The 143,653-nt window shown below is 37.8% G+C and overlaps 10 protein-coding genes across 15 annotated transcripts in view; all 10 read right to left on the bottom strand.

Annotated features, from left to right (window-relative positions):
* Positions 1-42,166, bottom strand: part of arrdc1b (arrestin domain containing 1b) — a 42,818-nt gene extending 652 nt beyond the window's left edge. Inside the window, exons 1-8 of the mRNA XM_060890248.1 lie at positions 41,890-42,166; positions 17,521-17,631; positions 11,980-12,030; positions 7,330-7,484; positions 5,852-6,034; positions 5,579-5,755; positions 4,512-4,992; positions 1-3,591 (exon numbers count right to left, since the gene is read on the bottom strand). The exon at positions 1-3,591 is cut by the window's left edge and continues 652 nt beyond it. Of these exons, the coding sequence (XP_060746231.1) occupies positions 3,524-3,591; positions 4,512-4,992; positions 5,579-5,755; positions 5,852-6,034; positions 7,330-7,484; positions 11,980-12,030; positions 17,521-17,631; positions 41,890-42,007 (1,344 nt within the window). The 5' untranslated portion in view covers positions 42,008-42,166 and the 3' untranslated portion in view covers positions 1-3,523. The remainder of the gene's footprint in view (positions 3,592-4,511; positions 4,993-5,578; positions 5,756-5,851; positions 6,035-7,329; positions 7,485-11,979; positions 12,031-17,520; positions 17,632-41,889) is intronic.
* Positions 42,167-45,617: 3,451 nt separating this feature from the next.
* On the bottom strand, positions 45,618-46,795 carry LOC132860366 (glutamine synthetase). The gene is made up of 3 exons (XM_060891554.1): positions 46,624-46,795; positions 45,902-46,054; positions 45,618-45,808 (listed from the first exon to the last, which is right to left on the bottom strand). Exons 1-3 carry the CDS (start codon positions 46,793-46,795, stop codon positions 45,618-45,620), a joined length of 516 nt encoding a protein of 171 aa, XP_060747537.1.
* A 5,190-nt stretch (positions 46,796-51,985) lies between these two features.
* LOC132859734 (glutamine synthetase-like) lies at positions 51,986-57,149 on the bottom strand. The gene is made up of 7 exons (XM_060890624.1): positions 57,100-57,149; positions 56,457-56,636; positions 53,882-54,040; positions 53,642-53,788; positions 53,342-53,469; positions 52,477-52,676; positions 51,986-52,382 (listed from the first exon to the last, which is right to left on the bottom strand). Exons 2-7 carry the CDS (start codon positions 56,626-56,628, stop codon positions 52,076-52,078), a joined length of 1,113 nt encoding a protein of 370 aa, XP_060746607.1. The 5' UTR covers positions 56,629-56,636; positions 57,100-57,149; the 3' UTR covers positions 51,986-52,075.
* A 13,958-nt stretch (positions 57,150-71,107) lies between these two features.
* LOC132859781 (glutamine synthetase-like) lies at positions 71,108-74,000 on the bottom strand. The gene is made up of 6 exons (XM_060890725.1): positions 73,823-74,000; positions 73,150-73,311; positions 72,864-73,010; positions 72,491-72,618; positions 71,537-71,736; positions 71,108-71,441 (listed from the first exon to the last, which is right to left on the bottom strand). Exons 1-6 carry the CDS (start codon positions 73,992-73,994, stop codon positions 71,108-71,110), a joined length of 1,143 nt encoding a protein of 380 aa, XP_060746708.1. The 5' UTR covers positions 73,995-74,000.
* Positions 74,001-79,465: 5,465 nt separating this feature from the next.
* Positions 79,466-92,939, bottom strand: mamdc4 (MAM domain containing 4). 2 transcript variants are annotated; one of them, XM_060891223.1, is made up of 29 exons: positions 92,833-92,939; positions 92,224-92,310; positions 91,953-92,117; positions 91,351-91,476; positions 90,721-90,954; positions 90,489-90,614; positions 89,083-89,238; positions 88,886-88,986; positions 88,515-88,670; positions 88,281-88,371; positions 87,932-88,045; positions 87,683-87,775; positions 86,075-86,212; positions 85,780-85,922; positions 84,783-84,891; positions 84,341-84,445; positions 83,843-83,974; positions 83,619-83,746; positions 83,037-83,250; positions 82,811-82,948; positions 82,611-82,735; positions 82,302-82,392; positions 82,063-82,212; positions 81,798-81,923; positions 81,525-81,649; positions 81,281-81,383; positions 80,544-80,728; positions 80,232-80,264; positions 79,466-80,145 (listed from the first exon to the last, which is right to left on the bottom strand). In XM_060891223.1, the coding sequence occupies exons 1-29, from the start codon at positions 92,882-92,884 to the stop codon at positions 80,125-80,127; spliced, it is 3,567 nt and encodes a 1,188-aa protein (XP_060747206.1). In that variant the 5' UTR covers positions 92,885-92,939; the 3' UTR covers positions 79,466-80,124. The 2 variants fall into 2 exon arrangements, with proteins under 2 accessions (XP_060747206.1, XP_060747207.1); XM_060891224.1 differs by lacking the exons at positions 79,466-80,145; positions 80,232-80,264; positions 80,544-80,728 and adding an exon at positions 80,744-81,169.
* A 1,521-nt stretch (positions 92,940-94,460) lies between these two features.
* On the bottom strand, positions 94,461-96,109 carry phpt1 (phosphohistidine phosphatase 1). The gene is made up of 3 exons (XM_060890745.1): positions 95,887-96,109; positions 95,331-95,458; positions 94,461-95,220 (listed from the first exon to the last, which is right to left on the bottom strand). Exons 1-3 carry the CDS (start codon positions 96,029-96,031, stop codon positions 95,128-95,130), a joined length of 366 nt encoding a protein of 121 aa, XP_060746728.1. The 5' UTR covers positions 96,032-96,109; the 3' UTR covers positions 94,461-95,127.
* Positions 96,110-97,213: 1,104 nt separating this feature from the next.
* On the bottom strand, positions 97,214-102,937 carry noc4l (nucleolar complex associated 4 homolog). The gene is made up of 15 exons (XM_060890650.1): positions 102,716-102,937; positions 102,510-102,630; positions 101,107-101,213; positions 100,895-101,002; positions 100,555-100,704; positions 100,101-100,203; positions 99,956-99,990; positions 99,799-99,849; positions 99,592-99,703; positions 99,227-99,287; positions 99,010-99,120; positions 98,753-98,916; positions 98,573-98,655; positions 98,078-98,191; positions 97,214-97,989 (listed from the first exon to the last, which is right to left on the bottom strand). Exons 1-15 carry the CDS (start codon positions 102,863-102,865, stop codon positions 97,873-97,875), a joined length of 1,587 nt encoding a protein of 528 aa, XP_060746633.1. The 5' UTR covers positions 102,866-102,937; the 3' UTR covers positions 97,214-97,872.
* A 2,292-nt stretch (positions 102,938-105,229) lies between these two features.
* On the bottom strand, positions 105,230-109,286 carry pus1 (pseudouridine synthase 1). Its single transcript, XM_060890735.1, has 6 exons — positions 109,056-109,286; positions 108,774-108,970; positions 107,166-107,303; positions 106,551-106,653; positions 105,781-106,466; positions 105,230-105,337 (listed from the first exon to the last, which is right to left on the bottom strand). Exons 1-6 carry the CDS (start codon positions 109,123-109,125, stop codon positions 105,305-105,307), a joined length of 1,227 nt encoding a protein of 408 aa, XP_060746718.1. The 5' UTR covers positions 109,126-109,286; the 3' UTR covers positions 105,230-105,304.
* A 1,838-nt stretch (positions 109,287-111,124) lies between these two features.
* On the bottom strand, positions 111,125-113,487 carry LOC132859910 (uncharacterized). Its single transcript, XM_060890883.1, has 3 exons — positions 113,404-113,487; positions 112,570-113,211; positions 111,125-112,437 (listed from the first exon to the last, which is right to left on the bottom strand). The coding sequence occupies exons 2-3, from the start codon at positions 112,849-112,851 to the stop codon at positions 111,784-111,786; spliced, it is 936 nt and encodes a 311-aa protein (XP_060746866.1). The 5' UTR covers positions 112,852-113,211; positions 113,404-113,487; the 3' UTR covers positions 111,125-111,783.
* A 1,165-nt stretch (positions 113,488-114,652) lies between these two features.
* ulk1b (unc-51 like autophagy activating kinase 1) lies at positions 114,653-139,864 on the bottom strand. 5 transcript variants are annotated; one of them, XM_060890210.1, is made up of 28 exons: positions 139,407-139,864; positions 139,227-139,320; positions 138,540-138,632; positions 138,415-138,456; positions 133,307-133,339; positions 132,895-132,931; positions 129,972-130,145; positions 129,335-129,408; positions 129,149-129,250; positions 128,255-128,313; positions 128,062-128,144; positions 127,919-127,969; positions 127,676-127,764; positions 126,477-126,639; positions 126,254-126,314; positions 126,008-126,097; positions 123,886-124,020; positions 123,540-123,679; positions 122,401-122,645; positions 121,547-121,710; positions 121,357-121,472; positions 120,701-120,826; positions 120,289-120,476; positions 119,620-119,798; positions 119,051-119,169; positions 118,738-118,895; positions 117,292-117,427; positions 114,653-117,184 (listed from the first exon to the last, which is right to left on the bottom strand). In XM_060890210.1, the coding sequence occupies exons 2-28, from the start codon at positions 139,314-139,316 to the stop codon at positions 117,129-117,131; spliced, it is 3,003 nt and encodes a 1,000-aa protein (XP_060746193.1). In that variant the 5' UTR covers positions 139,317-139,320; positions 139,407-139,864; the 3' UTR covers positions 114,653-117,128. The 5 variants fall into 5 exon arrangements, with proteins under 5 accessions (XP_060746193.1, XP_060746190.1, XP_060746192.1 ...); XM_060890207.1 differs by having other exon boundaries at positions 139,227-139,864; XM_060890209.1 differs by having other exon boundaries at positions 119,620-119,795; positions 139,227-139,864.
* Positions 139,865-143,653: the final 3,789 nt, after the last annotated feature.

Here is a 143,653-nt window from a genome sequence, read left to right as displayed (position 1 = left end):
TTCACAGAAGTTCCACTACATTAAGTGTAACAATAAACAGATAAAAACATGAAAGTTCTAACAAAAATGATAACTGTTGGGAAAATTGCGAACATTTAGGAGGAATAAAATTTCAAAACTTCACAGTGTCCTGTCCTGGAAAATAACTCCACTTCTGCTCATTATCATAAACATGATGAATGGAGCTAACTAACCCACTGAAGAGCTAACTCTTAGTGCTGGTCCCAAGCACGGATATAATGGGAAAGTTGTGCCAGGAAGAGCATACAGCATGAAAGCTGTGCGAAATCAAATATACAGGGAACAGCTAAAAGAACAACTGCGGACCAGATGATCTACTGTCGTGACCATGAACAGGAAACAGCTAAAAGAACAACATTTTCCTATAACCGCACACCCCCAGCATGTTCGATTTATTACCGTAACGACGGATACGTACATATTTCTGCACACTTTTGACACAGTTACTATCCCAAGGTTTAAGGCATGTGTTGTAGACTGACTGACGTGCACCTTCGATCCAAATGATAGAACTTGTAGAGTTTATAGACGATTTGTAATATAGATAATATCAATTTGGATGACATTGTGTCTAGTTTGCTACATCAAGCCATACAGAGACCAAACGGAAACGGAAGAACTGTCAGATGTCCTAACATAGTGAAGTTTACGGAGCACCGTTTTGATCCTAATCAGTTTCGCTACAATTCGAAAATCTTTACTTTTACACGACTTTTATGTTAGAGATGTGTAAGTTTTCAAATCAAACTTAAAATGAAGTGTCCAATACTTACAAAAGAAGAGAATAGACTGGTCTCTAGAATTGAGTTCATGTAAAATATTCTTTATAACAATTAAACTTTTCCCATATATTATCTTTGTCCCAGTTACCAACCCTTGTATTTTATATCCTTATTCAAATCATAATCTTTTATTTATTTGTTTGTTTATGAAATATTTATTAATTATTTAAATATTATTATTATTATTACAATCTGAGGAGAGGCTGCATTGTAACACAGTGATTTGCTTAGAAAGACGACCAACCAACAACGTCTCGTTAAAATGTCAATTTTCTTCCTTCTCACAGTAGTGAAAATTATACACAGAGAAAACAAATGAGAAAAGTGGACAGTTTTTCATGCAGTCTCTTTTGTTTCATCCTAAAATATAACAGAGTAGAAATGAATAACACTCTTGAATATTTGAATATGTTGAAAAAAAAAAAACACCAGAAGGAGGTTTTGCTATAATGAGAGAAAATAACAGTAAAGTAAATGTACAACTGATTTTACATACATGATTTAAACACAAACACACACACACACATAGAAAATCAGAATCAAATCCTATTTAAAAAAGTGCCATTTTGTGCTTCAACTTTTGGAAAAAAATAAACATACAAAAAAAAAAACAGTTTAAGGGTCTGAAGAACTGATACATATTTTAAAATACTGGAGAATCACCATTTTACACAGCAGTCACAGGATAAGGCCTCTGGGAATTTATGTTGAATCTTCATCAATTGTGGAGTCATTGAAAAAAAACAAAAAAAAACAACCACATACAAAAAAATTCTGTGTTCACAAACATTGGCGTTTCATTCCAGCTATAGAAACATCTTCTGTTTTGTTCCCGAGACTCTCACAAAATTTTTAAAACACATGCAGGAACTCACGATGCACCTGATCTACAAAATGCCGATAGAATTTTATATATATATATATATATATATATATATATATATATATATATATATATATATATATATATATATATATATTATAGAGAATATATGTATATATATATATTTTTTTAATTACATTGATAATATTATCAAGTCATTGTAAAGAATTTATATTTTAGTTCCAGAAATATTTTTATTCCATTTAAATAAAGGAAGTTTAAAAAAATTCATGACGGACTACATAAACATTTCTTGATAATGGAATAACATCGAATGGCTTCGTAAAATCTTCAAGAGGGAAAATATGCTTGTTGTCGATACGCAGCAGAGGTGCCAACATTTCTAACAGGACAATCAGAAGAGACAGCTCTGTTTTTAAACTCACCTGTAAGCAACTGGTTCCTGGTTTGAACCTTGAATTCATAAGTCAGAGTAGATAAAGTCAGCGTGAATCAAAGATATTCTCTTCCAGTAGGAAATACACATCTTTCGTGTCCTTTCCCCTTCAGCGTACCTGTTTTGATTTGTGTTTGTTTTCACCTAAAAATAAATGTGTAAATGCTACGCTTTTGCTAGTAACCGAATCAATACATTCAGGAAACTGATTGAGGAAAACTTTTTCAAAAAATCTGCAAAATTTTTAAATTACAGCTAAAATAATCCAAAGGACAATAATAACATTCATTCATTCATTCATTCAGTCATTCATTCATTTTCTACCGCTTATCCGAACTATTCTCGGGTCACGGGGAGCCTGTGCCTATCTCAGGCGTCATCGGGCATCAAGGCAGGATACACCCTGGACGGAGTGCCAACCCATCACAGGGCACACACACACACTCTCATTCACTCATGCAATCACACACTACGGACAATTTTCCAGAGATGCCAATCAACCTACCATGCATGTCTTTGGACTGGGGGAGGAAACCGGAGTACCCGGAGGAAACCCCCGAGGCACGGGGAGAACATGCAAACTCCACACACACAAGGTGGTGGACGTTCTGTTAGACATCGTGTCTATGCTTTCTGTTGTAATGTGGAATTGATGTAGACATAACATGATTAAAAATTAATTTATATTCATATCTGGGACTAGTGTTTGAACTAGTTTATGATGAAAGTAATAAATAAAATTACTTTTAGTGAGTGCTGTTGCTATGGTAATGGTAAAACAATAGATGTTGGCACCTCTGACGCAGGTTTTTAACGTAATAACAGTTGCTTCTCCTTCCTCTTGCTGAACGCCTTCAATACCAATACTACTACTACTACTAATAATAATCTACTTTATATTTATATACATTAGGAAAAGAAATTCAGTGACTGCACAAATTTCAGACTCGGATCAGTATGCAAGCTTTAAAAAAAAAAAAAAAAAAAAAGTTTTTTTATGTACGTTTTTCGAAACTGTGCTGATCAAAATCTAACGAGTCCTCCTGAGGAGGGCCTGAGGAAATGTTCACAGATCAACATCAGATTGACCACAGGGCTTTCAAAAACTTGCTCTGATGTCACATAGCCTGTCTTTTGGGACAAGCATCACAGAAGGCCAGCCTTGGCTAACCAATGCACGTCCTTTGTATTGTATAACGTTTGTCACCGCATCACAGATGCAGGTTTAGAGTTCAGGAGTGTGTCCATGATTAGGCACTGATCCAGAAACCCTTTCTCCAAACCAAGGAGTGAGAAATATCGTTTCTATAAATCGTGTGGAAAAAATGGACAAGATACCTTTAAATACGTTTGGTCATATTTGGGGAGGACGGCAATGCCTGGAGTGTCCAGCAGGGGGAAGGTGCAGATTAACTGACAGGCATTTTACAGTGTTGTCATCTACGTCATGCTGGTGTTGAAGCTGGAGTTGGTACTGCTACAGCTTTCCTCATATGTAGGAGGTGGTTCTGAGTATCACAGGGAAGATAAAAGTAAATACGTTTATAAAAGTCAGAAATGTTTACTAGCTGGAAGTAGAACGTTAAAACTTGTATTTCTTGTTATTGCTCATTTATTTGGACGATTGGAGAAATGGCTTCAGGATTAGACGAATCAATACGAACTACTCAGGAGACTGCCTTTCACTGATGTGCATGATTCTCCTAAGTGCAATCTGAGCAGTAGATTTAGCAGAAGCGGTTTGGTAATGTCGTTTGTGAGATGTTACTCGGGCTGACTCAAGCAGGAACAATAAACTCAAGCAGTAACTGTCTAATTTGTTCAGATCGTCATTAGCCTGAGATGCATGACATCATAAAGCAAGAGTCATGAAACCAACAAATATCAATATATACATTAGTAAATAATCCGTCTGTTTTTGTTTGGTTATTTCAATTATTTTCATATCTGGGATGCAATTTGCATTAAAAATAAATCGCTAAAACGAACTTTTAGTAAAGGCTGTTGCTATAGTAACGGTTTAACCTTTAATTTCGGTGGGTTTTAAATGTAACAAGGTGCTTCTCCATCCATCGTCTAGTCGAACGCTTTCAAAACCAACGAGCCGAAACGGTTAAAGTTTTTTTTTTGTCTATATTTGTCGGTTTAGTATATTTATTTATTCATTTATGTTTATAACTTCCATGTATGTGGTTAACTAAACAATAAAAAATAGAAAGTTTAAAATGTAAATTTATATAAACATTAAGCCCGATTTATCCCTATTGAGTAGGTGAGTTCCTAAAAAAAAAATGACAAAGTTAATTAAAACACCATCTCATTGTGTAAAATGTAAAACAAACCACCTGCAAATAAAGGCTACTGTTTGATGCACAGTTGTGTTTTCCCTGTGTAAATCAGATCAGCAGGTCGTGGTGTTGTCACTCACCATGCGGATATTCCCAGCTGCTATAATCTGGAGGCAGAATGAGAGGGCAGGTTGTGGGCACAGGTGTGGCATTTCCGTCAGTGAAAAAGGGAATGGTGGCCCCTGTGGAGACACAGAAAAGCGGCGCCGAGCTTTCGGCTGACTGGCCTGGCTGACCCTGAGGAAGAGCTTGGGCCGGAGCGTGACTAAAGGCACCAGGCGACATGGCGATGGCCTGGCCCGAGTAGTCCTGCTGGGAGTGACTCTTGGTAGGAATTTCCTCGCTGCTTAGAGCTCCTGCACCCTGCACCTCGTCCTCGTCGTCCTCAGCCGGAGGCGCGCTCGGTACCACCGGTCCAGGGCTGACGTTCGGTACGGCGGCCATCGCAGCTCCGTGCTGAAGGGGGTTTGGCTGAGGCGGTCTCGTAGGGGTCAGGTTCACGGCGATGTTTCCGATGTAGATCGGCAGCGTCACCACCGTCTCAGGAGACTTTAGGGAAACCTTTCAGAATAAAAGAACGATAAAATAACAATTAAGTTATAGCTCGGTCAGAATATGAGGCAGGCAGGAAGTGTGAATTTTGGAAAAACATTTATGTTCTGCAGTTTGAACATTATATTGGACTTTTCCAAATAGATTCAAGCCATGTTTGTATGTGCTTTCCTGAGCAGTTAAATGATTTCAAAGCCTTCGAAAAAAATATAATACTTAATGCAATAGAGTACTTTATAGCTATACTGGTTTGAGCATGAAACCATTCCTGAAGTGACTTTCAAGTTGTCAGGTTGTGTAAATTCACAAATCTATTTGCATATCCACATTTATTTGCACTTTTAGGTCAGCAACTCCCAAACTGCATAGTCATCAAAGGTACACATGCAAAACCGGATTGTTTGCTCTTTCGAAAGACGAAATTATCGACAGATCCTGTGGCTCTTTACAGAAAGACAAGAAATGGCAAGATGGCTAAAAGAAACAATAAAATGAGTTCAATTTCAAGTGAAATGTATTTATAGTTTATTCTACTCATACAATTCAGATGGCCCAGTGTCTCTTAAAGCGAGGTGTGAGGAAGAGTTGAACTTACCTGGACAAAGTACTCGACATCTATGAGGCTGCAGCCAGCGAGGGCAGACTGAGGGAGAGGAGGAACGATGATCTGCTCTTTCCACTCTGCATGTTTCCCCGCTTTGACCCCTGCCCCCTCTACCTCCGCTATGGTCCTCAAATCGAACAACGGCCTTTTCATCTTATAGGTCACTTTCTGTATAGGACAAAGCCAGTCAGATAGGACAAGAAGCTGCACAATGATGTAAAGGCCATCTTCGATACAACATCCTTAAGACAAAACGATATCTACCTGTATGAGACTAGCCAGGATGTAGCCTGTGTCTTTGCCTGATTTGTTGTGGATCTCGGTGGAGAGTTTGATGATTTGGCCTGGAGTGTATCCTCTCAGGTCGCTGTGAGCCTTCAGCATGAGGGTTCCCGTCTTCACCAGGAAGTACGTGAACTTCTTAGTTGTGACAGCGCAGCTGGGTTGCTGGCAGAAGACAGCATCAGAAAATAGGACTGTGACTCAAAATAAACATTCCTTGCGTCTTTGACAGTGTATAATTATTAAGTACAGGCTTCCATAAATATTCACTCCCTTTGAACGTTTCCATATTTTTAGTCTAGTGATTGTTTGGTTGCTTCAAGCTTCTCCGCAGGTTTGTACTGGTCATGACATACTACCGATAGTACTGTTAAAATGAAGATTGTTCGCTGCAAACTCACAAGAGAATAAACAATGGTGAGCCATCAGTGGAACATGACAGAAAAGCGACAATAGTGTTTAGCATGTTAGTGAAACGTATGAAGCACGGAATGTGTCGCTGTAGTTCATAATAATCAATCACAGGCTTTGTTGCAAACCATGTTTAAGAACAAATTTTGGCCATCTGCCTTATGCATAAAACAGACAGTTCCGCTAGGATTATTTATTTATTTATTTATTGCTTCATTTTGTTGCAGCTTTAGAGATTAAAAATTTGTGATGCAACTTGCTGAGTTTTTTTTTCTGCCTTTTTTACTTGAATTGGTGAAATTGGAAGCACATTGGAAGGATTCTTCTTCCAAGCTCCTACCAGTGAAGACATATATAATTACTTCTTACAATAACTGTACTGTACAAAGTGAGCTTTGGCTGTAAGAGTGTTGTGAAAACTTCTCAGAATATAGTGGTGATTTAATGGAACGATCCCATTAATGAGCAAAGACTTTTCATGATGTTCGTTCGCTCTACCAGCCGAGCGTTATCTCGGCATGGAAAATTTAGGATCGCTAGTTTCGGTTGTTAGCCTCATCGTTACACTTAAAAAAGAAATAAATAAATAGATGCGATGACGCTTTACACCTTTACTGGATGCTCGAAGTTTGCTTTAAATAACCAATGCCTGATTGATATGTCCTGAGAATGTTCCTGGTTCCTCATGATGTTTTGTTCCGGTATTCCAACACGTGGTGTATTTATATTGAAATCACATGAATTGTTGAATGACTTCTAATGTCAAAGGATTAGAACTAATTTAGACGATTAACACCAACGGGGGTTAATAGTTTTGCAAGCCAGGCACAATGTAGTAAATGTTGTAAATTCAACAGAATGCTATAGCATGATGATTATAGCAGAATAAAAGTTAAAGGGTGTGAATACTTATGCAAGCCACTCTATAATTTAAGAACCAGACGTGCGTCGTGTAAAAAAAAAAAGCTTCTTATCTGTATGTATAGATCAAAGAGGTGACAGCTGTGCACACTAATTATAACAAGAAGACTTATGTTAAGACTTCTCACCTCTATATCAGGCAACTCATTGAGGTTCAAGACATTGAGTAGGTAAAAGGGTTTCTGAGACTTGTAGTCCTTAGAGAAGCGTGGCGTGTCTATTACAGCCCTGATTCTGTAAACGACCTTCCCGAACGGACCCTCGAATGAAGTCGGAGCGTGTGCTAAGAAGGATACAGTTAATTAATTGGGACATAATTTGAAAAAAAAACAAACAAACAAACAAACACAAAATCAAATAAAACAAATTAACATTCTGACTTTCTCCCATAAAAGATATGTGTATAAAGTAATCCCATATGAATATAGTCACTTAATACAGACATCTGCTGCATGGGTCTATTTACTGGTTTACTGAATTAAAAGAGATGGTGGATGTAGAAGCCTAGGCTCAGACTAGGACTAATTAGCCAGAGCTCTATATAGCACTGTCACTGGATGAGATCTGTGTGATTTAAAAGCTTTTTCCTCTATCATGGCAGGACAGTGACTAGCAGGGGCTCATTTAGTAGGGCTAATAATGGAAGCGGATGACAGAGACAGACAAGAAGACGAAAAGCAAAAAAAGCACACTAAGAGACACTGAACGGTGAGACACACCATACTTAATCCTGGATTTCTTTCTTTCTTTCTTTCTTTTTTGCAGAGAAATTAAAGAAGGGTACAATGATGAAATGCCTTTTGTGCTAATACGAACAACAATAAAGGAAAGAAAGAAAGAAAGAAAGAAAGAAAGAAAGACAATGTTCACATGGCTTGCTATCTAGATTATATTTATTATTATCATTTATAGGACTGGCAAAATCTTTGTTGAAATTTTCAATACATACCAAATATATCGAATGTAATTACATTCAAAGATTGAAAATATTGGAAATCTTTCCAAAATTAAGTTAGCACTTGTAGCAAATGCCTCAAAATACACAAGTTGTTTTAAGTTACTTTTCATTACATTTTAGATATGGGAGAGGGGGGAGGGGGGAGAGAGAGAGAGAGAGAGAGAGAGAGGGAGAGAGAGAGAGAGAGCTGTGCTGACAAGGAAGAAAAAAGAGGAAGCGAGAGAACCATGCAGAAAAGTGAGAAAGAGATAAAGAGAGAGAGAGAGAGAGAGAGAGAGAGAGAGAGAGAGAGAGAGAGAAGACTGTGCTGACAAGAAAGAAAGAAAGAAAGAAAGAAAGAAAGAAAGAAAGAAAGAAAGAAAGAAAGAAAGAAAACTGTGCAGAAAAGATAGTGAGAAAGAGATAAACAGAGAGTGAGAGAGATAGATAGAGATAGAGAGAAAGAGAGACAGAGAGAGAGAGAGAGAGAGAGAGAGAGAGAGAGAGAGAAAGAGAGAGAGCAGTGTTGCCAAGAAAGAAAGAAAGAAAGAAAGAAAGAAAGAAAGAAAGAAAGAAAGAAAGAAAGAGAAAGAAAGAGAACTGTGCAGAAAAGTGAGAGTGAGAAAGAGAGAGAGATAGATAGAGAGAGAGGGAGAGAGACAAAAATGAACCATATGATCTTCACTTCAATTATGTCGTGTCCCCTTTTACCCACTGATCAACTCTAATGACTAAAGACCTACTAGCTTAAATCAATACAATTTATTCAATACACTTGAGCTTAGCAAAGGAAAGAAAGAGAAGCATATAGATACTTATAGCCATGGCATTTATCCTTTTCCTCCAAAATGCCCCGATGCCCAAAGCAAACCCTATAGAAAGATCTATTGTTGGAGTTGTAACCTAAGTGCTGATAATGAGCTAGACACAGAGTGGCCCGTCAGCCAGAATCACCATCAAGCCTTCACTGTGGCCAAACATCGCGCTCTGATACAGTCTGAATGTTTAGGGTTAGCTTTATCAGACTTCCAGAGGTCACGCAAGAATAGAACAAGCGTTAGAACAAGCGATAGAACGTTTCCAATGCCGTGTCCATCGTTAGAATAATCTTCTCATTTCTGCATTATTGTATAGAAATGCTTGAAATGTCCTTTTCGATTAATCGGGAAAATTCTACATTGCAGTTCACACTCGTTCGTCCGTCCTACTGGAACATATTCGCCCCTCTGAGATATATGGTACGGTCCACAAGTCATAACAGAAAGCTGCTTCGTCTACAGTACATTTCCTGAAGATCCTGAGAAGAAGAAAAGCAAGTCCTTTTCATTCTTCTTTCTTTCTGCATATTCAGTGATGTCGACTGATGAGGTCACTTTGAAAAGACGATCCTGTTATTAATCCTGTTATTCATTTATAAAGTAAATTATTCGTTTCAAAAATGCCTGAAGAAATGAGGAAGTAAATCATTAAAATGTTCTTAATGCCCTTAGTGTTACATATTTAAGACCAAAATATTGGCATTTAAATGGTTACATTTTAATTGATTTGTTTTTTAATAAGATGCATTAATTAATTTTAAAAAAAAAACGTATTAAAAATTGATTAATTAATAAAAAAACGTATTGCTTCATGAGTTGCTTTCAGGTATCGCAGTAACGCAAACAACAATGAAATCGAAAACATTGATTATTCTAAAAGAGCGATTTATCAGAGGCTTCAAGTTCAAGATTTGGCTCACACATTAGTCCATACTAATTTCTCCTAAAACCTTTCTGAATTTGTCACAATTATATCAACACTCTGACAGCAGAGGGCAGAAAATGACATCAACAAAAACTTTATCATCTTCCAGCGATGTAGAAGCTCAGATTTATTGTTATTGCCCTGCTCTGATACACCCAAAGGGCTTGGTATTTGTATTAAAGCACAGGAAGTGACTTACCATTAATAACACAGGGTGTGTTTAAAATCTGCCTATAATTCCAAAAATACAAATGACTATCTACAGAGCAAAGGTACCTGGACTAAATTAGATCATAGGTGAGGTTAGATTTACTGGAATGCCGAAACGTAATTTTTGGAAAGCACATAGAAAGACTATAGATAGACTATTACGTCAACAGCAAAGCACTTAATCAACTTCCGTCTGACGAACAAACGTGTTAGCAAACACGTAGAGTCTAGAGGTTGAAGGAAGAAATATGATAAAAAAAAAAACAAACAAAAAAACATTATTAGATGTTATTAGTAGTAATATTTGCTAAAGTCTTAGAACAAATGGATTTTGTAGGTGAAAAAAATATATATATATATATTTTGAAACTGGTCCAAAATGTTTTTTTTTTTTGTATTTGCTTTGGACTGCTGTCAGTCATTTTTATAGACACGCCCACAAAGTCAAACACGATAATGATTTGATAATGATCTCATATTGTTTTCTGTAAAAATGACTAAGAAAGTATTTAAGCAGTACTAATACTTGAGTATAAATAGCATAAAAAATTCTTTAAATTAAAATTCCAAGCTTTAGTTATTTGAAACCAATATCTAAGAATATCCAATCCAATATCCTTTTTTTTACATGCTCATATTAGTCCAAAGTGCTATTTTGATAATCTTTTATATATTATAATGTTGTGTAATGTTTTGTTCCCATGACTGTTGTAATTTAATGCTCTCAAAAGCATGTGTCATAAAGGTCATAAAGGTTTAACCCGTACGATATCCATCAAAGGACAGAACAAACTCAAGAAGAACAAGTTTCTTCGTATCTATCACTACTGTCTTTATACCTAAACTTTCTCGTTTGGACTCATTTGTCTTCATTGTACCTAAGGAAGGTTTTGTTTATCCAGGAAATAATGCTCGATATGAAGTTGGCTATGGAAAGCTCTTTAGTGTTTGTATAGTAATGTCAATGATTTAATGTTTATTAAATTATGTAATGTTAAGGGCGGGGAGCATGATGTTTCAAAAATGCTTCAGAAAACTGAGTCAGGCCGACTAACAAAACAACCCAGTGTAACAAAACCAGGACGTGAAAAAAAAACCAGAAGAGGGCCGAGTATAGATCCCTGTGGAACCCCATACGGAATATCATGTAATTTAGTAGCATAATCTAGGCAGAATGATAAGATTTTTTAATCTTTGATGCAGTGTTGTCTCTAATAAGAAGAAAAAATCAGCAGACGTGTTTGTCCCCTACATCTTCATCATTTCATTAGCATTCAGGAACAAACATTCTGAACTAATGTGATAACTGGTGCATTCACTAGACTCCCACTAAAATGGTGAAATTCAGAATTCTAAATTATTAAAATAATTGGCTAAACTGCCAAACATCCCCTGCTATACAAAAAGGATTATAGTGACAAACTGCCATCTTGGCTGCCAGAACGAGTAATCAAAAACAGGAAGAAGTTTTCCAGGATACTGTTTGAGGATAAGAGATGCAACCTTCCTTTCCTTCCTAGACTCAAAGCATACATCTGAGCTTACACCTGGACTACGCTATGCCACTTAATGTTTTAAACACCCATTCTCAAGAGACCACTAGTACTCTTGAGCTTCCTAATATACTCCAACTTATTAAACAGGATGTAAGCAGCAAGGAAAGCAAAGGAATTGGATGTTTCCCTACTAGCAGGCCATTAATAAATAACCTTAGACAGGCTGATGCTGTAAACTGTCAGTCATCTTTACCCAGATTTACAAATCATGTGAACATCCACTAGCATCATATGCTCTAAGGGCTAATTAACACAAACAGGTCTATCAGTCTAAATCAGTTATAGCATAATTAGCAGAATTATTAGCAGAACAGTGTGACTCTTGAGCTTACTTGGTATAAGAAACTGAAAAGGGAAGCAGTGCTCTCCGGCTGGAAGGGTTCCTGCAAAACAAGAGAAGAAGTGCGGTTTAAACGGAATTATATTTTTCTTTTCTTTTTTTTTCCCCCAAAATGTTTCTATTAAAGAACTATTTAAAAGTGAGGCCAGTCCAAACGGCATAATCTGGGGTTTAGGAATTAAATAAACATACAAACAGGGAAATCGGTTCAATTATAAAATACACAGAGAATCAAATTGATTACATTTCTAATTATTTTTTATTATTATTTATTTATTTATATTTTTTTTCTCACTTGACAGAGTGAGCTGGAACATAATCAATGATGTGGTCCTAAAGTGGTGTTACTGTTACCATGACGACTGTGATATTTATTTTTTTTTTCCAAAAATACTTTTGTTCAAATTATAATTTCCGTAACTTATAAATATGTTTTTTTTTTTATTTAATTAAAGAATTGTGTACTTCTGTATCAGTTTATAGTCACACTGAATAATGTGGAACAGCCGCAAAGTAAGTTCATGTTACCGCTTATGCTACAGCAGTTCATCAACTCACCAGCATCTCTTTTTTCTTTCTTGAAGTTAATGATGTTATAAATAAATGACCCCAAAACCCCCTTAGCACTCAGAAGTAAGAATTCAACAGTACTTAATAAAAGTTCTTAATAAAAGTTCTTTTATATCATAATCCAACCAAAAATGCTTGATTTTACAGCAGCTTTTTTACATTTGTGATGTTTTTGTGCTTTTTTTTTTTGCGGAAAACTACTTGAATTGGCAAACTGCATGCACAGGATTCTTCTTTAAAACTCCTACCAGTGAAACCACATACTGTATAATGACATTCCATGTCACATGACACATTGTTGCCCAAATCAGCGGAAAATCTGTAGTTGTATTGACAAACTGCAAGCTCTTCCAAATATTGGAGCAGTGGTGGTTCACATGGGTAAGGCTCTTAATGGGATTGTGGTCGGATAGGGGTTCATGCCCAAGCACTACCAAGCTGCCACCCTTAGGCCCTTAAACAAGGTCCTTAAAGCTCATTGCTCCAGAGTCACTATATCATGGCTGACACTGTGACACTGTGACCCCAATCTCCAAAGTAATGTATATTTGACCAAATAAAGGCTTCTATTCTATACAGAGAACTGACTTGATTTTGCATTAATTTCTGCAATCAGAAAAGAGAAAAATACAGGAGGAAATGTCAGTCTGGTTAGAATGCTTAAATCTAATTGGTCATTTTATAATTAATCATTATTTTCAAAACTACAATCCTGCTCACTACTTTTTATGTATGGAACACATGCGTGTGTGTGTGTGTGTGTGTGTGTAGTTCATGCCATGTACCATACTAACATGCTCTTGACTTCAACAGGAAGTTCAGGTCAAGAGATAAGACAATGACTAATCAAGTGAAAAGTGACTAACTCCTATATCTAGCCCTGCCATGTTACTATCTTTCTAAAACTTGTTAAAACCATGTTAAAACTTTCTAAAAGCTTTCTGTTTCTAAGAAGCAACATGTACTGTACGTGATGTGTTTTATGTGTATGAAAACCCAGCTGTGCAGAGCGGCTCAGGATTTAAAAACGATCACTGCGGCTTAAGAATTACGGCATAATTCTCTTATTGTTTACATGAAGCTGCCTCATAGACAGGAAGAGGTCTGTTAGAGGAAATGATGAGAAGGAGCAGCTCTGAAAGCACAGTTGCTGCAATCTGCTGGCTCTTAAAACCCCGGAGCAAAGTAGAAGAATATGTTTTAAATATTTGTTAGTATGAAAAAGACAGACATTGTTGTTTCTATCAGTCTGTCAGCTGTGTCTGTTTAGGTTATCTCAAAATCGGGGGAATTTAAACTATTAAAAGACAGCAATGTGTACTCCAAGCATTTAAACAATCAGATAAGAGAGATAAGATCTAAATGAGACAAACAGAGTATCGGAGAATCCTCCAGAATGCCGTCGGTGTGCTTCGTAAGCAATGTTTCAGTTTTCTTGCCATGAAAATACGGCATTCTGGATTGGTGTTTGTATACAAAAATTCACCAATGCATATGTTCATCATATCATACAATCTTCACTCTCATTGGTAGTCGCTGTATCAAGTCACCCCAAATTTTTCGTAAGTCACCAGCTCTCATTAAAAACGAATGATCTACAGTCCAAACAAATCATTACCCAGGGTTCGGAGTAGAAAGTGACAAAGCGATCGGTGTCTGTTCATTTTCTATGTAAATAAAATAATAGAATATAAATAATAATTTAAAAAAAATCATTTCTTTATACTGATTGAAAGGTCAATAATTTGCCATATGAGGAACACTGTTCTTGTTCGTCAAATCCCACCAGCAAAATTTATGACATCAATTGATAATGAGTTATAATGAGTGATAATGAGGTAACCACTTTAATAATAGCACCTTCTCCAGTTTAACCAGTCCAGCTCAAATAAAGCTCTAACTGTAACACTCCCTACAAATCGTTTTTCCAATACTTCCGCTGAAGCACTGGAAAATCCAGTTCAGTGGGCTGTTAAGATCTTTGTCAAAACAAACCTATTAGGTAATGCTTTTCATATGACAGGTCGTGCCTGTCCAGGATCTATCAGAAGTTTATTATGTTCTAATGACAGCATATAACAAAGGGTTTTTGTTTCTTCTAGCATACCATAGCATCATTTCCTCTCTTTTAAAGGTAATAAGACGAATTACGTGAAGCGTCCTTCATACAAATCCCTGTGTACTGTACGAGGGTGTTAATGAAAACACTGAAAAACTACATGCGGATAATAGAGCTGCTTTAATAGAAACTCAATCATCACTCAATTCTAATCAGAATTATGAGTTCAACACCAGTGATATATAACAATTTATTACCACAGACATTCTGGCATCTCCTACAGTATCTAATTATCAAGTATTAAATTCCACTACTAGAACATTAGAATATGAATTTTTTATGTACTGCTCTTAAACCCATGTTATGGTCATTCTAAACCTTGGTTTTAACCCCCCGTAGAGGAACATTTTACGTTTGTAATTTAGAAGCCGGTTTAGCATCACATTTTACCCGTGTTTTGGAAGTCCTGCATGTACGGTGTAAAATAATGTGGTGTAAGAACGTTACAACTAAAAGCTAAGCAACAGACTAATCTGAGTAAACATGTCCCTCATACTGTATGACATGAAAATCAGGACGTAGCAACACTTACAGTAAAACAAAGGGCTCGGTAGTCAGTGCCATATGGCGTTGAACTACAGATCAGAAGGTTGTGAGTTCAAACCCCAAGTCTACCAAGCTACCACTGCTTGATAAGATACAGTAAGAGCATCTGCCAAATTCTACAAAAGATCATCCACTCAAGACACTTAATTATCTTTGACTTTATTGTAGTATTGTAGTCATCCAGAATGGTCACTCAGGTTGGGTTTCTTTTTGAATCTGGTTTTCTTTGCTGTCTCCTTAGGGATGGAAATCTACACCGAGTTCTCTGTAAGGCTGCTTTGTGACAATGTCTATTATTAAAAGCGCTATAGAAATCAAACTGAATATAACTCTTGTGAAGTAAAGCGTAATTCAGGATGTAAAACTCCAAGATTTAAAATGTTTTGCATTGATGATTCAGTCCACAGAACATACAGGTTTCCTGTTTGATGATACATACAGTCAAGCAAAAAAAAAATTAAAAATAAACACGTACAACACTCTTTCATCCTCTAACCTCCCACAGGTTACTGTCAAGGTGTCAAAGAAGCAATGAGTCATTTGTTTCACAGACAGGAAGAGTCAAAACTTTTGCTTTTAGGTATATCGACAGGCAGGAAGTAATACTACAGGTTTTTTCCAGACATGAGTGCTCAAACACTTCAAACCACATCACTGAATGTCATTTCTTCCAAGACGTGGCTTTCACTCTCATATCTTTTCTTTACGAAGCTATACTATATGTATACGTTTTAGATTCTTTTCATCAAATGAGATCTTTGCTTTCGATGTCACTTACAGTCATACAGAGGGATTAATCGTTTTTTTTCCAAGATATCACTGGAACAGGCAGTTTTGCTAATACCTGGCAACCCTGCACATAAAGTTTTAATTTGCCAGGTTTAATTTTATTTTCACAAATTTAAAGTTTTTAACTCATTTTAAAACAGAAAATTAAAGCTACAATTTCAGGCAATACTTTTATTTATTTATTTATTTATTTATTTAGGAAAATAACCAGACTACTTTCTCAATATAAATATAAAGAAGCTTTGTGCAAAAGTTTGTACCCCTTGTGATATAATTGACCAAATAATTCTCAGTTAGTCTCAGTCTGTCTGAAAAAAAAAAAATGTTTAAAAAAGCAAACTAAATCATTTCAATTTCTAGACCTGGTTTAACAGCAATTTTAATGTTACTTTTCATCCTTAGCACCTCTTCGCACAGCAAACGTACACTTGCTTCTAGGCAGTTGATGGATGCTTCCAACACCTGAGTCTTTTAAAAGCCAAGATCAACTGATTAAACAGGTGGAATTAGATGTGTCTCCTGCTGAATTGGAATGAAATCCTGTACCCACACAGGTCCTTTGGGGATAAGATTAGCAACCCCTGATCTACAGTAGCTTCTTGGATTTTATTCTGCCTCACTTGTAAGTTGCTTTGGATATTTAAGAAAAAAAATTGCCTCCCAAATCAAAAAGTGTAAATGTATTTATACACCTTTAGAAATATATTTACGGAGAAAAATGGTGATGTAGAAATGGAAAATAATTAAAAACCATACGCATTTATGTACATTTATGTATATACATTATTTTTCAGTTATATTTTCATCTTGTCATATTTTATATAGTTTCTTTTTATATAGTTTATACGTTTTCATTTATCTACCTACTTTTGGTTATATTTCTTATCCCAACAGATGCAAAAAGCATTTCACTGCATTTCGTACTCAGTATGTATGTGACAAATAAAATTTGATTTGATTTGATTTGATTTGTTCGATACTTATTTTACCCGCTGTATGTATCATGCGGTAATACACTTGAGGAGAGGGAAATATAATCAATTCAATTCAAATTTATTTGTATAGCTCTTTTAACAATGGACATTGTCTCAAAGCAACTTAACAGGAACATAAGAAACATTGCAAAAAGTACTAAAAGGTTAACATTGTAGAAAGATTTATAAAATATTCAAGATTAATATTGTACTTATATTTGAATGTGTTTGTGTTTATCCCCAGTGAACAAGCCTGAGGTGACTCTGGTAATGAAAAACTCCCTTAGATGGAAGAGGAAGAAACCGTGAGAGGAACCAGACTCAAAAGTGAACCTCATCCTCATTTGGGTGACACTGGAGGGTGTGATTATAAACTGTTATAACACCGGAGATTGTTATTGTGAATAATGTCCTTTCTACAGTCATATACAGTCTGATAATTGTGTATTGATTAGGAGGATTTTGTCCTTAGACACAACATGGAGTTGGTAACTTCTAAACTTCTTTTCGATAAAACATGAGACAGTCTCCTTACCTTTGTCAGCCACAGAGAGCATGCTGCTCACATACTGCTCCTCCACCATCCATGAGTTGTCGTTCATCTTGCTGGAGATGCCACAGGAGCCCACACAGTTCACCTTGATGGCTAAAGAGAAGAGATGAGAAAATGAATCACGGTCACTAATCAAGCTAGAATCAAACAGTCAAAATCCTCAATGACACTTCAGTAAACGTAACTATAAATGGATACAAATGACAAACGGATCATAAAAATGTAATCGTTCAGCAAATTGCTGTGATTTAAGATGAATAAAACATAGAGTGAGAAAATAGCGCAATAATTAACCACCTCACTCATTCATTTTCTACCGCTTATCTGAACTACCTCGGGTCACGGGGAGCCTGTGCCTATCTCAGGCGTCATCGGGCATCAAGGCAGGATACACCCTGGACGGAGTGACAACCCATCGCAGGGCACACACACAAACTCTCATTCACTCACGCAATCACACACTACGGACAATTTTCCAGAGATGCCAATCAACCTACCATGCATGTCTTTGGACCGGGGGAGGAAACCGGAGTACCCGGAGGAAACCCCCGAGGCACGGGGAGAACATGCAAACTCCACACACACAAGGTGGAGGCGGGAATCGAACCTACAACCCAGGAGGTGTGAGGCGAACGTGCTAACCACTAAGCCACCATGCCCCCTAATCAACCACCTGTTGGGTTTAATTTATTGTGTTCTTACTCAGAAGGATCATTCACAAAACAGAAGCCATTGAGACCATTAGATCTATTTGATTTCTATGTAATAAACTTGACAATGTTCTTCAAATCCAACTATATTTCAACACCAGTTGTTCAAACTGAGAATCATGAGAATGAAATAAAGTATCACGCCCTGTGAAACCTTTTGCATGGTGAAATTTACTATGTTATAGAATTCTGAACACTACTTTCCAAAAAAATTAAATATATTTCTCTGTTTTATGTATCGCACCCACAAGATGTAGCATTTTATATCCGGGTTACAACCAATGACAACAAGAAAACTGAAATTTTTTGCTATGGAACATAGCTATAAAACAACATGTGTAATAAAATGATACTTAGCTAGAGAGGTTTTAGATTTCTTAGGACAGGATGATTACTGATCATCTGATTAATGTTTACTGGAATTCAGCCACTGTGACGTCTGATGGATTTTCCCAGACTGCCACACAAATACGCATATGCAAAATGATGCCATGGTAGTGAAAGATAACAGTGTGCCACATTCCTCCACGCTTGCTGATTCACAATGTGGTTTGCAAATGCTGGTTTTTAATTCTGAAGCAACGTAGCTCATTCAGTCAATAGTAAAAAAAAATATATATTTAATTATCCGGTAAATAAAGTAGGTAGAGTCCAGTTTACCCAAGGATTTTAAACAGGTTAAAGTAAACAAACTAAAAAGAAAAGCAAAAAGAATGAAGAGAGAGGGAAAAGGGAGTTCTGCTTACTGGCCGTACTATGTGTATGATGTCAAGCCTAATCACCTCATGGTTGTGGCACAAAGTCATTGCTCTCTTTCTCTCTGTCTAGCAAGCCTGAAGTACCCTCCTTCCCCATCCTCTCCCCCAACATTCCCAGAGCATCATGTTTCGCATCCACACACACAAAGAAGCACTGAAATACCCAGAGGAGAAAAAAAAACAAACAGATAGCTTCCACATATACAGGTGCTTTTCATTCTGCTTTCTAATTGAAATCCAAGCTCTTTTAGTTTAAACTCCACAAGACTATTGTGGCTAAAACGTGTGGAAAAAAGGAGAAGATGCATTCCACCAGATCGGTTTAAACAAAGAGAACCGATCATTTCCGACGACACGAATTCAATCCGGCATCCGTCATACGGATGTGGAATTTTAAGACTTGTGGTGAGTCTAGACATTGGCAACGCACACAAACACCAGTGGCAGATGGCAGAGCTTGCTGGCACAGAGGCTTCTCCAGGTCCGCTCTGCAGGAATAATTGCAGGATGCTCTAAAGAAGAAAAGTCACTCCGGGGTCCTCAGAGTTTCATACTGCTTGGGGTATATAAAACACTACATTAACAGTTGGACCATCTGTGGCTTGCCATCTGAGCCAGTAGGAAAAGATAAAACTGAAACAACTGGAGGTATTACCTCGGTCCATCTTTTAGATTGGATGATCAGTCGTTAACATTTTGTCTAGAAAGAAACTGTTTGCAAAGGATGCTCTAATCTTGGATCACATGGAGAGATTGGGGACATTTATAAAGACACACGAGTTAGACAGACACACAGATTAATAAATTAATGTCTCCTGTTGATATAAGAACATTTGAGAGACAAACAAACACATTTTTGCATATGTATGTTTAGTCATCTGTTTGTCTTTTATTAGTATTTATGTTCATTGTATGTTTGTGTGTATTTGTATGTTTCTTTGTTTATTCATGTGTCGTTGTCGTTATCTGTCGTTTTTTTGTTCTCCCTTGTTTGTCATCCTGTGTCTTTTGTTGTCTGTTTACTCTTCAGTTTGTTATATCCGTTTCTGTTTTGTGTATGTTTATTTGTTTCTTGGTCTGTTTATTTGTCTCTGTGTGCGTTTGTTTGTTAGCTTGTGTTCTTAACTTCTAATATTTGATCATTTTGTTTTGTCTGTCTGTCTTTTTTAGTTTGACTGTTTATCTCTTTGTTGTTGTTATTTGTCTGTCTGTCTGATTGTCTGTCCCTTTGCTTAATGCATGGGGTTTTTAATAAGCAAAATAAATCTGTCCGTTTTCATGGCGAAAATAAGCCAAGTTTCAAGTTAGGGGAAAAAAATAATTTTTAGTAAAATCTTATTTTAAAGTAAACTTTTTAAACAGATAATTTTGACATAAACGGAACAAACTAATTAACTGAAGTATTACTTATTTTACCTTCAATGAATTTCAGCTGAAAAACGTCATTCTGGGAAATGATAGGAGGGAGGATAGCAGTACACCATGACCGTGTGACTATAATCAGTCCTTTCGTTCAGATAAGCAAAAATAGAGTCATGTCTTTAGGGAGGGGGGTATAAACAGAAACTGGGGTATTCCTGTTGTCTGTTACATTGCAACTCTTTAATACAGAAACAATGAATAACTCACTAATGTAACACAAATTCGACTGCAATCTAATACTTAAGATGAAGCCTCTAACACACACTGTTCTGACTGTATTATTAGATTGAGGACTGGAATACTTCTAACCTATCTAACCGAAGGTTTGATATGAACAAGACTGACATGAGATCAAGTGCATACAAAACTGAAGACATTCCACTCTATTCTGAACTCCCACCAGTTTCCTTGAAATATTCCCTTCTCAGGCCTCGACTTTACGGTCCATTGTGTTTCTGTCTGTGTAGAAAACACAACTTTTACACAACACATTGTACTTCACAAATAACATTCTTGCCCATGTCTTAAGTCTATTTTCCAACAAAACCACCACTAAAACTGACCAAATTTCTAGAAACATCCAACAAATTTCCTGAACCATACCACCAAGATAAATTTATTTTCCTATTGAAATTCCTGATAAGTTTTATTCCTCTTCTACCGAAACAATTTGCTAATTTTGCTCATTTTTTTCATTATTAAAAAGATTGACATGTCATATTTATAATAACCTTTAATGATGCGTAACATCCGTTAAACACGTTTTACGGGAAAAAAAAAGGGTTTCCTCCTCATTTTGTCTCGGGGAGTTTTTCCTTGCCACCATCACTTCTGACTTTCTCATTAGTGATAAATATACAATTAAATAGAACATTTTATCAATTATATTCTACATTTTTTTTATTCTTGCAAAGGTCTTTTATGACAATTGTTAAAAATACCAAACAAATAAAATCCAATTGATTATTTCCTGTTATTACTTATGTTATAGCATCTACAAACAAACATTTCTCTCCGTCTAGACATTTATAAGACAAAAAAATGCAGCTTGTAATGTTAGAGAGAAACTGCTAAATAAATGTTATATTGTGATATTGTGATATCACGATACATTTTATATTGATATGACATCTTTTTTTTTTACAAATATCAGATAATGTTTGTTTTTTTGTTTTGTAATAAAAATGACAAACTCTGAAGGCAGCCGATTCGTTGTTTTCTGCTGTTTTGAATTTTTTTTTTTTTTTACAAATTTTCTTCTTTTGTTTTAGTTTGCTTTTGCACACATTAAAAGAAAATCTAATCAAACAAATGATTTAAAGCTTTATTTTTAAATGAAAACTGTAAATGTCAAACACATCACAATCACAATAAACGCCGATTGTTTATTTAAATCTTTCTGAGTTCATTTGTGTCCTAGACATGTATATTTATACTGTGGTATACATTTTGTAATGCATATTATCTTGCTTATATGTATAACAATCTATTGCCCAAGGCATGTTGTTATTTATAAAACTAACCAACACTGTCCCACCATTTAACAGTTTACTGTATGAGTTATTTGGTAGGCAATAAAAGCTAACTACAACCCAAGGAAAGAAAATCCTAAACAAAAGGAAGGCAGTTGGAATCTCCCTGGCAACTGGCAGGCATCCTGCAGCCAATCAGACATCTGTTGTAAAGCCATTTAGACAGAATTTGACCCCTGTGACTACAGCGCCATTCAACAATGAGTCAGCATGCAGGCGAGGCCAGATCTGATGGCTCTGGTGTGGAACGATACTAATATCTCCTTGTTCACAGACTAGCTGAGGGAAGTTTCATCCATACAGAGTGAAACTGGAGCTACAGTCTAAGTATAATAAGGGTGGATCCAAAATCCAAAGGCAACATAGGTTGGCTTTGTCCTCCAGCCAACACAGAGAAGGAAGAGGTCAAGTAAAACAATAGGAAAATTGTTCACCCTAAGGACAGTATTTCAGCTGAAGTGGTGGAAGAAGGAGAAGGAGGAGGAATCCTACCCCCCCCCTCTCATGTTCTTACATTAACAGAAGACATTAAAGCGTATCATTACCCACGTGCAGTGACGGAATACAAGATTTGTTTCCAAGCCATATCTTTTGTAAGCTGAAAAACCTGATACAGTAAAAAAGAACTTCCCTCCATTTGACTCCATAAACTACTAATTTAACACATGGGGTGATACATTTTTTCTCTCATTACTACAAACAGAAGAATGAAAACGACACAAGCTTGGAGCCACGTTAAAGGGACAAGTAAAAGAAAAGGAAAGGTGATGAAGTAATGAAGCATGTAAATAAAACAATATAGGATCCCAATAACCTATGTATAGGTGACGTGCAATAAGTCTTTGTTCTTTAAAGGTGGAGTCTCCGTTGTTTGAAAGCCAATGTTGACATTTGAAATCACCAAAACAAACACGCCCTAACCCAAATGGGTCCCACCCCTGTTTTGATAGCTCCGCCCACACTTACACCAGACAAGTATAACCCAAGTATAATCCAGACAAGTATTATGGCGGAACCTGCTGGGGCAGCTGACCGAGTGGATATTTTTATCAATAAATGAACTCAATGAGTAATACTATGGTAATACAAATGTGTTTTTGTAGTACTGTGTGTTGTACCGTGAAAGGTTTATTTCCATTTCATGCGGAAGACGCTCAGTTCTCTCCAGCGCTGGAAAGCTGATCCTATATTAACACGGGTCCTACTTCTTGCCTTATCATAAGCCTTTCTTCGCTTTCTTTTTTTTTGTTTTTATCCTCCATGTCAATGTTAAAACCGCTTTCTGCTAATGTCACACATGCGCACTGAACACTCTCTCCGCCCATATTGACAAGACACGCCCCTTTCTGCTCATTGGCTACAGGTTAGTTTTGTTTTTGTTTTGTTTGGCGGCCCAACGCAGTTTTCTGAAGCATTTCTCAAACAATGGAGACCCCACCTTTAAGTTTAGTCAAATTTAAGTCTTTAGAATAGGACAATGGTTCAAACTCAAAAAGAAAAGATCATCTTTGGCCACAAGTCTATGCTAATTGCAAAACGTAAAAAGTCACCTAGCAACCAAGGCAATTTCATTAACATCACAATCAGAATGTTGTACATGTAAGTCATGAATTATACAAGAGTTCGAGATCCAGCTCAATGATTTGGCATTTCAAATTTGCCTATATTACCTATAACTCTGGGATATTTCTCTCCAATAGTCTGTGTTGGCCATAAAATTCCACTTCCTAGTTAAAAACATCTATTACAATACAGTAGTAACATCATCTGCAGACATTGAACATTTTGTCTTGAAAACTCATCAGATGAAGATGAAAATAGGTGAAAAGGAAGAAGAGATGCAAACTTTACCAAAAGCTCCTTTAACAGTAACGTACATAAATCATTATCAACTAGACAGCTGACCAACTATAAATTGTATGTACTGTAGCTAATTTGGGATCTATTTCTGCTAGCGGATCAAAGACAAACAGAACGTTTTGGCCATACATTGTCCACACTGAACTGATATACAAAAGCATTATCGCATTCTCAATACTCAATAGAAGTATTGCTCTTGCTCATGTGATATTGATTAAATATAATCCTTGCACCTTCTAAGTATGACTTATGTTGCGTTATTACATTAGCCTGAATACAATGTCTTACACTTTCCAATATCTACACTATGAGTGTCATCAAACTGTACTGAAACAAGCAAACAAATACGGATCAATTGTACTTTGTATCAGACCAGACTTGTGGATCCTGGATGAAGAAGTAAAAACTATTACTTTTAGCTTATTGTGGGGTTTATGGTCAGCTATTCCAAGAAATTCCAATAATCTGTTTACAATGGTTTACCCTCAGAGCAGGTTCAGATCCACTGAAACACTTAACAGATTGTATCACACCAACTACAGACTTTCAAATGAAATGGAGAAGGAAGTGTCCCATGAGGGACTTCTCTGCTTTTGTCTCTTAAACTACTTATTCCAGTGAGCTAACACTGACCTAGCAAATGTTTTCTTTGTGTGCACCACAAACGATAATTGCCATTATCTGAAGTATCTAAGCTGCCTGAAAAATCTGTTTGTTTTTTTATTTTTTTAAGGTCACAGTCAGAAACAATTAGTAAAATTAAGTTCACAGGTCTACACTGTCCCTATCTTTTAACCACAAAACCTCAGATCGTTTGCTAGAATCATTTTGAGGAATCATTCGAGGCTTGACATCACCAATGTTTGTAAGAAGATTATAACAGAACAGTATAAATCTGTAGAATTAGTTTTTTAAGATTCATCATATCTGGTATTTCAAGGAAACATGGCATGAACATACCAGGGCAAAAACGCTCTTATCGTAGCATCAGTAAGATCTTGTGATATACTTATAATGCACTGTTGAACCCTAAAAGTTTCATTGCTGAGATCTTGATAGTTAGAATTAACCTTGCTCCACTGGCATGCCAACATTGATCACAATGCTACCAAGAAGTGCTGTGTACTGCAGCCAGTAATTAGTGGGAAGAAGAAAAAAAATAAAAAAAAATCACAGAAGCTCAGGGTTCTGATTACAGAAGCTGTGTGTGTGTGTCATGTATGTGTGTGCATGTGTGTATGTGATAGTTAGTCCTGATTTTCACATGGCCATCAAACTCAAACAGAAGTAAAGAACTGAGTTCAAACATTTGATTGAATAAACACAGTCTCAGAGCAAAATGATCAATCCAAATATAATAAACACTGAAAAAAGCTCCAAAGTTGGATAAAACAGCCAACTTCCAACTGCCAATGAGGCATGAGGCTGGTGTTGTTAAAAAGCTAATAAGCCCTAATAATATAACATATAATTTGGGTTAGTCACTGTGATCCATCTATTGGTAACTTCTTAATCTCGATGAAAGAACATAATCATGTGTCCACCACAGATTATATATATTTTAAATCTGTGGGTTGCAGAGATTGGGAAATGCCTAATTAATACAATACTACAGGAACTGGATATTTCCATTGTGCACATTTTTGTCACATTTTTACGCTGTGTCATGATGCATTCTTAAACCAACACAAGTTGCAGCCACAATTATTTATATTCTTCCACTGTGACCATATACAGTAAGAACATGTAATTAATGACTCTGAGTCATGTTTGCTGGAACAGTCATACAACCATCAGTAGAACCATCAGTCTACTAATCAAATACCAAGAGAAAGTAACTAGTAAACTGCAACATTTCTCAGGGATGTCATCAGTGAAATCCCACTCTCCTGTGTCAACTAAATAATTACAAGTTTTTTTTTAGTTCATCCAAACAACTATAGAGATTTGTTTTCTTAACAAGTCAAGTAGGTTTCTAGAAAACCAAAACATGGGACTTTGCACTACACTACTCTGATTTATTTTTGACTGTATTTTTATATTCACACCCTCCAGTGTCACCCACATTGTCGCTGTCGGGCGGAAACCTCGTATGTCCAAATTTGGTCAATTTCATATTTTTTCACATATCGATGCTATTGGTCAGTCCCCACGTGGGTCTGTTATTTTTACAAGTTATTAACCAATCTAAAGTCTTGAAAATAGCTTGAGTGCAAATCTCATAACTCCATTGGACACTTCAACTGTCCACCTCTTCCTCACTCTGGGGGAGAGCTTCGCGGCATATTTCTCCTTAATAAGAATCGCAACGAATCAACACGTCTTCTAAGGTAAATGTCTTCAAAACACTGGGCTCAAAGAAAAAAAAAATCTTGACCCCTGCTAGTTCTGGTGCTCGTCTGAGGACAGGAATTTAGCGCAAGACAATCCATTGCAACGCGGACTAAACCCTGTGCATTGCAGATAAGGTACGGCGTTTTTTTAATTTCCTGAAAAGTAATGGTTTTGGAGATACGAGGATTCCGCCCGACAGCGACGATATGAGGATGAGGTTCCCATTTGAGTCTGGTTCCTCTCAAGGTTTCTTCCTTTACCCTCTAAGGGAGTTTTTCCTTGCCACTGCTGCTGTAGTCACCTCAGACTTGCTCATTGGGGATAAATACATACACATTGTGAACTAAATCCATCTAATATTAATCTTGAATTTTGCATTCTTTTAATCTTTATATTAACCTTTTGTTCTATGTTTATGTTCTGTAAAGCTGCTTTGAGACAATGTCAATTGTAAAAAGCGCTATACAAATAAACTTGAATTTAACTGAATTGAGTTTACAAGCTAATTAATTTATTAATTGTCCACTCCTGTCAAGAGCAATTAGATAATATATTTTTTGGACATTTCTGGTTATCTACATATCCATCAACATATATGGAAAAGTGTATTCTGCATTCACAGCACTGGTGATCTACTGACCTTAGATTCCACCATTCCACCTGACCTCCATTTTCCCCACTTCAGATAAGAAAGTGAAATTGAATTCATATCTCAAATCCATGTTAGCATTTTTTATGACCAGATTTCCATGTTATAAAAGGTCTAAACTGAAACAGAATGGCTACATCCCTGCATAAAGACACTTCAAAACACCATCAGCTGTGAGAGAAATGGAAATCACAGAAAAGCCCAATTGCGCCTAGACTTTATATTTTAAAGAAGTGTGACCGTTTTCTGTGACCGTCAGCACATCTGCTTTTATTAAACCGAGCCAGATTAACAAAAGCAAAATGAGTTCCAGAAGCTGAATGTGACCCTGACAGGAATCTTTCATTCACTCCCTTACTGTTGCTTTCTCTGTCATATTTCATTAAAGAGGATTTTTTTTCTTTTTCATATATGTGAAGGTGTATAAAGGTAAAGTATCTCAACAGATCCATCTTAAAAAAAAATACTAAATCAAGACAAACGTTTGGAGGAAGGATGGTTATAATTCATTGACTGTAGCTTTCTAAACACTTTTCCATAGCAGCTCCTCTGTCTTTTGCTGTTTATCCAAATACACACAGTATGTTGAGTTTGTAAATTTTTTTGCTCAAGGCAGCTCATCAGGCCAGAAACTAACTACAGGCCTAAAGTCGATTAAGGTAAAATATTAAAACTTTCAAAATGACAAAAACATGTTTAACGATTGGACAAAGAAGCATGTATTTATTTTGCTTCGATCCTGCTTAAAAAAGGTGCCTCATCTGTTCAGAGTGCACGAATCTAGTTCTCACGTGTAGCTCGACCATGAAACAAAACATTACCTTTTTAAATTCTTATCTGTTCACTGGTCATAAAACGATCATTAATAAGCAACGAGGTACACGGTGACTGTTGTCGCCATTCAGTCAAAGAACTGTATGAAAAGAATTTTCATACAATTTTAAGTAAACCTTTTAACAATTTATTAGACTACGTTTATTTGAATAGAAAATTTGCACTGGTAATTTAGTAAGCATCACTCACTCTCATTTCATTCATCGTGTCAGCTGAGTCATTATGTTTCACCCGATGACTAACATTACGTGAGACAAAAACAAACCGATTCTTTTTATAGGAAACTGAGAAAATCGTTCAGATCATGCAACAGTGTTGGACAGAATATTAATAGTTTTATTTGAAGAATGTTAAAGGTTAAAATCAAGGATATTTTGCATGTGGGTAACTGTTTTTGTACATGTTTGCATGCTTTTGTCCAGATCCAAAATTACATATAGATACCACGCTGTTCTCTTATTTCCAGGTTCCTGCTTTCATCATGTCATATTTCTCTGAGTGTGAAGAAAAGCTTGTTATTGAACCTTGAGACTTGTATATTCGACCTGATTATTAACCTTTAAATATTCCAACTATACATATTGCTTTGTGTAGATATGGTTTATATACTGTATACTCCAAGTCACTGGGTTGACTTGCATATTTTTTGTCAATTTTGTGTATCAGCCAGCTAAAGTTACTAGCTAGAGCACTTTAAATGCAACAGCCTGGATTAAAGTTCAATGAGCAAATACCTCTTTATCAGCTCTGACAGAAATCCTTCAAATGATTACCCACCGTTCACTAAAACATTCCAGGTTATAACCTTGCCAGGTCTGTGTGGCCAAAAAGGAAATCAAAAGGCTCTTTATTCTGTGCAGTTCAGTATCTGTGAGAGTACCTGCTCACAAAAGCTGGGAATCATGGCTGGGAAATTCCCATACATCTGTTGTGGTCGTGACTTGAAGACTAGTGGCATGGCAACGGTTCTAATCATGACCCATGTAAAAGTGACCTTGGTTAAATGCCACAATAAAACCTTCTTTCTGACTGAGATTTGCTTCTAGAGATCCTACCTGAGGAAAAGAGTATCGACTTCTACAGTATATGCTTAAGCCTAATGTTTTGCATTGAGTTATTAGTATCAGATTAGTGTGAGACTAAAAAGAGTTAGTGTGTGAGTAAAAGAGTAACAAGTTCAGTGTGTTTACATTGAAATATCTGCAATATGCTTATTGAGTCTGTTGTCATTTTGTGGTTGGTACTGCATTTTTCTGTTATTCCCATATTCCCACATGATTGCCTGCTGCACTGACATTGCTAGTGCAGCGATTCGGGTCGACTATGAGTTAATAAGCATGATAGATGCATTAGGCTGAAAGCTGAAGCTTTGTAACCGTACCGGTTTGAGCAGAGTATATGGTTAAGGAGGTGAGAAACTAAAACACAAGACACCTGAACAGACTAAAGCACTGCTACAACACTGTCTTAGGTAGGAATGAAGGAATGAAATTTAATCCCATTGGTGTAAACATTTAAGTGACAAGCAGTAGACCAACAAGTCAAGGATAGAACTTTTAATTGAAAAATGTTAACTCAGAATTGAATGAAATCTTGATTATGATAATATGCAGGTTAACGGTTAATAAGCAAATCCTGGATGAATTTTTCTTGTAAGTACTGTATCTTATGAACACAAAGGCTTATAAAAGTTCACTAATCAGAAGTATGGCTGACTGTAAGCAGCGGTGAGGGTGGTCGACCACAGAATGTGTAACATTCCAGCCTTCCCCCTCTTTTTTTTTTTACATTCTTTGTATAGTGCTTAGCCTTCAGGTTCAAGAAAGGTCTATGGGCAAATTAAAGACAATAGGTCAAGACAGTTTCATACACATTCTCGTTTCAGAATTAAACACAATTAAATGTATCACAACAAAAATATTTTCTGACACATATTTCTGACACATTACAAACACAAAATACTTCCTAAACTACACACATTAACCAAGGACGAATCAGCTGAACCTATTATTAACTTCTAGTTACAACAGCAAAATACCGAACAGTGCAAAACTGTCATACAGAGCTGATAGCATGACAAGCAAAGAGACTGTCAAGGCCAGAGAAAATAAAAACATCTCATATTACTGTGTAATAATGCACTTACAGTAGCTTGTCATACTCTGGGGTTCAATTACATTACAGAAAATATCTTTTAACCTAGATAATTAGGTTTCCGAGTAAGCTAACCATGGGACTGACTGAGAAACACACTTGTGGGCTAGTTAATGAATTTATGATTTGTTCACTGATGCATTATCACTTAAGGACTGTTGTATTAATTAGCTGGAATCCCAGCGGTTCTCAGACCAGGGGTCTATAAAGCACAGTCGGGGGGTCTGTAATGTTTTTTTCTTTTGTAGAGGAAATAACAAGCCATCATTATCAGAGTTAAGGTTTTCATTATTGAGTTCTTATAGTTATCTGTATGTTTCTTAATGGGTTGAATCCAAACCTCAAAAACAAACAGGCCTATAAATATCAAAGTCAAATATTCCCCTTTTCCTATAATTTGATTTCAGGAATAAAAAGGTGGCAATAAATAGCCAGAATATTGCTGCACATATTTCCATAATATGCTTTAACATCTGATTAATGATCAAAAAGAATGAATTCAAGAAACTTAAAAACTTTTCAAACGTTTATGAGTTGAATGGCATGTTTTAACGCTTTAAGTGAACACAGCTGTTATTCATAATGACTAAATGTAAAGGCATCAAAATGATCATGTATCACCACATAGTCTCTGGCTCTGAGGATCAGTGAGACAAAGCCTTAGACCAAGAGAGTGAAAGAAAAGCAGTGTGTAGGAGTCTGGGCATTTTGCCAGGCCTGTAGCACCATACTGAAATCCCCCGTAGAGGGCAGCTGGTGGATGGGCAGAGCTGCCAGGAGGCACAGTACAATAAAGTCAGGGTCAAAAGGTGCCAGCGCTTTTGGCATGAGCTTGTACAGACACCAAGCTGACGCACAGATATGAAGAACGCTACAATACAAATGTACTAAACAAGGAGAAAATCTGATAATAATCTGAGCTCAGAGAATTCACCTTTAAATTTAGATTGATAACCGCCAAAAAACTGACAAAAAGACAAAAAAAACTACACAACAAAATCTGTTGACTGTACTTAGTTAACTGGCTAGCCAGATATCCTGTTAAAGTAATCAGCTAACTGTTTTGTGTGTGTTTCTTTTTCTTTCTAATGTAATCACATTTTGAACACAATATGTTTAAATGTAGGTCTTTTCTTTACTATAAAATTGTTTTTAGGGCATTTTAAGAGTAGCAGCATTTAGGAATGACCTCGTTAGCCAAAATAGCAATCTCCCTGAGGTACAAATGGATTTCCTGAGGTAAAAATAGCATTTCCTGACAAAAATGTTTATTTCTTTCTTTATTTTTTTTTTTTAATTAAGGACTGTTAACACATTACATATTTTACAATTTCTAGGTTCTACTGTGAATTAACACCTTTTACACATAGAGGGCTAAACTGGTGAAAACAAAGTGGGAAATCTGTTAAGGATCTAAATAAAGAGTCATCTGAGCTAAAGGCTCTTTATTATTTAGGTACTTTCCTCTCATTACTTCCTTGTCTCTGTATTTTAACACTTTTTAAGCCTTCCAGTAAGAACGTTTTTGCTGCAAGTGTATTTGGTAGATCTGATATGATCACAGACAAAATCCTCAGCCAGGGTGTGCCCAGTTTTATCCAGAAAGAATAAGTGTGGGTGCAAGTTTTCATCCCAACCAAGCAGAAACCATACCTGAGTCTATTGAAATCCAAGATCAACTGATTAAACAAGCTGCATCAAGTGTGGCTAGATTGGAGATTAGATACCCCTGCTCTAAGTGATCCTCTAATGAATGTACATGCTCGGTGCATGTCTCTGATTTCCTTATGAATAATTACTTATGAAATATTACCATAGCATAGCCAGATCTCTATATTAATTCTGACCATCAGATAATAGAACGTAAAGCTGAATAAACCTTCTAAAAGTAAACGGCTATAAAAGGAAGTCTCGCCATGATAAGGAATCTCAGTCCCTCTCGTGTTTTCTCAAAATGATCATCAGCAGTAAACATCAAATTACTCAAGTACAAAATTCAGCACCATCTGGATTAATCGAAATTTATCTTTATATCCATCGTCATTATAACTGACCCTAATATAGAAGTGAAAACAATGATGCGGAGTCAGCCATGGTGCATGTGTCCAGTGGTAGATTGCTGAGCAGGAACATTGCAGCATGGATGTAGCATTGCAGCTGTAGAAATATGTGATGACACACTCGATCCATCATTTACTGCAGTGGTAGCTGACGCTCTAGGTAGCTCTGTGTAGCACTGCAGTGTGCTGCAAGGTTCAAATAGCGTTTGGACGGCTTGTATCCTCACTATGCCGAATGAGCAGCTTTCTATACCTAAACCATTGACTTTATACACTTTATTTTTTTTTGCCTCACTATAATCTATGCTAAAAAGTTTGGTTCACTTGAAAGACTTGCACACTTTGACAAAAATCTTGCTATCGTCTTTTAAATGTCATCTTTATTCAAAATATATATACGTTCCAAATTGTTCTTTTTCAATCATTATGTCAATTACAATAATGATTGCATCAAATGTGGCTTCGGTCATTTGGATCCACACAAGATGGAGGTTTTCTACTTTAAAACACATATAAATAGTATTTGAATCAGAAAAAAATATAGACAAAATAAAATGATTACTGCAGACCAAGGTAGCTATCTATTTTTATTAAAGGAAACTAAAATGAAGATGCGGTTTTCTTTAATACAAATCTGCAAGTTTCCACTAGACAGCATTAGCTTGGGCAAGGAGCCGATTCCCAGCGACACACAGGGCTTGGGCACGACTGAAGCGCATGTCTGGCAACAGTAAAAGTGGTTTCACCTTTCATGATCAAGCCTCTTGAGGCAGTTAATGAAAAAAGGGCTCCACTTGAGAGACGACAACAAACGGTCTCATGGGTTTTTCTGCTCTTTACTTAAAAGTGTTTTATCCTTTTCAGATACTGTTAAAAAACTGAGAAATTACCTCTTATTATAAGCAATGACTTTTAATCTCTTAATAAATGTAGAACTGGCTACCATAGAAACTAGCACCCAAAAAATGCTTACTTTTATGACTTCATGGTGATTAAATAAATAAATTCATTAAGTAATTAATTTGAACAAAACTATATATCACATACATACTGTATATCATTACATATATCATTCACTTAACAAATGCAGCAGAATGAAATAATAATAAGGGAAGTGTTTTTGTTTGTTTCATCTCTACATTATCTCTCTACTGTCTATGTGTATGTAAATGGCCTACCTGCACTGTGTGCATTCAATGTGACTGTTTTTGTTGGTTTGTTCGATTTTATTTCCGCATGCATTGTTTACCATCAGAAGCACAGCGACTACTCTCTTCATATCCGTTATATATAAAATAGCTTGCACCTTCATAATTGTGTACGTATGATGATGCGTACTCTTTGAAGCCTTTATTCAGTTTGCTAGAATGTGCTTTACAAGTGTTCTTACATATTTGATGAGCGCCATTGACATTTTTTCTTTGGGAGCTGTTGGAGAACTGACACCAGCGTAAGTGTCGCGAATGAACCGGAAACGCCAGTGCAACGTTAAGAAGAATGTGAAATCGGTTACAATTTCTCTCCTTAACTACAAAAATAAAATATCTTAAGCTATACTAGTAAATCTAGTATGGATTAATCTAGTCTTAGCACAAGGTTATTTACTGTTTCAAAAACAGCTAGTTGGTTTAGCGGTCCAGAGGAACTTTCAAGAGGTCTCCCAGTGATGATATGGAAAAGTCAATGTGCTTCAAGTTTGTACAGTTGAGGATCGTACTGACTAATGAAGTTTGAGATATATTTTTCTATAGAACTACCTGTCATACACTCCCACACTCATAATGAAACATGGCATGGAATATATAAATGTGATTTTCCATTTTTCAGTGGATTTTAAAATGCTAAAACGTATTGAGATACATTCAATATAGGAAATTTCAGTCAAACCTGTAATTTTCACAGCCGTTTTTAGTACTAAATATCAACATTTCTAAGTGAGAAGAATTTCCACCACTTTGCAATCATAAGCTATAGAGTATGTGATAATAAAATTATCTACACTATTCATCTTGGGAGTCATTCTTGAATTGCTTGAAAAAAGACCCTGCCTCATCAATAATGAAGCACAGTGTACATGTATCTGTAAGGTCTAAGGCTGGCTGGACTCATTTCACTCCACGACCTTAGCTAGTCTGTTAGTAAGTCGATACACAGTCTGTCTAGTGTCCTGTAAATACAGGACCATTTTTCAACGAAAGAACGTCATCGCAAACAGTCAGGACCAGACACTGACACAAAGCACACACACTCACAGAGGAAAAAACATCCTCACAGTCTCAACAAAACAGACAGGATTATAATATGAGCTCTTAAGATGTAACTTGAGTGTATGGTTAATACTTCCACAGTACTGATAATACGTTCATATAGGCCATTATATTCTAATTCGCTGGTACAAACCAAAAAATCCTACATTTATGCTATCAAATGCTAGCAATAAAACAATTATTCATTCTTACACATAACTGTCTTTTGTCCATTTTTTCAGACATAAACCAAATGTCTTTATAGATTTATGCATATTTTGTAATGTACAATGTACACAACAGGGTACATTGAATGCAAATTACCTGAAAGTACTATGAGTACAAATGAATATACTCAAACCTGCACCTTTTATTATTTTACTAAATTGATTAAAGCTGCTTTTAGTTTTTCTATTTTTCTAATTATAATTATTTTCATAAATATGAGGAACACATTTTCAGTTATTATCATGTAATACATAATAAAGTAAAAATGAGGGGGAAAAAATCAATGAGGGTAAAATAATGTTAACACATCAAGGAAAAGTCTGTTTAAAACAGCATTTAAGAGCTTTACTAAATATAGATTTTTAATCTGTTGTGGTAACCTTTAATTTGAACAAAAGCGTCCAACAAAAAACGCTATTTTAAAAAAAAAAAAATAATAATAATAAAATAAATAAATAAATAATTAAAAAAAAAAAAATAGGTAGCCAAAAATCAGAAATTCTGATTGAAATAATATTTTAAGGAAAACTAAAATTAATGTTGTGGTTTTTGAGGACAAAGCTTTAAAATAACAGCAACGCTGAACTTGTTTATTCTGCATCTGTAAGAGCAGGAAGAAGAACGTTAATGGATTTGCTGTTTACACCTGCTGTGTTTGATCCTTTTAGTGCGTGTGTGTGTGTGTGTGTGGGGGTGTATTTGTGTATGTGTATGTGTGTGTGTGTATATGTGTGTGTGTGTGTGTGAGAGAGTGTGTGTGTATATGTGTATGTGTGTGAGTGTGTGTCTGTGTGTGTATATGTGTGTGTATGTGTGTATGTGAGGATATACAACAGACTGTTGTGTCATTAAAGATTTAAAGAATCAGAATTCAGAATCATTCAGAATCAGAAAAAAATAAATAGTTAAATTGTTTATTGAGGCTAGGCAACTTGCTCCACAATGATAAGGTTTTTACACGTGCACACACACTACAAGCTGTACAGTTCTCAAGCGTGCACTGCAAAACAATTACATCACACTTTTATATTCAGTTCCAACATCTGATATAAATAAAGAAATTAAAAAAACATGAAGTTTGCAAGATGCATCAAAAATGTTTTAATATCACACTATTGTATAATCTAAAAGGGCTAGAGATCACCACGCTTTTTAATAATAGTGTAACAAAGTGAGATTGGGGAAACATGAGTCACACATTTGCAGATACCACTGCATAATTGCGGTGGACGGAAGCAGCTTTGTCTCCACCCAATTCCCAGATTTCTTTCCACAACTCACAACATCTGGACTTAAGATTGAAAGATCAGCCTTCTGTTTTAGATTTTTATGCTCAGTGTTCCACAACAAAAATGACATGATAAGCAAAAAAAGAAAAGAATAGTTTTGGTTTTAGTTTTAGGTTTTAGTTTAATACAAATGATGTGTTAATGCAGTTTGGTCATGTTAGTGTTTCTACAGTAAAAACATGAGCCTAACGATAAATGAATTAAGAAACGTAGTTATTAGAAAAAGAAAGCTGTAAAATTGTTGCCATGGTTTGTTTCTTTACCATTTATAGAAGGAATCTTCAGTGTGACCATGTTGGGAATTTCAGTAAGTTTTCAGAATCCACGGAACAGACGACTTTGTGCTTTCTTTGCAGCGCATCTAATTAACTTTTAGCATGAGGTAAAAGAGAAGCTGTTCATGGAACAAAAGGTTGATACTTGTTCAAATATGAGATAACAAAAACTATTACTGCATTTATTGCATCACTGCAATCACATAAATTCCAACCGAAGTGAAATAACTTTTTTTAAGATTTAAGATTTATGTATTTAAGATTCTGTATCTGTATGTTAATTGATCTAAATACAGCACTGTTAGAAACTAATTTAAAAATAGAAAGTGGAATAGAGGGAACCAGAGGGCACGGTGGCTTAGTGGTTAGCACGTTCGCCTCACACCTCCAGGGTTGAAGCGGTAGAAAATGAATGAATGAATGAATAGAGGGAACCATCACCTGTATATTAGTATATTAGGGCACATGGTCTCTTTCCGCACTGTGGGACATATAAACAATTCTCATGCTGTTTTTGATTGTATATCATGTATGATGATCTAGTGTTCTGTTTTCTCGTTTTTTTTCCTCTTTGCAATTTGAATTTGTCTGCATTTCAGACTGCTCTATTGGTATATCGGGTTATTGTGCCTGTGTTTCTTCAATAAATCTCTGCACATCTTTTCCATTCCATCTGATCCTGCCTCATCATTATAACATTGTTTACAGTGCAAGCGGCCATGTTGACTTGACGTCACGCAGTAAACAAGGAAGTGACTGGTTGAAAATTTGAGTTGAGGTGGCATTTTTGGGCAGATTTTACAAATTATAGGGACATCATAAATTGCAATAACTTTTCTCAAGGCCATTCTACAATGTTTGCATGTAACTATAAACTGTATTGTTCATTAATAAATTAAAAATTGTGAGTGTTGGCAAGTCGTGGTGGTCTAAGTTGAAAACAATTCTTTTGGTATAAACAATTTTGGTATAGGAAAATCATTCACTTTGCTCTGCTTTGTATCTGCATGGGACATCACATATGAGCTGGAAAGAATGAGGACAGTGTTATGTAAGCATTAAGTGCCTCCACAGACAGTGAATCAAATGAGTGATACAGTGCATATTAGGTGAAAAAAGTGTGACAGATCTCCTTCTAAGCCCTATAAACACACACACACATACAGTACACACACTTCCTCTTGAGCAACTCTCTCTGCAGCTGCTGCCTAGCCTACAGTAAGGATGTGTAATTGAGAAGAGAAATACACCATTACGTACAAGGTCAATTTGGGCCTTGGGCTTTGTTCATTTTGAGCATGAATATTGTTATCAGAACGGTGTTACATGAAAAGCTACCAATACTCCACTCAGGAAGAGTTAACGATCTAGATGAGACATGGCCACGGTCTTTTCCACTGGAAAATTTCCATCGCCTTTTCTTTTATTAATTGCCACAGGTGCAGACATGTCTGTATATACAACTAAGAGTCTAACATCTGTATATATTACACACACTATTGCTGCTAGTTTGTATAGTTTGTATAGTATAGTGTTATTTATGTCTGTACTTTTGAGAGTCACAAACAGCTGGAACCAAATTCCTAGTGTGTGTCAACACACTTGGCTAATAAACCTGATTCTGATTCTGATGACCTACATTGCTAGCCTAAATAAACAGTACTAGAAACTACCAGCAATGCTACTTTAGCAAAAATGCTAATGTTTTTCAAAATAACAGCAAGTCCCACAGCAACTCCACTTGAACTAAAGCAATCTGCCAACTATTAAAGTTTTTATTAAAAGTATATCATTGTTAAAGCTACGTTTGTGTACTGTACATGTGAAAATTCAATTCACTTCAATTTATTTGTATAGCATATTTAACAATTCACATTGTCTCAAAGCAGCTTTAAAGAAGTATAGAAACAGAGTCAGTTCATGAAACGAGTCAGTTCCTGTTACTACTAATGCCATAGCAGCTACAAACAGTTGTTCCATGACCTGCATCTCCTTTATTCTTTTACATCAATTTAAGGACATTAAAGTGCTGTTACACAGAAAAAAAACACAGAAAGCATAAATTACTGTGATGCAAAACTTACTAAGAAGTACTGAAGTTCCGCTTATAGAAAGCTGGTGTTATAAGAAATGAATTCACAACTTATAGTCATTAATCAGAGAATTTAAGAGCTTTGTGGTATTATACAGCGACTTTTTCCGGTTAAAAAAGGGTAGAGCCCGTGGAATATTCAGATCAGGTTGCACCTTGGCTTCTCCATTTACATTGTCTTCCTAATGGAAAACAAATGCATTACAGAGACTTATAGTGAATGAGCGAGGCTAACAGTCAAACCATCCATGCAGTAATAAGGACAGAAAATCCATATCAAAAATAATAAATGTTCCACTGCGTCTAATATAAAAGACGACATCAATCACAAAGACAAAGCAGTACCAAAGCATCACAGAGAACAAAATGTTAATACCAAAATGTCGACCCTACTGCTACTTTACTCAGCGTGTTATTCATATATTTAATGCCCATTACTGAATATTAATGCAAATTTTTTTCTTGCTCTGCTGACAAAAATATTTATGCATGAACAAACCCAGTGCTGGTTAGACTGGGGTTATTTCCCTATTTTCAATGTTCACCATCTAAGACAAAGGGTTGGTTAAGCACAAGTGAGCAATCATGCAAGATACAGTATGCACTAAAGAGATAATCGGATGATGTAAGTTCTGCCTAACATACAAAAAGCTTGAAATATAAGCTGACCTTTTGTTGGGCGTTAATTTCCTTCACCAGGAAATTGTGAAAATCATCAGTTCCCCAAAATCAATAATCTACACCGTAATCTATTGCTTTCTTTCTAAACTACATAATAATTTTATTTAAACAAAACATAGTTAAATTTAATATCTGGAGCTTAGTTTTTCCACTGCCCCACCCATTCTAATCTTGTCTGGTCGTTTTCTGATGAAATGTGTGTATGTCAAATAAGAATACATTCTTACTTCTCTATCATTTTTTTCAAAATGACAATTAATTGTTGTTTTATACAAACCCCTAACTCAAATGGGTCCCACCCCTGTATTGATAGCTCCACCCACACATACATACGCAACCCAGGCAAATAATGGAAAGAAATGTGTCTTTATCATAGCTGAAGGGAAGAACAATACGATTGCAGATAAACAAACAAGCAAAAATGACACACAAGCATAATCATGCAAAGGACGACATATATTAGTTCTGTGTAACAAAGCAAAACCAACGTTACTCAATCGAGAAGGAAAAAAGCGCCTCGGCGTCTTAAGTAAAGTTGGCCGCATATTCATAGATTTGAGTTTCCAGAGTCTTTAACTCCTGAACTAAATGCTCTTAGTATCAAAACGCAGTTGTCGCTGCCTCTCTACATTACTACGATAGAAAAGATGTGTTATTTGTGTAGTAACAGCGTTTAGCTCAGGAGTTATTGACTCACGAAACTCCAATCTGTGAATATGTGGCCAACTTCCTGCTCCTTCAGTTCTCTCCAGCGCTGGAAAGCTGATCCTATATTAACACGTCCTACTTCTTGCCTTATCGGAAGCCTTTCTTCACTTTCTTTCTTTGTTTTTATCCTCCATGTCAATGTTAAAACCGCTTTCTGCTAATGTCACACATGCGCAATGAACACTCTCTCCACCCATATTGACAAGACCCACCCCTTTCTGCTCATTGGCTACACGTTTGTTTTGATTTTTGTTTATTATTCGGCCTGACTCAGTTTTCTGAAGCATTTCTCAAAAATCAGAGACCCTGCATTTAAGCTCCTCTTGATCTTAGTTTTCAGACAGTTAATGTACACCATACCACATTCAACAAACTTGTTTACACGTGTTTACATGTTTATTAAACCACTAAAAATTCACTTTAATCAAAAGAAGGGAATAAATTTGCCTCCTGCACTTTCACTTTTCTGTGATTGTCACTAGTAACAGGCTAACACTGCTAAATCTTTAGCAGCAGTAACTACATTTACATTTACAGCATTTAGCAGAGATTGATTTACATTTACAGCATTTAGCAGACGCCCTTATCCAGAGCGACTTACATTTTATCTCATTTTCATACAACTTAGCAATTGAGGGTTAAGGGCCTTGCTCAGGGGCCCAGCAGTGGCAGCTTGGTGGATGCAAGAATGGAACGCACAACCTTCCGATTGGAAGGCCAACACCTTAACCACTAGGCTACCACATCCCCCCACATACCACATAACTAGTAAGCACAAGCTTACTACAAGCTCAAATCAAATGACACTATCAACTGTGAATATATACCAAAGTATACAATACTAGGCTCACACTGATAGCTAAAAAAAAAAACTAAATTAAACATAGGCTAACACTTTAACTGCAACGGAAGCTAGCACTGACAGCTTAAAGTAAATAAACCAAATAGCAAGCTAACACAGATAACAGGCTAACACTGTATCTCAAAACAAACAACACTAGCAACTTTTTTGTTGCTAGTTTTGGCTAGTTTACTGAATACTTAGATAATTGGGTATGAACGAGAGGTTTAAATCATTCTGAGCAAATGATACCATTTACATTTATATCTACAAACCAGTTTCAAAATAAATCTATAAATCACTATCCAAAGGATGAAGCTTTGATTTAATATAGAATAGAATACAAACTTGAAATAAATGTGTTTAGACAATGGGACAAAAATATATATGTAATAACAGTTTTAGATTTTCCCCTTCAAAAATAGAAAGACTCCTGCAAAATTGAATGAATGCTATTTGGTTGTAATAATGCTCCATGGATTCAGGCTTATTGGGGTGAGAACTGGGAAACAGTTATATCACAGCACAAGACGACTTGCTAACTTGCACATTTGAAAGACGCGACCGTCCATAGCTTGTGGCTGTTTTGTGCATGTCATCAGGTTTACACATGTTTTAACAAACAATTCAGGGTTTGAGATAGTTAGTTGGTAATGTTGGCAGTTCCTTGTTGGAAAATACCAAGATTCTGTTAGAAGCCACGGGTTATAAATTCCTGTCTTAAGACGTCAGAGCGATGCATAGCTTGATGATGTGCCAGAGCAAACACACCTGAATCAACTCACCAACTAAGAAACATGCTCAGAAGTGATATAACAGGGAAATCATAAAACTGGCCAGGTCACCACCTACCTAAGACCGTAACAAACAATCATCCAAGCGTTTTAGCTGTAGACAAACAAGTAATGAATCATATATCCAACACACAGCTCACGTTGCTGCTGAATTCTGAAACTTATTGGATGGAAGACGTTCATGATCGAGAAGTTCCGCTTTCCTAAAAACGTGTCAAGGTGTGTTTTTATCTTACTAACTTTAAATTAGAGAAAAAAGAGAGCTCGAAAACAAGTGGCTGTTTACGACTGATATAACGTAGTCAAAACAGGAACTAACTCTTTTCCACAACATAAAACCTAACCATAAATGGATAGTATAATACGACTTTTACTTATAAACTAGGAAAGTAATTGCAGACAAACTGCTGGTATATAAAGTATGATTAATAAAACGCTTCAGGGACTGATGTTAATGGAAATTAATCAACTTTTGGATGGTAACAGTGGCTGTGCATTGTGTCTAGCTGTATCTCTGACTGTTTTCTTACTAAATTATGGTGCTGAGTGTTTTCTTCTTTACCACAAACACACTTCCTTTTCCTTCTATCACCAAGTTCAAAATAGAACTATATAAATATCAAAATCATATCGCTGAAGGCCACACAAGACGAGCTGAAACATTTTTTAATCATGTTTTTACTGTTAAACACCAGAATCCCTTAAAACCTGAGCAATCCATGGTGTTGTGTAAGCACTGACAATTCTGATATGTGGACTGGATGAAAATATCCTTATAATAAACCCAGTTTAAAAAGCACTCCAGCATGTGAGGTCTGTGCCAGTCATCAGTGACCGTCTGAACCGATCACCGAGCGCGCACTGACACGCACGGAGCAGCTCACCCTTGTACTGCAGCGAGTTGGCGGTGATGATCCTCAGCGTTCCTGAGATGGTCTCTCCCGGGCTGTACACCACTTTGTTATGGTTGAACGTGATCTCGAATTCCTGCAGCTTGCCCATCGTCTCGGTGCCGCTCAGCTCGCGAGGCAAAGCGCGTGAGATTCGGCTTAATCCGTGCGGTTGACGGCGGAGTCTCGCGTGACGTCGCACCTGCAGCGTTCCCACCTCTTTCTCTCTCTCTCTCTCTCTCTCTCTCTCTCACAGACACTCTCCCTCTCTCTCTCTCTCTCTCTCTCTCTCTCGCTCTCTCTCACAGACACTCTCTCTCTCTCTCACTCTCTCTCACTCCGTCTCTCCCCACCCCAGGTCGGAAGACTAGGACGTGACGTCATCGCTGAGTATAGGGAAGCGCGTGCAGTTCAGGCCTTTTTAATATGCCTATGCAGCATTATTTGTATATATATATATATAACTATATACTATATAACTATCTATATAACTAACTATATATATATATATATATATATATATATATATATATATATATATATATATATATATATATATATATATATATATATAAAGCTATAACTGTATATATACCTGTATATTATATATATATATATATATATATATATATATATATATATATATATATATATATATATATATATATGAAAACTATGGAAACTATGAAAATAAACAACCATGAAAAGAGTTCATGTATGCATACACTTAAGGTTGCACTCTCACTCTCTCACACACACACACACACACACACACACACACACTCTTACTATAGATCAGAACTTTTATTTTCTACCAGGGACCGTTATTTATAAAATAAATTAACTAACACTGAAATATTTTACTATTTCAGTGTTTACAATAATATCATATAATATCACATAATTTGGTAACAGTGAAGCAGTATAGTCTTTAATTGTGTATACATTGTTTGTACGTGTATTTCTGAGATACACTAAGCCTATACAAATAGCAAAACAAAAGTCCTATTATATTATGGCCAATATGTATTAAAAGATCAAAGAAATTCTTATATCATGCTAAATTAGATCATAAAATACAAATTGTGACTGATTGCCTGCTTATGAGCTTTAAAATCTTTTCAGTGTGAGCTGCACATTTATCTGAACAAAATAATAAAAAGAAATCTGATTTCTGGATCACTGATTTGCACATTAAAAAACCTGAACCATAGTAATGATTGTACACATGCTCTACATGGCTGTAGCATTAAACTAATTTTAGATTAAAAACATCTGTTTGTGGTCCTCAAGATTCAGTGCTTGCATTTGCTGCCCCCTAGTGAGATCTGTTGTGAAATGAAGTGATCAGTTACCTCTAATATATAATTTTTTTTTATTTTTATTTTTTTATTTTTTAGTGATGTTTTAAAACCTTCATTGATATTTTGAATAGCAATTCTGAATTGTACTTCAAATAATCCACAGTTACATGTCTGAGTGAGTTCTGAAAATTGATGTGTGCAGTTGTGGTTATTAATTCCATCAAGACACAATGAACGAAATCCAACCATGTTAACAAACTCTAGTCAATAAACAACATAAGCGTTCGTGTCCATCATTTAATAAAATTACAATTCATACTGCACGATGATGATGAGACATGAGACTTTAAAATCCACACCTGCAGAAGCTTGTTGAGCAGCATGATGTACTCGTGCACAAAGCGAGCTCCATGGGTACATGGTTTGAGAAGTTGGAGTGGAAGAACTTGAGTGTCCTGCACAGAACCCTGACTCTGATTCAACTCCACTGAACACCTTTGGGAAGAGTAAAATCTGTATTTATGCATTTCATTGCTCTTTCATGATTGGTTGTTTGGCTATCTGCCTTATCTGGATGACCACGTGTACAGTTTTGCTCAATAAAGTGGTCAGAGAGTATAGATAGGGGATGTGGTAGCTTAGTGGTTAAGGTGTTGGACCCCTGCTCAGAAGGTTGTGAGTTTGTCTCCCTGGTTAATCAAGCATCCACTGCTGGGCCCTTGAGCAATCCCCTTAACACTCAGTTGTATAAAATGTAAGTCGCTCTGTATAAAGATGTCTGCCAAATGACATAAATATAAATGAAATTAATGGAATTTGGAAATTAACTGAGAGAGCATCACTAAATTTTGTTGACTGCATAAATGCACGCTTTATATTGACAATATTCAATGTCTCTGCCATATTTAAGGTTTTCAAAAGCATGTTTTAAATAGCATGAATCTATTTTCTAACATATTCATTATTTAAATTCAATACAGCCTTGTGTATTAATGGTATTTGGAGTGTTTTACCCCAAATCATTAATATCCAGGTCACTCAGGAGATCTTACTCCTCATCTTCCATTAGGCAGGTCTGAGCAATTGCACCGGTCACAGCATATGGGTCACAGTTGGCAGCAGGCCGGCGATCCTCCAAGTATCCACGCTTGACTTGCTAACTTCCAGGGGGATGCGGATGCTGACCTCACGACTATCCACAGCAGATGAAAACTCGTGGATGTTGGAGGTATCATTAACGCCTGTGAGTCTCCTCTGGTTGTCCTGCCCACCATGAGGATCTGAGATTCGGATGTACTCGACATGACGTGCGCATAATTTTTCTATGCTCATCTCGATATGCCTAATATAGTGGAGAAAAGCACAATGACCAGCATAAGGGCATAATGTTACATGAATACAACTGTTTGTCTATCCATGTATAAAAATGCACTCACTCCAGCCCTCCTTCTGCTCTAGTGGCTTCAGTGCTGAAGTTAATGTGGCAGCCAGCTCCATTCCAGTTCCCTGGGATGGGTTTGGAGTCCAAAGTGGCGATTACACCAAAGTCTTCACACACTCTCTGCAATAGGAAGCGTGCCATCCACAAGTGATCTCCTGCTACAATTCCTTCACATGGACCAACCTGGAACTCCCACTGTACAGAGACATGCAAAAATGTTTAGCAACATTTGTTAAACATTGCTCTATCCCATAATTTCAAAAGCCTTCCTTTTTTTTTTTTTTTTTTTTTTTTTTTTACCATTTTTGAACACAACTTTATATTTTGATTACATTGATATTTTAGATGGGAAAATCTTCAGACATGGGTATACACATACACTTAATTTTATGAGCTCTTCATTCAGATTTTTCTTGAGAAGAAGCCTCTGGGATGTTCAACAGAAACTAGACAAACACCTTTAAATAGAGGCACTTGCCTTTAAAGTCCTTATTATAACTTATAAAATTGCTTCCCCTCAGATGAGCTAAAATAATTCAAGAAACTTCTTCAGAATCACATGTAAATGAGACCTGTCTCCATTTTGCCCCACAGTTCTAAATAGTACTTATGTCTGTAGTTATGACTGAGTTCTGAATATTGAGGTGTGCAGTTGTGGTTATCAAATCTTCACCTCATCTCTGAATACATCCCACAATGAATGAAATAAATGGAATTTGGTAATTACCTGAGAGGGCATCGACTCAGCATTGATACCGCAAATTTTGATGTCGGCATAAATGCATGCTTTATAGTGACACTCTACAATGTCTCTGCCATAGGCTCTATCTGCACCCACTCCACAATAATATGGTCCTGATAAAGAGATAATGAAAAACAAGAAATCTGTTTCTATTTATACAACAATTAATGTGCAAATAGCTGTTAGATAGGACAAGTCGTATCATTTTATCTTGCATAAAAAAATAGCCAAACATCTAATCCATTCCGTGTACTCTGAAAAAAAGACTGAATTTCCTACCCTGTGGTTTGGGGTAACTGTTTGATGGCCAGGAGTATGGATGCCCATCTATCCCCAGCAGAGTATACTCCTGCTCCATCCCAAACCACAGTATGGATTCCTTCACTTTCTCCATGATTTTCTTGCAGGCATGCCGATGGTTAGTGTCTACAAATGAAATCAAAAAACAGCTTTTAAATTCAATTTTAAATTAATAAAATCTACTAATCAATTAGTCAAATGAGCTTTCTTTGACTTTACCTGCAGGTTTGCGGTTGATCTTGAGCACTTCACATAGCACCAGTTTGTTGGGGTCCAGCATAAAAGGGTCTCTGAATATACATACAGGAACCAGGATCATGGTGTTGAGAGTCGCAGGGTGGCTAACGAACACACAGTTCCACTCTGGAATATCTAGCACAAAAAAAGCAAAGATCTCAAGCGAAAATTAAAAATTCTTTACCATAGTACAGTTACTGATCATATACCAAGAAAATATCTATATCTTTTGAAGTAAAGCCCCAAATTCCTTATTTCAAATAGACAACTCCTTAAAATGTGATTATTTTTTATGGATAAGAAATAATCACAAAAATAGTCCATCTTCAAGGTTTAAATTAATAAATGTAATAAATATTGGATAATACATTGTAGTGTATGTATGAAATTACATACACTACATACAGTTTGATTTGATGGTTTATTTTTAAATGTAAAGTTTTTTCCCCTTCATTTTAGATGTATGAAATATGAAAGTATTTGGTCAACATGCGAACTGCATTTACAATGTAGAAAGTTCCAACATGAACACATTAAACTCCTGGAATTTTTATTCTGTTATCCTATTTTCCCATTCAGATTAAATAACTAGACCAAGCACACATTGTCCAAATGTCAGAACTACAATTTTAGACTTTTTTGTTTTGTTTTGTTCTAAACAATTCTCAGTTAGAGCAAAATTTCAGTCTAGGTGCTTATGATACCCTCAATGCTGCTGGGTTCAGACTCCAAGGTTCGCGTTTTGCACCGAAGGTTCTCCCCAGATTCATCAATCCAAACATAGGTAACCTGACAGAGACCTCCCTGAGGAAGGCTGAGGTAGTGGGAGTGCCGCACCTGATTTAGTTGCGAGCTAACAGACAAGGTGTGTGTCATGGCAGCACCTGTAATAGTTTAGGTAGAACAAAAATGAAGAAAGAACAGAGATACTTTAAAAACAGAACAGTGGAAACACTGAGCAAGATAAGCAATGCAGATCACTGTTTGTGCCATGCAGTCCAAAACAAATTAGAGTTATTATTGCCACATTAAAGTTGTTTTAAAATGTTTTCCAATGAAAGGGTGTCTTATATTATGTGAAGCATTAATTAAAATGATACCGTAATAAGACAAGTCCGTTAATATAATGCTGTGGTTTATAAAAAGAAATAATAAACAGTTTCTAAACAATCAGATTTCAAAATTCATCAGTGGTGTAGTATAGTATAATCTTTCTTTCTTTCTTTCTTTTAATTATTTTACCATCTAAACAGTGCTTGCAAATAATTAGATAAATTACATACAAATTACAAAAAAAATGACAAATTACATCTGTAAATACCTAAGAGACAAAAAATATTTAAGCATGTTTATGAATAAATGTCTGAAAATAAGAGCATTCTCTACACACAAAGGAGACTTACTTTAGGAGGATTACTTGTCCCTCTGGTTAGCTGTACTCAAATGAAACTACAAAACCTGAACCCTAAATTTAAAATATGGTTGGCTGTGATGTAAAAAAAAAAAAAGCGCCACACCTACTACAACTCCTGGTCACTTCTACTTTATTAAGCAACTTAGCCAACTTATTCAAAGCCAATCCAAAGTTTTTTTCTTTTAAATGTGTGTAAGATTCAGTCCTTACTTTGACCAAAAACATGGCCTGTTTTGTGTATTATGTTAGCTAATAAAAAAAACAAAAACAAAGTTGAGACATCTTCATTTATATAACACAAAGAAAGAACAGAACACTATAAGAAATCATTTATAGGGTTAATCAGTAAAGCATAAAATGAAGAACATTTTCAGCATAAACAATGAAGTTTGTTACATGTACATTGTCACACGACACTAAAACTAAAATTACAGCATATCCTAAGCTAATTCATCAATTCTATAAAAAATAATGGAGTTTTGGCTAGATAGTGTGTTCAAGCAGACTCTATGGACAGCTAAAATATTTTATAGTGGCAGCTAAATGATCTTATGTTGATGACCTAGTTGTTTTTGTGTGAGGTTAAACGTTAATTATGTTACAGCTAAAGAACATTCTGTGTCTTTAAAAGCAGGCTGCAAAAGCCACTATGTTGTAAAAATGTAGGAAAAGACATAATAATAGAATGAGTTAATTTAAGCACGAGTTAATTTAAGCACATTACCTAAAGCATGGCATTGTGTGTTTGCACAATATCCTGTACTACTCTAACTTACTACTCTGCCACCCCTGACATCCTCATACAGTACCATAGCTCATCTCTCGGCACCCTGTCATACACTTTCTGTAAATCCACAGCTCCTTCTGAAAATCTCCGTACTTCTCCATTAAAATTCTCAGAGCAAAAATTGCATCAATAGTGCTATTTCTGGGCATGAAGCCATGCCGCTGCTCACAAATATCCATTTCCTTTCTTAGCCTAGCTTCCACTACTCTTTCCAATAGCTTCATTGTGTGGCTCATCAGCTTTATACCTCTGTAGTTGCTACAACTCTGCACTTCATGCTTGTTCTTAAAGATTATCACTATAGAACACTTCTCCTCCATTACTTAGGCATCTTCTCACTCTCTAAAATCCTGTTGAACAATATAAATAGAAATGCCACTGATGTCTCTCCAAGACAGTTCCAGACCTCCACAGGTATGTCATCTGGACCAACAGCTTTTTCACTGTTGATTCGCCCCAGAGTGTTCCTCACCTCATCCTTTCTAATCTTTCCTATTACTTGCTCTACAATATTCACCTCTTCCTCCTGTCTTTCCCTCTCATTTTCCTCATTCATCAGGTCCTTAAAATACTCCTTGCATCTTTTCTGTACACCCTATTTGCCTGTTAACACCTTTCCATCTCTATCTTTAATCACCCTTATCTGTTGCACATCCTTACCATCTCTTTCTCTCTGTCTTGCTCAACTGAACAAGTCCTTCTTGCCTTTCCTCGTGTCTAATCTGGCATACAACTCATTGTTTGCTTTATGTTTGGCCTTTGCCACATCCCTCTTCACTCTGTGCTGCAATTCCTTCTAATCCTGTTTACGTTCTTCAGTCCCTTCCATGTCTAACTTCTTTCTAGCTAGCCTCTTCCTCTGAATGCTGTCCTGTACTTCCTTGTTCCACCGCCATGTTTTTTTCTCCTTCAAGATGACACACCTAGCACCCTCCTACCTGTCTTCCTGATCACTTCTGCTGTATTTTCGCAGTCATCTTAAAGCTCTTCCTGACCACCCAAAGCCTATCTCAGTTTCTGTATGAATACCTCATGACAATCTTCCTTGGTCTTCACTTTATCCGGACTACCTCGGGTCACGGGGAGCCTGTGCCTCAGGCGTCATCGGGCATCAAGGCAGGATGCACCCTGGACGGAGTGCCAACCCATCACAGGGAACACACATACTCTCATACACTCACGCACTCACACACTACGGACAATTTTCCAGAGCTGCCAATAAACCTACCATGCATGTCTTTGGATCGGGGGAGGAAACCGGAGTACCCGGAGGAAACCCCCAAGGCACGGGGAGAACATGCAAACTCCACACACACAAGGCGGAGGCGGGAATCAAACCCCCAACCCTGGAGGTGTGAGGCAAACGTGCTAACCTCTAAGCCACCGTGTCCCCAACACTGAACATTTGTTACACATTTCTTAAATATAATGATACTTGTATTAACAATGTCTGGTGGAAGACACTGCAAGAAATACAGGATTAGATGATAGAGTTAAAATCTTCCACAGAAAATGATCGCTTCATTTATACATCATGTATAGTGAAATGTCACTTTTTTACGATCGGACACTTAGCACAGATTTGACTTGATCCATGCGGTTGATGGTAGAGTCTCATGTCACGACACTCCCACAGCGTAGGGAATTGTGTGCAGTGCAGGCCTTCCTAATATGTCTTTGCAGCATTATTTATTCTTGTAGGTACTTTTATTCTGTAAATGTATAATCCAAGTGTTATTAAAATAAACAATGGCTCATATATCAGTTGGGTTGAGTGCAAATGTTGGTTTCTAATGAAGTACAGTAGGTGTGCTCTGTTTTTGCAAAAAAAAAAAAAAAATGGCGAAACAAAATACCAAGGTCTTTCCTGTACTAAACTGATAAAAGAATATACACTATTATATGCCGCTAGTGTTCAGATTGTTAAAATGATGCAAAATCATTTAAACAACCTGTTTTGTTCATTTTGTCTTCAGGGTATACAAACTTTTGCACCCATACATTTCAGAGCAGGGGTTTCTTTTGGAGTCAGGGACCTCTTTATGTATAAAACAATTCCAACAAACCTGTCAGAACATATTAATAACTCTAAGAACTTAATATAATAACTTTTATGTGATTTTTGCCATTGCGGTTTGGTTTTGCCCTCTATGTTGTCCAAATTCTCATGTTTCGTGGAGGGAATTAGGACTGGCAAGCCACAGGGAGAAAACTTTATGCCTGATTAGATGGAATTTCTATTTCAATGCCGAGAGGAAGGATAGGGAAATGAATCAACAACAAATACCTGGATATTTTTTTGCACAAAAAAAGAGATTTTTTTAAAATAAGGTTTAAGGTTTTAAAATAAATTTCACAGTGTGACTAGGGTCAGACTTGCAAAGACGAAGACTGGCTCAGTGAAACAAATAGAAAATTGAGATTTGTATGAAGGAACCTTTCATATCTGAAATGTATTCTTCGTTTAGCTAATGTGTTTTTGTTCTGTTTTTGTAATCTATAGTCAAATGATCTAAATCAGTTGTTTTTTACGGTGGCCGAGAAGTGCAAAACACATTAACAAATCTGAAAACACATTAACAAATCCGAAAACAAATTAACAAATCCGAAAACAAATTAACAAATCCGAAAACACATTAACAAATCTGAAAACACATTAACAAATCCGAAAACACATTAACAAATCCGAAAACACAAGGACAAGTCAGACAACGCAGAAACGGTAGTGTATCGTTTTTGAATGGAAACTTACCTATCATTGGACAAGACAGCTGTCACTCAAGATATACAGGTATGGAATCTTATGTGTAATGTGTAAAGTTCTCCGTTTAAATATAAGAAAATAACAGAATTAATCCACAGTAATCCATTCCATCCATCCATTCCAAATTTTCCCTGCGGCAGACTGTTGAACTTCATGTATACCTTGAGTGACAGGTGTCTTGTCCAATCACAAACTATACCAACCGCTTCCGGGTTGTCTGAAATGTCGTTGTGTTTTCTGATTTGTTAATGTGTTTTCTGATATGTTAATGTGTTTTGGGATTTGTTAATGTGTTTTCGGATTTGTTAATGTGTTTTCGGATTTGATAATTTGTTTTGGGATTTGTTAATTTGTTTTCGGATTTGTTAATGTGTTTTGGGATTTGTTAATTTGTTTTTGGATTTGTTAATTTGTTTTCAATTTGTTAATTTGTTTTGGGATTTGTTAATGTGTTTTGGGATTTGTTAATTTGTTTTCGGATTTGTTAATGTGTTTTGGGATTTGTTAATTTGTTTTGGGATTTGTTAATGTGTTTTGGGATTTGTAAATTTGTTTTCGGATTTGTTAATTTGTTTTCGGATTTGTTAATTTGTTTTGCACTTCTCGGACACCTTAGTTTTTTCTAAATTGAAGAGAATTGATTTTATTATAAATTCATATTGACAGGACAAATTGTCTTGAGGTCTTCTTGTCTTCTTTTATTTTATTTATTTTTATATTAACCTATATGGGAGAAGAAGAGAGAGTATAATGTTTATTGAAAGTCTTTTTTTCCTTGAAATGCTTGCTTTTTACAACATCTCTTGGGTATTGGGTGAAGTCTGCTGTGAAATGAATTGATGAATTAACTCTGCAGACTAGAGAATATAATTTAATAGATATTATGCATGTGTATTTCATTTGTTTGTATGATTGTTATGCCTGTTGTGGTGGTAAGAAAACAGGTTTGTGTGCATGTGTGCTTATGCAAAACAGCTCATTACCCAGAAATGGTAAAAAAAAAAAAAAAGTGTTTTAATAAAACTTTTATTTATTTAAGGTTTTTTTTAAAAGCATGTTTTAAATAGCATGAATCTATTTTCTAAAATATGCAGTATTTATGTTTAATGTATGCTGAATTTGTATACTATATGTTAGATATTCTTTTAAAATGTGAATTAGTGGTATATTTGAGTGTTTTAGAACAAATCGTTAATATCCAGGTTCCTCATCATCTTCCATTAGGCAGGTCTGAGCAATTGCACCAGTCACAGCATATGGGTCACAGTTGGCAGCAGGCCGGCGATCCTCCAAGTATCCACGCTTGTCCTGGCTAACTTGCAGGGGAATGCGGATGCTGACTCCATGCCTATCCACAGCAGCTGAAAACTCATGGATGTTGGCGGTACTGTTAAAGCCTGTGAGTCTCCTCTGGTTGTCCTGCCCACCACGAGGATCTGATATTCGGATGTACTCGACATGACGTGCGCGTAATTTTTCTATGCTCATCTCGATATGCCTAATATAGTGGAGAAAAGCACAATAACCAGCATAAGGGCATAATGTTAGATGAATACAACTGTTTGTCTATCCATGTATAAAAATGCACTCACTCCAGCCCTCCTTCTGCTCTAGTGGCTTCAGTGCTGAAGTTAGTGTGGCAGCCAGATCCATTCCAGTTCCCTGAGATGGGTTTGGGGTCCAAAGTGGCGATTACACCAAAGTCTTCACACACTCTATGCAATAGGAAGCGTGCCATCCACAAGTGATCTCCTGCTACAATTCCTTCACATGGACCAACCTGGAACTCCCACTGTACAGAGACAGGCAAAAATGTTTAGCAACATGTAGCTTTGAACCATTCAAAAGGCTATATTCATATCTGGTGATTTAAAAACGTCAAAAAAGATGGAAAAAAGACAAGAAAATTACAAGGGTGACCTACTGCTTCCACCAAGATAATGCAGTATGGAGCCAATGCACATTGCTCCATCCCATAATTTCAAAAGCCTTCTTTTTCTTTTTTACTTTCTTTGTTCTTTTTTTTTTTTTTACCATTTTGGACATAACTTTATATTTTGATTAAATTGATATTTTAGATGGGAAAATCTTCAGACATGGGTATACACATACACTTAATTTTATGAGCTCTTCATTCAGATTTTTCTTGAGAAGCATCCGAGATGTTCAACATAAACTAGACAAACACCTTTAAATAGAGGCACTTGCCTTTAAAGTCCTTATTATAACTTATAAAATTGCTTCCCCTCAGATGAGCTAAAATAATTCAAGAAACTTCTTCAGAATCACATGTAAATGAGACCTGTCTCCATTTTGCCCCACAGTTCTAAATAGTACTTATGTCTGTAGTTATGACTGAGTTCTGAATATTGAGGTGTGCAGTTGTGGTTATTAAATCTTCACCTCATCTCTGAATACATCCCACAATGAATGAAATAAATGGAATTTGGTAATTACCTGAGAGGGCATCGACTCAGCATTGATACCGCAAATTTTGATGCCTGCATAAATGCATGCTTTATAGTGACACTCTGCAATATCTCTGCCATAGGCTCTATCTGCACCCACTCCACAATTATATGGTCCTGATAAAGAGATAAAGAAAAACACAGAAATCTGTTTCTATTTATACAATAATTATTGTGCAAATAGCTGTTAGAATTAATAGGACAAGTCGTATCATTTTATCTTGCATAATAAAATAGCCAAACATCTAAACCATTCTGTGTACTCTGAAAAAAAGACTGAATTTCCTACCCTGTGGTTTGGGATAACTGTTTGATGGCCAGGAGTATGGATGCCCATCTATCCCCAGCAGAGTATACTCCTGCTCCATCCCAAACCACGGTATGGATTCCTTCACTTTCTCCATGATTTTCTTGCAGGCATGCCGATGGTTAGTGTCTACAAATGAAATCAAAAAACAGCTTTTAAATTCAATTTTAAATTAATAAAATCTACTAATCAATTAGTCAAATGAGCTTTCTTTGACTTTACCTGCAGGTTTGCGGTTGATCTTGAGCACTTCACATAGCACCAGTTTGTTGGGGTCCAGCATAAAAGGGTCTCTGAATATACATACAGGAACCAGGATCATGGTGTTGAAAGTCCCAGGGTGGTTTATTCTAATGAACGTACAGTTCCACTCTGGAATATCTAGCACAAAAAAAGCAAAGATCTCAAGCGAAAATTAAAAATTCTTTACCATAGTACAGTTACTGATCATATACCAAGAAAATATCTATATCTTTTGAAGTAAAGCCCCAAATTCCTTATTTCAAATAGACAACTCCTTAAAATCCATCCATCCATCCATCTTCTACCGCTTATCCGGGGCCGGGTTGCGGGGGCAGCAGTCTGAGCAGGGACACCCAGACTTCCCTTTCCCCAGACACTTCCTCCAGCTCCTCCGGGGGAATACCGAGGCGTTCCCAGGCCAGCCGAGAGACATAGTCCCTCCAGCGTGTCCTAGGTCTTCCCCGGGGCCTCCTCCCGGTTGGACATGACCGGAACACCTCCCCAGGGAGGCGTCCAGGAGGCTTCCGGAACAGATGCCCCAGCCACCTCAGCTGACTCCTCTCGATGTGGAGGAGCAGCGGCTCTACTCTGAGCTCCTCCCGAGTGACCGAACTCCTCACCCTATCTCTAAGGGAGCGCCCAGCCACCCTGCGGAGGAAACTCATTTCGGCCGCCTGTATCCGGGATCTTGTCCTTTCGGTCATGACCCAAAGCTCATGACCATAGGTGAGGGTAGGAACGTAGATCGACTGGTAAATAGAGATGTTCAGCTCTTTCAGCTCAGCTCTTTCTTCACCACAACAGACCGGTATATCTACCGCATCACTGCAGAAGATACACCGATCCGCCTGTCGATCTCCCGCTCCATCCTTCCCTCACTCATGAACAAGACCCCAAGATACTTAAACTCCTCCACTTGAGGCAGGAGCTTTCCACCAACCTGAAGGGGGCAGGCCACCCTTTTCCGGCTGAGAACCATGGCCTCGGACTTGGAGGTGCTGATTCTCATCCCCGCCGCTTCACACTCTGCAAACCGTCCCAGTGCACGCTGGAGGTCCTGATTTGAAGAAGCCAACAGGACAACATCATCTGCAAAAAGCAGAGACGAAATCCCGTGGTCCCCAAACTGGACTCCCTCCGGCCCCCGACTGTGCCTAGAAATCCTGTCCATATAAATAATGAACAGGACTGGTGACAAAGGGCAGCCCTGCCGGAGTCCAACATGCACCGGGAACAAGTCTGACTTACTGCCGGCAATGTGAACCAAACTCCTGCTCCGGTCATATAGGGACCAGACAGCCCTTAGCAGAGGGCCCCGGACCCCATACTCCCAGAGCACCCCCCACAGATCACCACGAGGGACACAGTCGAATGCCTTCTCCAGATCCACAAAGCACATGTGGACTGGTTGGGCAAACTCCCATGAACCCTCCAGCAACCTGGCGAGGGTATAGAGATGGTCCAGTGTTCCACGACCGGGACGAAACCCGCATTGTTCCTCTTGAATCCGAGGTTCGACTATCTGCCGAATTCTCGTCTCCAGTACCCTGGCATAGACTTTTCCGGGCAGGCTGAGGAGTGTGATCCCCCTGTAGTTGGAACACACCCTCCTGTCCCCCTTCTTAAACAGAGGGACCACTACCCCAGTCTGCCAGTCCAGAGGCACTGTCCCCAACCGCCACGCGATGTTGCAGATGCGTGTCAACCAAGACAGCCCCACAACATCCAGAGACTTGAGGTACTCAGGGCGGATCTCATCCACCCCCAGTGCCTTGCCACTGAGGAGCTTCTCAACCGCCTCAGTAACCTCAGCTTGGGGGATCGACGAGTCCTCAACTGAGCCCTCTGCCTCTGCTTCCTCAGTGGAAGACATGTCGGTGGGGTTGAGGAGATCCTCAAAGTACTCCTTCCACCGTCCAAGAATGCCCCCAGTCGAAGTCAGCAGATTCCCACTCCCACTGTAAACAGTGTGAGCAGGGCACTGCTTCCCCCTCCTGAGGCGCCGGACGGTTTGCCAGAATTTCTTCGAGGCCAACCGATAGTCCTTCTCCATGGCCTCACCGAACTCCTCCCAGACCTGAGTTTTTGCCTCTGCAACCACCCGGGCTGAAGCTCGCTTGGCCCAACTCCTTAAAATGTGATTATTTTTTATGGATAAGAAAGAATCACAAAAATAGTCAATCTTCAAGGTTTAAATTAATAAATGTAATAAATATTGGATAATACATTATAGTATACATGTGAAATTACATGAGTTTGATTTGATGGTTTATTTTTAAATGTAAAGTTTTTGTTTCCCTTCATTTTAGATGTATGAAATATGAAAGTATTTGGTCAACATGCGAACTGCATTTACAATGTAGAAAGTTCCAACATAAACACATTAAACTCCTGGAATTTTTATTCTGTTATCCTATTTTCCCATTCAGATTAAATAACTAGACCAAGCACACATTGTCCAAATGTCAGAACTACAATTTTAGACTTTTTTGTTTTGTTTTGTTCTAAACAATTCTCAGTTAGAGCAAAATTTCAGTCTAGGTGCTTATGATACCCTCAATGCTGCTGGGTTCAGACTCCAAGGTTCGCATTTTGCACCGAAGGTTCTCCCCAGAGCCATCGATCCAAACATAGGTAACCTGACAGAGACCTCCCTGAGGAAGGCTGAGGTAGTGGGAGCGCAGCACCTTATTTAGTTGCGAGCTAACAGACAAGGTGTGTGTCATGGCAGCACCTGTAATAGTTTAGGTAGAACAAAAATGAAGAAAGAACAGAGATACTTTAAAAACAGAACAGTGGAAACACTGAGCAAGATAAGCAATGCAGATCACTGTTTGTGCCATGCAGTCCAAAACAAATTAGAGTTATTATTGCCACATTAAAGTTGTTTTAAAATGTTTTCCAATGAAAGGGTGTCTTATATTATGTGAAGCATTACTTATTAAAATGATACCGTATTAAGACAAGTCCGTTAATATAATGCTGTGGTTTATAAAAAGAAATAATAAACAGTTTCTAAACAATCAGATTCCAAAATTCAGCAGTGGTGTAGTATAGTATAATTTAATAGTTAACCATCTGAACAGTGCTTGGAAATAATTAGATAAATTACATAGAACTGTACAAAAAATATTTAAGCATGTTTATGAATAAATGTCTGAAAATAAGAACATTCTCTACACACAAAGGAGACTTACTTTAGGAGGATTACTTGTCCCTCTGGTTAGCTGTACTCAAATGAAACAACGAATCCTGAATCCTAAATTTAAAAGTTGGTTGGCTGTGATGTAAAAAAAAAAAAAAAAGCGCCACACCTACTACAACTCCTGGTCACTTCTACTTTATTAAGCAACTTAGCCAACTTATTCAAAGCCAATCCAAAGTTTTTTTCTTTTAAATGTGTGTAAGATTCAGTCCTTACTTTGACCAAAAACATGGCCTGTTTTGTGTATTATGTTAGCTAATAAAAAAAACAAAAACAAAGTTGAGACATCTTCATTTATATAACACAAAGAAAGAACAGAACACTATAAGAAATCATTTATAGGGTTAATCAGTGAAGCTTAAAATGAAGAACATTTTCAGCATAAACAATGAAGTTTGTTACATGTACATTGTCACACGACACTAAAACTAAAATTACAGCATATCCTAAGCTAATTCATCAATTCTATAAAAAATAATGGAGTTTTGGCTAGATAGTGTGTTCAAGCAGACTCTATGGACAGCTAAATATTTTATAGTGGCAGCTAAATGATCTGATGTTGATGACCTACTGCAGTTGTTTTTGTGTGAGTTTAAACGTTAATTATGTTACAGCTAAAGAACATTCTGTGTCTTTAAAAGCAGGCTGCAGAAGCCACCATGTTGTAAAACTGTAGGAAAAGACGTAATAATATAATGAGTTAATTTAAGCACGAGTTAATTTAAGCACATTACCTAAAGCATGGCATTGTGTGTTTGCACCATTTTCACATGGCCCTACACCTGAGCACATATAAGTTTCACTTGTTACTTCAAGCAGTGAGAGATTTGCTTCAGTGATTCAATTCAATTCACTCTTCTGTGCTATAGCTTTTATTATGCTGGCTAATATGTCTGAATTCTATTTCCCTTTAATATGTTTAGAGTTAAAAATGTAAATGTGATTTTTCTGGCAGACAAATGTCCCAAACTTAAACTCCTGCACCTTCTCGACCTCGGCCCCCTGTAACCTCACTGTTCTCCACCTGCTCCCTACTCTCACCAGAGATCACAATGTCATCTGCAAACATCACTATGGCGATTCCTGTCTGACTTCATCTGTCAAACTGTTCATCACAATAGCAAACAAGAATGGACTCAAAGCTGATCCTTGAGGTAGCCCCATCTCCATCCTTAAACTCATCTGTCTGACCTACAGCACATCTCACAGCTGTTATTCTCCTCTCATACATATCCTGAACTACTCTAACTTACTACTCTGCCACCCCTGACATCCTCATACAGTACCATAGCTCATCTCTCGGCACCCTGTCATACACTTTCTGTAAATCCACAGCTCCTTCTGAAAATCTCCGTACTTCTCCATTAAAATTCTCAGAGCAAAAATTGCATCAATAGTGCTATTTCTGGGCATGAAGCCATACCGCTGCTCACAAATATCCATTTCCTTTCTTAGCCTAGCTTCCACTACTCTTTCCCATAGCTTCATTGTGTGGCTCATCAGCTTTATACCTCTGTAGTTGCTACAAATCTGCACATCATGCTTGCTCTTAAAGATTGTTACTATAGAGCACTTCTCCTCCATTACTTAGGCATCTTCTCACTCTCTAAAATCCTGTTGAACAATATAAATGGAAACAGCACCGATGTCCACACCTCCACAGGTATGTTATCTGCACCAACAGCTTTTTCACTGTTGATTCGCCCCAGAGCGTTCCTCACCTCATCATTATTAATCTTTCCTATTACTTGCTCTACAATATTCACCTCTTCCTCCTGTCTTTCCCTCTCATTTTCCTCATTCATCAGGTCCTTAAAATACTCCTTGCATCTTTTCTGTACACTCTCCTTGCCTGTTAACACCTTTCCATCTCTATCTTTAATCACCCTTATCTGTTGCACATCCTTACCATCTCTTTCTCTCTGTTATCCATCATGTCCGCCAGCTCTCTACCATTCCCTGTCATAGTACCAACGTTAAGAGTCCCTATTCTCAGAACTGTACTCCTGCCTTTTCTCTTCTCTCTCTGCCTACGAACCCTTCTCCCTCCTCTCCTTCCTCGACCAACAGTAGCCCAATTTCCACCGGCACCCTGTAGATCAACAGTACCATTGTTGGTCATTCTTAATCTAGGATGATTTGCATGTTTAAGTTTGGTGCACTTTATACTTTATAAGATGCCCTTCCTGACGCAACCCTCTCTATTTGTCTGGGCTTGGGACCCACAGAAATCACTGGCTTGCAACTCCTGTGGCTAGAATTAGAGGTATGACTAAATGACTTAAAATACTGACATTAATTCTGACCTACTTAGGATAATGTGGATATTATGAATAAAGTAATGAAGATTATCGTAACTAGAGGTGCCACAAATTCTGACCCAGCTAGCACAAGGCTGCAAGACCTGCATGTACCTAGAGCCTGTGCCCTGCTAATGGGGCTGATATATGCACTATAACCTCAGCTACCCAGTGGAACTGCAATATACTTGTCTGAAAAGTTAGCCTGAAGGTAATGTCTTTAAAAACTATTGTCATAAAAATGTAAGGAACTGGGCTCTTGTCTTTCTGAAATGTTGCACTGTTATATGTATACACTGTAAAAAAGCCAACTTACTAAAAGTTATCTAAATAAAATTTAAAAAGTAAACTGAACTAAAATATTTTTATTTGAAATGCTCAGAAATAATACTTAGTTTATTCAACAAATATGTTGCTTCAGTGTTGAAAACTGTACAATACTAAACATGTGTCACATGTCAAATGACATGCAAAATCAAAAAACTTTTTACAACTTGGATAAGTGACACATCAGAACAATCAGCCCAATGTGGGGAACTTCCTCAGGAAATGCTTGTCTCCACTTACCTCCAAATGTTTTGTCAACCTAGCTTTCTGTCCACTTGCCTCCAAAAGCAACACTAACCCTTATGTCCACTTGCCTCCAAAAAGCACCATCCGTTGCAAATATTTGCATCGTCAAAGCCAACATCAGAGTTTGTTGTGACGAACTTTACAAATCTAGTTTGTTTTGTTATTTGTTAGGTAAACTTGACAATATGTTGTGAGAACTAAGGATCTTAACAAAATACTTTGAGTTGCATGGTCTTCAGACCCTGTTTGTTCAGTAAACTCATAAAAGTGTTTGTGATAGGTTGCCTTATTATTTTAAGTTAACTCAACTTTTTTTTTTACAATGTAAAGGTTTTATTCTTCATACACATACAGCAGCTGTACTGTTGACAGTTACAGTTAATGATACATGAATGTTGGTTGTCTGAGACAATATTCCAGGGCTGTTAGTTTAACAAGATGGTCTTTTTGGGGTATGTAGTTTAGGCTAGGGTCAACCCAATAATCTGGCATGTTTGTCTATGTTGTTGAAATATATTTATCACTTTTTACGTGATTTATTACTATTATTTTTATTTAATTTTATTTATTTTTCTTGAAGTAAAACCAGAAACTAAGACAAAAGTAACTAAGAAAAAATGCTTATATTTTCCCGGGAGTCCTGGATAATTTTTCCTTTTGTCCAAGTATTGGTTTTATTTATTTATAAACCAGATTTGTCATGAAAAATGAATTGCTGTGTTATTTCTTCTGATTGAAGTAAAATAAGCCACAAAAAAATTGCATGGTCATTTCAGAGTAGAATGGAATCAAAATTAGTTAAAATTTGAAATTTGACCACTTAATATCACCAAAACTTAATAAACTTGTAATAAAAATTAAGTTGTTTTAACTTAATTAAGCTTTTAGTGGTCAAAGTAGTGTTCAAATTAATAGGAAAGTCGTACCCATTTATCCTGCATATTGTAATTGCATCGATTTGCATCTAGTTTGTGTGAGACTGCAAAGTTTCTTCAAACAGAGCTGAATTTGCATGGATTAGAACAAAATATTTGCTATTAAAATAGCTGAACATTGAACATTGTCTATTTTTATTACACATGTATTCATTATAGATTATGTTTTATCAAAATCTTGTGAAAGACACTGCAAGAAATATATGATTTGATATAGCTTTATGACTTTGTTGTGTAGAGCCTTTCATTTATACCTCCTGTATATTGAAATCTCAACTTTGGTTTTGCAGTCAGGGAACTCTTCAGATGTAAAATAATACCACCGAACATTATCCAACTATTGAAATCTCATTGTTTAAATGTTGGCAATAATATCTTGACTATTTATTTGAACGACAGAGCCAGATACAGAGAGCTGAACATTGCTTTTTCGGATATTTGGTTTGTAATTTTTTCTGCCATGAAAAAGCTGTCACATCCAGGGAAGGAAGGAGACAGACCTGTACACAGGATAGCTTCAAAGGAATGGGGTTTAATAAATAACTAGATTTGTAAAGTTCGTTGCAACAAACTTTGTCGTTGGCTTTGACGAGGCAAGTATTCGCAAAGGCCGGTGCTTTTTGGAGGCAAGTGGACATAAGGGCCAGTGTTACTTTTGGAGGCAAGTGGACAGAAAGATAGGGTGCCAAAACATTTGGAGGCAAGTGGAGAAGAGCATGTGACATCATCCGAATACTCCTGAGGAAGTTCCCCTCATTGGGCTGAGTGTTTTGATATGTCACATGTTCATGTTGTGCTAATTTTTGATTTTCACGTGACATCACGTTACATCATCAGAATACCCGCGAAGCAGTTCCCCTCATTGTGCTGAGTGTTTTGATATAGGCAGACAAATGTCCCAAACTTAAACTCCTGCACCTTCTTGACCTGTTCTCCACCTGCTCCCTACTCTCACCAGAGATCACAATGTCATCTGCAAACATCACTATGGCGATTCCTGTCTGACTTCATCTGTCAAACTGTTCATCACAATAGCAAACAAGAATGGACTCAAAGCTGATCCTTGAGGTAGCCCCATCTCCATCCTTAAACTCATCTGTCTGACCTACAGCACATCTCACTGCTGTTATTCTCCTCTCATACATATCCTGAACTACTCTAACTTACTACTCTGCCACCCCTGACATCCTCATACAGTACCATAGCTCATCTCTCGGCACCCTGTCATACACTTTCTGTAAATCCACAGCTCCTTCTGAAAATCTCCGTACTTCTCCATTAAAATTCTCAGAGCAAAAATTGCATCAATAGTGCTATTTCTGGGCATGAAGCCATACCGCTGCTCACAAATATCCATTTCCTTTCTTAGCCTAGCTTCCACTACTCTTTCCCATAGCTTCATTGTGTGGCTCATCAGCTTTATACCTCTGTAGTTGCTACAAATCTGCACATCATGCTTGCTCTTAAAGATTGTTACTATAGAGCACTTCTCCTCCATTACTTAGGCATCTTCTCACTCTCTAAAATCCTGTTGAACAATATAAATGGAAACAGCACCGATGTCCACACCTCCACAGGTATGTTATCTGCACCAACAGCTTTTTCACTGTTGATTCGCCCCAGAGCGTTCCTCACCTCATCATTATTAATCTTTCCTATTACTTGCTCTACAATATTCACCTCTTCCTCCTGTCTTTCCCTCTCATTTTCCTCATTCATCAGGTCCTTAAAATACTCCTTGCATCTTTTCTGTACACTCTCCTTGCCTGTTAACACCTTTCCATCTCTATCTTTAATCACCCTTATCTGTTGCACATCCTTACCATCTCTTTCTCTCTGTTATCCATCATGTCCGCCAGCTCTCTACCATTCCCTGTCATAGTACCAACGTTAAGAGTCCCTATTCTCAGAACTGTACTCCTGCCTTTTCTCTTCTCTCTCTGCCTACGAACCCTTCTCCCTCCTCTCCTTCCTCGACCAACAGTAGCCCAATTTCCACCGGCACCCTGTAGATCAACAGTACCATTGTTGGTCATTCTTAATCTAGGATGATTTGCATGTTTAAGTTTGGTGCACTTTATACTTTATAAGATGCCCTTCCTGACGCAACCCTCTCTATTTGTCTGGGCTTGGGACCCACAGAAATCACTGGCTTGCAACTCCTGTGGCTAGAATTAGAGGTATGACTAAATGACTTAAAATACTGACATTAATTCTGACCTACTTAGGATAATGTGGATATTATGAATAAAGTAATGAAGATTATCGTAACTAGAGGTGCCACAAATTCTGACCCAGCTAGCACAAGGCTGCAAGACCTGCATGTACCTAGAGCCTGTGCCCTGCTAATGGGGCTGATATATGCACTATAACCTCAGCTACCCAGTGGAACTGCAATATACTTGTCTGAAAAGTTAGCCTGAAGGTAATGTCTTTAAAAACTATTGTCATAAAAATGTAAGGAACTGGGCTCTTGTCTTTCTGAAATGTTGCACTGTTATATGTATACACTGTAAAAAAGCCAACTTACTAAAAGTTATCTAAATAAAATTTAAAAAGTAAACTGAACTAAAATATTTTTATTTGAAATGCTCAGAAATAATACTTAGTTTATTCAACAAATATGTTGCTTCAGTGTTGAAAACTGTACAATACTAAACATGTGTCACATGTCAAATGACATGCAAAATCAAAAAACTTTTTACAACTTGGATAAGTGACACATCAGAACAATCAGCCCAATGTGGGGAACTTCCTCAGGAAATGCTTGTCTCCACTTACCTCCAAATGTTTTGTCAACCTAGCTTTCTGTCCACTTGCCTCCAAAAGCAACACTAACCCTTATGTCCACTTGCCTCCAAAAAGCACCATCCGTTGCAAATATTTGCATCGTCAAAGCCAACATCAGAGTTTGTTGTGACGAACTTTACAAATCTAGTTTGTTTTGTTATTTGTTAGGTAAACTTGACAATATGTTGTGAGAACTAAGGATCTTAACAAAATACTTTGAGATGCATGGTCTTCAGACCCTGTTTGTTCAGTAAACTCATAAAAGTGTTTGTGATAGGTTGCCTTATTATTTTAAGTTAACTCAACTTTTTTTTTTACAGTGTAAAGGTTTTATTCTTCATACACATACAGCAGCTGTACTGTTGACAGTTACAGTTAATGATACATGAATGTTGGTTGTCTGAGACAATATTCCAGGGCTGTTAGTTTAACAAGATGGTCTTTTTGGGGTATGTAGTTTAGGCTAGGGTCAACCCAATAATCTGGCATGTTTGTCTATGTTGTTGAAATATATTTATCACTTTTTACGTGATTTATTACTATTATTTTTATTTAATTTTATTTATTTTTCTTGAAGTAAAACCAGAAACTAAGACAAAAGTAACTAAGAAAAAATGCTTATATTTTCCCGGGAGTCCTGGATAATTTTTCCTTTTGTCCAAGTATTGGTTTTATTTATTTATAAACCAGATTTGTCATGAAAAATGAATTGCTGTGTTATTTCTTCTGATTGAAGTAAAATAAGCCACAAAAAAATTGCATGGTCATTTCAGAGTAGAATGGAATCAAAATTAGTTAAAATTTGAAATTTGACCACTTAATATCACCAAAACTTAATAAACTTGTAATAAAAATTAAGTTGTTTTAACTTAATTAAGCTTTTAGTGGTCAAAGTAGTGTTCAAATTAATAGGAAAGTCGTACCCATTTATCCTGCATATTGTAATTGCATCGATTTGCATCTAGTTTGTGTGAGACTGCAAAGTTGCTTCAAACAGAGCTGAATTTGCATGGATTAGAACAAAATATTTGCTATTAAAATAGCTGAACATTGAACATTGTCTATTTTTATTACACATGTATTCATTATAGATTATGTTTTATCAAAATCTTGTGAAAGACACTGCAAGAAATATATGATTTGATATAGCTTTATGACTTTGTTGTGTAGAGCCTTTCATTTATACCTCCTGTATATTAAAATCTCAACTTTGGTTTTGCAGTCAGGGAACTCTTCAGATGTAAAATAATACCACCGAACATTATCCAACTATTGAAATCTCATTGTTTAAATGTTGGCAATAATATCTTGACTATTTATTTGAACGACAGAGCCAGATACAGAGAGCTGAACATTGCTTTTTCGGATATTTGGTTTGTAATTTTTTCTGCCATGAAAAAGCTGTCACATCCAGGGAAGGAAGGAGACAGACCTGTACACAGGATAGCTTCAAAGGAATGGGGTTTAATAAATAACTAGATTTGTAAAGTTCGTTGCAACAAACTTTGTCGTTGGCTTTGACGAGGCAAGTATTCGCAAAGGCCGGTGCTTTTTGGAGGCAAGTGGACATAAGGGCCAGTGTTACTTTTGGAGGCAAGTGGACAGAAAGATAGGGTGCCAAAACATTTGGAGGCAAGTGGAGAAGAGCATGTGACATCATCCGAATACTCCTGAGGAAGTTCCCCTCATTGGGCTGAGTGTTTTGATATGTCACATGTTCATGTTGTGCTAATTTTTGATTTTCACGTGACATCACGTTACATCATCAGAATACCCGCGAAGCAGTTCCCCTCATTGTGCTGAGTGTTTTGATATAGGCAGACAAATGTCCCAAACTTAAACTCCTGCACCTTCTTGACCTGTTCTCCACCTGCTCCCTACTCTCACCAGAGATCACAATGTCATCTGCAAACATCACTATGGCGATTCCTGTCTGACTTCATCTGTCAAACTGTTCATCACAATAGCAAACAAGAATGGACTCAAAGCTGATCCTTGAGGTAGCCCCATCTCCATCCTTAAACTCATCTGTCTGACCTACAGCACATCTCACTGCTGTTATTCTCCTCTCATACATATCCTGAACTACTCTAACTTACTACTCTGCCACCCCTGACATCCTCATACAGTACCATAGCTCATCTCTCGGCACCCTGTCATACACTTTCTGTAAATCCACAGCTCTTTCTGAAAATCTCCGTACTTCTCCATTAAAATTCTCAGAGCAAAAATTGCATCAATAGTGCTATTTCTGGGCATGAAGCCATACCGCTGCTCACAAATATCCATTTCCTTTCTTAGCCTAGCTTCCACTACTCTTTCCCATAGCTTCATTGTGTGGCTCATCAGCTTTATACCTCTGTAGTTGCTACAAATCTGCACATCATGCTTGTTCTTAAAGATTATCACTATAGAACACTTCTCCTCCATTACTTAGGCATCTTCTCACTCTCTAAAATCCTGTTGAACAATATAAATGGAAACAGCACCGATGTCCACACCTCCACAGGTATGTTATCTGCACCAACAGCTTTTTCACTGTTGATTCGCCCCAGAGCGTTCCTCACCTCATCATTATTAATCTTTCCTATTACTTGCTCTACAATATTCACCTCTTCCTCCTGTCTTTCCCTCTCATTTTCCTCATTCATCAGGTCCTTAAAATACTCCTTGCATCTTTTCTGTACACTCTCCTTGCCTGTTAACACCTTTCCATCTCTATCTTTAATCACCCTTATCTGTTGCACATCCTTACCATCTCTTTCTCTCTGTTATCCATCATGTCCGCCAGCTCTCTACCATTCCCTGTCATAGTACCAACGTTAAGAGTCCCTATTCTCAGAACTGTACTCCTGCCTTTTCTCTTCTCTCTCTGCCTACGAACCCTTCTCCCTCCTCTCCTTCCTCGACCAACAGTAGCCCAATTTCCACCTGCACCCTGTAGATCAACAGTACCATTGTTGGTCATTCTTAATCTAGGATGATTTGCATGTTTAAGTTTGGTGCACTTTATACTTTATAAGATGCCCTTCCTGACACAACCCTCTCTATTTGTCTGGGCTTGGGACCCACAGAAATCACTGGCTTGCAACTCCTGTGGCTAGAATTAGAGGTATGACTAAATGACTTAAAATACTGACATTAATTCTGACCTACTTAGGATAATGTGGATATTATGAATAAAGTAATGAAGATTATCGTAACTAGAGGTGCCACAAATTCTGACCCAGCTAGCACAAGGCTGCAAGACCTGCATGTACCTAGAGCCTGTGCCCTGCTAATGGGGCTGATATATGCACTATAACCTCAGCTACCCAGTGGAACTGCAATATACTTGTCTGAAAAGTTAGCCTGAAGGTAATGTCTTTAAAAACTATTGTCATAAAAATGTAAGGAACTGGGCTCTTGTCTTTCTGAAATGTTGCACTGTTAAATGTATACACTGTAAAAAAGCCAACTTACTAAAAGTTATCTAAATAAAATTTAAAAAGTAAACTGAACTAAAATATTTTTATTTGAAATGCTCAGAAATAATACTTAGTTTATTCAACAAATATGTTGCTTCAGTGTTGAAAACTGTACAATACTAAACACGTGTCACATGTCAAATGACATGCAAAATCAAAAAACTTTTTACAACTTGGATAAGTGACACATCAGAACAATCAGCCCAATGTGGGGAACTTCCTCAGGAAATGCTTGTCTCCACTTACCTCCAAATGTTTTGTCAACCTAGCTTTCTGTCCACTTGCCTCCAAAAGCAACACTAACCCTTATGTCCACTTGCCTCCAAAAAGCACCATCCGTTGCAAATATTTGCATCGTCAAAGCCAACATCAGAGTTTGTTGTGACGAACTTTACAAATCTAGTTTGTTTTGTTATTTGTTAGGTAAACTTGACAATATGTTGTGAGAACTAAGGATCTTAACAAAATACTTTGAGATGCATGGTCTTCAGACCCTGTTTGTTCAGTAAACTCATAAAAGTGTTTGTGATAGGTTGCCTTATTATTTTAAGTTAACTCAACTTTTTTTTTTACAGTGTAAAGGTTTTATTCTTCATACACATACAGCAGCTGTACTGTTGACAGTTACAGTTAATGATACATGAATGTTGGTTGTCTGAGACAATATTCCAGGGCTGTTAGTTTAACAAGATGGTCTTTTTGGGGTATGTAGTTTAGGCTAGGGTCAACCCAATAATCTGGCATGTTTGTCTATGTTGTTGAAATATATTTATCACTTTTTACGTGATTTATTACTATTATTTTTATTTAATTTTATTTATTTTTCTTGAAGTAAAACCAGAAACTAAGACAAAAGTAACTAAGAAAAAATGCTTATATTTTCCCGGGAGTCCTGGATAATTTTTCCTTTTGTCCAAGTATTGGTTTTATTTATTTATAAACCAGATTTGTCATGAAAAATGAATTGCTGTGTTATTTCTTCTGATTGAAGTAAAATAAGCCACAAAAAAATTGCATGGTCATTTCAGAGTAGAATGGAATCAAAATTAGTTAAAATTTGAAATTTGACCACTTAATATCACCAAAACTTAATAAACTTGTAATAAAAATTAAGTTGTTTTAACTTAATTAAGCTTTTAGTGGTCAAAGTAGTGTTCAAATTAATAGGAAAGTCGTACCCATTTATCCTGCATATTGTAATTGCATCGATTTGCATCTAGTTTGTGTGAGACTGCAAAGTTGCTTCAAACAGAGCTGAATTTGCATGGATTAGAACAAAATATTTGCTATTAAAATAGCTGAACATTGAACATTGTCTATTTTTATTACACATGTATTCATTATAGATTATGTTTTATCAAAATCTTGTGAAAGACACTGCAAGAAATATATGATTTGATATAGCTTTATGACTTTGTTGTGTAGAGCCTTTCATTTATACCTCCTGTATATTGAAATCTCAACTTTGGTTTTGCAGTCAGGGAACTCTTCAGATGTAAAATAATACCACCGAACATTATCCAACTATTGAAATCTCATTGTTTAAATGTTACAATAATATCTTGACTATTTATTTGAACGACAGAGCCAGATACAGAGAGCTGAACATTGCTTTTTCGGATATTTGGTTAGTTTTTTTTTCTGCCATGAAAAAACTGTCACATCCAGGGAAGGAAGGAGACAGACCTGTACACAGGATAGCTTCAAAGGAATGGGGTTTAATAAATAACTAGATTTGTAAAGTTCGTTGCAACAAACTTTGACGTTGGCTTTGACGAGGCAAGTATTCGCAAAGGCCGGTGCTTTTTGGAGGCAAGTGGACATAAGGGCCAGTGTTACTTTTGGAGGCAAGTGGACAGAAAGATAGGGTGCCAAAACATTTGGAGGCAAGTGGAGAAGAGCATGTGACATCATCCGAATACTCCTGAGGAAGTTCCCCTCATTGGGCTGAGTGTTTTGATATGTCACATGTTCATGTTGTGCTAATTTTTGATTTTCACGTGACATCACGTTACATCATCAGAATACCCGCGAGGCAGTTCCCCTCATTGTGCTGAGTGTTTTGATATATCACATGCCCACGTGACGTCCCAATGAGGGGAACGTCCTCAGGAGTATTCGGATGACGTCATCAGAATACATGTGAGGAAGTTCCCCTCATTGTTCTGAGTGTTTTGATATGTCACATGTCAATGTTGTAAAAAGTTTTTTGATTTTGCGTATTTTGGGGGCAGGACAACCGAAAGGCCAGTCGATACATCAATTTAAAAGTTTGTTCAGAGTATCATCCTAAAGGAACTGGCCGAGTTTGGTGTAGGTAGTTCGAAAGCTTGCCGAGTTATAAACCTCCAAATTTTATAATGTGAGTCTATGGGGAAAAAGGCCACTTTGAGACCCGGTACCGGAAGTACCGGTATTCGGATCGCTTATAAAAAATAAGAGCAACAAACTTCAGACCAGGGTCTACAACATATCTGAATTTGGTGCATGTGGCTCGAAAGCCCTAGGCTGCATTAAATTTTATAAATTTTTGTCCAAGCTTAAATAGGAAAACAGAATTTTGGCTTCTACAAAGCCAACATAATAAAAAGGACGATAAGTGAAGCAATAGAAATGACAACACTTAACAACGACTAACATTGACTACATGCAACTAATGATTCCACGCTGCCATCGGCAACGCGGCTCACTTAAATACAAAAAGACAATGAGACACAATTAGGAACAGGTGTGGAGACAGGGAGGAGTAAACGAAGGCGGGGCAGACACGTGACAACAACAATAACAATAGCACATGGCCAAAAGTCCGGGCTGATCCCTGACAAAAACTCATCTCTCACTCATCTTCTACCGCTTATCCGAACTACCTCGGGTCACGGGGAGCCTGTGCCTATCTCAGGCATCATTGGGCATCAAGGCAGGATACACCCTGGACGGAGTGCCAACCCATCGCAGGGCACACACACACTCTCATTCACTCACACACTACAGACAATTTTTCAGAGATGCCAATCAACCTACCATGCATGTCTTTGGACCGGGGGAGGAAACCGGAGTACCCGGAGGAAACCCCCGAGGCACGGGGAGAACATGCAAACTCCACACACACAAGGTGGAGGTGGGAATCGAACCCCCAACCCTGGAGGTGTGAGGTGAATGTGCTAACCACTAAGCCACCGTGCCCCCCCCTGACAAAAACTGAGAGTAGATATTTTATATCACTTGGGAGAGCGAGGATTTTATCTAGGAAAGACTGAGATAGGATTAGAAAACATGTCATGTAAGAAACCCTTGGGTAGATAGTTTAAGAATATTCATTCATTCATTCATTCATTTTCTACCGCTTATCCGAACTACCTCGGGTCACGGGGAACCTGTGCCTATCTCAGGCGTCATCGGGCATCAAGGCAGGATACACCCTGGACGGAGTGCCAACCCATCGCAGGGCACACACACACACTCTCATTCACTCACGCAATCACACACTAGGGACAATTTTTCCAGAGATGCCAATCAACCTATCCTGCATGTCTTTGGACCGGGGGGAGGAAACCGGAGTACCCGGAGGAAACCCCCGAGGCACGGGGAGAACATGCAAACTCCACACACACAAGGTGGAGGCGGGAATCGAAATCCGGCCCTGGAGGTGTGAGGCGAACGTGCTAACCCACCGTGCCCCCCGTTTAAGAATATTGTCATAGATTATTAACAGGGATTTCATACTCTAAATTGTCATGTCAGTCAGTGTCTCATGGCAAGAAAATGGTAAATAAAATATATATGTATCCAATATTACCCAAACTTTGACAAGCACGGATCTCTTTTGTAACATATGCAGTATATACTGTATATTCAATATATCCACACATATATCCCTAAACCTCTTATATATTTAGTTACATAGGACCATGTGATTATGTGTTATTTGGAGTGTTTTACTCCAAATCATTAATATCCAGATCACTCAAGAGATCTTCCTCCTCATCTTCCATTAGGCAGGTCTGAGCAATAGCACCGGTCACAGCATATGGGTCACAGTTGGCAGCAGGCCGGCGATCCTCCAAGTATCCACGCTTGTCCTGGCTAACTTGCAGGGGGATGCGGATGCTGACTTCACGACTAGCCACAGCAGATGAAAACTCATGGATGTTGGAGGTCTCGTTAAAGCCTGTGAGTCTCCTCTGGTTGTCCTGCCCACCATGAGGATCTGAGATTCGGATGTGCTGGACATGACGTGCGCGTAATTTTTCTATGATCATCTCGATATGCCTAATATAGTGGAGAAAAGCACAGTGACAAGCATAAGGGATTAATGTTACATAACATTTCACTGTTTGTCTATCCATGTATAAAAATGCACTCACTCCAGCCCTCCTTCTGCTCTAGTGGCTTCAGTGCTGAAGTTAGTGTGGCAGCCAGCTCCATTCCAGTTCCCTGGGATGGGTTTGGGGTCCAGAGTGGCGATTACACCAAAGTCTTCACACACTCTGTGCAATAGGAAGCGTGCCATCCACAAGTGATCTCCTGCTACAATTCCTTCACATGGACCGACCTGGAACTCCCACTGTACAGAGACATGCAAAAATGCAGCTTTGAACCTTTAAATATTCAGATTTGGTGATTTACGTCCAAAGTTTAGGTTCAGTCTGAATATCAGTATACGTCCTTCTCTAGGTGACAAACAGTATGCCAATAGTATGACTGAATTCTCAGTGTGCATACAAACAATAGGTGAGGAAAATACCTAGACGACCTGCTCTTTCCAATAAGATTCTGCAGTATAGAGCCTGTGCACATCACACTGTCCCATAATGTAACGAGTCTGGCATGGAAGAGCTGTTATAATTTAAAGTAGTGGAAAGCTTTTTTGATTGCTACTGTATAAGTGTTAAACATTTTTCCATGTGGTTAAACTGATATTGTTTAATTTCACCTGAATAAATTGTTAATTTTTTGAAAGCTTTAACTAGAAAAAGCTGTTATGTCCAAATTGTATTCATATTACACACATATTCTGCTCTGTATATATAGCATCAACAGCCAAGCAGTACGTAGGTACTGAATCGAATGCAGTATGTACTATCACAATACAGAATTATGTGCGTTATTTTTTAACTTACCCTTCACTTCAGCTATAATCACTCAAGAAAATTGTCAGAAACGCATATAAATGTGACATATGAGTTTTGCTCTACCTGTGCAACTCTAACCTAAACTCTGAATAGAAATTATGTCTGAGTTACCTCTGGTTATCAAAATGTCACCTCAACTCTATAAATGACCTACAATGAACAAAATAAATGGAACTTGGTAATCACCTGAGAGGGCTTCACCTCAGCATTGGTACCACAAATTTTGATGCCTGCATAAATGCATGCTTTATAGTGACACTCTACAATGTCTCTACCATAAGCTCTGTCTGCACCCACTCCACAATAATATGGTCCTGATAAAGAGATAAGGAAAATCACACAAAACACATAATATTTATATAGATAGGGAAATGTGGCATATATTTTTATTCCAAAGCTACAGAAAAATTTGTGTTCCATGTTTCTATTTAAATAATAATTCATGTGCAAATAGCTGTTATATTAATTAGGATAATCATGTCCTTTTTGTCTTGCATAATAAAATGGCCAGGCATCTAATCCATTCTGTATACTCTGACATAAAGACTGAATTTCTTACCCTGTGGTTTGGGGTAACCATTTGATGGCCAGGAGAATGGATGTCTATCTATTCCAAGCAGAGTATACTCCTGCTCCATCCCAAACCACGGTTGGAAATCTTTCACCTTCTCCATGATTTTCTTACAGGTATGCCGATGGTTAGTGTCTACATAAAAACAGAAATAAACATTTTACATTTTATTAGAAATTAACATTAAAAAAAACAGATTTAAAAATCAAATTTAAATTAATCTACACATAAAATCTACGAATCCATTAATCAAATGAGTTTTCTTTGACTTTACCTGCAGGTTTACGGTTGTTCTTGAGCACCTCACAGAGCACCAGTTTGTTAGGGTCCAAAGTGAAAGGGTCTCTGAATATACACACTGGAAGCAGGATCATGTCACTATTGGCAGTCACAGACTGGTTCGTGCTAGATCCATCAAAGTTCCACTCTGGAATATCTAGCACAAAAAGCAAAGGTCTTAAGTGTAAAATATAAATTACTTACCTTAGTACACCGATTTGGTATTAAATATCAAATATAAAAAGTTTCCCAAGGAAAATGTTTCATGGACTGCTTTATATATGTGATGCTAATCCGCCTTGTCTAAAATTCAAAAAAGGATATCAGTAAGGATTCATTTTTGTGGAACCAATCATAACATTACCATTAACCATTTGTTAAATAACACACAGAACGGTATAAAAAAATAAGGCCTGGGCTGATTTCTTTCGAGTCCAGATTGTATCTTCATGCAATCTTTAATTTACAGGCATGTCAGCTGATTACACATAATAACACAAAGTGAGATAAATGCAAATGAGATGGATTGTTTGTCATTCTATTTTCCTATAATGCCATTTGGATTGAATAGCTAGAATAAGCACACATTGTCCAGACTTTTTGTTTTGTTTTGTATCATAAAATAATTCTCAGTTAAAGCATAATTTCAGTCTAGGTGCTTATGATACCCTCTATGCTGCCGGGTTCAGACTCCAAGGTTCGGGTTTTGCTTCGAAGGCCTTCCCCAGAGCCATCGATCCAAACATAGGTGGCCTGACAGAGACCTCCCTGAGGAAGGCTGAGGTAGTGGGAGCGCAGCACCTTATTTAGTTGTGAGCTAACAGACAAGGCGTACGTCATGGCAGCACCTAGGGAGAGATACTTTAAAAACAGAAAAGTGGAAATACTGAGCAAGAAATTAGAGTTATTATTAACACCCTGAAGTTGTTTTACTTTTTTTTCCAGTGAAAGGGTGTTTTAGATTATTTGTAAAGCATACACTAAAATATATTATTTCATATTAAGACAAGTCTATTAATATAAACCTGTGCTGTTATTACGAGAAATAATTAACAGCTTCTGAACAATTAGATTCCAAAATTCAATAGAACTGTAGTATAAAACAATTTATTAGTTAAGCATCATGGATAAATATATGATAAGAAGAGGATTTACACACAAAGGAGACTTACTTTAGGAGGATTACTTGGTCGCTCTTGTTTAACTGCACACAAATTGAACTGCAAACCTGAATATTGTTCCGAGTCCTGCTTTTAAATATTGTCCATGATGTCATAAAAAAAGTCCACACCTACTGCAAGTTCATTACTGCATACTTAACTTACTCAACAACCTTTTCTAAGTCAGCTAATCTAAAGTATTTACATTTTATACTCATTTGCTGGTCATGTGTTTCTTTGACAATAAATAATCTGTTTCGTCTAATGTATTAGCTAATTAAATCTCTTTGGACAAATATGTTATCTAATTAAAAATAAATAAATAAATAAATAAATAAAACTTTACATAAGACAAACACTAGCTGTTTTTTTCCAGTCACCATGTATCCATTTGGAGAACTGCAATCACTGGTGCATGAATGTCAGCCGAAATACAAATTACTCTAATTTGCTGAGGCAGTTATCCGCCTTATTCAATGCATAATTACATGCTATACAACTATACCAGGAGCCAACGAGAGTAATGAGAGAGAGCTCAGTTTTTTGCAGAGTGAGCCATGGACACCCAGCAAGGCCACAGAGGAACAGAACTGTTCATTAAGTCCAGTCTAACTTCACTTCACAAATACACCAGGGTGTAATCTGTAAGAAATGCTGATTGAGGAGTGAGTCATGGTAAAGACAGCAGTTCTACCTCAGCTGAACCAACACTTAATCTTTAATATTAGTAATCAGTCTCTGGGAAAAGTAAATTTGTGTGTTTGATGTGCATGTGTCATGTCATATTGTCATTGTTCTGATTCTGTTGGTTTATAAAATATCTGAAAATTGAACATCTTAGTACATGTTAATTATGCATAGTTATTAATAATTAATAATTTTGTTTGATTTATCAATATTTTGTGAAAGACACTGCATGAAATTCAGGACTTGATATTTCCCTTATGTTACTGAATGTTGAACAATTAATTATTAAATACACTAAGTTGTACTGAAACATAAGTTGTATTAAATAGACCTGAGCTGAGCACACGTAAGCTTTGTTGGCAGTTTACAGTAGCTTTATTGAATATACAATAGGTTGAATATACTTCAGCTGTATTTAATACATTCGAGTTGTACTGGGACTTACGTATGTTTTACCGTATTTATTTGAGTTAGGTACAGCTGAATTTTATTGCCAATCACATTAAATTTAGTTCACTTGAGATGAACACACATGTGAGATGTATTGACACATTGTATTAAATAAATTTGAATTGAACGGCCATTTAAGTTGCATTGAATACCCTTGAATTGAGTATACTTGAGTTGTATTGACGTTTAAAACGTGTTGAACACATGTGAAATGAATAAAACTGAAAATTTGGTTGGATTGCCAATTTGAGATGTATTGAATGCAATTAAATTGAGTTGAATCAATTTGTGTTGTGTTAGCATTGATTTGGGTACAAATACATCTGAGTTGCATACAAGGAACTTGTATTGCATACACTTGCGTTACGTACACTTAGTGTTAGTGTTAATTTGTAAATATCTTTGTATTGAAAACACTTGAGTTGTGTACTCTTAAGTTGAAAAACCTTGAATAGTGTTGAATAGACTTGAAAAGTATTGAATACACAAGTTGTATACATTTGAGATGTATTGCCACTTGATTTGTATTCACTGGAGTTGTACAGACGCTTAACTTGTATTGTGTATGTTTATTTTTTATGTTTTATTCCATTGCTGCACAAATCGTGTTCAGGCTCTAGGACTATTCACAGAACACAGATGACTCATCACCACCAGAAGCCCTCTGTACGTTGCCTTCTTCCACCTTATTCACATCCAGCCCATTACATCCAGCCCCTAATGTCAGCAATGTGAAATTTGTCAGCTTGTATACTTGTCAGCTCTGTCAGCTCCTATAGCTCATATTCACTTCAATGCTTATCACTCAACCTGATTACTATGGTGCATTTGTGGATCTGATGATGTAGTACTTTGCTATTGCGCTGAGCGGTGTTGTTACAGGCAAAAAGCAAGCTGAGGCTGTCTCAAGCTGAGGCAGCAGCCTTGGAATTAGAAGAGGTGAAGAATAATTGTCATTGTCACCACCCACTCAGAGAACATTGAAGAAGATGATGATGGTCATTGTTGGTTTGTTTTATTTCATTTCTCAACTTAGAATACATAACATAGATATTTACATATATGTTAATTCATTTGGCAGACATTTGCATCCAGAACAACTTACAAAAAAACAAAAACACAGTTGCTATTTTTTCTTTAAATGGACCACATTTGTGTATGGAAACATCTGACAACAATCAGTATCTGGTACAGAAATCCTTTTGACACATCACATAGATAAAAATAGCACCTCATTCTCAATACAACAAATCACGCACCATACAGAGAGCATTTATGTTAACAACATCTAAACTCCACTGTTAAACAAAACAATGACAATAATTGTTTGGTAAAAGGCAGCATGTGGCATAGTGTAAATTAAATGGAGTTAATTATAGACACCATTCTTCTTCATTTCATGCTTTCCTAACTATACGGCAGGTCTTCTTCCATCTGAGTCTATCTGACCTCACAGACTTGCTACTGACTCTCCACGGGCCATGGCAGATACGGGCACTGAAAGGCGAGAAAAAGATTAATGCATCATATTTTAACCAAAAAGCCTCCCCATGGAACACTGCACATGAGACAAGGCTCAGTGCATACAACACTCACACACTTATTCACATCTAGAACCACCAGAACGGTACCATAAAACTGGTGAACCTGAAGGAAACCCATACATACTGTACACAGACAGAATATGTAAAACTGCACATTAACAACATTGATAGCACAGGAATAAACCAGTGTCCCAGGATCTTTAGCTAGCAAGGGTAGTTGCTGCCCCCATGCTGTCCTTGAGATGTATTTATTTACATTGAATTTAATCTTTATTTATTGTTTGAATAAGATTGATACAGAATAACGTTCTTCATTTTGCCAACGTTCTACCAAAGATGTAGAGTCTGAAGGTGCTGGAAAGGACAAATTGCAGGACAAATTTCACTCAAATTTACACACCTATGGGAATTTAGTGTAGTCAATCCAAGTATTGGCTTGTTTTTTGGAGGAAACCCATGCAGACACACTCAAATGATACTGTACAAATTCTGCTTTGGCTGGCATTGATGATTTTTCATAACATATGATATATTTTATATCGTACACCGACTTCAGTTATACTGTCATGGACGTTTTGATAACTGTGGGATGGTGTGAAGACTACTGTAATATATACATTATCCTCAGGGTGGCATAATGATGCATTTGGGTAACACTGCTATCGCATGACTCCAGGATCCCTGGCTCAATCTTCAGTTTGGGTTACTCTATGTATCGTGTAGGATTTGTGGATTTCCTCTGAAATGAATGGTGTGAATGTGTGAGCGTTGTGCCCTGTCATAGACAATGTCATATCCTAAACAGAATCTATTGCTGCATCATGATCAGTGTTCCAGGGTTGGGCTGCACATTCATTGCAGTGTCACTAATTGTGATAAAAGAACAAATTACATAGGTCACAGATTCACAGTCCTGATAATGAAGTACCCAATGTTCTGCCTAGTTTAATGCTTTCCTGCTGTCTATTTACTTATTAGTTAAATCAGTGTGTGTGTAGGACAGCTGAGACTCCAGGACCAGGGTTGGACACTTGGGACATAAGGATCTAGTTGGTAAACAGTTTTGTGTGATCATTCTAAAAGCAAAAAGACTTGCAGTTGCATCTTAACATCTAGATGCATCTGGATCCAGATCACCTTGTAATCCGAGATCATCTAGGTTCAGATACGACAAGTATACATGCTTTAAAAGACAATTAAACAATAAACTCACCTGGAGCGCCACGTCAGAGCGGCTCTCTTGTGTGGTTTGGCCGCTTGTGCCTTGTACTGAATCAGTCCGCACACCAGGTCGTGCGCTATCATCAAGTACAGCAGGAAGATGAGCACCGCAGGGTCCATGGCGCTGTACGAGAGGTGCAGAGAGTCTATACGCTTTAAAGCATCTGGACGATGCGTGCTTATGCGTGGCATAAAACGCGTGGGCTGCTTGCGCGTGAGACGCTGTCACTCATCGTCCTTCCATCCCAGCCATGCGGACTTCTATCTAGGCTGAACATTAAAGTGTGAGCACACGCACGCACGCCCTCATGGACCGTCCCTGCATTGCTTGGTTCATGGTAGCTATACTGATGCTTCCGAGGTGCGCGCGAGGACAGAAGCGGGGAGGATGTTGCCGTGGAGACATCACACCGTTGCTAAGGGTGTCGTCATAGACTCGTTCAACTCAACGCATGCTTTCCCATGTAAAGTTTAACCTTAACCTCCTGAAATGAATGTCTAGTTTTAATTCAATACGAATATTAATGAGAAGAATTGATCCATTTTTCTTCACTAAAGTAATGAATCAGTGCACTTACATTGGGTGTCATATTATGTGACACATAGAGTTGCTTATATGTTTGTTTGTTTTTTTTGACACTATATGATACTGTATTTTCTCTAAAATGAGTTAGAATTAGTGTCTCGATTCATTTTCTAAAATTTTCTACTGCACCTATATAGAGACAGAGCATCAGCCTGTAAAAGTATGTAAAAGGGGATCAGCAGCAAGTGCAAAAAAAGGTGTGTTTTTATTCATAAATAACTCATCATTTAGTTGCACTGCATCATCTGTTTCTCTACACATACTATAAGTAATAGCTTTTTTTTTTTTTACATGTTTAAACTTCTTGATAGTCAGTGTTAGTCCAACGTCAAAAACGTATCCTATCTAATGCTGAGAGAGAAATTATTTTATTATTTATAACAAATGTGAGACAGGTTGACAATTCTTATAAGAATATTCTGTTAGTTTAAATGTCTACATAATTATATTTAGTATTAACATTAAATAACCTAATTTTGGGCTGCTATATTACTCGTAATGTTCTTAATATCTTCTGGCTAGTTTTGTTTGGTTCTTAGCCCAGCTACTTTCAGTGTTTGCCTTCTAAATAATACTTGACAGACAGGGTTAGCTTCTTATCTCTTAAAGAAGCAAAAGTGAGACACCAGACATACTGTATACAAAACGACACTTAAAATACGCTTAAAAATGGTGTACAATTTATTACTTTTAATCAGTGGTTTGTTACATATTACAAATATGTAAAAAAGGGTTTTAACAATGAAAGATTGCCAAAATCACATGATATATTTTACTGAATTTAGTTCTTTTGTTGTAAGCACTCAGACAGCTAGTTAGCACAGGTCACATTTTGCATATACAGTCATTTTAAAGTTCAAACCTCGAAGGCTAATGATGAATCCTTGCTTTTAAAATGTAAACACTTTAAAATGTTCATTCAAACAGCATTAAATGAGTTCTTTATGTTTGTGCATTAACTTTTAGAACTGTATTTGTATACGTCTTGTCAGATTATGCACCGCAATGAGTTTTTAACCATTAGGACGGTTAGTACTAGTATTACTACTAGTAATAATACTAATCAGTAATAGACTATTCTATCAGTAATAGACTGTATAAGAATATAAATATTATTTTACTGTTCTGTTCATTACTAATATCCTCTAGCTCTTGCCTTCTTTACTAAAAGTATGCCCTGGGCCCACTCACATACTACCAATCTCAGCAGCCCAGACCAACATCATGTGTTAATGAATAAAACATCAGTTAAATCCTCACCAATATCCCTTTTTTAACTTCAAAAGGGTTTAACATCTTAGTCCCTTCATCATGTTGCGCAATCATACACTCCGCTCATGCTCCTGTAAAACCAAAATGTTACTACTGTTAAACATTTAAAAGCTTTTATTCTTTAACTCAAGAGTGCTTAAAAAAACTGATAACATACCTGACTATAGATGGAAGGTAAAACAACATGATTCTGTTGGGGGTGAAACCAGAGTTATTAATACACTAATATATTCACAATTATTTTTCTTAATAAAAATGTCCTCAGTATTGATTTTTTTTTGTTGACGGTACAAAAATAAAGCATATCTTTGATATGATCATAGTCTGTATTAATGCACTTAACTAGCACCCCATAGGTTATTATATTACTATATTATATCATAATTCTTATACAATTTTCTATGAACTATGATCTCTGTCTCATAAGAAGCAGATCTAGAACAGAGGCCTGTTAATAACAAATACTTACGGGTTCATACAGATCATTTGTAAAGCCTGTATGAGTCTCATGACCACTTGAGTCCTGTCTCTGAGAATTGGTACGCTCACGCATCCTTAGGTATAGAAACAGTAACACAGCTAGTGTTACCATCAGCAGAATGGCTACTAGCACAGATGCAGCAATGACTCCTGTGTTGTTAGGTGATGATAAACCTGAAAAGGGAAAAGTATTGGTTTGAATGACAAAAGAGATGTTTACTGTTACCATTAATATTTTTATTGCTGAAAGTGCCATTGTGCAGGTCTGATATGCATAACGACTAAATTTTAAAAACTCTTTACATATGCTATACTATATATGCTATACAAACATTAGCCAAAAGTTTGTGGAAACTTGATCATTTTATTTATATGTGCTTGTGTCTTTCTCATTCCAGATTAATGTGGTGATTTGAGCTCATTTTGTTGCAAGAGCGTTAGAGAAGTCAGGCACTGATGTCAGGTGAGATGGTTTGAGCTGCAGTTGGGCTGCCAAATGCTGTAAATGTAAATGTCTTCCAATTCATCCCACGTGGGGGCTCTATGCCGGTCACTCAGGTTGTTCCACTCCATCCTTGGCAAACCATATCTTTATGGAGTTCATGAGGTTTGGGCCTGCTTCAAACAATGTGGCAACAGTTTGGAGAAGAACCACATATGAAAGCGCTGGTCAGGTGTCTACAAACCTTTAGCCATATTGTGTACATATTAAAATCGGGCATTTACTTATCTGGTCTGTCTGCTCTCCAACACAGTTGATGCCAACAGTGTAGCCAAAGTCATCCAAAGCAAGAACACCCTTTGTTCCTTTAAGTCCCTCAAACACAATCTGTTGCATGTGCACACATGTACACACACAAATATTACATCACACAGTAACAGATAGTGTATCAGATGCAGGCATTACACACACACAAACATTTAGCATCTTTACTCTCTAAGTATTTCATTACAAAGAGTGAATACTCACTTGGTACTCAGTCTCCGAAGATACATTTAATCTGAAAGGCATCCATGTTCCTTCAGCCCCTGTGAGGCTAAAAAGTTCAGTTTTGGCCCCGTTGGAGAGCCTCCACACAACCAATTTGCTGTCATCTACAAAGAACAATACAAACAACAAAGCTTTTCTATATTAAAACAATAAAATCAATGAACTCTTGATGCAATTCTACAACATTCTATAACCGCATTATTATATCATTAAAAATCAGAATGAGAAATTAGAATAAAGATAAGGCCTTACCAGAAACAGGCTGATAAACCCAAAAATACAGGCAGGTGCCTTTGGTAGGAGGAAGATGTCGGCTCAGCAACCAGGCATTATAGCCAGCAGAGTCTCGTGGAGTGTGTGGAAGGAAAAGGAAGTGACCTACAGTATAAGTTAAGAGAATAGTGTTGGTTACAAAAAAAAAACAACAGTGCTAATGTATACTTGTGAAAAAAATCTTACAGATCTCCATGGATATATCTTGTTAGGCAACACCAGATATAAAAAAATATATAAAAACCTCTCTCATTTTGCAGTGTGTGGTCATGTGGTGGGGTGGAGTAGTGTGTTTCAGACAACAGGTTGCTTAGCTCCCAGTCTAACTGGTCCAGATGGTGGCTCTGACTGTTGCTCCATCCACATAGACCATGCTCAAGATCACATACTATGTCTGGAAAATGAAACCATTGGTCCTGCATTTGTTTACTGTCTATCCATTAATTCGTTCATTCATTTATTCACTCATTCATTTAAACAAACCTGTTGTAGGACAGATATGAGTTGAGAAGCTGATGTCATCAATAGCAACATAAGTGTCTTCTCCTCCTCCTCCCTGCACCTCAAACTGCAACTAATGAACAAACACACACACACAGACATACACACACACACACACACACACACACACACACACACACACACACACACACACACACATATATATATATATATATATACCCTAATACTAGATTAGCTCAGATTTCTTTGCCAGGTGTTATTAATGATGCAAACCTGCAAATACTCTTATGAGAAATTTTTTTCTATGATTACTTAGAATGAGATAATTACCTGCCAGTCTCCATGGCAACTAACATTGCCCATGCCAAGGCGCCAGACTTCTCCCTGATCCAGACTGTTAGAGAAGAGCAGGATCCTTTCCCCATCAGCAGGCTTTACATATACACTCAAAGAACCTGTTTGATATATATTATTTCAGGTACTTCAGACATATCAGAAAATATGCAATATGTGTGTTTATGCTGTCTAACCTGGGTTTTGTCCCACCATGTTGTACCAGAAATAGACACACTCAGTGTGAGTCACACCACGGCGTACAGGAGAGTTCAGAGTCGTCACACTGCCCTGTGGAAGGACGTTCGCACCACTGTGGGCCAGCATGTAGTAACCTGAAGTGACAAGAAATAGTCATTAGTCATTTCACACCATCAGATTCTCATATTTCTTATTTCTTTTACATTTCAACTGCTTTCTAACCCATCTCTGTCTCAAGACTGTGGTCTGTCTTAGGGCCAATCCTTGTTGCATGCCAAGCCTGGTGAACCCAGAGGCCATCTCTATTGTTAGTGTAGCCACAGCGCTGACCCTCAAATGAGCACATAGACGGCAGAGAGCATGGGCCTTTTACAAATGCCACGTCATCGATAGCCACCTGTCCATCAAAACCTGAGCGCACTGCTTCAAACACTAACTGAATGAAAATAGGAAAGTAAAAGTGAGGGATACATAGAAATGTAATTAAACAAAATCATGCAGTATATATACTGTACACAATGTTGCCACTCATGCAAATTCCAACGTTATATCACACTAAACAAGAAAATTCAGTCGTTAATGAAGTTAATAGAAGTAAATGAAGTAAATTTCCCAAGCTAATAGATACTTTGTACAAGTGCTGATTTTTTTAAAAATTCCATTTCCTTTCACGCCTGAAATATTTCTGACCAAAAAAAAAACCCAAATTCATTAAATACTGCAAATACATTACAAACTGCAGCATTAAAATATAATGATTATAGGGCATAGTACTGTAAAAATATAGCTCTTGGCAACTTTTACCTGGTAGGAAATAATTTGTTGAGGCACTGGACACTGTCCTTCGTGCCAAACATTTCCGTGTGACCCGAACCGGGTCCATAACAGCTGCTCTGATCCGTCTTTGAAAAGCATTTTAACATTGAGTGCACCTGAAATGTACAAAGCATGAGTCAGGGTTGACCTTTATTATTACTCACATCTCAATTTTTATGCACCAAGCAGGATTATCTTCATTTGTTTATTACCTGTTTGAGGGCCGTAGAGTTTATAGAAGAATAAGAGACAGTGTGCATCCATTGAGTTCTGGCGGAGTGAAAGAAGACGACCAGAGAGACCCCTTAATTTCGTGTTCCACATATCAACCACCAGGCTTTTACCTAGAAAGTGGAGGTATTACATACAATAATGGGTTAACAATACTGAAAAAGTGTAGGCAAGTAAAAGCATGTGTAAGGCACGTGCTACACTCTGTTTAATCTCTGAAGTTATCTTACCTTATCTTATAATCCATCTACTACACTTTTAAATTTATTTTAAACTTTGGAACAAGAAGTTTCTCTTTGTTAAATAGCATTACAATTTTTATTAATTTATTAGATTATGTGGAGTGTCCATTATACAAGTACATCAGTATACAAGTGAACCAGTTGTGACTGTAGAAATAATAATGCAAGTAACTATAACTTCTCTATAAAATAGATTTAATTCTGTTTCACTTGTTCATACGGTAAGATATTCCATACCAACTCCAATAGTGTGGTCACCGCCATTCTGAACACTCCAGTCATAGTTGTCCATTTGATCTTGGTACCATCCACATAAGTCAGTCTCAAAGTTACACGATAGTCCTGTTTGATAAAGAAAGCAGAAAAACAAACAGAACACAATAATCAATAATTCCAAGTTACCAATAAAAACAACCAATGATTTCTTAATAGCAAGAACAATATATAGATAATAATTACACGTTATTTTCAGATAAATGTTAAGAATTTAGTGAATTCAGGGCTGATGTTCCAGCACTTTAACACAACCCAAACCAACCCTCTGTAAAAGACAGTAAAAAAGATAGCAAGAAGCATTATTTGTTCTCTGTCCTGTTAATACACCTACTTACCGACAGGTAACTACAAAAAAATTCTATACACAAGAAAAATTCATGAGCAGTAGATGAAATATTCTTACCATCATTAGTTAAGGGAATATACTCTGGGTTGCAGTTGACATAATGAACATCCTTCACTGCTATTCTTGCCTCTGAGGTAAGAGTTTGAGCATGAGCTCTGAATTCCAGCTTACAGGACAAAGGTAGAGAAGGAGAGTTATAAAAATCAGATGTAATACACTTAAACAGAAGAAAATGGAGTATGATATTTGGTGAGACCGGCCATGCTGTATGGTTTAGAGACGGTGTCACTGAAGAAGAGACAGGAGTCTGAGCTAGAGGTAGCAGAGCTAAAGAGGTTGAGGTTCTCTTTAGGAGTGACAAGATTGGACAGGATTAGGAACGAGTACATCAGAGGGACAGCTCATGTTGGACGTTTGGGGGACAAAGTTAGGGAGGCCAAATTAAGATGGTTTGGACATGTTCAGAGGAGGGAGAGTGAGTATATTGGTAGGAGAATGTCGGACATGGAGCTGCCAGGCAGGAGGCAAAGAGGAAGGCCAAAGAGGAGGTATATGGATGTAATTAATGAGGATATGAAGCTAGTGGGTGCAAGTGTTGAGGATGCAGAAGATAGGGATAGGTGGAGAGAGATGATTCGCTGTGGTGACCCCTGAAGGGAAAAGCCGAAAGAAGAAGAAGAAGAATATTTGTGGTAGGACGGGGTGTGGTTTAGCATAGGTCTACTCTGGGAGAGACATATTTGTTGGCAAAACTAGAGTCGTAATAATTAACATGTCACACCTGAGCCTTGTTTAATGTATATTTTTGGGATCACTATTTTCCTCTTGTTCTCTCTAAAACAGTGAGTTGAGCAAATGAGTGTATGAGCAGAGCAATGAGCAGAGAAAAGCAAACAGTGAGCAGAAACTGGTGAAATATTGATCAAGTATTATGATACTGTTTGACTACTGTTCCAAGTGTAAAAAATCTCACATGTTCTATTACACCGGGCTTGCTGTCTTTTCTGAGCAGCCTACTGCCAACATTAATACACTAGAAAAGAAATGCCAAAACCTGGAACCGACGATCTCTGGCACCAATATAGACCTCCTCTTTTACCCATGATTCAGTTGGGTTTTCACCTGTCCTCCCACCAAACTCCCACAGCCGAGGCAGAGAGCCCAACACGCTGTCCACTACGATTACAGACACTTCACCTGGAGAGAGAGAACACCAAATATGTTGCTGTAGTGTATGTGTATTATGGACAAGGTAATGGTAAGTGCATATTGTAATGGCATGTGCGTTAGGACTAGAGTAGCTGTTTGTGTCTATGCGGAAAGGCATTGGAGTGTTTGGCTCCTTGTACCTATGTGTGTGTTGTAGCCTGTGAGACTGTAGGAGAACTGGAGAGTGCAGGCGAGGCCGGACGGGCCGAGTAAAGGGGTGCGTGTTTGAGCTTCTGTCAGCTGCTGACCAGCAGCTTCAGCCACATATAAAAACACCTCTGAAAATAACCAATCAAACAAATAAATAGTTTAATTATGAGATAGAATAGAATAGATAACGTATCAAAAGTAAAAAAAAAATCAGGGGCCGAGAGAATCACCTAGGAACCTTTTTTGTGAGCATGTATATGCATGCCCAGCTCTTCAACGAAGTCACAAAGTGATGTCTGATGCAGTATTTACAATAAATCAAACTGTCATACAGCCATCATTCTTTTTCTTCTCACATCATACACATGTTGGAGATCAGGTACACAATATGTAATTACCTGCTTTACAACTTGTATATACATCGGGAACTACGGGTATCCTGACCTCCGGTAAGCGGCTATCATCCCGGCTCTGACGAAAGTGACGTGACATGTGGCTAAGTGCGGTGACCCATACTCAGAATTTGTTCTCTGCATTTAACTCATCCAAAGTGCACACACACAGCAGTGAACACACACTGTGAACACACACCCGGAGCAGTGGGCAGCCATTTATGCTGCTTTGCCCGGGGAGCAGTTGGGGGGGTTTGGTGCATTGCTCAAGGGCACCTCAGTCGTGACCGGCCCAAGACTCGAACCCCCAACCTTAGGGTTAGGAGTCAGACTCTCTAACGATTAGGCCACGATCTGCCCCCCTGCTTTCCTGCTCTGTAAATACTACAACACTATGGGGTCCACTTGCCTTGAGTTCCTCTCATTACCACAACCAACCTTATTAGCAACACTTCCCTTATCTATGCTGTATTTCTAGTTTGTAATGCTTCATTCTCTGCATTTTTGCTGTATCTTTATGATACATTGCAAGTGTATCAGCTGTGAATGTACATGTTAGTTTCTTAGATTTCTTTGAGTTTGAGTTGTTTTCTACCCTTGAGTTATACTCGCTGCATCAATTGCAGTTCAGTCATATGAATACAGACATTAGTGTGTGCGTTTTTGCTGTCTCATTGAAGCCATCTGTCACTACTCTTCACAGTCTGAGACCTCATGAAGCAAGATGCTGTACAACTATAAAAGGTGTTACTCATGCTTTTTCACAGTCTTGTGAACAGATGTAGCATGCACAAAGTCTGAGACCTGTGCCAACACTTATTGTTGCTACATGTACACAACTACACATATTCCATTTAATATTAGAAAATAACCCTGGCACACAATGTGTTTTTTTCTTTTCATTATTTTTTTTTTCTTTTACAAATATCTCTGGCAAGAGAAATACCCAGTGTTTACTTTTCACACTGAATAAGTAAAGTGATCTGTAACATGCATGTAAACTGCAACACAGTTTTGATACTATCCATCTACTGTTTACTACTTTACTACTGTATATTTTATTCTTTAGGCTGTATTCTAGTGCTTATATATGAGTATGAATATATATTTTGTTCCCTTGCATTTAACAACTTATTTTCCGCATCTGTAATATGGCTCTATTTTTCCTCTTCTTATTTATCCTGCATGTATCACCACAAGGATCACCTGAAGATGAGGTATTTTCCAACCTATTCCAGCCTTGACTTCCGATACTGGTGTCTGTCCAACCCTTGATACCCTGCTTATATGAAAAGTCTCCTGTGGAAATCGTAAAGCACATATCATTTACATCTCGGTTACATAAAAAGTATTCCAATATTAATAGTTTTAATATTAATTACATTGCACCAGTAACTGCTCTGTTTTATTGTACGTATGGTATTTTTTGACCTGCGATTCCAAAACAACACTCACCACACTGTGCTTCATCCTCTTCCTCTGTGCAGTCCCTGGTAAAGTCACAAATCTTGCTGGCCTCTGCACAGGGTTTTTTGGGAGGTTTAGGAAAAGACTCTGGTTTTACTGAATCTGTTGGTGGGGGAAATTCAGATAAACAAATCTTAGAGATGCACAAAGGTGCTATAGATTCTCCATTACACAATTATAAATATAATATTTATCAGATTTAGACACAGTAAGGTTCACGTTAGGATCCAAAATAGTGTTTGATTCAGTGTTGAGATTAGGGTAGAGGCTGTGGATAATTTGTTAAGAGCGTTTTATCCTATATGAGAGAAGAAAAAAAAAAGATAATGTAGCTCACTATTAGTCAAACGGCATTCAGGAGACAGCGTAATATCATCAACTGCAATGCCTCCATATGCTTGGTCTCTAATCGCAGCAACAAACAATATCTGCAGGATTGCAAGTACCAGAGAAAGGGAAAGAAACAGACAAATATGGGAAATGACAGAATTAGAGCGTAGATTTATTCTGGTGTATTTATACTGGTCAAAATAGTAAACTGTTAAAAAAAAAAAAAAAATTAAGCATGTACCTGAAATTCGCTGTTGACTACAAACTCTATCTCAGCCTTAACCCACAGATCACCCAGTGAGCCCCCACGCTCCCACACTGGGTAAATCTGTCTCTCTGCCACCAGCACTGCTAGGCCCCCTGATACGCCACCAAACTGGTGTGTGTACATCACCATCTGCCAAGAATGAAATAATCCAAACTCATCCACATACTAGTAGATATGCTTACACTTTAGTACATTTCCAGTAATTAATATGATCATAGGACTATTCAAGCCCTAATAAATGGCCAATTTACTGTACTATTTTTAGTTTAGTTTAGTTTTAGTTGTTGCCTTCTTGACATTCATATATACAGTATTTAGTTTGTAATTTATATATGTAAACTTACACGGCAAGGATGTGAGCTATTGGTGGGCTCCAGAGGATGACTTTGAAATGATGCCCAATCCCGCTTTAGCTCATTTGGTTTCGTAACATACAGGAAATGACCTGTGAATGCCCATTTATTAGAATCATATAACTGACATTTAAAAAAAAAAAATGTTTTCGCTGTAAAACTGCAAGTTAAGTGACAGTTGCAAGTACCTTTAGCAGAATTGGTGGAATGGTCTCTCCCAGGGCCTCTAAGAGGCTCAGACATGGAGATATTCATCTGACTGGTCCAAATCCACTTAAAGCCTGGAATAGACCTTATGTCCCATGCACACATATCTTCCTCGAAGTTACAACTCATATACCCTGCTGTACAACCCAGCAGAACAATGAATATAACATGAATATTTGGAAGTGCCATGATAGAGATGCCCATTTGATGCACTATATGGCCAAAAGTATGTGGACGCCAGTCTACATCCACAAAGTTGGAAGAACATTTCTGTATAGGATTATAGTCTTTGTATGATATAGCATTATGATTTACCTTCACTGGAACCAAGAGGCTCAAACCCATATCAACATGACAGTGCCCCTGTGCACAAAGCAAGGTAATTTTTTTTTTTGCCAAGGTTGGGTATGAAACAACTAATACTCAAACCCAAACTTTACCTCAAAGCCATGGAATACCATTGGGATGAACTGAAATGCAGAAAATGTCCAAATTTCCTTTTGTATTTGTGGAGAAATGGACACAAATCCCTACTGACACACGGCAAATAAAAAGCCTTTCAGAAAGGCTGCTATAGCAGCAAAAAGGGGAGACCGACTTCATACTATTAGCCATCATTTTTGGATGGGGGAGATGGTCAGGCGTTCAAACACTTTTGGTTATGTAGTGTATCAATTATGTACATTCATAATTCATAAACTATAAATTGTTAATATGATCCATTCTGTGCATGTGATGGTCATAACACCATATATCATCAATACCAAAGAATCCCAGCCCTGCTTCATAAAACGCACTTTGAGCCCTTTTTCTTTATTAATGCGTTATTTCAGAGAGGATTATAAGGAACATTTACTTGAAGAACATTTGCAGTTTAACTTTGCTCTATTATTTTGGCACAACCTCTGCTTTTTGAAATTTTCTTATCTACATTTCAGCATCATTTGCAGATCCTGCAGCATTTTAAGTAAATGTTTAATTAGTTCATATTCAAGCAGATTGAAAAACCTTTTTTTAATTAGTCAGAATTACTCCCTATAAATCAGGTACATAACAGGTAATTTTATATCATTTAAAATTATATATATAACATAATGCATAAAGTAAGCTTGGCTTGTATTTCTTTGATTTTGGTGATATAATAAGCTATAAACAATATGTATAATGCATTCTATTACAAGTTTTTGAATGCGTTATACTCATTGCTATAAACAATAATGCATCATAACATCATAATTACATAATGAATAATGTCATATGAATGTATGTTATGTATGCAGGCTTTTTGCATACAGCTTATATGGAGTATCATAACCATAAATATCATAAAGCACTGCAATATAACAATTGTGTATCATGATAAGGGCTATGGGATGAACACACTAACCGCAATTCTCCTCATCTGTTCCATCTCCGCAATCATCTGTGCCATCACACACTGCACGTTCTTCCACACAGCCTCCCTGTTTACACTGGAAAAAGCCTACCTTGCAGCCTCCAGTGCCTACAGGAGCTAGTTATAGAGCAGAAGCACAGTTCCTATCATTTACTGTAAAAATAAATGTACAGAAAAAAATGAACATTTGTTGCCTTTCAGTGTTTTCCTTATTCTGCTGTACCTGGAAGTGCACAGTCCATGAACTCCAGCTGATCGATCGCTATGTCTCCACTCCTCCCACCTTGACGCCGTGAGTGTATCTGGATCTGAAAAGGGCCAGGTATGCGTCCCAAGAAGATGATGCCTTCCTTCCATGCACGGACACTTGAGCTCTCCGGTCTCCACACCAGAGCATTCTGACCCTCAGGAGTCCACACTTCTGCCCAAAGAGGGCTGTCTTCTAGAATGGTCAAACCTAGACAAAAGAATTTGGATGTAATGAAAGATAGACGTAAAGCAGTATATACATATAAGCACACTGTTCATACAGTTTATAGTTTTCTTGTAGAAACTATAGTTACATTGTAGAAATAGCACACCACTGGGACAGATGATAAATTATTCAATGTTCATAATACTCTTGTATACATTCATCATTAGTCTTGTATAAAGAAATATGTTGGGTTTCCTCTCTGATTGCTAGGATTTCTTGTTGAATACAATGCAAAAAATTAATCTAAGTGTTTTGATACAATTGATTACGTTGAGATGTGTTTAGTCAGCAAGAAAACATGAACTTGTCCAAACTTTAAATGAAATAATTTTATTATGTATTGTTATTTCTTAGATGTTTGTGAGAGCATTTGCGTACTTGAGTCCCACATAAAGTAGCGGAGATGAAGGCGACAGCTCGGGGAGGACTGTTGCATTGTGGGAGATGTCAGGACAGCTGTTCTTGGAGACTGTGCATTCACTGCACTTACTGCCATGAACCAACCTGCGCATAACACAGGGACAAGACACAACAGACACAACATCAAGGTATCTATTCATCCATTCACCAATCCATCTATCCATCAATCATTCTTAGAATGTATCCATTTATTAATCTTTATAAGAATTTATCTATCCATCCATCCTTTCATCAATCCACCATTCCATTTATCCAACCCATCAATCATCAATCCATTCATGCATCACCCATCTGTTTTCTGAATCATCCATCAGCTTGATCCACTCAGCAGTCTTCTTTATTAATCAGTAAGACGCAAATGACAAACATGTCATAACTTTTACCATTTTAATATTCTTTTTTTGCTAAAAAACTGTTAACACTCATGCATCTTAAATACTGAATCCAATATAAGGCATTTCGTTAATTTCTCACCCGTTAAAATACTTTTATTAATTATTTAGCCACACAACTATAATAATATGAAAGTACATAAAGTGAACTGTGTTGAATTTGTGTACCTGCTGATGTGCCGATGGTGAAGTCAGAGGTGGGGCCGCTGTTGGGCAGCGGGTTTCCACTCTGACGTCTTTCCCACACGTACGCATTACCTACAGCCGACTTATCTGTCCATCCACATGTCCTTGCGTCCTCAAAATCACACACAAAATCTCTCCCCCGATAACCTGTCACATCCCATAAAGGCATAAATAGGCAGTTTTTCTTTGAATTCATGAAGCACATCGAGTCTGATTACTCAGTTTTAAAGAATATCATCATGTGGTGTCTCACCACAGTCCTGCTCATCGCTGCAGTCGGTGCAGTCGCACACAAAGTCACATCTTGGTGCTTTGCATTCGCTACTTTCCAGGGAAAAAACTATAAAGTATGAAAATCAAAATAAATATACGATTAATGCTGACATTTCGGCTTCAAATCTCAAAAATGTTTTGAATATAAACCGTAATTGCTCTTTATGGCATAGTTTCATCACTCATAATCAGTCTCTTACAACAAGAAAAGCTTAGGCCAAAGGTCTCTGATATTAAACAGTAGATATCAAGGACACGTGCAAAGTCAAGATGTCGTCAAACAGTGTTTTATGTCACCTTATTACAACTCCGTATTAGCTCTCATATTCCAAAAAAATTGAGAGTGAACTGAAAAGGTAATTATACACAGATTTATACAATTAATTAAACCTACAGTGCATTGGAATTATCAGTACAATTAGATTATAACTATATATCATTGTCAAAAGAAATATGAATATGAAGTATGAACATTTATTTGCATTTTGGTTTGTTCTGTAATCAAACACTTGATCCAGTTAATCAATAAGTACTAGTTTCAATACATGACAGAATATTTCTACCCTTGTTTTGGAAGATTAGCACTTACCACACTGGACAGTAAGAAGCAGCGTCAGGAGCTGAATGAAGTCCCTCTTCATCTCAGTATATAGCAGAGACAGTATGCACTGTATACCAGCTTCACCTGTTCTTAAAGATAATGCTTGGACTTGACCCTCTGAGGTATCATAAAACTGCAAAAATGCTCCAGCCACAAGAGACTGCGGAAATTAGTACTGCGATTGCAACATTACAACTGATGTGAGATGTAACATATACTTACATATAGCAAGCTATAGAAATTGAATGACTGACTATTTTGGCTTTGGTTATTTTATTTGGATTTGTTTAGTTACTCTTTGACACTATATAGAGCATCATAAACACACACGCACACACACGCACACACACAAACACACACACTCTCTCTTTCTCTCTCTCTCTCACACACACACTCTCTCTCACAAACACACAGACACACACACACACACACACACACACACACACACACACTCACACACACACATTTAAGATGCTCTATGTAGTGCCAAAGAGACAAAAACTAAACTTATTTTATTCCATTTTGTTAATATTCATCAATTCTGATGTGAATTAAACATCAGTATGCAAACAACTGTGGAGAATTTCTGCTGAAAACATTGACAGAACGGATATAAACCATCAAACTCATGAGGCGAGCGAGATTTTATGACTTCCTATAGCAATAAACTCTTAGTAATATTTATGCTTTATAGGGACTGAAGTCAGTGGGTTCACTTCAGGATCCACTTTCTCCTGGTTCAAGTCGATGTGGATCCATATTTAAGGGCAAGATTAGAATAGATTAGATCTATTGCAATCATATGCATACACATGTTCTACCTAACAACATATTTTTGAGAAGTGGAAGTCAAAGAACCCATAGGAAACTAATGCTGTCACAGGGACAACACCATACTAACATTAACTGTATCTTACGATCAAACCTTGAACCCCAGAGCTATAAGGCACCAACACATCTTAATAGAATTTTACAACAGCGAGCAAATCCTTTAAAAAGGTAATTTCCTGCCATATAGCCAAGCTGTAATGCTTTGCAATTTCCTTGCGATAAAGCAAATTTGTGAATTTATGAGTGTGCACGGTGCTTTGCAATGGGATGGTCTCTCATTCAGTGTGTATCTTCACCTCATGCTCACTGCCATCTTCATCAGTTATAGTGGTTACAGTATATTAGTTACATCTAAGTAGTCACTAAGATTGATTAATGTCTTCTAAATTGTTAATTATGGAAGAAATGACACAAATCTATTCATTCATTACGTAGCTGGATTATACTGTGTATCAGGACCAGTAGCTTCTGTTCCAGACTATAAGAAAGACTATTCCATTGCTCTATACTGCCCGGATAGTATCCTTTGGCACTAGTGGAGTTTATGTATAGCAAACTAATCTCATGATTTCATATGTGCAGTCTGCAAACTTTACTTAACAAATTAGAGTAAGTAGAAAATAAGTGTACATATTTAACCATGATCCTAAGACTGAGGAAAATGTCCATGACATAGCAGGGGTCTGTTATAGGTGATGACTTTAGCTAATGGTACCTAACAAGGAAATGGCCATGTGTTCTCCTATAAGCCTACAAACATATGATTTCAGATGAAGAAAACAATATTGCAAAACAGAGGCATCATAGTCCTTTATTAGATAGCTAGACAGACACTTTTATCAGCAGAGATAGACTTATATTTCCAAGACATTTTCTCCATTTTCCCTTTCAGGTATTTCCAAGTTTTACAGAAACACAAAGTAAATCATGTTCGTCTCAGCTTACTCTCGCGTACGTCTCATACTGTCTGTATTGTCTTGTATAGTCCAAGCTATAAGTACAGTATAGTGTTTTTTATGTCTGTACTTTTGAGAGTCACAAACAGCCAGAACCAAATTCCTCGTGTGTGTCAACAGACTTGGCCAATAAACCTGGTTCTGATTCTGATGTGAAACATTTAATTTGCAGTTCATTTTATTGAAGTCCTTTAACGTTGTGTAATTTCACAAATTCAGTAATCTATAAATCACAAACTGGGCAGTTCTTGAGTGGTTAACATATAAATAGAGTGTTAATAATGTACAGAATGTTAATAATGTACAGAATGTGTAAACATTTATCATCTGCTGTTAATAAGAAATCCCTTTATTTCAGCTTCTGTGGCATCCCACGCTGATGTCCGATTTCCCATCTTGCTCAAGCGGAGAGCAGGACAAGCTTTTGTTTTATATACATCTCCAATCTGAGGATTGTTCATGGCCAGGCCACTATGGTAACTCCTTGGCCTTTGAATCAGTAGCCTTCATTTGCCCATGTGATCTCGTAGTCTGGGTATCGTGTCGTCAGTTTTTCTGTAGAGACTGCGTGATTGGCTTGTCCAAAACCCTGAAACAGGAAATCCATGATAGTCAAGGCACAAAATATTACTTACACTACAAAATCAAACACCACACATTAGTAAAGCAAGCAGGAGAACGTTTTGGAGTTTTGCTCACCATGGAATAGCCATAGACGTGGATCTTTTTCTCAGCGCTGTCATGTCTGATCCTTCCACCTCCGATACACTCACAGTCCACACCGCCTGCTCTCTCCAGCTCACCAGAAACCTTGTCATATATATCAGCTGTACAAGACACACAAGAGCAGATACAGCAGTCATGTAACCAGAAAACTCGACGCAATAAATCTGGATAATTTGTACTTCATCATTTGTACTTTTTATTTTAGGTTTACTGAATGTCACACCATGTGCTCCATAATGACTGTGCTGGTTTGTGTGGACTTTCTGCTTTCTCTGTAGCACAAAAAGCTGTTTATCTTCACCTTATTAACTTTACAAAAGATAAACTATGCTGTTATATTACAAGAATAAACTTCTTTAACGATAACTCAACGCTAATTCGACATTAAGCAATTATAAACAGATTAAAATAAGTTGCTGTGGTATATGAGGACTGAAACATGGTATATGAGGACTTATTGTTGTGTTGTTATTAGACGCTAGTTAGCTTAGTGTGCAGAAAGCTAGCTGCACTGTTCTGGTCTCTGTACCGTGATACTCGGCCCACGCGTAGCCGCGCACGATGTCCACGTAGGAGTCGTCGGTTTTGCTGTGAACTCGTATGAGCACGTATTTAAACACGCCGTTCGGGTCGATATCAGCTTCGGGAATCTTGGCCAGTCGTTCGGCGGACATTATTAGCTCTCTAATCTCATACAATGTCTTACTTCCACACCCGGTAAAGCTTTCAGTCCTGCAGCTCGCATTACTGCCACCTACCGCCCTGGAGCTCAAGTACATTTACTTGTTTGGGGTGCCAATACTTTTGGAGGCGAACGGATTCGAGCATGTGACGTCACCCGAATACCCGTGACGCAATTCCCCTCCTTGTGCTGAGTGTTTTGATACGTCACATATTAATGTTGTGGTAAAATTTGTATTTTTGGGGGCGAGGCTGCATTTGACGTCACGTCACGACATCGGAACACCTGCGAAGACGTTCCCCTGATTGTTCTGAGTGTTTTGATACGTCACATGTCAATGTTGTGGAATGTTTTTTGATTTTGCATATTGTGTGGGCGGGGCTATCGGTACAGCACTTTAAACCTTTGTCCAGAGTATCACCCTAAAGAAGCTGACTGAGTTATAAACCTCTAAAGTTTGTAATGGGTGTCTATGTCTCACTCTTCTTGCCCCTTTTCCACCGAGGCAGTTTGAGTGCTGGTTCAGAGCCAGAGCCTAATTTAAAATCAGTTCTTTCTTTTTCGACACCCAAAGGGAATCAGGGTTAGGGTTAGGGTTAGAACCATTTCTGGTCTAGACTTAAGAACCGCTTGCGTCAGGGGCTGGGGGCGGGGCTACTGTGACCAACAAGACAAAAGAGAACGTCATTAGTGCCATTTATAAATCATTTTTAATCAGGATTCGCCGAGTTTGGATGCCAATGTAGGTTCGCAAAGCCATGAGCATTAACAGTAAAGCAACATCCTTACAACGTTGCTGTATAATGTTGTATAGTGACATAAGACTTGGCTCTGTGATGGCCTTCTAGCCCATGGAAAGGCAAACTGGTTCTTAGAAGGCTCACCAGTGGAACCAACTTTGAACCAGCACCAGGTCCTTTCTGGTTGAAAGGGGGCAAATGGAGACCCGGTACTGTGAGTACCAGAACTCGGATCGCTTAGAAAACTCGAAAGCTCTAGGAGGAGCAGCAATTAATACATTTTTGTCTAAGTAGAATCCAACATAATTAGACTACTGTGAGCACAGGATCGGACTGCGAGATGTCTAGTGTTGTGCATAAGTATTCGACCCTGAACATTTCCAGTTAGTTTTAAAAAACGTGCAAAATGCCGTTCCATTAATAGGTACTGAACCCCTTGTTATTGTGAAGTTTATTTCTGTTTTCTGTATTTCTTTCATTTTCAGGAACTGTTTTATTTTATATGGTGAGGTTTGCAGTGAATCTGGAGTCTGTCCCATGAACTACTGGCATGATGCAGGAACACACCAAATCAGATCACGTCAAGGCCAAAGATAGATGATGACATTCCCACAACATACTTACAGCACGTTTTGCTCATTGTAAGGTATTTATGGCCATGATTTTGGTAACTTGTTGCATTGATATTATTCATAGCCATAGATGATAAAAAATAAAAAAAAAAAACCCTCCATGGCTCTTCTTAATCTCTATATAAATGAATAAATTTATATAGTTTTGTCATCACATTAATAATAATGTTTCATTATTATGGTGTTGTTATAAAGCAGTTCATCTATTTTGAAGCCCATATGTTGTATATTAACAACACTTACTTAAATAAAGTGTTAAACCATACGTATTTACACCAATAATGTTTAGTTATATATAATAATGTACCCCTTTATGTGGAATTCAGCCACAAATTAGGATTTTTTTCCCATCGACTGTATTTCTTTATCAATATCGGAAAGTTATCAAATAAAAAAAGTAACAATAAAATAATCAGGCAGAGACAGAAAAAAGGTATTAGATCCTTATACAGTATCAGCAGCTACTCCAGAGAGAAATGGAGGCCCAGCACTTCTCTGGGACTCTGAAGCAAACCGGTGGCTGAATCGAACTCAAGTGGCACAGACTGGCTTTGGCTCTTCAGATCTCGTTCCATCAGCTACAGAAACAAATAGAATATTTTTTTTATAAGCAAAAACAGAAATCAAGCTCATCGTTTAGAAAAAAGTTATTACTCTTGTACACACCTCAAAAGTGGACAGTTCGAGCAGCTCGCTGATATCATCCTCGGGCTCAGGTAGAGCTTTGTTTATTGCTTTGGCTGCTTTAGAAACATCTGGGTGGTAATGATTCTGCAGTGTCTAAAAGGAGTTGGGTTTTTTTTTTGTTAGTTTTTTTTAATAACAAGGAGAAATTTTAAAAAATGAAGAGAATGAAATTAAAAACAAACAAACCCAGAGTGAACACTAAAGCACCGAATTATAACAGACACCCATAAGGTTCAATACAGTTTATCGTTACTGCGAAGACACAATTATCTTTGTGATTTAAACAGATGTGATTTGAATTCCGGATGTTCTCCTGCGACGTTATTTAACTTGTGCATTAGTAAAACATACAATTGCACATCGTTTTTTTTATTTTATCTCCAGAAAACATGATGTCATGCTGCCTTCTTTATCCAAAATAAAAAGACTAAGCTCAAAAGACATCAATACTACATTCATTCATATGATACCTACCTTAATTTCCCACAGACTGCTTTCCAGGGCATAGCACTTGGCAGGGTCCTCCTCCTCCATCACATATGGATCTGTACACATTTCTGAAGGGAAAAAAAAAAAAAACACTTTCAAAAAGACTTTTTAATAAAGTTATTTTCCTTTTCTTGTATAATTTGTGCCCTCAAGTGAATGCCGTACCCTCAGCAGCACTGGGTCTGTGGATGAGGACTCTGCACGATGGGTGTCTGCGAATCAGGTTACAAATAAAGGGCAGCACTATGAGCAAGCCGGTCGGAGGAGCGGTCAGGGCGAGCCGAGACAGTCGCTTGATAAACGCTGCTACGAGGTAAACTGGTAAATGGCTGTGGAAAGAAAATAAGACAAAACCCACACACGTGAGCTTGTACTTCAGAGCACACAGATCTCAAGTGTTATTGGAAGGAGTAAAGGTTTACCTTGAGGACAGGAAGATGTTGGTTAGGTGGAAGAATCGTGCTCTGTACTTCACATGGAAGACAGAAGGCTCCAGCAGGTTGTACAGCTTCTTGTAAAAATCAGGATAATCTCTGTTATAAATATAAATAAGAGTTCGGCTGATCGAGTTCTGTCACATAGTACTACAGAAATCTACTTTTCAAAGCATACGGAAGTCTTCCAACCCCCCCTACTTACAGATTGTGCTCGTGGATGAGGACGAAAAGGCCGTTCAGAGCCAGTAAACTGATGGCACCACCTGAAGTCCAACACGCAGTCGATTATGGTGAGTAAAATACAATTTTGTTACAGTTTCTGTTACAATTTAGATTTTTCTATATTTTATAAACTACACTTCTCTATTTTTGAAGCAATTATTTAAATGTAATTAAACCCTTTTTAACTGTAAAATCTAATAAGATGAATTCATATATTTATTTATTAATCCCATCTTGAAGACAGGGCTTCCTAAATGTATTATATGCCTAATTTTTCTTACTATTCTGAACCATTTGTGTTGCGCAATTCGTAACGAAATCCGTGTCCGTGATGGACGAACTCACCGACGTTATACGCTGCAGTCAGGAAGTCGATCATCAGCGTGGGGTCACCCATGTGGGGCAGAATAGAGTCATGCAGGATGACCAGCACCTTTTTATACATGCTCAATGGTAACTGCAGGAAAACAAAACCCCATAAAACATTCATCCTTGATTACTGGTGGTCAGAATTCCAAGTGTCATGTCTGGATATGAGAGTTGTACTGTTACCTTGTACTTCAGGAAGGTCAGCCACATTAGCTCAAACGCTCGCTTGTGCTCCTGCGTGACGAAGGAGGAATTTAAAAACAAAAATCAATTATTCTGTACCCTTCACTTAGTGCATCTTTAAACACTACACAGTTATCAGTCGAGTTTTTTAACTCACTTTTAATTTAGCTGCCTTCCAGTCTTCATATTTAGCTGAAAAGGTAGTAATGGTGTTAGTGTTTAACAAATATATATATAATAAATAAATAAAAAATTACAAAGCACATTACAATAAAGGACTGATGCATAAAAGTGGGACTCACCCTCCTGCTTGGTCAGGAAGTTGGTGATTTCTGTGCCCTGGCTTGGCACGGTGATGGTCGTGAGCATCGTGAATACATTGTTTTGGTACACTGGCATCTCGGCCTGCAAAAGCCACACAAATCAGTAGAATAAAATCTTTAGAAAGTATATGTATTTTTTTAAATATATATAAAAATAGGGGGAGGAGGGAGAAAGAGAGAGTGAGAGAGGGAGAAAGAGAGAGTGAGAGAGAGAGCAAGAGAGAAAGGGAGGGAGAAAGAGAGAGAGGGAGGGAGAAAGGGAATAAAGAAAGAAAGAAAGAAAGAAAGAAAGAAAGAAAGAAAGTAAGAAAAAGAAAAATCTACAAATAAAATAAATGAAATTAACTAAAGCTTAAAAAAGGTAAACAAAAAGGGGAAGAAAGCATGTCTACAAAGTCTATGAACATTTCTTCCTCCAACTCTACATACACACCCGTTTGTTTCGGTCCATCACTCTATGTATATTGTCTCGCACCGAATTCATGACATAGTAGCGCACATCGTCCATTTCTAAAAACTCCTGAAACCTGGAGATAAGCAGAGCCATGTCCTTTTTCTCTGAGAGCAGAACCCACACCAGACCCTGCAGACAAACACACACTCAAAAGTTAACACTGCATGTAGCTCAAATTCATCTGACAGTGTGTAGGGTAAAGAATAATAATTCATAAGCACAGATATACTAAGACAATCGTATAATCAGCGCTTACTGTTTTTATATCAATGTAATGCGGATGAATTTAAATCCGGGGTAAAGATGTAAGTAGACTCACGGATATAAGCTCTCTGGGAAAATTGTAATGCTGACTCCAGTCCTGTTTCTGCAGAGGGTGCTTCCCCTCGGCTGCCGCGAACTTCATTAAGGCACAGAGTGCACTCTCCTACCAGCACAAACACAACACAATGACCAGGATGTACAAGACACTGAAGTGATTACTGTACATTAGCTAGGGTTTATTAATATTTAAAAAAGTCACTGACTCACCTTTACTTGGTAAGATTCATGGCCGATGTTCTCCAGCAGAAGCTCCACACAGCTATTGTAACGGTGCCTTATAAATATGTGGTACTTTTCATCTGCATCTCGCTCACCTGGTGAGGTAAAGGCAATAAAAAAATGTTAATATAAATATAAGTACATAGATCTTTAGATATGAGTGAGACCGTACAGTGCATGCAGATATACACTAAACCAGTGCTCAAAGTATAGGATTACCAGTATGTTGGATGGATCAGTTTAGTTTTTTTTAATCCTGGGAACTATCCTGTGTGTGACATAAGAATATGTGCATGACCTTCTGCATCACAGAGCAAATTACTTTTTGCTATTCTGTACATCATGGCGCATAGAAGTGGTTAAGGCTTTGGGTTTAATCAGAAGGTCTTGAGATTAAAATTGTCAGCACAAATAAGCTGTCACCTGTTGGGCCCTTGACCAAAACAACTGCTTTAACCATCAACTGGTCAGTCTTAATGGTACATTACTACACCACTATATTACTACACCACTAATAACCAGGTGGTTTATTATTCACAGCACTGCCACTGCTATGACTGTGTACATGGGTTAGGATTTGTGTATTTGCAATATCCTGACAACCTTGTGTGGGTTTTAAATAAATAAATCATAGCATGTGTGTGCTTGCTACTCAGGGATGGTGGCCTAATGGATAAGGCATTGGTCTCCTAAGCCAGGAATTGTGGGCTTGAGTCCCCTCTGGGGTGCACTTAAGCGTGCTGGGCCCATAACCCAGAGGTCGATGGATCGAAACCATCCTCTGCTAAGAGTAGCCCAGAATTGTTGCTATCAGCCCTAATCGTTGCAGGTCATCGCCACAATCCTGGTGGACTATTGGATGATGCTTTGGCCTCTTGCATCAGAGACAATGGGTTTTGTCCAAATACTCAGAACAGCAGTAACTTAAAACAGCGCTAGTGGTTAAGGTGTTGGACGTCTGATCGGAAAGTCGTGGGTTTGAACCCCATGTCCACCAAGCTGCCACTAATGATCGGAAGGTCATGAGTTCGAATCCCAGGTCCACCAAGCTGCCACTAATGATCGGAAGGTCATGAGTTCGAACCCCAGGTCCACCAAGCTGCCACTAATGATCGGAAGGTCATGAGTTCGAACCCCAGGTCCACCAAGCTGCCACTAATGATCGGAAGGTCATGAGTTTCGAACCCCAGGTCCACCAAGCTTCCACTAATGATCAGAAAGTCATGAGTTCAAAACCCATGTCCACCAAACTGTCACTGCTGGGCCCCTGAGCAAGGCCCTTAACATTTGATTGCTCAATTGTATAAATTGAAGTGCTAAATGCTGTACATGTAAATGTAATAATCTGTAATAAGATTATTGTTATTCTGTAATCTACAGCTACACTTTACCTTGGAGAATCTCTTCTTCTTTCGGCAGCTGACCAACATAAAGCTCTCCTCTCTCTAATAACTCGCAGAATAAATTCTGACAGGCGTTGACTGCAAAAACGACTTCTTTCTCTTTTTCAGACTGCAAGTTAAAAAGAATAACAGAATGTGAGCCTTATACCAACAGAACAGACTTAAAAACTCCTAGAAAACCATGCTAACGTTACCTGTAAGTACTCCAGCAGATCGAACACACTGTTCGCGTGTTTCCTGCTTTGTAATACGAGCTCTGTTTTAGTGTTTATGACCTGTTTAAATGAAATCTGACTGTTTTCTGCGTCGCTTTTCTTCACGTTGCGCCTCCTGGACGCCGCCATGTTGTCTGCTCTGTCGCTGTGGAAGAAACACGCGCCGAGCTTCAAGGTGCACACAGCGCCCTCGTGCGGTCGGAGGACATGATGCGCTCAGACGTTAATAAACACTGCATTAACATCCACATGAACAAAAGCTCAGGAACTACAACAAGCAAAAAGTTATGGTGGTGAACAACATTTACATCTCCAGCATTTACCACACGCCCTTATATCCAGAGTGATTTATTTATTTATTTATAAAACTGAACAATTGAGGGTTAATGGCCTTGCTCAGGTGCTCAACAGTGGCAGCTTGGTGGACCTGGGATTCGAACTCATGACCTTCCGATCATTAGTGGCAGCTTGGTGGACCTAGGAATATTGCACATTTTCCCTATTTTCATTTATTATGAGCATTTTATTTTCATTTATGAGCATATTGCACATTTTCACCTGTTGATTTCATTATCTGTTTGTTAATTGTACATATTCAGGGTTCCCACTCTTTTTCAGAGATCATTTTCCAGGACTTTTCCAGGACATTTCAAATTTAGCAAAAAAAGACAAGGCTCACAGATTCACGGCCTAAAGTAATATGTTCTTCTCTCCAGAAGTCTTAAAAACAACGTACACTTTATGGCTATTACTTAACTATACTTTTAAAGACAATTTGTCATGTGAATGAAATTTCAACAATTATAAAATAAAAAGACCGCACATATTAATACCCTTTCCTTTCTCAGGCCAATGCCGTCATGCATGCTTTAGTTTGCTGTGCATTCCCCTTGCACATGATATTCAGATTAACAAGGTTAATATAACCTGCTTACCCGTCACCATTTGCTGAAAACATTCGAGCACTTAAACCATTCCTACTGTAGCACCTGAAACCACCAACACAAGACAGCGTCATCCGTCACAGCGATATTAAACAGCATAACAAAAAACCCGTCAAAACTCGCCGTCCCTGAACAGAGTGCTTTCTGTTACTAGCGTTAATTGTTTCGACCAGTTGTAAACTGTTCTTTAAATGATCAAGAACATTTAAAAATAATAATTTCCAGGACAACAAGATTTTTTCCAGGACAATTTATGTTTTCTCTCATTTTCCATGTGTTTTCCAGGACTGGAACATTGGTCATTAATTTTCCAGGATTTCCAGGACGCGTGGGAACCCTGATATTGTACACACATATTGTACTGAATATATGTATGAGCAAATTGCACATTCTCACCTGTCAATTCATTATCTGTATGTTTAAATTGTTTCTGCAATTTCTGGAGTTTGCTCTTAAGAATTTCACTCACTAAGGCACATGTGCTGTGGTGATGTGACAATAAAAGTGACTTGACTTGAATCAAACTCACAACCTTCCGATTGGTAGAACAACATCTTAACCACTAGGCTACCACATGCAAGAACAACACAAATGTGAGGCCTAGAGCAGATCGTAAGATTTATACCGATCCACCATAACGTTAAAACCAATGACAGGTGATGTGAATAATATTATCTCATAACAAAAGCACCCGTCAAGGGGTGGGATATATTAAGCAGCGAGTGAAGTCAGTTCTCAAAGTTGATGTATTTGGAAGAAGGAAAAATGGGTGAAGAGACAGAATCATGGGCATCTAAGGCTTGTTGAAGCACAAAAAAAAAGTGCAGGCTGGTCCTTATAGTGGATCATATTCCTAAATGGAAATATATAAATGAGACCTTCTGTATTTTTCTGTATTGTTAATATGGAATTGTCTTTGTACGATGCCCTTTCATTACAGGAGAGTCTCAAACTATTTCTTATGAAAACCATAGCTCTCTCTTTAATGATCTATTTATTCTAAATGATTTTATTCTTTCTTGCATTTTTTTTTTGCACATTTTTTATTCAGAGTGAAAAACAAAACAAAATTCCACAGAGGACTTTGAGGTAATCGATCAAATAACTAACCACAAGATTATTGAAACTTACAGCAAGAGATTTTATTATTTTTTAATAACATCCTGTTTGGTTTTCCATCAGATTTCTTTATGTAGAATGTCTTATGTTTTTGCATTGATTCAGAGAATATTCCCTTATTTTCTTGTAACATTTAAACAATTTGAACATCTCAGTAACTGTGCAGTAACTTTAAAGGTGGGGCGCATGACATTTGAAATCACCAAAACAAAACGTCCCTAACCCAAATGGGTGTCACCACTGTTTTGATAGCTAAAGTGTGCAAATATCTTGGATGACACTACAAATTGGTGGCAATGTGAAAATCAGGTCAATGAGGTCAAAATTCAAATTTAATATTTAATATATACATTTCATAATAGATATATCACAACATAAAATATAAACAAAACCTGCAAATAAAGTAAAAAAAAAAAAAAAACAAAAAAAAAAAAAATATTGAAAAGTAAAAAAAAAAAAAAAAAAAAAAAAAAAGGAAAACAAAGCGCAAAGGTTTTCAAATGTCTCAGTCTGACGCATTTCCAGCATCCTCTTCATCCTGTGGAAAAAAGAATACAAAATAGTCACCTTTTTAATTAAAAAAAAAAATTAAAAAAAAAAAAATTAAAAAAAATCCCACATATATTCATGCAGGTCAGTTATATCAAGGTCCCTGATTTCTGAGAAAGTAAGTCACCTCTTTTTTTTTTTGTTTTAGAATCTATATATCTATATATATATATATATATATATCTATATCTATATCTATATCTATATCTATCTATCTATCTATCTATCTATCTATCTATCTATATATATATATATATATATATATATATATATATATATATATAATAATTATGAACAAACATGTAATGCTAACACATTAAATGTTATTTAAATAAGTTTTTACACAGACTTTAAAATGTTCTTAAAACTGTCTAAAGAATAAAACATAATGACTTTACACTCATACAAATCTTGAAATGCACATTTACATACCTTGTTATCTTGCTTGCCGGTTGCTGTGGCAGTAAAGTCGTGAATGGGCAGCGTACTCATCCAGCTGATCATCGACTTCTCCTGACACTCTGTCTCCACTATACTCGGGTAAATGTGCTCTTCCTTGAAGGCAGCTATAATGTCCTCTTCATGCTCCCACTCCAAGGTCTCGTGAAGACCGTCTCCTCCGAAGCGCTTGTTGTACCGATCAAAGTGCACGCGCTCCAACACGAGGCCGAGCCCAGGAGCCTTAGGCACATCGACCTTCTCTTCACCCCAGCTCCTTTCGATGATCTCCTCTTGTGCGTATCCCTTCACTACAGCGATCACCAATCCGATCATCTTCCGGATCTGGTGCATCATGAAGCTCTGGCCTCGCACTGTGATCACGGCAAACTCTGCCTTCTGCCTGACAAACGGTTCTCCACAGGACATTTGCGTGATGTAGCGCTTAGCACTCGGGTCCCGGGGACCCTTCTGTGACGTGAAGTTGTGAAAATTGTGGGTGCCTTTGTAGAGAGCAAAGAGCTTGTTAACCTTCTGAAGTGTCTCGGGGTCCAACCGGAATGACGTGTCCTCTTGGTCAGAGTCTTTTGGAGAGAACGCGATAGTGGGAAGCATGTAGGAGTAGGTCCTGGCATCACAGTTGTTTTTGGAGTTAAATCCACCTGTGACTCTCTTTAAACCTGTCAGAGGAGGATTTGTGTTAAATCGAGAATTCGCAGCTTACATTAAGTTAAGACTAAAAAATATTCGAACTAAAGTCTCACGTAAAACTCTAATCTGTGGCGGAAGGTGAGTGTTGATCTTTTCCAGAATGTTCTCGATCAGCCAGAGCTTTAGAGATACGACCTGGCCGGCTGCAGAAACACCCTGTAAAATAATCAGAAGAGATCAGTGTCAGAAATAAAGCTATGATAATGACACACACAATATTATACACGCACAATAACGTACAGTACTGACGCGAACTACAGAAGATGACACGATCATTAGAGCAGGCTTTTATTATCCACAGAATAAAACACATTGAGCAATGATGGGTTTTTTTTCCCGCCACTGTAACAACAGGATGATGTGATACAGCAAGGTTACTGTTTCCACCTCAAAGCTCATCATCATTTTATTCATAACCAAAAAGTTTTATTCCTTTCACCACTATTAAAGTGATTCCAAGAATCCATGTGTACATACACGCTGATGACTTTTTCGGCAGAAAAACATACTGACTCCTAAATAATAATACTAGAGACTCCTTCCACCAATATCGAATAAATAGCTCCTTACACATCATGATATCTTGAATAAGAGTAGATACAGCTTCAGGTACGGTCTTGAAATGGTGCTTATATTGTACGTTTTTTTTTGTCTTTTCTTGGTCTAACCTTGTCAGTCCTGGCACATCTCTGGAAAGACATCTTCTTCATATCATCTCCGTGATTTTCAGGAATACACCCAGCTTTGATGAGAGCTGTGACCAGGTCATCTTCAATAGTTTTAAACTGAGAATTTCCAGGATTCCTCTAATAAAAACAGATCAATAGTCAATCAATGTTTAAATAAACAGATGTAAAAATCAATATCAGCCTTGTTACTGAAACTAGATTTGGTGACTTTCTGATCGGCGTTAACGACGTTTTACATTTTGGGTCATCGATAACAGTTTAACATGGAGGACTGAGGTCATTTCTTTTGTTCACTATTATTCAGCGGACACGTACATTTGCTTCCAGATGCACAAGTCTGTACATTTCTATGTAGATTTCACCAGAGTCATAACAGACTTGACAATGAGAGCAAAACTCTTATTAGGTACAACATATCGTCGCTGTCGGGCGGAAACCTCGTATGTCCAAATTTGGTCAATTTCATATTTTTTCACATATCGATGCTATTGGTCAGTCCCCACGTGGGTCTGTTATTTTTACAAGTTATTAACCAATCTAAAGTCTAGAAAATAGCTTGAGCACAAATCTCATAACTCCATTGGACACTTCAACTGTCCACCTCTTCCTCACTCCGCGGGAGAGCTTCGCGGCATATTTCTCTTCAAGAAGAGTCGCAACGAATCAACACGTCTTCTGAGGTAAATGTCTTCAAAACACTGGGCTCAAAGAGAAAAAATTCTTGACCCCCGCTAGTTCTGGTGCTCGTCTGAGGACAGGGATTTAGCACAAGACAATCCACTGCAATCCATTTTTTTAATTTCCTGAAAAATAACGGTTTTGGAGATACGAGGATTCCGCCTGACAGCGACGATATGCTCAAATATGCATCACATTTATTTTACATTTACAGGATTTAGCAGACTCCCTTATCCAGAGTGACTTACAATTTCTTTCAATGTGTGGTTTCCTAGTGGTTAAGGTGTTGAGCTACCAATCGGAAGGTTCTGGGTTCGATCCCAGGTCCACCAAACTGCCACTGTTGGGCCCCTGAGCAAGGCCCTTAATCGTCAATTGCTCAGTTGTACAAAAAATAAATGAGATAATGTAAGTCGCTCTGGATATAAGGGCGTCTGCTAAATGCTGTAAACGTAAATGAGCAATTGAGGGTTAAGGGCCTTGCCCAGGGGCCCAACAGTGGCGGCTTGGAGGACGTGGAATTCAAACCCATGACAAATGGGATTCGAACCAAGGCCCTTAACCCTCAATTGCTCAGTTGTATAAAAAAATGAGATAATGTAGTGTAAGTAAATGAGTAATTGATGGTTAAGGGCCTTGCTCAGGGGCCCAACATTAACGGCTGGTTGGACGTGGGATTCGAACTCATGACCTTCCGAACAAATTCGCTCGACGTATTTTTAGTATTTTATATGCAAATCATCACTACAATGAAAACATATATGCAAATGAATATGCAAACGAATATGCAAATGAACCTATGACGCAACAGGACGATTTCTAGCCTGCAGTAGCTTTGTAACTTTCCCCCTTTAATCAGACAGACAGACAGACAGACAAACAAACAGACAGACAGACAGACAGACATGCCTGCATCCCGTAGTATCCTTTGCCCGAATAGGCCACAAGCAGGACAACTTTTCTCTTCGGGAACCTTTTCTCCTCGTCTGTTTTTAGCTTCTTAGCCTCGTTTTCCACCTCACTGTTTTCTGGAGCTCTTTTCAGCTTGATGCTGTGATTCTGAAGGGTTTCAGACATCTTCCTGAACTGTTTAATCCTACACCAGACTGTATAAACAACATTAAACACATAAAGGATTAAAGACTGAAACTCTTTAACTCGTTTTGATTGTTTTTAAGCGTTTAAACTCACCTTCGAGTCGAACAGCTGCTTTTAAACGCTCACTGATTACAACACCGCCAAGCTGACAGGATTTTAGCATCTCACTTTTGTCTTTAACGCTTTAATACGGATCAGAAGCTCATTTTTAAGCTTTTATCTCTTTTTTTTTTTTTGCTTAAAAGACTATTTTGTGTCGCCTTCCTCTTAGCCATGAACGCGCACGTGGAGCGGCGCACTCTAACCTATCGCAAAGTATCGCGAGAACTCAGAGACTCGCGTTGCCAGTACCGAACACAAAAAAATCCCCGTAGTGGATAGCTTTTGTATTTGGCCTGACTGACTGACCTGTATTTATTTTGTGGGATGAATGAATAAATAAATAAATACCAATACTCTGTGTTCCCCAGGGGCTTTATCCCCCCTGAACTTCTGCTCAGCCCCCCTAAAAAATGAGTTGATTAATTATTTTTTGATCGCTTCAGTCCCCTTTAAAAACGCATTTGAAGCGGCGACAAGCTGCGTCATGTTCCGGCTCCTCCCCTGAACTGAGTCTGCATGGATTCAGCGCGTTTTTCAATCCGCAGGGACGCCGAGCAGAGCGAACATCAGAGAGTACAAAGTGTGTGTGTGTGCTTTTATTGATGGATTGCTATGATATGACATCTACATCGGTCCAGTTCTTGTAATTGCAGTTTACTGGACCGATACACAGTTCGGTTTCTCATCCAATGCGTCTTCGCTGCGTTCAACTTCAGCCCTTATCACAGTGTGATAGTTGTTTTTTCTTCCAACAAAAATGAAGCGATTAACACCCATGAAAACATACTTTAGAAAACGACCATGATTTATTTTAATTGACCTTTTAAAATGTAAAACATATTATTGTGTATTTCGGTATTACAAATATGCAGCCATGCACAGAAATGATTAAAGACACACATATTGTCTGAAAGCACTAAATGGCACAGAGAGAGAAACATCATGTGGAGTTATTTTGTTTTGTATTATTAAACATAATTTTAATTATATATATGAATCATTAGTGTATCATGATGCCTATATATATATATATATATATATATATATATATATATATATATATATATATATATACACAATAAGGTTAGTAGTATACAACCCTACCCTGGGGGCTGAGACCCCCTAAAATGAAAATTCTAGAATCGCCCCTGGTGTTATCAGATCCTAATCTCTCTATCCTTTTCCCAAACACACACACACACATATATATTACATTAAACATTCACACTTTATTTTCAATTTCATTGTGACATTGACTGACAATTGTCTTATTGTATCTACAACCCTGTTACCCAATTTCCAGACATAAATTAAATATAAACACTGCTTTAACATTAAAACCACTGACAGGTGAGGTGAATAATGTTGATTATGTTGTTACGGTGGAACCTGCCATGGGGTTAGATACAGTATACCTACTGTATATTAAACAGTGTGTTGGAAGCCTGAAAGAACCTACAATGGGAACGTGAGCATCAGAACCAGACCTTGAGAGCAGTGGAGGAAGTTGACCTGGTCTGATGAGTCACATTTGCTTTTACGTCATGTGTGCGTGTCGATTCCCTGGGGGAAGAGATAAGACCAGGATGCACTTTGGGAAGAAAGCTAGCTGGTGGAGGCAATGAGTGTTCTGCTGGGAAACCTCGGCTCCTGGCGTTCACGTGTATGTTTCTTTGACACGTAGTGTACCACCTAAACATCATTGCAGACAAATTACACCTCATGTCAATAGAATTCCTCAAAGCCCTGCCACACTACAAAAACCTCCAGAATGGTTTGAGGAACATGACAGAGCTCAGGGTGTTGATTTGGCCTTCATATTTCCCAGACCTCAATCTTGTCAACCATCTGTGTGATGATACACTGGGCAAATATGTCCAATCCATAGAGGCACCACCTCACAACTTACAAGTTTTAAAGGATCTGCTGTGATCGTCTTGGTGCCTGATTCCACAGCACACCTTCAGACGTCCGGTGGAGTCCATGCCTTGACAAGTCAGAACTGCTGACTTTTTGATAGCACAGGTGGACCTACACAATATTACACAGGCAGCTTTACAGTTTTTTTCAATCGCTAACAAGCGCTTACCTATACTTAAGATAATTTTTCTAAACTCTTAACACAGACTTACACCTACAAAACACAATTGGCCAAATTGATAATTTTCCTCTCAAAAACACATTTTGTTAAATATATACTAACTCTCCATTTCAAAACAGAACACATCTTTCTCTGCACACACTAACTTTACCGAAACACTGGAAATCTGACTCAAAATGAAATTATTCTGTCAAAAAATAACACTTGTTTTCACTTCACAATGTATATGCAGTCAATCAAAGTACACCAGGTTTCAAAATACTGGCTATTGTTGACATTAGAAAAACTGCATAGACTTTTATGTTTCAGGTAACATGCAATCCACCTTTTACACAAAATTTCTTAGTTGGGAACTGTATGTCCACATGTACAGTAATGTTCACATTCAAACGCATTCCAGTAAAAAGCAAATCAGTTATTTTTTTCTTTACTGTTTACTAAAGGAGATACAGTAGAAACACAATATAATAGAACAGAAAAGGTTTTACAGTATTGCTTACAGTGAACAAAATATCATATATAAGAGCATTCTGAAAAACAAAAAAACAAAACAAAAAACAAAACAGCAAAAAGCCCAGATAAGAAGGGGGAACTAAAAATAGCACAAAATTAATGTATCTAATCCCTGCGATCTTCAGGGTTAGGCCACATGTTTTCGTCAACATCACATCTGATATCATCCAAGGCGATGCACCTGGGATAAAACCGCTTGGTATGTCGGATCCACCCTTGGCAATCTTGAACTGTGATGTCCCTGCAGCCAGCATCCATGGCTTCAAGGAGGGACATCTGGTCATGTGGCTGATGGTCATAAACCTTCCACCTCCATGCAGAAAAGAACTCCTCTATGGGGTTGAGGAAAGGTGAATAGGGTGGAAGGAAGAGACTTACCAGTCTTGGGTGGACTTCAAACCATGCTGTTATTGCTTGCGAATGATGGAAAGCAACATTGTCCCAGGTAATTACAAAGGTCCTCATGCTTTCACCCTCCTGATCCTGCTCTGGTACCAGGCGCAGGTGGAGATCATTGAGAAAGGCAAGGAGGCGCTCGGTATTATAGGGTCCAACCTGACATCTGTGAAGGAGTAATCCTGCATTTGCCATTGCTGCACACATGGTAATGTTTGCCCCTCTCTGTCCTGGCACATCAACTGTGGCCCTTTTTCCAATTATATTTCGTCCACGTCGACGCCTTTTGGATAGATTGAATCCTGCCTCATCTATGTAAATGAATTCATGAAGGGCCTGGTTGGCCTTCAATTCCATAACTCTCTGAAACAAAGTTTATGTATATCATGTCATTACTGTATACCGTACTGTACTGTAACCTATTACTGTGTAGGTTACCTACTTGCAAAGTGCAAAGCTTATAGAACTGGACATTGAATTGAATATACACTATACCTGGACATATTGTCGTCGTAGCTCCTTGACTCTCTCACTGTTCCTCTCAAAGGGAACAGTGTAGAGCTGCTTCATCCGCACTCTGTGTTTGGACAGTGTCCGTGTAATGGTTGTGAGGCTGATGCTTTCTATATTGCCAAATATCTCATGGTCCTCCACAATTCTAGTTTTAATTTCATGCAGTTTTATTGCATTATTTGCAACAACCATTTCTACAATGGCAAGCTCTTGATCATTATTGAGGAGCTTTCCTCTTCCCCCAGAGGGTGGAAGACGTTGCATTCTTTAGAGGGGAAAAAAATCAACATATGCATTACTGTATGACCTTATTGACATGTCAAGTGAGAATAGAAACAATCCATGTAAAATGCAATACTTACCTGTTGGTTTGTTGAAAGATGCGAATAATGGAGGCAACCGTTGACCGCCTCAAATTGGGTTGGACTCTTTCACCAGCCTCTCTTAGTGAGAGACCATGGTTGATTACATGGTCAATGATAGTGGCACGAATTTCATCACTGACTACTGTTCTTGCAGCCCTTGGAATGCCACCACCACGCATTCTTACACCTCTACCTTGCCCTCTCCTTGGGTCTGCTCCTCTTCCTGCACCTGCACCTCCTACTGCACCTCTCACTGCACCTCTCACTGCACCTCTTACTGCACCTGCACCTCCTACTGCACCTCTCACTGCACCTCTCACTGCACCTGCACCTCCTACTGCACCTCTCACTGCACCTCTTACTGCACCTGCACCTCCTACTGCACCTCTCACTGCACCTCTCACTGCACCTCTCCCTGGTCCTGCACCTCTCACTGCACCTCTCACTGCACCTCTCCCTGGCCCTGCATCTCTCACTGGAGCTGGTCTTCTCCCTGGGCCCCTTGCTCGTCCTCTTCCACGTCCAGACATTACAGTGTTTGTAATGTTATTGCTGATAGCTGTGCACATATTAGTAGTACATTTTCTGTATTTGCTAATTCTATGGCAAAAAAATACTGAGCCATGTTCCTACTTAAGTGAAACCATTTAAAACTCGCTATCTTAGACGGGTTACATCTGTTGGTAGGTTAAATCACCTATTAACTACAAGTCTTTCTGAAGATGTGCTGTTTCCTGTCTGACATTTTGACATATACGTTGGATTAAAAACCACAGAAGAAACACAAACGCAACACAGAAACATTTTAAAGTTATTTATTTATTGTACCCTTCAAAGCAAAAAAAAAATTATTGACATGGAAACAGTGTGCACATTTCCATAACTTACTACAGAGTGGAAAGAGGTTTAGTGACCACTTGGAGGAGATTTAGTATTACTCTCTTTGGTGGGTTGAGAGGGGAAAAAAAAAAAGCACGTCTTCATGCGTTCGCATGTCGTATTTACACATTTGGTGCAATAACTTAATTTACAAACTTTATTTACAAGTGGTGCTTAGGGGTAAAGTTCAGGGTAAAGTATGTCACCTCTGTGGTACATATGCGGAGTAGAGAAGCAAACAATCCAAAGTTTTCTTGAGAATGCACAGAATTGGTGTAATTCAGTGTCAGCGTGGCATCAGCAGCGACGGGAGATAAAGACTCAGCACACAACGTTAAATTGATTTAACATTTGATGAATTAGTATTAACTCAATAGGATGTGTATTTACTGATTTAAGAATAGAAACAAAATATCAGCATAGAGTAGAAAAATATCTCCAAACCACCCCAGCATCTGTGGAAATGTTGGAATGCAGGAATAAATGGTTGTTTGGTTCATACTGTAACTGGCCTTCTTATTGTTATCTACTGTGAAGCATCAATTATAAAACATCCTTGACTAATACAAAAAAAAAAAAAAAAGAAGTCGAGAACTAGTGTGTTATATACTATCCATCATACACCCTTTTTACACACAATGCAATTCAAACACACTTACACACTGTCACAAAAAGCCTGTCCTTCATCACGCGTCCGAAAAGGTCACAAACGATGAGATGGAAAAAAAAAAAACAAAAAAAAAACAGGCACAAACATCAAAACATCTATTCAGCTACTAGAAAATAATAAATCAAAACAACAACATTTTTCAGTGTTTACATTTTTGCTTTTTTTTTTTTTTTTTTTTTTTTTAAAGGCACATTTTTAAATAGATTTATCCTATATGACACACAAAACCAAACCACTCAGCATACATTAATAAGTTTAAAAGCATTCAACACTAAAACACTTGCATGGAAACAGGCCTCACACCACACGGCGCAGTAAACTTCTGTTCCCCAGTTACAAAATCTGTATTCACTACAGGCATCATAATGAACAAGCTACAGTCCTTTTACGAATTCGTAAGACTGAATATTAAACTGGAACAATAAGAGAGCTGTCGCTAAGGAAAAATGTCAGATAAATCTTATCCAACGTGGTTGAAACTAAATGAAATAATATTGCATTACAGCGCAGGGCCTGCTGCACGCTATACAATGCCTAGATTTCTAGGTAACAGCTAAAACTAAAAGAAATGCAGAACGTCGTTCATTTGCGTTCTCTGTATTCGTAGCATGTCCTTCTGTCACTCGTACACACGTTTAAAAAGGTGGACAAACACGATTGCCAAACATGATGTAAAAACTAGAAGAGAAGAGATGAAAGAAAAAAAATAAAAGCGATAAAAGTGATCGAGAGACGTTCAGATGTCCCGACAATCATTTTATGTCTTTGTAATTTGGAAACAAAGTGGACAATCTTGGTCAGCATTCAGTAAAGTGCTACTCACGGCCTTACTGGTAATAAAAACTCAGAAAAAAAAAAAAAACGGAGAAAGTACTGGATATTGACGAGTTCCATGTAAACTTTTACTTTTAAAAAGTTTTATGGTGTAATTTATATGTATGTATGTATGTATGTATGTATGTATGACGTCCTTTTCTACAGAACATGACCTGGGTTGCATCAAGAAAGCTACTGGAATAGATCCATGTTTATCTGTGAATCCAGTTCCAGCATTAATGAATACTAGTTCAAAATAATTTCATTTAAACCATCATTCTAAATCCTGGTGTTGATTTTTAAGCAATATTTGATCAAAATCAACAAAAATTCATCTTAAATGAATAATTTTCTTACTCAATAACTAATTCGTGTTTATTTTGTCGTTAAAAAAGAAATTTAAAAAAAAAAAATTAAAAAAATAAATAAATAAAAAAATAAAAAAATGTACTGCAGGTAATGAAAGCTCCAAGAATACAGGAAAATTACCATGCTAGTTTTCATTCAAGTAAAGAAGACAATGTAAAAGAAGTTTCACTTCACTGCCGAGTAAAGTGTTGTATCACAAGATATTAATTCATCTTTAAATTCTAAATATACTCAACTATTAATTCAACTTTAAATTCAGCTCCAAGTTACCTTCTTGGTGTAACCCATGGTTCGTCTGTCACGTTTATACGGTGAAAATATTTTTGAAGCAAGAAGGGAAAAGAAACGTGTCAAATGAAATAAAGTGACAGTCGATTAGGAAAGTGTCTACTTCATTCTCCGTGTGTGACATTAGGATATGAACTTAAAATTTGGCTAGGCCAATTTTTGGCTCGATTTCAAGTGGCTAGGAACATACTTAACCAGAAATATGAGTTCCAACTGACACTCCGAGTTAGAGTATTAAACTGTGTCTTTCATAGAATGAGGTGTTTGGGTGGGGCATATGGTGGGGTTAGGTAATATGTGGTGGGGTAGGTTAATATGGGGTGGTATGCGGACATTTGGGTTGGGGTGCAGTGATATGTGGTGGGGTTGATTAATTTGGAGTGGGGAAATTTGAGATGCATTGAAGTAATGTTGGGTAGATTAATTTGGGTTGGGGTAATGTTGGGTAGGATAATTTGGGTTGGGGTGGGGTAATGTGTGGGGGGCTGGTTAATATGCGTTGCAGTGGGGTAATGCTGGATAGGTTCATTTGGAGTGGGGTAATTTGGGTTGGGGTTCTTAAATATGTGGTGGGGTTGGTGTGGTACCCTCAAAGATCCATCCTTTGTACCTTCATTACCTATAGTTCACCTTCAAGTTACCTAAATGTCCATAATTCAGCTTTAAAGATAAATTACATGCAAGTGCATACTAAAGCTACAAAAAACGCAGCACCCGAGTTGTACGAAAGATACAGTTTAATACGCTTTTTTTTTCTGAGTGTATGATTAAATCCAGCTGCTGATGAATATCTATCACCTGTGATTGCACAATCCCAGAACTAAAGGAACTCAGATCCTGACATAGTGTTATGTCTATGCAAAAATGTTTACACAGTGCAGCTTATAGGTTTAAAACGATATCCACGACAACATCAGGGCCTCAGCGTTGGGTCTGATGTGATTGCCTGTAGCTTAGTTTTGATTCATACACACTGTGATTCAGGACCGCACTCTCTTCATGTCTCTCCGTACACTGCAGGCATCACTAACACAAACCCGTGACCACAAAGCCGGTCCTCTGTCTTCATTTTCTGTGATGAGAAAGAGGAAGCAGCGAGAGGGCTGGAAAGAAGGTGTATTTAGGGAATGTAAGGAAGGAATGTAAGGAACCTTCTATACACAGAGGCCTGACTGCAGTGCAGTAAGGCGACGCTCAATACACTGCTTACCTGTAAACAAACAAAAAAAAAATAATCCAAAGCGTTACCGTGCTGTTCATTCAGCACACGTGGACAGTATGAGAAGAGGATAAGTCCTCATGGAAGGAAGCACTCACACTTGCTGACGCTCAGGATGTCGGCCTGTTCAGTGAGGAGCAGTAACAGACCCTCCATTAACAGCAAGGCTTTGTGGTAGCGCTGTATTGAAGCCTCACCTTGGTGAAACATCTCATCCAGAGCTGCAGCCTGCACCTACAGGACACAAGCCATATACTCAACATAGTGATAAGTGAAAGTGACGTGACATACGGCTAAGTACAGTGACCCATACTCAGAATTTGTTCTCTGCATTTAACCCATCCAAAGTGAACACACAGCAGTGAACACACACACACACACACACACACACCGTGAACACACACCCGGAGCAGTGGGCAGCCATTTACGCTGCGGTGCCCGGGGAGCAGTTGGGGGGGTTCGGGGCCTTGCTCAAGGGCACCTCAGTCGTGGCCAGCCCGAGACTTGAACCCACAACCTTAGGGTTAAGAGTCAGACTCTCTAACCAAACCATTAAACCACGACTTCCCCATAAGTACAGATTTTTATTTTATTATTTTTTTTTTTACCATTCGCCTTCTCAAAGCCAAAATAAAGAACACAAGTTGAACTTAGATAAAAGCCAAAGTACAACAAGTGATCTTAGCCAAAAGACCAAGAAGCGATAGTTTTTCAGAATTATTCAATAGTCTACTTATACTGAGGAATTTTTTTTTTTTTTAAGTTGGCAGCTCTTAAAAAAAAAAATGCAAGTGAAAATTGTTATCTAATTTCAATGATTAGATATTAATTCGATTAATTGCGATTCTCTGTAACTGAATCACAAACAAATTTGTACCCTTTATACCCTCAGTAGTGAGCAGATGTAGTGAGCAGAAAGTCATTTGGGATGTTGCATTACGGTGCTTTGGGTTAGTGCTTTTTATGTGGGAGCTAAAATGAAATAAAAGCAACAACATACAGAATAAAGTGAAAAAGTTCTTTCCTCTGGAAAGAAAACAACTATGTAATGATACAGCACCAGATTCATCAGTCGTGGTGATTTTTTTTATAAACTTATTCATCTTTTACATGATGTGAATTTTATCTGTTTGTATTTTATGTTCAGGTGATGAGTGCCAACATACTTTAGAGGATCTGCGTGTGTGTGTCTCCATTTTTTTCTGGTAGATACGTTAAAGAGAAAAATAACATATGAGATGTAGAAGGATGACTATGATAATGAAGAATAAATCATTTCGTATGATAGATGAGGAGGAGGATCTCTATTCATCAAGTTTGCGTGTAATCAGTCATGCACTCTAGTCTTTGCTCTTTATATAATGAATAATCCATATAAATCATCTATGTATATTCATATAAAACTCAAGATCCCTTTAGACCCTTAAGTAAATTCAGGTAAAGGTGAAGTCGTGAATAAGTGCTTGAAATGTATAAAGCCGTGAAGTCGTTTTAACAGCCATGGAGTTTACATCATTGAGTCATGGCTTTTTTTTCCCCCGTACCATCTGCACAGTATGGCTAAAGATGAGCCTTTCTGCAGTGATGGTGTTGATGTGGTCCATCAGGCGATGCTTTCGGGAAAAGAACCGCTCCAGACGTGCGCTCAGGGAGCGGCATGACGACACGCTCGACTTGTACACGTCGTTTAGTCTCCTGACAACTGTTGAAATAAGAGATCAAACCGGATACTTGATTAGATTTATATTGTACTGTATGTTTATCATATCAGTATAATGTTGAGAAAAGACTGACGAGACCAGGCTAATATTAAGATCAGCAATTTTAGATCAGAAGGAAAGATGATGCCGTTCACACCTTGTTTGACTGTGGTGGAGGGATACAGTTTACCCTGTTTGATGCCCTCCATGGCTGTGTGCAATGCAGTGGACAGGAGCTCTGCAGTCTTCATGTACAGCACCAACTGCTCAGCGTGGCTGCAACACACACACACACACACACCACTTTCAAAATGTGGAGTAGCAGTAACTCATAGTACAGCAGTGTCTTAAAATATTCCTTCATTTAGCTGAACTAATGACAAAAATGGAAAAAAAAGAGAATGTTTTATGATAAACAGGATATTACACTGCAATTATCCTCAGTCAAATTTAAGGTGGTTCTAAACTTGTAATCTTCTAATCGGCTCAGATGTTGCAATCCATTACTTTTCTGCCTCGAAAGATAAAGTGTGTGTAATGTCTGTGTGTGTGCGCTGTGTGTTGACTTAAAATGCACATTGTATGCTGTGAAAAAGTGCTGAGTAATGCTGCTGAATTCTCAAATCTGATTGGTCAGACCGTGCCCATTAATTCTCTATAACAGCAGCTCTGACAAAATTAATGGGCTGTAATGTATTGTATTAACTTGTGCGTGTGTGTGTGTACCTCCATTCGCGACTCAGAGAGCTGATCTGGTCAGCCACGACGCTTTCTTGCTGGTGTAGGCAGGTTGTGGGCTGATTGGCATGCCCGGCCTCTTCACCTCTGGAAGCTGCCACCTCCACCATACAGCGGGCAAAATCCAGCGTAAACCGGAGCTGCTGGAGAATCTCTGTGTGCTCCTGCTACAGAAAAACCAAGACGCAAACACTCAGCCCACACAACTGATTCATTTTATAATAATAATAATAATAATAACAATAATAATAATAATAATAATAATGTTGATGATAACATGCTCATTCTAGCATTTTATTTTTTGCTATAGCAACAACAGGGCGACTTGCATGGCAGACTCGAACATCTCAGCTGTGACTCAAAGATTTCTGACATCTTTCAGGTCTTTTAAAGGTTCTTGGTAACATCACAAGTGGCATTTTCTGTCTTATTAACTTCATAAGACAGAAAAAAAAAAACACTGACTGAGGAATGATTTGTTTCCAGCTGATAAAATGTATGATGTATCGTTCTTTAATGAATTTGCGGTGAAACTTTAGGATTATGAGATGAAAGACTACTGGAAAATAATCTTGGCATGGTGGCTGCTTCCACCCTGACGTTGATGATTTTGTTTGTTCAGTAGTCTAATCAGAAATTCAAGACATGCATATTTACCTCCATGAGTGTTTCTTCTGGGAGCTCAGGGGCCTCAAACATCACAACACCCTCCAAGTTGACTGAAATGGGGTCGGTGAGACCGTAGCGTGGACAGGATGAGGCCTCGAACCCATCCAAACACATGCCTGTCTGGGGGTAACGGCTGGTGAGGGACCCTGCAGGACTGATGGAGCTCGAGGAGCAAGCTGAAGAATAAATTACAGCAAGACATTCGTCAATTAGTCAGTTATAATAAGCTTATATTCATGATCAGAGTCTTGTAATGTCATGTGCATGTCAATATAATGACTATAATAACGATGATAATAATACACTGGGGCAAAAAAAGGACAGCTTTGCTGACATGCTTCCACACAGGGACACAAAGTTAAGACAGAAAAAAAGAGGACTGGGAGAAAAACTGACTTACCTGAGAATTTTCTGGAACGAGAGGTGTGGGGTGGCGTTCCTCCGCTGGGTGGCGAGCCCACTGTGAACACCACTCGTGCTGGACTGCCTGAACCCACCACCATGGTCCCACCAGTAGCAGGTGGAGCTGTGGAGCAAAGTAAGGCCATGGATTTTGTGTAAAAATAAGCATTTAAGACGGTTTTTTAAACCATTTAAAACAACAACTTTAAGGTATTTTGACGCGTTTTTTTTTTTTGTGTATCTTGCCTTCTGTTCATACAGTTAATACTTTTAGATTTTTAAGTTTTGGGATTTCAGTTAAATTCAATAGCTACCTCATTTTATGTTGTCTATGTTTATGTTTTTTATATAATAGCTTGGGTTTGGAATGTATTTAGTTGTCCAATGGAGTTATGAGATTTGCGCTCAAGCTATTTTCTAGACTTTAGATTGGTTAATAACTTGTAAAAATAACAGACCCACGTGGGGACTGACCAATAGCATCGATATGTGAAAAAATATGAAATTGACCAAATTTGGACATACCAGGTTTCCGCCCGACAGCGACGAGATTATATATATATATATATAAAATCTTCTAACAATTCTATCAACACACTTCTGTCAATTGTTTTATCCCTCACACACAGAAGTGAAGAAGTCTTGAGTTCTAACCTGCGATGTCAATTGCTCTGTCAGCACTGAGGTTCTCCGTGCTGCCTCTATCTCCCAGCTGTCCCCCGAACGCCGCCATTAACAGCATGTCTGACAAACGACCAGAGCTCTGCGACCTGGAAACACAGGACAGGGATGAGTGAGGAAACAGAAAGCGAGTGTCTGTTTTCCCAAACTGCTTAATCACTACCTCCCAAAAGTCTTCGCGTCCTCGGGTTGGAAAGCGGCAGGCACGCCTGATTCTCCATGGCACGGCCGGCTGGGAGATGAAGGGAAAACTAAACCCTGCTGAGTCAGAAATGTCACCATGTTCGGAGAGCTGGGTGGCTTTGGGAACTCAAACGGGGACATGGCCTGAAGGGAAACACAAGAAATGAATTAAGAGGTGCTGTGATTAATGAATTTTACCACACAACCCATAGCTGATATTGATATCTGAGCTGATATCTGCGTGTATAAGATTCTGTTTAAAACAATTATTAAAAATCTAACACTCTGAAGTCCACTCTTCAGTCCAGACCACACCCATAATAATACAGCATTAAAACCATATTACATATAAAAGAATTATTACAGTATATTGAAAGGAAACATTACATGAAGTCACAGCGCACATTTTATCCTATGCTTTTTCTCTTGTTTAACACAGAAATGAAAAATACTTTCACTTTTTGTTTTCTTTTAGCTCACAAATCCAAGGTTTAACATTTCACAGGTAAAAAATTAGACAATCGTTTTTCCTGAATTTTTTTTGTTTGCAGTGACAGCGAGTTTCAATTAACGTGTGTTTATAACACACGTTAAAATTATTAGGACAAGGTAATAATTAGAACAATAATGAAATATTAAACTAAAATAAAAGTTTACATTATGCAGCAGCATGTGATTTAGAATGATTAGTTATATTGCAAACATTAATGTGTTTTTTTAGTTAGAGACAAAAAAAAGATGCACTGGCAATAAAATAGTTTAACTAAACTATTTTCAGTTTAATAGCTTTTGCAAGTTTAATAGCTTTTGCACTTAAACAGAAAGGCTACATACTCTTGATGGTGACCCTAGGATGGTGGGTAAAGGACTTCGCTGCATCAGTTCACTGAGTCGGGGTGAGGAATGTAGGGGCCTCAGGGCCATCGTGCCTTCATGCGCGGCCACCATTGGGTCCGAGTGCTGTTTCCTGATTGTCTGCCTGCAACCGCCAGCGGCCTCCAGCAGGCAGGGGGCACTGTGGAGGCGTGAGCCCAGTCCATGCTGCCTGGCTCTGGACTTAGCATCGGGTGGCTGGAGAGCTGGAATATAAGTGTGGAGATGGGGAGAGAGGGGGAGAGAGAGAGAGAGAGAGAGAGAAAAATAGAGAAATAGAGAGATAGCATGTGCTGATGTAAATAACAGAATGATGCAGGCTGGAGGGCAGGTGAATTATTAAAAAAACAAGCAGTAGGGAGCTTTGGGAAATTTCTGGTGGTATTTGCATGGCAAATTTCACAACAAGTATGAAATTATGAAGGTTGAAGCATGCACTGCATATAAAGTGCAAACACAGACATACCAAAAAAGCTACAGCCTCTCAGAACGCTGTTAATATTGCAAACAGATGCTCAAAACAGCACGGGATTGACAAATGATCAGAAGTGATGATTTTACATTTTTCAGGTAAACAAATAAACAATTTGAAGTTTCACCATCATGTTCGGCATCTTTAGACAAAATATCAAAGAGTTTAAGTACAGATATTTTAGGAGCACACTGATTTGGTTATAGAAAGCATTTATTTTGAGTGGCTGAATCTGCAAATGATATTTTATACCATGTAGTGCACATTATACGGTGTACAGCTCTACTAGGTTATAAACTATGAAAATGACAAAAGCGTGACATGTGGGACTTCAGCCATTAACTTCAAAATGAATTTACTTAGATCACAGGCAATAAACACTAAACAGAGGAAAAAATGTGTTCCAGACACTTTCAAAACAACTGTCTGAAGATTTTGTTCAATGAGCTGCACTATTATTAGCTCTCTATGACCCATCTCAGCTTGTTTGATACCAGGAAAAAATATAGACTCAGGGTCAGGATATAAATACAATACAGCTTGCTTGGTAGTAAAAACACAACTACAACATGGAACTACAGTTAGTTACTCAGCCTGTCAAAGCCAGAGATACAGAGATAGTCCTCACCCTGTGGGGAGAGCTGGAGTGGTTTGATGCCTCCTATAGACAGTCTGCGGGTGGTTATGGTTGAGTGATGAGGGGGAGATGGTCCTATCCTCCCACAACCAAGAGGACTTCCACTGCTGCAGCGCCGCACTGGAGTGCACCTACACGACACGACACACAAACAAATATTAAATAGAGTGATGTGCACCACTGTGGAGAAATAGCGCAACAGGGTTCAAATTATACGAACAAAATCATACAAAGTAAAAGCACCCTAAAAAAAAAAAAAAAAAAAAAAAAAAAAAAAGTCTTCCATTTTCCTATAAATATGCAAATATTTTATAAGTGATCTTGGTTCTGTACTGACCGTGGGGAATTGTCCTGGCTGGGAGAGTGCAGGTTTTGCTCAATACGCTGATAATTGTGAATCTGTGTGGGCACTGGAATGGGTACGGACTGTTTATAGTTACTGCAGTTGCTCAAAGAGTGCTCAGGAGGCCTGCTGAGAGCAAGAGAAAGAAAGAGGGGGTAGAAAAAGAGACAGTAGGACAAAGAGAACAGTGAGATGCATGGGTCTAGTCAATAAAATCAAAACACCGTCCAAAAGACTTACATAATGAAACACAGAGACACACAGAGGAGCATATGCTGTGCTTGAAACTGACCCTATTGTTAACAAAAGACTTCAGTGGGCAGTAAGCGAGTGACACAATCAATCAATACTGATGAGGTGACTTCAGAAAGTGTTAGCTGCTCCACCTCTCTCAGCATTGTCACGCTTTATGAGGCCCTTTCTGTTCAGTGATGGGAATGAGCCGAAATAAATTCACCGAACCTTTACCACTTCAATGCTGAGAATTCTAGCCAGATAGCTAACATGACTCACAAAGATCAAGCTTTATAAATATGATTATTATTCCTTTTAGAAATCCTGTATGTTTAGCTCATGTTAGTTTGCCAACATCAGCAGTAAAGGCCAGCTGTATACTGTCAGCTGTGGAGATATATATATATATATATATATATATATATATATATATATATTGCTTAAATATCCTCTCAGAAATCCTAACAGTCATGTTAGGTAGCCAGTGTGAGCAGTAAAACGTTAAACAGTTGGAAATGACTTCCTGTCAAGTTATTTCACAATAGCATTTTTTTTTTTTTTTTTTTTTTACAAAATATTAAAAAATATTTTGTAAGATCTACCTCATGTTAGCCAGGTAAGCTAGCAAGACCCTTGAATATGACATAACTAAAACAGTGAAGCTTTAAATCTCTAAAGTCCAAATATGACTTAAATAATGTAAAAAAATCGTCTCAATCTTTCTATAAGATTACATCATAATAGTCAGATAGCTAGTATTTATGAATATGACTTAAATACCCTCTCAGAAATCCTGTCAGGTTATGCTAATAGTCTTATGCTACAATCTTAATAAGATTGCTATTGTTATAAATATTATATATAAACAATTCTCCAAGATCAGCCTATTAGCAAAGCAGCTAGCATCAGTGACAAAGTTAAACACTTATGGATATGACTTGTGATATCCTGTTAGGTTAGCTTGCTAACAGCAGCAGCAAACATTATAAACATCTATGAATGACTTCCACAAATGTTAGCTCATAATAACAGCTTGATTAAATATTTAATATCTTTTAGATATTATTAAAATAGACAAAAGAAATTAGATTCTGTTGGCCAAGTGAGAAGATTGTAAACATTCATGAATATGACCTTTTAGAAATTCTGTCAAGTTAGGTCATGGTAGCTAGCCAATGGGAACAGTAAAGAATCTAAACATTTTTAAACTTTATAATTTAAAAATAAGGGCAGGGTGGCTTAGTGGTTAGCACGTTCGCCTCACACCTCCAGGGTCGGGGATCGATTCCCGCCTCCACCTTGTGTGTGTTCTCCCCGTGTCTCGGGGGTTTCCTCTGGGTACTCCAGTTTCCTCCCCCGGTCCAAAGACATGCATGGTAAGTTGATTGGCATCTCTGGAAAATTGTCCCTAGTGTGAGATTGTGTGAGTGAATGAGTGTGTGTGTGTGCCCTGCGATGGGTTGGCACTCCGTCCAGGGTGTATCCTGCCTTGATGCCCAATGACGCCTGAGATAGGCACGGGCTCCCCGTGACCCGAGGTAGTTCGGATAAGCGGTAGAAGATGAATGAATGAATGAATTTAAAAATAAAACGTCAGCCGGATAGCTAACATTAAGTTTTAAATCCTTTCAGTACTCCTGTCAGGTTAGCCCATTTTATCTAGCTGGCTTACAATATCCGTCAAACAATACTGTATGAATGCCTTTTATCTTGTTGTACCATTTATTTAATTCAATGTTTTTCTCTTTGTTTTTCTCAATGTTTTTTATTTAATTCTTCTGTTTTTGTTTGACCAGATTTTGTCTAAATGTATTCATGTACGTTAATGAAAATAATTAATGGATATTAAAGTTAATGAACATTAAATATGGGTTTGACCTACCCTGCCGGTGGCGCGGAGCTGCTGTAAGAGGGCGAGCGTGGAAGAGACTTGGCCTGATTGCCCTGACTTCCAGAAGTGAGAAGAGAACTCCTGTTGCAGAGTGAATTAAAAATGCTTTAATTTAAAAATGTAATCAATTTTAATTTTACTGACTCAGTGTTGTATGCACTACACAGAGAGTATTTAAAGTATGTGGACCTCTGTCAAGCATTGATACGGTATAAGAGGTAAAAAGTAGTTTCTCACCCACTATACACAAGACTATCCTGAAGCAGCTTCCCTGAAGGCATTTCACATGTCAGCTCACCTAGAGAGAAAAAGACAGAGATATATAAAGAGTGAGTTGAGAAGGAACAAAGGCTAAGATGAGAAGCAAAATAACAAAGAATCTGAGTCCTACTTTTGCAGGTTGTCACCTCCCATCCTGTTATTGAGTTATACGGTTAAATCGGAAAATAAATTCACTTACTGGGGAAGTTAGCCGGAACCATGACGAAGTCGTCCGTGTCACAGGAAGAGTTCTTACTGCTTCCTTCACCACCAGCTGAATCCTTCAGCAAAAAGCCTGGAGAATCCTGGGTAGGGGAGGCCAGTGCTTTGGCTCGATTCTGCTGGATCTCGCCGAGGGACTGCTGCAAATTCAAAGAGATATAACAACAACTTGTCATTTTTTCCATTGACAATCAGACTTCAATTCAGTTTCTGATTTGTGCTCGAACAACAGAAAAAACACACAGAAACTGTCCCAGTGACCCATCCTCATCATGCCAGACAATGCCATCAGATGAATTAATATCTTTAACCAGTTTAAACTGGCTACAACAAAATTACTGACAAATAAGTAAATCTCGCAGTACCAGTGGTTGCCAAATGTAACAAAATAAAGAGAGTCGAGTCTGACGTCACTGTATACGTGTCACGTTACACAGCAACGTTAGCGCAGCAGCCACAAACACAACAACATCAACAATGGTGGATGTTGCTTTACTGTTACTGCTCATGGCTTTGTGAACCTACATCGGCATCTAAACTTGGCAAATCCAAAATGTACGTGCAGCTCCATGTAATTTGTTTAAACAGAGGTTGTAATCGAGAAAGTACATTTTATCAACACAGAAAAAAGTAAGCCTTAGCATGTAGCTACCTACTATCACGTGTGCTGATAATGTATCATATTGCGGTAAAGTAAAAGTGTATTAAACATTAGTATACTGAAGGTACATTATCAAATGCGCTAACAGTAGCCCCGCCCTCAGCCCCGCCCACAGCCCCTGACACAAGCGGTTCTTAAGTCTAGACCAGCAACGTTTTGGTGCTACTTAAGAACCACTTTTTCTGGTTCAGAGACGGTGCTTTGGCTGTCGAAAAAGAAAGAACTGGTTGTAAATTAGGCTCTGGCTCCGAACCAGCCCTCAAACTGCCTCGGTGGAAAAGGGGCAACAGAGGGTCACAGAGGGTACCCTGCATAGTACAAAGATCACATAATGAGCATGGTCTCACACACACACTCTGATGGGAAGGTCATGAGTTCTAATCCCAGGGCCAGCAAGCTGCCACTGCTGGACCCCTGAGCAGGGCCCTTAACCCTCAATTGCTCAGTTGTATAAACTGAAATGAAAAACGTCTGTAAATGTAAATTCTCTCACACCCACTCACTCACTCACTTACAGGAGGAGAAGCAAGGTGTGATGTGGAAGAGCTGCTACATGAGCTTGCTGATCCTGAGCTGGGAAAGCAGGTCACGGTCACCGGTGCAGCTGTGAACACACACACACACACAAAATTACTATCTTGTCTACTTTGTTTTTATTTTGTTTAATAAACAACTATAATACAGCAGATCTTTAGTATAAACAATAAAAAAAATGCAGACTAAACAGTAAAATCTATATGGACAGGAAAGAGACTCACACTTCTTCATGGTAGAGCTTGCCTCGAGGAAAGGGTGCTTGAAAAACTCCTCTAAAAATTGCATGGCGAGCAAGTATTACATTTCTGTTTTGATTAAAAATGGGAAAACATATAAAAGCTTACAAATCTAAAGCAGAACTGACCAAAGTCCATGCGGTCCTTATGGTTCCTCTGCAACAGGCCAAGAAGCAAGTGCCTCAGGTGACTGGATGTCTCTCTGGGAATGCTACACAGACAGACAGACACAGTGACAGAGAGACAGAGACAGAGAAAGAGAGGGGGGGTATGATCAGAGGAACTGAGAACAACAAGAATACTGTTCCACCTGACACTTACTTTGGGCTAAGATTCTTATTCTTCTCATAAAACATGCGGAGGTCCTGAGGACTGCTGGCCTAAAAAAGTAGAAACAGAGAACATTTCACTTCATTTTCTTGCCTTCTTTGTGACTACACTTTAAGAAACGCTAAAGATTGTTACATAATTAATGAGCTACATGGTCCATTAATATCACGTTTCAAAAGTGAAAGCCACGACAAGTAAGAAAATTAAACACCACTGTCAAGTTTGTAATAATATGTGGTATATTGGTCTGGTAGGATTAATGGGAGTTACTGTATCTCGAGTCATCCAATCAAGTGGGAGAAGTACAATACGTTCAAGTGAACAAGCGTTCATTCAGCGCTTCAGTTATTGTTCACATCATGATGGGAAAAATTCGATCTTTGGCATGGCTGTTGGTGCCAGATGGGCTGGTTTGAGTTTTTAAAAACTGCTGCTTTAGGGATTTTCACCCAAAACACGCCTCTACGGTTTTACACATAATGGTGCAAAAATCCTTCCAGTGAGCAGAATCCAGTAAGTGCCATGAAGATGGTAGCGGTCAGACGAGAAGGGCCAGACCAGTTCAAACTTCAGTCACACACATATCCACTCCTTGATGTGCCAAAAAGCAAGGAACAGGAATCTGAGGCTACAGTGGACACCGGCTCAATTGAAACTAGGCAGTTGACGATGGCAAAATCCTTGCCAATCTTCAGTTTTGTTGAGCCTGTATCTCAGATTTCTGTATCCTCATCTTCATTAGTCACATCGTAGTCAGCTGTATAGTTTGTGTCTCTACATATACAGTAATTATTAGAAAAACTGCTCCATGAATGTACAGCTCTATAAACGGTAATGATGTTACCGTAGGAATTTAAAGAAAAGAGAGTTTATTCAAACACTCACTTGAAATGGGGCTTTCCCAGTCAGGCACTGAAACACAATGGTTCCTATACTCCACAGGTCAGCCTTGGCATCATAGCTCTGTGACATGATGACCTCTGGAGCCTGGGGTGAGATTGATTCCTGGATTATAATGTGCACGTAGGCAGACAGGATAACGAGCTGAGAAGGTGGATGAAGGATACTTGCCATATACATGGGAGAGCCGCAGAGGGTAGCGGCCATCATGTTGTTCTGAAGGTGCCGTGCAAAGCCAAAGTCAGCTGAAGAGAGGAAGAAAGTGAAGGAAGAAGGAGCTCAAGATAAGGAGTTTTATTAAATATAAGAGAACATACAATTCATGAAGGGGGTCAGCAAAAAAATGTAATAATAAAATAAAATAAAACAAACAGCCCTGTACTCATCAGAGAAGGAAGTTGATGGGGGGAACTGTTTCAATACTAGGACTACAGCCAAGTAAATTCGCATCAGAGTCAGGAAATGACTGAGACAGAAAATGAAAACAAACAATCCAAAAATAATACAACTACAGTATAACACGGCTCTAGCTACGTTTTCTAAAGTTCCCGAGATTCCTTTAAAGATGATTATAGCTTCTTTAAAGATGGTGACATCTTCTAACAAAACTAAATTATACTGCAGCAGTGTGGAGAAAGTTCTAGAAACGTGTATAATAACAGCAACTTGAAGATGTGTTATTTAAAAAACAAATTGCATCACAGTTAATATAATGAAACTTTCTGCAAGGAACTTTATTGTTTAAGTTTCCTTTGTTTTGTTTAATTGTTGTTTAATTGTCACATACTAAATATTCATCACGCTCTACCTATTTTGATGCAGGTGTTGTTGGTGTGGGACTTGCGGCCAGCTGGGTGGGACAGCAGGATGTTCTGTGGTTTCAGGTCTCTATGGATAATGCCTTTGGCCTGCAGCACTCTCATAGCTCCTGCTATCTGCTGCAAGAACACACGGATGGTATCCTCGCTCAGTGTGCCCTTGGCTGTGTTTGTGTGTGTGCGCGCGTGTGGAGGAGGAAAAAAAAAAAAAGAATAATCATTAGAATGGACATACAATAAACAACCATTTCTGTGTGATTAATATTACAGTTACAAATATAATATTATATATATATATATATATATATATATATATATATATATATATATATATATATATATATATATATAAAAATTATTAAAAAATATAAAAATATATATATCAAATATTATATAAGAGATTTTATACATAGGTAAAGCTTTAAGCTACACAAGATAAGCTTACCACTATTGACTATTTAAAAAAGGGAGGATCCACTGAATATGTCCCGCTCTGACTTCTTGTTTCAGTCAACAGAACTATGCATCATTGAGTTTCTTGAACGACGTAAGAGAAAGAAAAGTACATGTTTAAACTCTTTGTGAAGTGACTTGAAACATGCGGATCGACATTGTTCGATCTGTAGATCACTGAAACAAGAAGTCAGAGCAGGACATATTAAGTGGCTCCTCCCTCTTTTAAATAGCCAATAGCAGTAAGGTTACCTCAGACTTACTAACTTACAGCTGAAATTTACATTTTTAACCCATGCTTGTTGATGCGATTTCTCTCACTCAATAATGGCAACTTCAGCAAGGTGATTTTTTTTTATAATGTCGGGGTGGGGCACTTTAGAATCCAGAAATCATTTGATTGGACAGAAAATCTTATGAGAAGCTAAAGTGCAGAATGAGGTCATTAAAACTGTTGATCCGTATTGGTGGAAGAGAGAGATTGTAAATTTTGGAACTGTAAATATTCTTAAAATATTTTTTTTACTGTTTTGGAGCAAACCATCTTATTATATGATTTAACCCTGTTCCACAAATCACTGACTGAAAGATAAATATAAATCGCAATACTGACAATTTTAAGTACATTTTAAGAAAGCTTTTAACCTGTATATTCACTTGTGTATTTGCTCATTCTAACGTCGTAAAATGGGAAAGCAGATGGATTACTAGCAAAAGATTTTAGCTTAAAACTAAAGCATCTAAGAAAATAATTTAAAAAAATTTACTCTTAAAGATTGTTCCTATTTATACAGAAAGCGTCCAATAAGTCTGCACTTATTTTCTTTTATTTCCTTGAAAAGAGACACTTGGATCCAGCTGCACTTGACAGGGTTTAACATCCAGTCATAAACCAGGGACGTCATAACATTTGGGCTGTAAAGCGGTTGTAAACAGACTTTTCTAGAAAACCAGACGAGTCAGCATCAGGTGGGTGTGAAGTCGTTTCCAGAGTGTTTTTCAGTCTATATTTAGCAGGTTTGTCTAAATGGTGTGTTTATTCTGCTAGTGGTGATAATACCCTACTCACAACACACCATTTTATCATCTGGTATAATTTTGTATCTGATGTTTTATATTTACTGAATTGTCCCGTGGTATATATTTAAAGTCCACTTTACTGTATTGTCTATTACACGCTATCATTTTGTCTTCCTTAGTTTTTGTACTACTTGTTGATCGTGTACGCTGTTGTCTCTGACCTCTGCAATGTCACACCAAGGTCTTGGAGAATGCTAGAATGACAATAAAATCTCTTATCTGATATCGAAAGTACTTCAGCCGTTTATGTTCTCCTCTCGAAAACACCTCAATAGATACACAATCCTAATAAATACCTAAGCAGAAGGAACACTGATCTTTTTTTTTCGTAATTTATTTACTTACAATTGCTTGAATTTATTTACAATTTACTTTGACACGTGTCTTCAAAGTGAAAGAAGGGGTAAAAGCGAAAGCTAATTAATAGTGCATAATATTACAAACAGAATAAAAGCCTTTATTTTGTCACATAATTCTTTCTTTGCATATCCCAACTTTGGAGTTTAGGGACAGAGCACACAGTCAGCCATGATACAGCACCCCTGGAGCAGAGAGGGTTAAGGGCCTTGCTCAAAGGCCCAACAGTGGTGGCTTGGCAGTGCTGGGGCTTGAACCACAATCCTCTGATCAACAACCCAAAGCCTTAACCACTTGAGCAACCACTGCCCTAAAATGCCTCTAACCGAAAGATAAATCTTTCCATGTTGTGTTTTTGATTAACTGTGAATAACCATGAATAAAGTTATTATGACTACATTGTTATTGTGTATATAAGAATCCAGTGAACACAGGATAGTTCACATCTGTGTTTTGCTGCTTTACTGATAAGTCAGACAGCATGTCTGTGTCCTTTCTTACAAAGCACGCTAGGTCTCAACTGTAGATTTCCTTTATTCTGCAACTAAACACACACACATACACACACACAACCCCTCCCAGCTTCACTTCCTGTGCTGAACCCTGAATCTGGTCTACTTCAATTAAAAAAAAAAAAGAAGTTTCCTTTACTTTGTAAGAGAGAAGAGCAGAGACCTCAAGATGGAGGAAGCAATGTCATTCAACACACACTACCTCTACCAGACAACATGCATCTTACACTACAGACATTGCATCCTTCCTTTGCATGCAAACATTTGCTCATTTATAGATTTTTCCATATACTTTTCCACTCCCAGCCAGTATAGAATAATTCTATTCTTAGGATATTTTGGGGTACATATTCATCCTTTGTATGAAGGATTATTCATCCTTTATTTTATTGATTTTTTTTTTAATTACACATACAGTCAAAATCACTTCAGTACATGTCCTGCTGTGCACGGTTGTGTTTATGATGTATGTGTAATTATGAATTCTGTACTCGGTCACTGTTATACTCACAATGCAAGTAGTCGGCCAGGTCTCCTCCATTACAGTACTGTTAAAAGGAAATGAGAAACAGCTTTAATCTCTGCTGCTGAATAACTTAACTAAAGCAACAGCCAATTCATTAGAATGAAGAATTGCAGATTAGGACAATGAATCAGGCTGTGAGGCATTGAAATGCATATTGAACTCGGTCCCTTCCCGACATCAATGCCTCCGACCCCCTCCGACGTTTCTAAACCAGCCCGTGACCTCTGATGACCTTCATGATGCGACCAGCTGAAATCCATCACCAACAGCGTCACTCGTACACACCTAGAGGTCCGTGTACAAACCCGACGGTTTGAAACAGAGTTCATTTCCGTCGTTATCTGAAAACAACTTTGGACTAAGGACACAAAACAAAAACAAACTCTCAAAATCTTACCTCCATCACCAAATACACAGAGCTCGCCGTTTCCTAAAAAACAAAACAAAACCACGAAGCAGTTTTAACTCAAAGACCATCAACTTCCAAAAGATTAGAAATCACAATAAGTAAAGAATAAAACACAATAAGGCATAAAGTGTGACAGGAAAATAATCAACAATCAGCTGGTGTCATGTGACCTGAAACAAAGTGGAATTATTGCTACGGCTTTGACGTTCCAACAAAGCATATTCTACATATTCTAGTTTTATTACTCTTCTACAACTGCAAACACTGAACATATATAAAATATGTCTGTTGACAGTTTAAATGTGTGTGTTGATATTTACATTTAATGTCCTGGAAGGTCTGCGAAACAAGTTAGCTCCTGTTATCACATGCACTACAATAGCTATAAAACTGCCTCAACCAGTTTCATTTCTAAACCTCAAAGCTGTAAAAACAAAATAATAATAATAAATTATTATTGTCTTATTGAAAAATAAAGAAATAAATAAAGTTTTTGAAAGAAATTTTACCTGTAAAGAAAAAAAAATCGTGTTTTTGTTTAATACAAATTAGTTTTTTTTTTTGGCCATTTATAGTGTGTTTATTTATTTATTTTATATTTTATTTATTTATTAGATTTACAGTATTTTTTTTTTTAATGTTGTGGAACGCTGTCAATTTCCGGTTACAAACATTCATTTGTTTCTTTACTCGTTCTCAATGCTATAAATGAATGAATGAATAAATTGTCATTTTCCCAAAATACCCAAAATCCTGTCCTAAAGACTTTCCTATGGTGGAAAACATGCTGTTCGTTACCTAAAGGTTAAATAATCTAAATGAAATTTCATTAGGAAAGGAATCAACATGTAATGCAGAGATTTCTGGCTCTATTCTTTTTTAAATTAAGCTAATTTGTTGAATGAATGGCTTTAACATGGTACTAAAATCGGTGTGGTTTGCTGGACTTAAAGTCAATATGATTTCCTCAAGTGTGCTAAATGTTAATATTTCTGTTAAGATTTGATATTTTTATTACTAAGTTTTAGAGAGGACAGATTATAGACAAAAACAATCTGAAATTAAAAAAAATCGAGAGAGGTGACCAAACCTGTCAGTGTAACTGATGTGTATGATAAAAGGATCGTCAAGAATTATGTCCTATCCTATATTTCTGATTAGCTCATGCACCTTAAACACCTAAGTATACTTTCCAGCCCAAAACCATCCAGTGGAAAGAGCTTCATGAAATCTACTACTACTTAGCAACAACCACCAATAAACTCGAGTCCCCCCCAAGCTCTTTGGCTCTGCATAGGACAGCAGCTCTATGGCAAACAAAGACCTCCATAAAAACAAAGCCATTCTACCGCCAGGGCACTTTAGCAACAGCTGACCTCATTGTACTTTCGGTGCAGCCAATCGGAACGAGCCAGTTCGGGCTGATCCACTTCTGCTGACTCAGCCAAGCTAAAGTTTATTCATTCTGCCATTGTTGAGATTAGAAGCCAAGCAGAAACATGGCTGGCTGCTTGTTTGCTTTCCATTCAGGCTGGCTTTATTTTTTCTGCATTGCAGATCACAGAACTTAAAAATCAACGGTTAAGCAGTTAAAGATCTTTCGTTAGCTTAGAAAAAAAAAAACATGCTGATGGGTTAAGAGATAAGAAAACATTACCACAAATACAACAATTAGGAGTTTTTTTAACTGTTGGGATTGTTAGAACAGATTTTACATTTTTCAGCGGAATGTAATTCACACACTTCTTAGGTTTCTTGGTTAAATCTGCTCTGTTGCTTGATGTTTAAAAATAAGTATAAGTAAAATGATATAAATAATATTCAATATAATAAGCGTACAGTTTAAAAACAAAAAAATATCAAAAATATGAACAAAAACTACAAGATTTTATTTTACATACTTCTTCATGGCTAAGCTTCAACTCAGGTCCAATTAACTAGAAATTAGTTGTTACAAGAAATAACCAATCAATGATAGAAGACATTTTTCCAATTACAAGTGTTTCATTCCTCTTATAAAACAGCAATTTGCCAACACAAACCATCTGTGTCTTTTTTTATTTATTTTTTTTTTATTTAACGTCATTAAAGGTCTGTGAATCGAGTTAATTCCATGTTATCACTTATGCTACATCTGTTACTCCCTCATTAGTTTCATTGTTTTTTTTGTGTGTTTTCTTGAAGTTAAGATGAATGCAGTTTGTTATGTTAGCAAAAAAACCTCAAGGCTCTCTACTCTGAAGAATTTCCTGTAATTAAAAAAGAAAAAGTTAAAATTTTACCTCAAGATAAAAATTGCTTTTGTGGAACAACACAAACACGTCTTACAAGTCTGCTAGCTAACCTTCAGCCGCTGGTTACATCAGAAAGTTTAGTTTATTCCACACAACTCATGAGCTATGTAACGTCTGGAATATTCAATGGTAACAATTTGATGTTAAGCTTTATAAAAACTAAGCTTTCTGTTGTTATGGTGAAGTACGGCTCTATGTTTTAAATCCAGTCTATTGAGCGTGTAAAGAACATCTACAGCATGGCATACTGAGGCTTCTTTTCTTTTCTAGGTTTAACCTTTGAGATTGACTAGCACCTTATAAAACAAAAACGCAAACAAAATGAAACAGAACTTTATAACACTAAGGTCCTTTTAGTCCACTAAACTGAAGCTCCTGTATCCACGTACACACACACAAAAAAAAAATCTATAAATGATCTCCCCCTTGATCCTATGCTTATATCTAATTCAGAAGGTGTACTTTCCCTTCTTTCTCTACGCCTGCCTGTGAAAAGTCAACACACCTCTTTCATTTTCAATAATGTAATGAGGACAGATCATTGACACTGCTTCTTGGTACCTGATACTAAGTCAGGTCTAATGAACAAAGTCTATATATCTGACTATACATGACAAACCTAATCTCCTGCTGATGAAATGGAGGTCAAGTTAGATAGACCAAGTAGCTTAGACACAAAGTAAAACAGCTGAGGTATTTTTATACCACACACCCAAAGTCTAACTCAGATGTCTGAGCTGAAGTATGTTTCCTCATTCAGATCTACACATCTAAGTTCAGCTGCAGGGTGCGGGTTAGAATTACTCTCATATTAACTCTATGCAAAACACAGAGGAGAATGCTGTCACTATCGCAGGGAAACTGACGTTGAACTGGTTTGTCCAGACATCCGATTTATTGACTTTTAATCGAGATGATTTTTACTGACAGAGATACTTTACAATGCAAGAAATGTCTCTATGGTAGTAACTCAAAGTACATTTTAGCAGGCAGAATGTGGGGAAAAATACAATTTTACCACAAAAAGGCTTAAAGTATGTTGGTGGGAAAGACAGCTATTTTCCTGCCAAAATGTTTATCGTTGTTGCCAGAACAGTAAGAAATAACAGTGCAGAAAAATTCCACTAATAAGCAGCTCCATCATTTCACCAACTAAAGAGACCCTCCAAAAGAGCCATGACCACTTGTTTTCTATTAGCTCACAAAGCCACAAAAGGACACATCAAAGTACACCAAAAAAGCAAACGTTTGTCTTCACATCCCATGTCCTTTCCCCTTTGTTGAGTTTCCTTTTCAGCCAGAAGAATTCATGAACTTTTTTTGTTTTGCCAATTTATTCGAATCGGAAAACCAGGAGTTATCAGGTGTCTTGTGCATTGCTGTAGCTAAGAGTCATAATTAATCCACAGATGATGGTACCTTTGGAAAATATTTCGGAACGGAGTCTGTGAACAGTACAATTCTGCTGCATGCAAAATACTATGATTATACATGTTAAAATTCAAATTGTAGACCAGAACATATTTTGCCAGTTTGGTTAAAATGTTGCATGTGGAATATGAGGCTTAATACAATTGAAATTCTTTATTCATGCACATGGTTTGTGTTGTGTGTCATTATGCACTATAGGGCCAAATGTTTGTGGACACCTGAACATCAAAGTCAATTACTGTGAATTCCCATTTCAGATTTATTCGCCCTTGGCTGTTATAGTAACGTCCACTCACCTCGCCCTTATCCAGCGCGATACCTCATTCCCTACAGCTGAGGGTTAAGGGCCTTGCTCATGGGCCGATCAGTGGTAGCCTGACTGTTCTGGGATTTGAACTCACAACCTTCTGATTGGTAAACCAATAACTTTACCACTAGGCTATCAAATCCCCCACTCCACACACCAGAGAAGGCTTTCTACTAAATGTTTGGGGAATGGGGATTTGTGCTTTTTTCAGCCATAAGGGCATTAGGCAGTTCAGGCATTGATTTCTTGTGAGAAGGCCTGGTGTGTTCCAATTCAACCTTAAGGTGATCAGTGAGATTGAGGTCAGGGCTCTGAGCAGGATACTCAAATTCCTACTTAAACCATGTCCTCATGGAGCTCACTTTGTTCACAGTGGCATTGTTTCGATCACTTATTTCCAGTGAAGGGAAACTGAAAGGCCACAGCATACAAATACAACTGTGTGCTTTCACCCTTGTGATGGCAGTTCGGTTAAGACATACACACCACATATGTTGGATGTTCGGGTGTGCACATATGTTTAAACATATAATGTACATCTGGACCAGAAAATCAAGTAATCCAGCCTTTCAGCCTAACATTTTTTTTGCTTGTTTAAATGTTATTCATTTCTGTTGGGTGTGATGTTGAATATATGTCTGAGAGAAGAAAAATCTGTCCTTGTTTGTATGTAAATTTTTTTATCTCATCTTCCACAGCCGTTAAACACTTGTCATTATGCACCTCATGTATGGCTGCATGACTAGACTTGTCGATCCATATAAATGCAAATCACTAGTGTACCAAGTTACTTCTTAGTAAACAAGACTTTTTGGAAATAAATTTAATGTTAAACAAACAAACGGTAAACATCCTACACAAACAGAGCGCCCACGTCCTCTGCATACCGGTTTTAGAGGCTCCTTTATCATCCAGCGCACATGTCCATGTCAACATTAGCGACGTGACGGAAACGGACCAATAGCAAGCCGGTTAGTCTGTGACGTAACCATTCAGACACGATTCCAGTTTCACACTCATTTGCATAAAACGCTCCATAAATCCTGGTTCATGAATCGACTCACCTGAAAATCGTGTAACGCGACGATGTTTTCATGCTTCAGTTCCTTTATAAAATAAAACAAATACACGTCAAATTTTTTTTTAATTCATATAAGAAAGAAAATATCTCCTGAGATCAAGATCTTACCTTTAAAATTTTGATCTCTTTTCCCAGCAGAGTTTGTGATTTTGCTAGATTCTTTTTATTGATGCATTTCACAGCAACCTCCCAGTCATGTTTCTATTCACAAAGCAATAACAATGTTTGGATTAATAGCTATTCACGTTATGCCCAGTGTGACAGTTAGTAAACAGGTAAACATTGAGTAATCATGTCTGGACATGTCTGTATAAATACACTGGAAATATATAAGAATTGATTAGAAATAAGATTTTACACAGTGACACGTGCTGAATGATGAATCTAAACGTGTACTTATTGAAATGTCTAGGTATTTGTAGAAGAAAATAATATTTGTTGACTGATGGTTATTATGAATACTGTTTAGTTTTTTAAGCGATGCAAATAAACACCATATAATATACACACATATGTATGTAAAAAGAGAGATGGTCAAAGAAAGCAACTATATTGTTTCAGAACACACAAGAGCGGAGCACCACAATTAAAAAGAATAATTATATTTAATTATAAAGCCTTTTCTACTGAGGCCCGTTTTTAAGGTGGACCCTTTGGAGACGTGCGCGCTCCCGCGTACGCGCACGACTCCCAGGCCTATCGTGATGAAAATCCAGCATCACATGCACAAAAATAAATTAGAAATTTAAAAAAAAATAAAAAAAAATTGACATGCTGATTATCTGAACGTCTTACCTCTCCATGCCTGCCTTTAAACACCACCGCAAATGCACCATGGCCTATGAGGTCCTTCCTGCTGAACTCGAATTTCCCGACTGTCTCCATCTCCCTGCCCATATAATCCGCACTGATCGAGTATTATTATTATTATTATTATTATTATAATTATAATTATTATTCGGGATCGCTAGTGACCCAGACGATTCCTCCTCTTCCCGTCCCCTTGTCCGCGTCGTCAAGGCAGCTGGAAAGGTGAAGCGCGCTGTCGTATTCCATGTGCTGCCTTCGTAAATAAACGCTCCCTTTCTTTTTCATGGTAGCAGGATTAATGAATTAATCTGAGACGTGCTCCTTTTTTTTTTTAACTCCAGAGTCCAGTCATGGCGCGTTTGTTTTTGTTGCGCACTTCAAGGTGTCTTAAATCTCTCCAGAGTCTCTGATCGCGCCACCTTAAATCCCAGCGTCGGTTTTGTTTGTGTACATGTCCGACATGAAGAGCTTACATGACATCAGCGCGTTTTTTTAGCGTTATACCTGCGGGTATTTTCGTCCTCGTAGTAGTAATCGAACTCATTTGAAACGTTAATTGTTTACGTGATTTCTACATTTAAGCTCGAAGCAGGTTCGAAGAATTCACAGGTCGCCGAGAACGCAAACAACGCGCATGCGCACACGAGGGCCTCCCTGTTATTATTATGGATGACGTAAGAGACGACCGTCGTCACGACCACAGCCAATCACAACGCTCCTGGTTTATTATCACAACAAATGTTGGGTCAAAATAACATACCATTGTGTTATATTATATTTGTCTGTAGTATGTACTATACTAAATGCCCATATTTTGTAGAATAGTAAAAAGTTTAGTCTTTAAACGTTTAAATGCATGTGCATGAGGTGATATAATTTTTTTTTGGGTTTGTGTGTATGTATGTATTTAAATGATCTTTTCTAATGTCCTTTTTATATATACTCACCATCCACTTTATTAGGAACACCCATAGACATCCGTACAGTTATTTAATCCTGCGACAAACGTTGCGTGAAATCGTGCAGATGAGATTCTGTTAAGTGTGAAAATGGGAGTCTGCGCCCATTGTGTTTCATCTTCCTCTTCTTGGCTGACAGGGGTAGAATACTGTAGTCTTTCAGATCAAAATCCAGCTTATTGTGTGTTCTGAGATGCTTTTCTCTTATCCACAGATGATTATTCGAGTTACCGGAGCTTTCCTTTAATTTCAAACCAGCCAGGCCATCCATGCTCCTCTGACCATCCTGTGTAAACTCTACAGACTGTTGTGTGTGAAAAAGCAGAACAGCAGTTTCATCTATGGCGTGGTCAAAGCCACTAGATCACATGCTGATATTTATTATGGACATTATCTGAAGCACTTGATCTGTATCTGCATGAGTTTATGAAATTCATCAACTTCTAGCTAAACTACAATTAGCTATACCGAAGGAACATTACCAAACTGAATAAAATCAACTCTGAAATACTGTAGTTGTGCTACAACACTAGTGCAAAGCTACAAATGAATAGATTCTTCCACTTTCATGCTACTTAAAATGTAGTTAAGCTAGTAACATCAAAGCATCACTGTTTCCTACAGTTTACTGCAACTATTCTTATTAAAATATGAATGCAGTAAAAATGCCAAACAGCTAAATTACCCACACATGCTACAAAACAACACAATTTTCTTAAAGTTTTGCAGTAGAGTAGGCTGTATCTGACTGGTGTTCATTTGTGTTGTGCACTGTGAATATTTAGCTATGGTACATAAAAGTCTCTATATTCTTTCATCTGTTTTCTTTCATGATTTTAAGTCCATCAACATCACTATATACAAGTTATATATAAATATTGTATAAATATATACAAGTCACACACACACACACACACACACACACACACACACACACATCACCTTTATTAAATTTTTGCCATAGTAATAATGCTCATTATTTGGGTGTAACATACAGTAAGGCATCATAGCATTACGAGAGGAAGGAGAAGCACTTAAGTGTGTTAAGAAGTGTGTGCACTTATTAAGTTAAGAAGTGTGTGCATTAGCCACGGATCATGTGCAACTCTACTGTCTTCATTCTCATTGGTAGCCATTGCGTTTAAGTTGATCATTTATTGCATAAAGTTCAACTTTTCTCAACTTTGTCTTGTCACTGGACATGCCCATATCTAGTCGCCAAAGGTCGCTGTCGCTCGTGTTATCAAAAGTTGTCAGCTCTCAGTAAAAGCGAATCTCCTGACGTTTTGTTGCTACGAGTAACTGTGTGTGAATGTGTGAATGCATCATTAGAAGGTATACTGCACTTATTGTTTTTAAGTGTCATTGTTACCACTGTAGGGGGGCAGCACGTTTGCCTCACACCTCCAAGGTTTTGGGTTCGAATTCCCGTCTCAGCCTTGTGTGTGTGGAGTTTGCATGTTCTCCCCGTGCCTCGGGGGTTTCCTCCGGGTACTCCCGTTTCCTCCCCCGGTCCAAAGACATGCATGGTAGGTTGATTGGCATCTCTGGAAAATTGTCGGTAGTGTGTGATTGTGTGAGTGAATGAGTGTGTGTGTGCCCTGCGATGGGTTGGCACTCCGTCCAGGGTGTATCCTGCCTTGATGCCCGATGACACCTGAGATAGGCACAGGCTCCCCGTGACCCGAGAAGTTTCTACCCGGTAGAAAATGAATGAATGAATGAATGTTACCACTGTACATAGGAATTTGATGCTTCTGAGTAACACTGACAAGCTGCATTTGTTCATTTGCCTTATTAACTTAAAGTCAGAGAAACATTTGCACATTGGTATCGAAACAACTTTATACTCTACTATAAACAAAGAGATAAAGATGAACTAACCTGTTCCACAACATTAAAATTATCTCTAAAGTGTCACGTCAAAAAGTATGCCATGTTGTTCTCTTGTAATCATTGGCAAATTGCCTTAAATTAAGAGGAAACAATATTACGGTATGCTAATATCGGAAAACAGTCAACTTCAGAGTGGTAACTGGGTTTCTTGTCGAGCCACACCACACCATCCTGTCTCTGGTTATTTTCCTAGAACTATTCCACACCCTCAACTGTTCTTTACATAATAATCAGGTATAGCTTTACATATATAGGGTTTATGTTTGTTTATAAGCTGATTAAATGGAGCTATTAGATGTCTGGCACATGTGTAGGTTTTCTTGCCTCAGGCATAAATTAAATGGAATCAGAAAACCATGAGAATGATCATTCATATATTCTAAAAATCTGTAAGAGTCGTGTGTAAAAAAAAAGCCATTAGTTTAAGAACAAACGCCATGTAATTAGCATAGCATTTACATGAACGCTAAGGTCTGATATTAGATATTATTTAGGTTCATTTCTGGATGTGAAAAGCTATTTTCTTTTCCTATTTATTCTTGCATTTTTCTAGAAAAATGAAAAACAAAAATCCAATTTGGTTGTCCATTATAAACAAACAGCGCAGTAGGGAATTATGTATACTTGACAAAAGCCTCACAGAATGCTGACTTTCTCCAACGTGCGGTCGATGCATATTACATTTTTATTCTAGCAAAAGAATAAAGAGAATTCGATTGAATGCATTGGTTAAAATTCTGAGAGGGATGTAATGTCATCAATTTGTAATGCAAAAGTCATGTAGACAGACAGATCTAACTGTAGTGCGGTTTTCTCCTTACAGACCAGAGATAAGCGGCTTAAAAATAAGATCTTTGGTCAAATTGGTCAGATGTTAATCTCCACAGGGAGGTGCTGCAGGTCTGCAGAAGACTTAAAGAGCCTTGGCAAGAGAGATGTAATTTGTGTATGTGTGTGTGTGTGTGTGTGTGTGTTTGGCTACTGAAATCAGCAGAAGAAATTAAGCTTTACGAGCATTTGAGCATTTGATAGTGATTAGAAACATGTTTTTTAATCTACTTATAGTGGCAGATAAACGTCTGTAGTGGTGAAGCAGGAAATCAGTTGGTGGCTGATACACTATGGTCAGTTTAAGTTCATATGCTCAGCTATCTCCAGAAGCTGTGTGAATTCTCCGAAAGAATCTGTTGCAAGGACAGGTGGAAATGATGTTGGGAACGTCTGTAGATCTCTCAGGAGGTGCTGGAATTTGTCTTAGGGTATCTACAAGTCTGGACTGTCCTTCACAGCCTGTTGCCACTGCAACCCTCACAGGAAGAAAGATTCATGATTTATTGTACTGCAGCGTCAAGTCAGCTTTCCACACACCATGGAGGGATCTACAGAAACGAAGGCCACCAGAAAGGACAGTGTGAATTGAAGAGCTGTGCAAACCACACTGGTAACTCACGCACGCTCAAAATCATGCCTCTCCAGTGTCTCACTCTTCAAACACCTTTGTGTTCTTTTGCTCTTTGTTGCTACTTTTCTCTCTCAGCCCTTTGTAGAGCTCTGATC

The sequence above is a fragment of the Tachysurus vachellii genome, chromosome 17 (genome assembly GCF_030014155.1).
Source record: "Tachysurus vachellii isolate PV-2020 chromosome 17, HZAU_Pvac_v1, whole genome shotgun sequence".
Classification (NCBI taxonomy): domain Eukaryota; kingdom Metazoa; phylum Chordata; class Actinopteri; order Siluriformes; family Bagridae; genus Tachysurus; species Tachysurus vachellii.
Note: the sequence above shows the minus strand (reverse complement) of the source record. Positions and strands in the feature narration are given on the sequence as shown.

What these genes read in the sequence shown, in the direction of transcription:
- LOC132860366 (XM_060891554.1), bottom strand. Translation starts at nt 46,795, where the DNA reads ATGACACACACCTTGTCTGTTAGCTCGCAACTAAATCAGGTGCGGCAC. An exon ending in TGAACCCAGCAGCATTGAGG is followed by an intron (nt 46,055 to 46,623) that starts GTATCATAAGCA and finishes TTTTTGTGCTAG; the next exon opens with ATATTCCAGAGTGGAACTGT. An exon ending in GATCAACCGCAAACCTGCAG is followed by an intron (nt 45,809 to 45,901) that starts GTAAAGTCAAAG and finishes TTTCATTTGTAG; the next exon opens with ACACTAACCATCGGCATGCC.
- LOC132859734 (XM_060890624.1), bottom strand. Translation starts at nt 56,628, where the DNA reads ATGACACACACCTTGTCTGTTAGCTCGCAACTAAATAAGGTGCTGCGC. An exon ending in CAGTTATCCCAAACCACAGG is followed by an intron (nt 53,470 to 53,641) that starts GTAGGAAATTCA and finishes TCTCTTTATCAG; the next exon opens with GACCATATAATTGTGGAGTG. An exon ending in CTGAGTCGATGCCCTCTCAG is followed by an intron (nt 52,677 to 53,341) that starts GTAATTACCAAA and finishes GTCTCTGTACAG; the next exon opens with TGGGAGTTCCAGGTTGGTCC.
- LOC132859781 (XM_060890725.1), bottom strand. Translation starts at nt 73,994, where the DNA reads ATGACGTACGCCTTGTCTGTTAGCTCACAACTAAATAAGGTGCTGCGC. An exon ending in GAACAACCGTAAACCTGCAG is followed by an intron (nt 73,011 to 73,149) that starts GTAAAGTCAAAG and finishes GTTTTTATGTAG; the next exon opens with ACACTAACCATCGGCATACC. An exon ending in TGGTTACCCCAAACCACAGG is followed by an intron (nt 72,619 to 72,863) that starts GTAAGAAATTCA and finishes TCTCTTTATCAG; the next exon opens with GACCATATTATTGTGGAGTG.
- mamdc4 (XM_060891223.1), bottom strand. Translation starts at nt 92,884, where the DNA reads ATGAAGAGGGACTTCATTCAGCTCCTGACGCTGCTTCTTACTGTCCAG. An exon ending in AACAGATGAGGAGAATTGCG is followed by an intron (nt 89,239 to 90,488) that starts GTTAGTGTGTTC and finishes TGGGTTGTACAG; the next exon opens with CAGGGTATATGAGTTGTAAC. An exon ending in TATTCCCTTAACTAATGATG is followed by an intron (nt 84,446 to 84,782) that starts GTAAGAATATTT and finishes TTTATCAAACAG; the next exon opens with GACTATCGTGTAACTTTGAG.
- phpt1 (XM_060890745.1), bottom strand. Translation starts at nt 96,031, where the DNA reads ATGTCCGCCGAACGACTGGCCAAGATTCCCGAAGCTGATATCGACCCG. An exon ending in CGCGTGGGCCGAGTATCACG is followed by an intron (nt 95,459 to 95,886) that starts GTACAGAGACCA and finishes TGTCTTGTACAG; the next exon opens with CTGATATATATGACAAGGTT. An exon ending in ACGTCTATGGCTATTCCATG is followed by an intron (nt 95,221 to 95,330) that starts GTGAGCAAAACT and finishes TTCCTGTTTCAG; the next exon opens with GGTTTTGGACAAGCCAATCA.
- noc4l (XM_060890650.1), bottom strand. Translation starts at nt 102,865, where the DNA reads ATGGCGGCGTCCAGGAGGCGCAACGTGAAGAAAAGCGACGCAGAAAAC. An exon ending in ATCTGCTGGAGTACTTACAG is followed by an intron (nt 102,631 to 102,715) that starts GTAACGTTAGCA and finishes TTTAACTTGCAG; the next exon opens with TCTGAAAAAGAGAAAGAAGT. An exon ending in TCGAACTGTCCACTTTTGAG is followed by an intron (nt 97,990 to 98,077) that starts GTGTGTACAAGA and finishes TTGTTTCTGTAG; the next exon opens with CTGATGGAACGAGATCTGAA.
- pus1 (XM_060890735.1), bottom strand. Translation starts at nt 109,125, where the DNA reads ATGCTAAAATCCTGTCAGCTTGGCGGTGTTGTAATCAGTGAGCGTTTA. An exon ending in AGCAGCTGTTCGACTCGAAG is followed by an intron (nt 108,971 to 109,055) that starts GTGAGTTTAAAC and finishes TTGTTTATACAG; the next exon opens with TCTGGTGTAGGATTAAACAG. An exon ending in AAGGATACTACGGGATGCAG is followed by an intron (nt 107,304 to 108,773) that starts GCATGTCTGTCT and finishes TGTTTTTATTAG; the next exon opens with AGGAATCCTGGAAATTCTCA.
- LOC132859910 (XM_060890883.1), bottom strand. Translation starts at nt 112,851, where the DNA reads ATGCAACGTCTTCCACCCTCTGGGGGAAGAGGAAAGCTCCTCAATAAT. An exon ending in TACGACGACAATATGTCCAG is followed by an intron (nt 112,438 to 112,569) that starts GTATAGTGTATA and finishes ACTTTGTTTCAG; the next exon opens with AGAGTTATGGAATTGAAGGC.
- ulk1b (XM_060890207.1), bottom strand. Translation starts at nt 139,328, where the DNA reads ATGGGCAGGGAGATGGAGACAGTCGGGAAATTCGAGTTCAGCAGGAAG. An exon ending in TCGTTCCAGAAAATTCTCAG is followed by an intron (nt 120,477 to 120,700) that starts GTAAGTCAGTTT and finishes TTTATTCTTCAG; the next exon opens with CTTGCTCCTCGAGCTCCATC. An exon ending in CAGAAGAAACACTCATGGAG is followed by an intron (nt 119,799 to 120,288) that starts GTAAATATGCAT and finishes GTTTTTCTGTAG; the next exon opens with CAGGAGCACACAGAGATTCT.